Below are 144,179 nucleotides of genomic sequence, written 5' to 3' on the forward strand. Positions count from 1 at the left end.
GCAAACTATAATTGACTGTAACAAAGGCCTTCAATGTTCTTTCTGGTTTTTTCCCCCCTCCCATTTGATATCATCATAATCACTCCTCAATTTCTGTTTATGCATGCAGCACACAAGTATTCTCTTCCCTTTCAAAATGCATTGTTATATTGTTACATCGTCTGTCTCTCAAATAAATTAAGTTTATTTTGGAAATCACAGCAAAAACAGAGAAAGTAACATATTACCAGAATAGCATATTCCTTGAGATACTATATAGTAAAAAAAGTGGAGAACCAACCAATCACAAGCTTTACTCACAGATTCGAACTTTACCCCCCCCCCACCCCTCGCTCACAACCACCACAATATATTGCGATACCGCTAGTACAATTTATTTATTTATTTGTTGGTTAATTTAACAGGGACAGTGTACATTAATATCCATATAGAAAACGTACCAGATTTAGCCAGAAAGCTATTTTTCATCTGTAATCCCTGGACAGAATGTTCAAATGTCTCCCTAAAAGAATACTAATTAATGGAAATATACAATAACATATAGAGTGAAAAATGTAGCTCCATAGTAACATATCACACTTCCATATAAACAGTTCATAAAAAGACAAGTTCAAAAACATTAAAAAGATGATATATCGTGATGTTTTAATATTGCAATATCTTGTAGCCTGATACGTCGTCCCACCCTTAGTTAATAACTTGAATAGGTGAATAATAGAGAATGTATTCAATTACACAAGTATTCTTATGTAATATTCATAAAATAGAAGATCTGTTTAATTCACTGATGGCCCGAGGGCCAAATCCGGCCCTTTGGAGCATCCAATTCGGGCTGCAGGAGAAAGAAAAAATTACATAAAATACTCGAATCACTGTGTAAATGAAATTCAACACTCCTGGTGCTTACATCGCACGATTGCAGTCATTTGTTTTATGTTTACTGTTGAAAAAACTTAAAACTCTTACAAAAATCTTAAATTTTCCTCAAACGATTACATAATATTTCCATTAATTAAATAGAAATTGGTCACAAAATCTAGAAAATTTAAAGTAAAGGTCCTGTTGGGACTGATATCTGTCACTTATCGCTTGGAAATTGGCGGTTTCTTATGTATTTTGTGTATACATAGACGTGCAAATGGGACACATTAATGTGGAAATTACTTGTTTTCCAGCATAAAATCTGTGGCCTACTTGAGATCAAACTGCTCCGTATTTGGCCCATGAACTAAAATGAGTTTGATACCCCTGTTTTAATGAAGTTTGACTTCATTAGAATAAAAATAACCCTGTGTGCGTTTAGCTTACTGTGTTTTTAGCAAGTCCCACATTGCATACAAAATATAATTTATTGCCAATGTCATCTGGAATACATATAGTAGTAATCACAAATGAAAAAGTAAGCGTCACAAGAATCAAGCATAGATTATCTGTATTCAAATGTATATATACAGTATATACTGGTTTGCAGATGGCTGTAATGGCCTGTTTTGTAGACTACATTAATTCTAGTGTCCTTGCTGATGGTACATGTTCTCCCTCTTAAGACAGGCCCCGCAGCAGTAGCACAAGCCTGCTAGTGACAATAATAAAGAGCTCCATCTGTGTCTGGCAGCCAGAAGCAAATGAACCAATTAAAGCTCCAGAGAAGTCTCCTCTTTCTCCTATTGGCAATGGCAGCCTTCATCGATGACGGAGATCTCCATCTTTGCTGAAAAGAAAAGTGAGGCAAAGGGTAATTAAATACTAGCAGGAGCTGTGGGGCAAACCTAATGACTCATTATAACAAGCCAGTAAGACTCTTTGGTGCTCGAAGGCTCTCACAACCCATACAGTGAAGAGGATTATATGCACACAAATATCAAAATGTTTGCAGGAACCATCCCTCACTTGTTTCTGAGTTTGGACTCTCTCTAACTCTGAAGAATTATAGAGGATTAATAACCACTATAATGTAAATAAGCATTAAACACATTCCTGAATGCTGTAAATGTGCTAGTTTGAGGAAAATAGACTGATTTGTGTATGGAGTATGTATTGTGTACCTGTGTAATTTCAATTGAAGCATGTTGCCATCTGCTGGATATAGTTGCATACAGCAAGCTGGTGCCTTTTGAATTGTTAGTACCCCAAAAATCACAAGGTGAACTATTATTCTCAGACTATATCAAAAGTGTGATTTGTGTCAATAAGATGAGTCCTTGGCTTGACCAGAGACTGGCATAATTAAAGTGCTGCAATCACAAAGCAATGTCCTTTCTATAAAAAAAATATTATTGGTTGATTTATTTTGAGCAATTTCATACATTTTTTTTTTTCCATTTGTAGCCTACATGACTAATACATCGTTGTTGGAGCGGTGCTGCATATTGCAGACAATCCCTGCCTTATGATCTCGTCGCAGGCTGCTCAGAAATCAAACTTGTTCCTGCTGATCCAAATACAACTGCTTTTGATTTAAAATAAATAAATAAAATAAATAAAATAAATAAAATAAATAAAATAAATAAAATAAATAAAATAAATAAAATAAAATAAATAAAATAAATAAAATAAATAAAATAAATAAAATAAATAAAATAAATAAAATAATATCTTGTAGCATGTTGTCCACCTCACTCTAATGATAAAGAGGCGCAACGTGTGTATCGATGACGTTTAGTTAAAGAGTTATTGCAGCCGGAAGTCCGAATCTGTGAATAACTTTCCAACTTTACTCATTATTTTCCTACTGCGGTTGCGCCAGGGCGCCGTTTCCACAGTAACGGGTTGGAGCTTCCCTGCAGGGGATTATGGGTAACGTTTCCAGCTACTGAGACGGAGGGAGTTTCAAAATATATCCAATTATTACGATATGATACCTCATAGTCGACCTTTATAAGCATTTCTAAAAGCCTTAATGCATAGATAATAACACTATGTTAAAACTACTACTTTCTAGTGGTTTGTTATGGTTTTACGGCTGTCAATGTTACCGAGTAAGCTAGGCTACAGCTTTATGTCTATGCAGTGTGAAGTGCTGCTTATTAGATAGCTGATAATACAAAATGAGGTCAAGCTGAATGAAACAAACACGTTTCCGCTAAACCTCGTGTTTATTTAACTCTTTGTACGTGTGGGCTTTATATTTTAATTTTATTTTTTTAGAATTGATGCTTTCTGTCCAACATGGAGCTGAATCTGGAAGTTCTTCTGTCATCCAGCATCAAAAGAAAGAAACCGTGGCCGCAGTTCTGCTGGCTTGGAGAGGTGAGGGGAATGGGTATAATGGTAAATCCTGGAATTCCGAGGTATTTTCAAGGGTATAAATATGCATATAAATACACATTACTGCTATATTAACCCATATAAACCAAAAAATATGGAAATTGAACATTTTACTGCTGCAAATGTATAACATATTACTGGTATTCTGTGAACAAGTCACATGTGGTTGGATATTAGAAAAAGGAAAAAAATGCTAATGTATAATAACGTGTATATATATAGGTATATGGTGTTTCAGTGTTCTGGGACACATACAAACAAACTCTGTAGGAATAAAAACAAGCAAAAGTGTCTTGGAGAGCAAAGTGCAGTGTATTGATTTATTTATTCAAATGTAACCAAAAACAAAACATCACAAATTCAAACCCAAATAAATGAACAAATGCCTGAAAGAAAGGGTGAGACTTTGCCAAACATGCCAAAAAATCAATCAATCAATCAATAAGCCAGAAAAAAAGTCTAACCCTTTGCATTATTTAACATGAACCTGAAAAACAAAACAATATTTAAACATTGGGAGTACAAGGATGGGAATATTGTGACAGCAGAACCTGGAACAAGACTGTAAAATATTGCAGCTATTTTTTTAAAATCTTATTTTAGTTCTCTTCTTAGGTCGTGTCGTGTTAGTGCATGTGTGGCAATACCAATTTTCAGAAGTATGTGGAGTTGCTGGGAGTCCTGCACAACTATAATGAATCGCTCGGAAATCTCTGAGAATTCTACATGTGCCCTGTTCACAAAATACCAGTAATTTGTTATATATTAGCAGCAGTAAAATGTCCCATTTCCATATCATTGGTTTATATGGGTTATTATACCAGAAATATGTGTTTATATGCATATTTATACCCTCGGAAATACCTCGGACCAGATAGAAATATGGGTTTAACTGAGATGAAAGCATAATAATGTTTTCTCACGTTAAACTGGAAATTAAAATGGTTCTCATCTCTCTTTAGGAAATGGAGTCTGTGTTTCTGTTAGATGACAAACGGATCAGTGAGATTAACATGGTATCTGGCCGCACCAAGAAGAGGATTCCTAAACTTCACTCTTTACTCAGTAGTGTTGTGACACTGTCCAATTCACACACTGGTGAGTTTTAATTTGTCCTCGTTTTTTAAAAGTTCAGCAGGTTTTTCAGTTCTGACTTGTGTCTTGTTCCTTGTTTGCTTCCAGGCATGTGGCTGTGTGGTCTTTTGGTCACTGGAGAGCTCTTTCTGTGGAACAGAGATAAAGAGTTGCTAAAGATGGCTGCAGCTGCCTCACATGTAGTTCAGATGATAACTGATGTTCAAGGTATGTGCTTCATAAACACACAGTGTCGCTTTTGAATGAATATGAAATGTCCATGCAGATGTGACCCTTGGTCTAATTTTGTGCGACCCCCCCCCCAAAAAATCCACAAAAATAGTGTTTTAAAAAGGAATATAAAGCCCAAGATAATACACAAAATAACTCCCAAAACACACAAATAGACAGCAAATTACACAAAGTACCCAATTATAATTGTAAGCGATAATTAATTACAATTATGGTGTAATTATAATGATAATTGTAATTTAAAAAATCTGATGCTGTCGTAATCGTAATTAAATTGTAATTGAGTTCAGACAATTGACTTTGTAATTGTAGTTGCCATGAAAATTCCGTAAAAAAAATTTCAATTACAATTTAGCACAAAACTGGGTGACCATGTTACAATTCTATGTACAGTTCTGCACGTATGTAGTTAACTATTATTAAAACATGTTTCATATCAAGCTTTCCCACATTTTACCATTTAAAAAATTGAAATCGAGGGGTATGGTGACACAAAAAAGACTCAGACACCAACACCAAAAATATTAAAACCTATATTTTCATTGATTAGGAAGCTTAACAAGGTAACCAATAGATAGGAAGGAAATTAGATGATAGATATTTGTTTGTAGTGTATTTTACAGCTGATTTAGGACCTGATATCGTAAGAGATGCTAACAGAAAGCTAACACAAGAATAAGGTTGGCTTTTATTAGATTATTTATTTCAGGCTGAGTAATTGTGGTTGATTGTAAATGAACTTCAGTAACCAAGAACGTAATTGTAATTGAATTTCTGAAAAAAACAAAAAACAATTGTAATTTAATTGTAATTGGAAAAAATACTTGTCACTGTAATCAGAATTTAATTGCACTTGAACATGGATAATTGAAAACACAATTGTAACTGAAAAATGTAATTGACCCCAACCCTGACAAAAACACACAAAAAATTCCTAAAATACACAAAATGAGTATGACGGTAAATACGGTGGCATTGAAGTGCAAAGCATGAATGCAAAAGAGAGAACACACACAAACAAACAAATAAAAAAATACGCACACAAAAGATAAGCACCCTTGCAATAATAAATGTTAAATGCTAAATAAATAGTTTTATTTGCGTTTTATTTTTTTGTGTGTTCTCTCTTTTCCATTTGTGCTTTGCAATCCAGGGCCACCGTACATAAATCATAAAATGACAACAAAGGCAGACACAACAACCACTTAAACAAAATGACTGCGAAAACACATGAAACAACACATTACAGAATAGCTCCAAAAACACACAAACTGCCAACAAAATTACTGTACAAAAAATGACAGGAAAATACAGAAACAGAAAAAATACAGAAAGTGACCCCAAATACACACAAATCAACAACACAAATGCAGAAAATGACAGAAAATTACACAAAATTACAACAAGAACAGAAAAAATAGCAAAAGCACACACAATGACTCCAGAAACACACAAAATGACTAAAAACTGACAAAACCACAGACAAAGACAAAAAAAGCCAAAATCCCTTTCCCTCCTGTACTATTACTCCAATCAATCATTATTCTAATGCTGACATAAATGTTGATAATGTGGCCCTGGGATCAGATACAGTCACATGTTTGTGGCCCCCGCTGTGATAGAGTTGCCCATCCCTGCGCTACAGTAAATGGTAGACATAATGCAAATATTTGTGTAGAAATTAAAAACTGAACATGGGTAATTGAAAACACTGTTGTAACTGAAACATGTATCTGACCCCAACCCTGACAAAAAACACACAAAAAATTCCTGAAATACACAAAATGACAGTAAACACAAAGCACGAATGCAAAACCCAATACACACACAAAAGAGAAAACACAAATGCGAAAAATTAAACACAAAAGACAAAACACGAACGCGAAAAAAACACGCACACACACAAAAGATAAGCACCCCTGCACTAAGAAATGTAAAACGCTAAATAAATAATTTTATTTGCATTTTATTTTTTTTGTGTTCTTTCTTTTCCATTTGTGCTTTGCAATTCAGGGCCACCGTACCTAAATCATAAAATGACAACAAAGACAGACACAACAATCACTTAAACAAACAAAATGACTACGAAAACACAAAAAACAACACATTACAGAATAGCTCCAAAAACACACAAACTGTCAACAAAATTACTGTACAAAAAATACAGAAAGTGACCCTATTAACACACAAATCGACCACATGAATGCAGAACACAAAAAATTGCAAAAACACACACAATGACTCCAAAAACACACAAAATGACTAAAAACTGAAAAAACAACAAAACCACAGACAAAGACAAAACTCTTTTCCCCCCTGTATTAATGCTCAGATCAATCATTATTCTAATGCTGACATAAATGTTGATAATGTGGCGCTGGGATCAGATACAGTCACATTTGTGTGGCCCCCTGCTGTGATAGAGTTGCATCCCATTATGCATAATGCATATATTTGTGTAGAAATTAAAAAGATATAGAGTCCTACTCATGCACTTATGTCCACTTGGTAAGCAGTAAAAATAAATTCTCCTTTAATTTTCTCAGTTGTTTGTTAACATTAAATTAAAACCATTTTAAGAAGCCATCATTAAGTGCAAATTATGTTTCAAAAACAAATGTCTGCAAAATCTCAATGTAAATATTTTTCTTCAATTTAGATTTTTTTGAATATTAATAATAATAATAATAATAATAATAATAATAATAATAATAATAAAAAAAGATCAAATTCATACTTGCAGCTACTTTACCTACAGTACTTGGTTTACTAATGTCTGATCTTAATGTGCTTTTACAGGGAATTCCTCAAAGTTGTCGCTAACCGTCTCATGGGATGGAAGGTGTGTGCTTCTTGTTGCCATAACTGGGCAGGTCCTCCTGTGGGAATGTACAGATGTGAAGGATTCAGCAGTGCAGCGAGATGGCCCCGTGCACGGCCACTGGGCTCAAATTAGTCCTCTTGAAAATATTATTCTGCCTTCCACCCGGGACAAAGAAGCAATGCTACACACCATTTTTGTCAGAACTGAGGTGTGACTCCTTCATTTAATGCTGTTTCATGTTTAACACAATAACTAATTTTGTTCTTCTTTAACTTCCTCAGAGAATGGGTGACATTTGCTTATCAGCATTTGTTTTCACATCTGGTAAAGAGCTTATTGTTACCTGCCTTAAAATTCAGTGGGAAGAGAGCCATCTAAGAAGTGTGAGGTGAGTGGACAGACATTATGACAGGGTACTTACTGGTCATTATCAGGGTTTAAAATGCACTTTTTCTCTACAGTTCTGTTGGTTATAACGTACAGTGGACCACCAAGACCTACCCCATGTCTCGCTTCACACCACCGTGCCAACCTGTGAAGTCCAGAGGAGCGTTGGTGTCAGCCTTCTCACCTGATGGTCAACTGTTAGCCATTGTTTTGAATCAAAGAAATCCCAAGGTGACTCTATGCCCCCCCCTTACGTGAAATATTTTTGTGTGTGTGTCTATTAATCTGCAGATATTTGAACTCTTTGATGATTATTGTTTTGAAATACAGGCAACACAGGTCCTGTTTGTGAGCACGCAAAATTTCATCACAATGTCAAGCAGCCTCGGAGGCTGTGGAAGCAAGACATTGGAGATTCCATCTAAATATATAAGGTCAGTATGCATTGTAATTAAATAAAAAACTGATATATGTCAGGGTTTATGCTGCACAGCACTCATATGTCTAAAAATGGCACAATCCTTAAACCTCAACCATATTTAACTGTTCTGTATAGACCAAAGTCAGTTTTTCCTACTCCTTATTTGAACGTGTAAATGTTTTTTATTGATTTGTTTTGACATTACCTTTATTTTATGTCTTGTTTTTGTTTTGATGTTCAAAATTAATAAATTAAATTGAAAAAATATAATTAAATAAAGAAATTAATAAATTAGACCAGACTTTGTGTTGCATGCGTCGAGTTTGATTCCATGATAAAAATAACACTGGAAAAAATCCCAAACTCTGAGTAGAAAGGTGGATAAAATCCCAATTTTTATTGTTTTTCCTATTCATCAAATACTTAAGCATTATCCTAAATGAGAACCTTAACCATAATTGTAATAAAATATTAAGTTCTGTTGTTGTTGTCCTTGATTTTTTTTGCCTTTATGAGCCAAATTGTAGTTTTCTTTAACACTGTTGGTTTTTAAAAAGCACCTACTGTATGTGAATGTTTTAGGTCGTACTGGGTAGCCAGTGTAAACTGGTCCCCTGGAGGGCTTTTCTTAGCCTGCGTTTTGAAGAGAGGTTCTCTACTTATGCTGGCTCGCCTTGGAGGTCTCCTCACTTTGAAAAGCACCGGTTGTAACGTTGAATTTGGACCTGCACACTTCCTTCCGTTACATCCTTTGGTTACATACAGGTAAAATGTTGTATGTCCTAAATGTGTGGCTAACTTTAGCAGCTCAGATGAGGCAACTAGACTTGAAATTTAGCTTGAAGTTGTTTCACCTGTCATCCAAGAGACTTCTTCAGTTCTGATGCTGAGTAGCTGGGATAATATGGTTTCATTTATTCAGACAACTTTGAAATTGGCTTTGAAATTGACTTTGAAATTGACTTTGATCTCCTGACACGCTTTGACTGCTGGCATGGCAGCCTGAGAGAACTCTCAAGTTGGCCACACCCAGAAAGAACTCATAAGGACACATCAACGTAATCAGTAGATGCCTCTGAGGAAGACTGACAGTTGGCAGTCGAAACATGTCAAGAGGTCAATGTACATTTCCTGAAAAAAGTTGTCAAATTACTCAACAGTGTTTTTCAAGCTTGAGGTTGTGACCCAGTATGGGGTCGCCCGGAATTCAAATGGGGTCACCTGAAATGTGTAGTAAATGATAAAAAAAAAATACTCAATATTGCAAAATAAAAACTGTTTTTATCTACAAATTTAGTAAATTGATTAAATAAATTTTTTGCCCAGCCCTACTCCCTGGTATTGGTTTACTGAGGTAGATTGGTGCTGCGTTATTGGGGGAATAAAAAGATGATTGGATTATACGTGCTGGATAGTTTCAAGTCAACAAAGCAACTAAAATCCTCATGAGCTGATGACGTGACCATAGAAAATGATTATGGAGCATGTGACTTATTTATACCCTTGACACCATCTGTTTGTGTTCACACCTACTCAGGCCATCAGTGGTTGTAGGCCAAGGGGACGCCTCCCTGTCCAGCTCCAGCATGTCCAGACGTGACGTCCTCAGGCAGAGATATTCCGTCACCTGGCATCCAAAACTGCTGTATCTCATTGTGTCTGATGGCTACATGGCTACTCTCATGAAAGTGCTTGACAGAACCTCTCCAACTCATATGATGAAAGCCCTTCTACACGATGCCAGTAGGGAGCTGGAGAAAGCCAGCAGGATGCTGCATAAATCACAGGTGATTGAAAATGATGGTTCATCTTGGGCTGGGCGATATGGAACAAAACTCATATCTCTATATTTTTTTCTCAAAATGACGATAATACGATATAAATTAGGGCTGCTTGATTCTAGAAAAAAATAATAATCACAATTATTTATTTTAGTGCTAATTGAAAGCACGATTATTAAACAATTGTCAACCAATTTTTTTTTGTACAAAGTAATGTAAAATATATTCTTTAAACATAAATAAAATCCAACTATGTTCACTTTTGCACAATACAAAACACTTCTTGCATGTGATGTGTCTTGGCTCTAGGTCTTCATCATTAAATCCAAAGTGCATTAAGCAACTTAAAGTTAATATTAATAATTGATTTTTCTATTCTTTGTAGATATCCTAAATTGTGTATGTTTGTTTTATTTAGCAAATAAAACAAATGTATAGTATAAATTTATTATTTCTCGATTGTTATTTTTGTAATCGTTGAGTGTAATAATCAAAATTATAATCAAATTTTGATTAATTGCATAACCTTAATATAAATCGCGATAATTTTTTTTCAAATAAAATTGTACCAGAAAGACTGATACAAAATGCCACACAGGCACATTTATTAACAAACTGCACAATATGTGTCACGTTTGACTTTTTCTCCTATAAAGGACAGAACGTGTGAGTGAGTGAGTTCTGTAGTATAGCTTAGTGGTAGATTTAGGTTAGTACACAATCAGTAATGCATCTAACTGTGCTTTTATTGGTGTTTTAAGAAGTCGAGAAAGCAGCGATTCCCAAAACAAGTATTTTAATACAAAATAAGCTATGAACATATATATATCGATATAGGCAATACTGTAATTTTCTCAAACCCCAAATAGAAAACTCGATATATCTTGAATCTTGATTTATCGACCAGCTCTAGGTTCATCGCTAACAAATCTCGAATTATTCTGACATTTTAGAATGAAGTCAAGGAATGGCTGGAGTGGGCATCTTGCTTAAATCTGGACAACACAATTGAAGACTTGAACTCTACGTTACCAAGCAGACCCAACACAACAGACCCTGTTATCACAACTACTACAGAAGGATCCGATTTACCTGTTTTCCTGCAGGAACAGCAGTCATTTGGTGGTACCAAAGAACTATTTGAAAGTGTTCAGGTCAGTCAAACAGGAAAAGAGCTTTAATAGTATTTGAGACAGAATTCAAATACTAATTTTATGCTGTTTTTTTATTCACTTCTTTATTGATTTTGTTTCAAAGGCTTTCTTTGAGGATGACTCAGATGTAGATGGAGTTCCTGTTGGCTCTCACGTTGAAGACAGTGGCTGTTTGGAGTTTGCCTCAATGTACGATACAATCCACGCCCTGGAGCCACAAGCTGATGTTGCTAGCCCAGAGTTTGACAAAGACCTTAGCGAAACAGTCAAGAAGCCAGCTTTCCACAGTAAACTTGAGAAGATCCAGAGTAAGCTACTGACAGCCTGGGCTTTCGGCATGTCTCAGGGAAACGCTGTGAAGCAAAGGGGTCGTTTTCTGAAGCAGTTATTGAGCAACCTGGTGCGATTTGTCGCGTTGCTGCATTTAGCGCACAGGTCAGCTGCTCACGGCAGAAAGAAAAGCTCACCAAAGATCCAACATCTGATTGAATCTCTGCTCGCTTTCCTTCCCTGGGATATCTCCTCTTCAGATGGACCAGGCGGATTGGGTCTGCTGGTAGATTTGACTAAATTAATAACTCGATTGTTACTGACCCCCCTGCCGGAGCCGTACTGTACCAATCAGAATTTCTTATCATCTGAAAACTTTACACAAGTCATGGCCATTTTGCAGCTAGTCTCCGGTTCTCTTGACGATGCTTACACGTGGCAGCAGACAGCCATCGTAGAGGAAGACTCTCCATCTCATTCAGCACGACTCCGGCATTTGGATGTTTACTCTGTTCCTGACATGAAGGAAGAAGAAGAAGAGAAGTTGAGTTTTAAATTTCAGACTCAACTTGTTCCCCAGCGACCTTCCAGCAGGTGGGCACCATCTTTACTTATTTACATCAGTCCATTGCCGCCAACTGTCAGTCTTCCTCAGAGGTTTCCTGTCAGTCTTCCTTCTACTGATCTCATTCATGTGTCCTTATGAGTTTTTTCTGGGCGTGGCCAACTTGAGAGTTCTCTCAGGCTGGCCATGCCCCCAGAGTGATCCGTAGATGCCTCTGAGAAAGACTGACAGTTGGCAGTAAACCTTTTTCTAGAAATTTACATTGATCTCTTGACATGTTTCGACTGGCAACTGTCAGTCTTCCTCAGAGGTATCTACTGATCTCTTCCATGCATCCTTATGAGTTTTTTTTCTGGGCGGGGCCAACTTCAAAATTGCTGGCCACGCCCCCTGTCGCCCGATGGTCTCTGGAGAAGAGATTCCCAGTACACGTGAAAGCGATAAGTAGAAGTCTCTGAGGAAGACTGACAGTTGACAGTCAAAACATGTCAGGAGATCAAAGTAAATTTCCTGTAAAAAGTTGTTGGAATAAATTAAACCTTAACACAGTGTTTTTAAAGCTTGGGGTTGTTACCCTATATGGGGTTGCCTGAAATGTGTAGTAAATGATAAAAAAGAAAATTCTCAATAAAATCATATTATTGTAATTTTTTTAGATTATTATTATTATTAATAATAAATTAAAACACCACATGCAATCTCAAACAACTGCATTCTTTACTTTCACTAACTTAAATATAAATCTAGTTAAAAAAATACAGTTGGAAAATGGAATAATTAAATAGTTAATTAAATAATTAATGGCGTGGCCAGCCTGAGCGAACTCTTAAGCTGACCACGCCCAGAAAGAACTCATAAGGACACATCAAAATGATCGGTAGATGCCTCTGAGGAAGACTGACAGTTGGCAGTCGAAACATGTCAGGAGTACATTTCAAAGTACATTTTCTAAAAAAGTTATCTGAATAAATGAATCCATAACATATTATTTTTTAAAAAAGAAGACAAAATGAACTTGCTGGAATCATCTACATTTTACCTTTGAAGTGTGATGCTAAGAAGCTAATAGGGTGCGTTCTGCCTCATTTTATGATATTATTCTATCTTTCACAGATTACTGGGAGTGTATCAGATGGTGTACCATGTCACAAAGCAGTATGTGGAAGAACTAAAAAGCTTCAAAGAGTGGGAAGGTTGGGAGGAAGAGGTGCAGCAAATGTCTGTGATCACGTCCCAGATCCAGTCAGCTGTGCAGGCTACAGGAGAGAGACTGGAGGGGGGCCCTGTCCTGCTAAGTCACCAAGGTCAAAAAAAAAAATTCAATAGTTTTTGTTTGTGTAAAAGAGCATTAATAAAATGTCTTTGCCTAAGATTTTCAACACAATACCAATATGCAGCAAAATAATAAATAAGTATGTGTGACTCTTCTCTTTAGGTGAACATCTTTTTCTCTGCGGCTCGTACACAGAAAGTGCCGACACATGGCGGTTACAACTACACAAAGAGACTAACAAAAGTAAGATGATTTGCATCATCAGATTTGTACCCTGTAGTAAACACTGCTCACATCAAGACTATTTTTTTTTTTTGTGATCATTTTTTTTCCATAATTTATACAATAGGTACAGGAAACAGTTGTCACTTCTTTACATACTGCATGTGATCGGTCAAATTGAGTAGCCATTGTTCCTGTACATATCATCCCATTCACATCTATCTCCTCCATCATGACGATATCCACAGAGATAGTATGGAAAATGTATATATATCATCAAAATCTACAGGTGAAGTAACCATATGAATATAATATTGATTACTGGTTACAGGGATGTTGCCCAGTTGGAGCTTTCCACAGCTTGTTTGCACTGCCAAAACATCAAACATTACTTGCTGGTCAAAGTTACTAGTAAAAATTACTAACATGTTGTAAAAGTCATCTTCTCTATGTTCTGCACTTATTTTATCACAAGACTATTAAATATATATTGTGTGCTTCTGTACCAGGTTGTGGTCGAAGTGTATTCCAGGAGACACGACTTTGTCTGGCTCTCCTTTACAACTTGTTGTCACAGTATCGTCTCAGAGAAGCCCAGGAGTTTGGAGACCACATGGCTCGGATAATATTGGTGAGAGGTGGAGTTGAGAAGGTTGATACGACAGCAGGTGAGTCATGACGAAGCTGTATGTTAATGGCTTGATGACAAGACACCTACATTTTCTGTCCAACTGCATTTCTTTTAGTTAAAAAAGGTTTACATGCATAAAAAAAATATGAATTATGTAGTAACTTAGTATACATGCGGTCACTTTTTTTTAAATGTTACTTATTTAATTACTTCTGTAATTTATTCTGTCATTTAAAGTGTCAAAATATCATGTGCTGCGACTGTCTGCTGTTTTGAAAGAATCTTTAAAATTACTCTAATTAATCTATTCAAATTGAAAGAAAACACAATATAAACTTAAGTATTTAAATAGTTAGATAAAAATAAAAAATATAATTTTTGTAAATGTTTTAAATTATTATTCTTTTTCAAATTTAAAAATTGCTCAATCTCAAACAACTGTATTGTATACTTTTACTTCTTTAAATATAAATCTAGCTAAATAAAATGCAGTATAAAAAATTAAATAGTCAAATAAATAATGTTAAAAAAAGAAACAATATTTTCGTAATTTAAAAAAAAATATATATTGTTTTTCAAATTAAAATACCACACACAATCTCAAATAACTGTATTCTGAACTTTCACTTCCTCCAATATGAATCTAGTTAAAGAAAATACAGTGTAACAATTAGATAATTACATAATTTAATAAATAATATTAAAAATACATATAGATATTTTTCTAATAAAAAAAATATATAATTTTTTTTCAAATTAAAATACCACACACAATCTCAAACAACTGTATTCTATGCTTTCACTTCCTCAAATATAAAAAAAATATTTGAGGTGGCACATCTAGTCGAGTGCTACTCGTTACACTATGTCACAAACATGATCAAAAAGTCATGCTTCAAAATAAAAGCCTCTGGGGTTGCCAGAAATGTACAATATCAAAATGGAGTCACGACCCAAAATATGTTGTGAACCACTGCTTTCTGCTCGTATCGATTGCAGTAACATGCCACACTTTAATGGTTTCCCACTCCTATGTGAGATGAATTGCTCCATAGTAGTTTTTCATTGAGGAATGTGTTGCTCATTCAGTCCTCTGCCTTTTTGCCCTGCAGGAGTCTTTTTCTGCTCCCAGCTGCCGATGAGTGTTCACAGCGATGCAGCCTTTGCAGCCGTTCAGACTCTGGGCAGATTTATGGCCTCTTACTTCACCAACCAGCCGCTCCACATCCTGCCTCCTCACAATGTGGCCATCCTGCCTGCAATACATCTCCCTCATTGTATGTATTTTTTTTCTAAAACAAAATGTTCTGTTAACGATTTGATTTGAAGAAACATTCAGTTTAATACGACGTCTCCTTTAAGCCCCTTGTGCGAGCCGTTTAGTGTCTCTGTGTCAGGAGGAGGTGGCAAAGGCAGTTCGTGAGCAGCATCTGTCTGAGTTGTGGACGGTGGAGTACGCCCAGGACCTGCTCCTGCTCGGGGGTCTGCTTCCTGAAGCCGTTTGGCTTGCCTATCATCTGGGCGATTGGAAGACGGCAATTTCTTTGAGCCTGGCTTATTCCAGTTACTGCTCAGACCACTTTGACTTTGCTTGGTCAGTTTTAATTGTTTAGTCAACACCAGGGTTGGGGTCAACTACATTTTTAAATTACAGTTACGTTCTTAACTTATCCATGTTCAATTGCATCTCAATTATGATTACGGTAACTGGCATTTTTTACAATTACAATTAAAATGACAATTTTTTTCTCCCCCTGAAAGCTAATTACATTTACATTCTCACTTACTTTAATAAATAATCTCATGTAACGTATCCTCTTGTGCTAGCTTTCTGTTGGCGTCTCTTATGACAACAGGTTAGTTTTGACCCATGTCTTAAATCAGCTGTAAATTACACTACAAAAAAAATATCTAACATCTAATTTGTTTCTCATCTATTGGTTACCTTGTTAGCCTTCCTTATACATGAAAAATATTGGTATTAATATTTTTGGTGTGGGCATCTGAGCCTTTTTTCTATAAGTATAACCTTAGATTTATATGTTTTTTTAAAAAAGGTGAAATGATCCTCAGGAGAAGTGACATGTATTGGGAAAAGTTGATATAAAACATATTTTAATAATTGTTAACTACGTATGTGTAAGCCATTGAACTGTAACTTAGTTCCACAGGTTTGCGTTTAATGAAATTGTAAATGAAGGTTTTTATTGAATTTTAATGCAAATTGCAATTACAAAGTCAATTATCTGAACTTAATTACAACAGCAACAGATTTTTCTAAACCCACAATTACAATCACAATTGCGTCATAATTGTAACTAATTACTTGATTACAATTATAATTGACCCCAACCGTGGTTTAGTCAACACATGGACAACAATATCTTACATGGTTGTTGTTTTCTGAACTATAATGATTAATATTAGGTTTAATTTTCTAATATTCCAGTCTCAGGAAGCGAGAACACCACCTTCCCACAGCTTTGAAACCAGAATGCATCTTTCAGGCAGAGTTAAACGGTCTTTTAGGCACAAAGGCTGACATTCAAGCGTGCACACAAAAAGATAATGACAAAAGCTTCAGAGGTAAGTACTCTAATGTCAAAAATATAGGAGCCTGCAGTTTTAATCCTTTAGTTATCTCGAATCTGTTTATAGATCCTTTGGAAGAGGATGAGAGGGAGCTGTTACAAATTTCCATCCATGAAATTCTGAAGGCTGCAGTCATTGCAGGAGTGGAGGTGATGTCTTCACCTGTGTCTTCATTGCTGGACGCGGCCAAAGACTTGTGTTCTGTCCTGTCAACGTTTGTGCCCAACGAACTGTATCTGCCCTCCCCACCTCTATACTGCCCACAACCATCGCCCAACACACAGGTAAAGCTACAGTAAACCTCCTTCTTTGTCTGATTATGTATATTTATTCAAACTCAATGGGTTTCTAATATCTATCTACATTTCTCTAATGTCCAGGACCAAATAGGAGCAACAGAGCACTTTGCAGAAGTAACAAGTCGTCACAAAGTGTCAGAAATTCTTCAAAAGTTGCTGTTACTCTTCAGGTCTGGGCGATGTTGTCATCCAGCTGCCCAGTGGTACATAAGCCGTTTACAGCGTGCGAGACACATTCTACACAAGGTACATGACTTAAATGATGAGTCAAGTGTATATTTGGTTAAATGAGAGGTTTTATGGTTTGTAGACGAGTTATTAGCCGTGGAGGTCAGTGTGTACATTTTCGGTACAGTAGCCACAACCTTTAATCCAGTGGTTCCCAACCTTTTTCTTGTCGTGACCCCATTTTTATATCACAAATTTCTGGTGATCCCAGAGACTTTATTTTTCTCTAAAATTTGTTTTTTGATCATGTTTGTTACACTGTGTTACAAATACATAGTATTCAGTATCAGTGCACAAAGTAACAATAACCACCAGTTCATATATATATGTAAATATATATGTGCGTGTGTGTGTGTATATATATATATATTTTTTTAAAATAGATTTATATTATAGAAAAATAAAGTATAGAATACAATTGTTTGAGATTATGTGTGATGGATTCCTATGAAAAAAAAGTAAGCTTTCTGCCTCTTCCTGCTCTGTATATCTATTTTTATTTTGTGATATTACGTTTTGTTTTTTAACTGTGCAAAATAGATCAATAAAAATAAAAAAAAACTTTTTAACTTTTTTAAATGTAGAAATTTAAAAATATAATTTCATTCATTGACATTTTTTTGAAAAATTATTATTACTAGACATTTCAGGTTACCCTATTTTTTTTCAGACGACCCCAACATGGGGTCATGGCCCCCAGGTTGAAAAGCCCTGCTTTCATCTGTGATAAGTTAAAGAATATAATAGATAAAAATGGCCCAAATAAAAGCTTTAAAATATTGTGGACCTGTTTTCTTATCAATGCATGTACCTGTACATAGTCTGAGCTCAAAATTTGTACCATGTCTTTAATTATAGTTTACATTGAGTTCATATGAACCTTATTCTAAAATCTGGTGTGTTAGCTTTGGCCTGTGTCATGGCAATTTTATGGTTGTCCTCTTTTGGCAACATGATTTGTGCTCTGGTTGAATGATGAAGTCCAGTTAAAGCATTATGATTTTATAAAAAAGGATTTATTTTAAACTAAATGAAAAAGAGTACAAAAAAAAGGTCTTCCATCCTGTAGGAAGGGCAAGTGGCCAGTAACTAAGTGGAAAGTTCCACAGCTTAAACTCAATACAGACAGAGAAAAGTCCCACCCTGATGAGAGGAAAAGGAGGGGGTCAGATGCCCCCAGCAGTGGAGACGCAATGATATCTGTCTTGATAATGTGTGTGCGTCAGTTGGTGTGTGTGTGATGTGAATGTGAGTGAGTGTGTGTGTGTGTGTGTGTGTGTGTGTGTGTGTGTGTGTGTGTGTGTGTGTGTGTGTGTGTGTGTGTGTGTGTGTGTGTGTGTGTGTGTGTGTGTGTGTGTGTGTATCTGCATATGAGTCCACATGTGAGTTTGAGTTTGGCCTTGGTCAGATGCGAGTGTGATGCGAATGTGAGTCGGCCATCTAAACCCTGTGAAAGGCATAAAACAAGAATCACATCTTATTATACATAGGCACTGTTACAGAGCTGTGTTTATCAGAGCTTTGCTATGAGAACTTCAGCAGAGACTGTTTGTTGCTGGCACTGTGAATGCAGCACAATCTGTCTGTACTGCGGGTAATCTAATCTAACATGACTTGGCAAAGGAGCAACGTCTCTGTTCAAAAGTACAACGATATAATGCAGTCATTGTGTATAAACACATGACAAATTGTACACATGAACAAACATTTGATGATGTGATGATTAATATAACAATTGCCATAACACCTGCAAGCCAGACTTTGTTTAACTTTACCCTGCAAGGCTTCACCAAACCATAGCCTAGACATCAGAGAGCTGTGGTTATGTGGTGTTAGTCTTTACAAACGAATTAGCTTCAAGTTTGCCTTATGAATACAGAACCAAGTCTTCTTCCATTATGTACCGGTAATGTTTTAGATCAAGAAGAAGTACTCCTACCCGTCCGCTGCAGAGAAAGAAAAAGAGTTTCCAGAGGGACTGAGGAAGTTTATTTCTCGGAGTTCATACTTTAGACGTGGCCCCAATAAAGATGGCCGCTTGGACCCTGACACCTCTCAAATCATTGGTAAGAGATAATTTATAATAAAATGTGGAAAGTAGTGAGGATTATGATATTGTTGTTAATAATATTACATTTTTGTATTGTTTTAGTTGATAAAGCATTAGATGACTGTTCCTGCGCTCAGTTTGAGTGACTGTTGTTTCTCGTGTTTCTACTACAAGTCTGTTTCAGGGAGCTTTGTGCTCTGTGCTGGATGCTTCATGTCAGGGACCAACTGTCTATTTACTGCAGGCGATATCAGGTCATTAGACAGCAGTGGAGCAACGAACCGGTATTGCTTTAGTCTTTTATGTGTAACTACTGTATTTACCACTTCCAATATTCTGTACATTTTACTGTAACTGCGTTTTTCTTTAGAATTCTGGAAATGCAGAGGTGACATCTGCCGCTGTGGAAGCTCTCCACTGGGTTTGCCGTTTGCTGCCTTTCTCTCATTTCCTCAATGCTGAAGAAGATCTTCAAGATATTCTTCTCAGTCTTGCGGCTGAATTGCCTCCTGTGTCATTGGTACCATTTCCCCCCCTTAATAGAAATGTTCTTTCATAGAAATGTATTTGCAAAACAAAACAAAGCATTGCTCTTTGTTGGTTTTTCTGTGTGTCAGGTGGCAGATGCCCTGGTTAAAGCCTTCCCAGAGGAGGAAGAGTCTGTGAGAGTCTCTCTGAGAGAAAAATACAACTTACTGCTGCAGAGATTGAGGCAATGCAGCGTGTTAGGTACAAACAACCTTTATTCTTTTGAAATATTGGTTTAATGGTGGTATTAATTTATAATAGCAACATTTGCTGTCATCACATACATGATATGTAAAGAAAACTGGTAATACATTAAGTTTTACACAAGTTTTAAGGAAATAATATTTTAAAGAATTACTATTGCAACAACACATAACAGTAGGGTTTCATGATATTCCATTTTTTTCTAATTAATTTGTGTTTTCCGAGATATAACAATATAACAAAATTTTAAACAGTTTTCCTTTGTATTCAAAATTTTAAAACAAAGACACGCGTCAGTCCTTACAACAGGTGGTATTTAATGGCAGAAGGTAGCCTAAATGTGGCAAACAATAGTTAAAAATGTCAAAAATATGAAACAAAAAGAGGCAAAATTTAGGGAAATAAGGTGTATTTATTGGGCAAAAAGGTCGTATTTTTCGATGAAAAAATGCAAAAAAAAAATAAATAATGAAAGGACAAAACTTGGATAAAAATGTCAAAAAGACAATGAAAATGGGGAAAAAATAGTAAAAGGGATATTTATTGGCAAAAGGTAGTTAAAATCTTAAAAGAAGTGTCAAAACTATTTGAAAAGGTGCAAAAATGGGACAAAGGAAATTGGAAAAATGGTCAAAGAAAATAGGTAATAAGGGGTTAAAAAGTTTCCCATTTTAAGGTTTTCTGGGATAATAATAATTAGAATGAAGACATTAAGTATTACTAACTTAATAACATGGTGTCTGCTAATAATGTAGTGGGCTGGTCAGAACAGAAAATGCCAGGGCTTAATTTTTGTCCCAGTCCACCCATGTTTTTTTTTTTTTTTTTTTTAACGTTGATGCTAAAAAGTAGTTTTTTTAGATTATAATTTTAGTTCTTGTAAAACAACATGATTTTGTAAAAACTGGTTGTTATCAACGTGTAATTTTCTCTCTCCTGGCTTATATAGAAGAGGAAAAAGGGGAAGAAAGTGAGTTGATGATGGTTGTGATTCAAGACAAATTCCGGCTGAGAGGAAAACACTTGGCCCGTGTACAAAGGCACTTGGCTCCACCTGTGCTCCAGCTGTGGGATAAAGAAGAGGAAGAAGACGACGACAGGGGAAGCAAACACAGGATGGCTCTGTTACAGCAGCTGTCACTGGGCACAAGTGTGAGCACCAGCACTTTAAATGACTGTGCCCTCGCCCCGATGTGCAGCGATGGAGACACAACAGACAACACAGGGAAGGCTGTCACTCCTGATCCACAGAGTGGCACAGTGAGCTGGTAAGCTTGTACTGAGCAGTTTGTTGTGATTACAAAGTGTTTTGAATATGTGTGGCAGCTTATTGTGTTGCATTTGTTTGTCCAGTGGTAAGAAAGTGAAAAAAAAGAAAAAAGGGAAACTCAAAACTAAAAAGACAGCTGCAAAGAAGTTTAAAAGTTCCATTCCAGAAGAGGAATGCGAACGTGCCGCCAAGGAGACCTCAACTCCTGTGGTAGGTACGTGGGAGTTTGAGCTGGAAGATGATGAATATCTCAACTTTCTGGAGCTTTTTCTTAGTTACGTGCTGGAGAAGGACAGCACGGACAGGGTTGAGTCAAGCTGTGAAGTTCCTCTGTTAAAGGGATTTTGCTCTGAGGTGAGGGAGAAAGAGTTGCACTCGCTCACCTTTGATGTTGTCTCAACTATACATCGTCATCAAAGGGATGGTCATCATCCAGCAAGAAAACGCCAAAGCTCTGATCTGCCGATCTTCAGAGCTGGATTTTGCTACAAGACGGTAAAACAAGGAGCAACATCAGATATCCTGACTTCCACTGTTTGCAGTGAAGCCCACGTTTCCAGGACCAGCCCCTGTTTCAGCTCTGAGATTAATGAAAAGCCGTTAGGTTTGTTTGGACTCAGACAGAAAAACAATGTGACTTTAAACCAAAATGTGAAAAGACATTTTTTAGATTCGAAAACCTCTCAAAGTGACGTTAGCACACAACAGCAGAGCTTCCTTTGTGGTACCTCACTGACTGTGGAAGCTGTGGGAGAACTGCAGCAGGGCCTGGATTCTAAACTCGAGGCTCAGTTTCCAGAGCTGGGGAGGCTGCTGGAGTGGACTGTGCGCTGGGCAGATAGAAGAATGCTCATTGGACATCATGGTAAGAGGAAGAAAGATGAAGAAAGCAGAGCTGCAAGAACAGCTGATCATGGTGTCATGATTCGTGTTAAAACATCAGCGCCGGCCATACTCACTTCCCTCAGTCTGCTACGAGACAGGTATTCTGCTCTTCTTAAGTCTGACCACTACAGGGCTCACACCCAAGTTCCCCAAACGCGATGGATTACATCCCCTGTCCTTCAGCCGGAGGTGGAGAGGAAGTTGGAAACAGAGAGCAGTGTTGATGCAGGTTACCCTGGATCAGCCAGCATGCCTATTACTGCTCTGGAGCCCATTTTACAAGAAGAAGAACCATCTGAGTGAGTGCACCACTAGTTGTTTCTTACAAGAGAAGGGTGTTATGTAATTAGATCAATAATGTTTTAAAAAATGATGGTGTCGTGGCACTTGGTATCTACTTTATCCCAAAGGCTATTTCATGCAAATACAAAAAAACAAAAACACTCTTCAATGTTTAATGGACGGCTGAATCAGAATCATTAAACACGGGACGTGATGTTAAATTGTCTTTTGTGCTAAAATATGGTAGTCACTTGAGATTTGCCATTTCAGAGTGGTGTGGGAGCTGTGTCTCAGATATGGGAAGGATGTACATTTTGGGACGCATCATCAGTAGTTTTCCTTTAAATCAGGGGGTGTTTTGGTCTTTTTAACACTAGAAACCCTCATCAAAAGTGGCCAGCTACAGGGTGATCAAACTGAGCTTGCGTCCCATAACTATTTCCCACTCTCTTCTATCTGCAGCTTTGGGCCACCTCAAACTCAGTATGTGCCCTTTGATCTTTTTTCTCTGAGAAGTGCCTACTCTATGATCTTTTCCTTGATGTTCTCTGTGGTTGTCTGGAGTACTTCACCGGGATTTCTGCGGTTGTATTAACCTCTTCAGTGAGGGCTGCTTCTTTCGGCCACATCAGAGGCTAATTTAATTGTCTCTCGCAGAACCTGACCATGTATCCCAAGGGCTTTTAGCAGCCTACTAGTGGACTTTAGCGTTCCTTCCATACATGTTGTTCAGCACCTGCTGCCAGTAAACTCACTTTATAATTTTTTCTGCTGCGACCCCCTTGAAGAATTAAAAACTCTTAGCACCCCCCAATCACGACAAAATTGTGTAAAAAAAAAAGTGTGACCTTTTTGGGAAAAAAAATACATTTAGACTATTCTTCTTCATATCTCGTAAAAATAACGTCAAATTGGCAATCACATATTTTAGAACAGTAATAAATGTCTTTATTGATAAAGTGCAAAGAAAAAAACATTTCCTATTTTTCATGCTCAACGATCAGCAAGGTCATTCTAGCACAAAAAAGCACAACTTGTTATTTTAGAAAGTATTAATTATATTTTGCGTTGTTGAGGTAAAATTACATTGAGTTGTGTTGTACTGTTGTTTAACAGAACGTGTCAACCTGCTGCTGTCCAGGATCAGCTGACATCTGAAGATCAGCAGACAGTTTTCAACTTCCAATCTGAAAAAGAAGGTATGGCCCTGAGATACAGAAGTCCATCAAGTGAAGAAGAAACAGCTTCTTTTTCTTTTTTTTTTAGGAAAAGCTACAGACAACTCAGAGGTGTCGTCTACTGGTCTGAGTCAGAATCTTTACGAACGTAACGACTCATCTGAGGAGGTTTATTACGTCTTATATTTCCAAAACTTGACAGTAATGAGCAAAGTGGTCTAAAGATTAAGACACAGTTAACCTTTGTTTGGATTTTCCTTACAGAGCTTAAGACTTGCTGATTTAGAGTGTTCGGAAAAATATGACACATCCACCACCACTTCTCTGTAAGTCTTTTTAGAGGAACAATGTTTCATAAAAGAGATTGTTTTAGAATGTTGAGATTTCCACAATATTTCCTGGTCTTGTTGTGGACAGTACAATGAACATACTCTACACATTAATGCAAACTTTTATATATTGTTTAAGACCTGCAGGAAGTCTTCACACATCATTCCCACAAAGATCCATCACTCCTGCCACCCAGGTCCAGCCTTTGGTTTCCACAATGCACTCTGAGTCAGCTGGCAGCCCACAACCCCAAACAACTGTGCATCCTCCAGGCTTCCAGTCACACACCTCAGCACCTGAGCCCCCTATCATGGGTTCTATACCTCAGAATCAGCCATCAACCCATCAGATTCCACCAGTGAGTGCTAATCTGGGAGAAGATTTATTTAGACTTGTTCAGGTAACGGCAGACTAAAGAAAAATACATGAATTTGGAGATATTCTGCAATCGTGAACTGACTGAGGCTGTCTTTCTTTTCAGCACATTAACTACATGAGTCTGAGAGAGGTTTTGGGAGCTTCGTTTTCCAACTTCCAGCTTGCCCAGCAGAGCTCCATTTTGGCCCAGTCTAACATGGCCATCTCACACCCTAATGTGGCATCATCCTGCTCTACCAACATGATACCACAGCCTACAGTCTTACCCAGTCAACCCAGTCTTTCTGCAACACCTCAGACAAATACAGGAAATAACCATCCCCATTTCAGCCACCAACAGGCCTCCCAGTGTATGTTTACAGACCAGCAACCCACACAGAGTCCAGTGAAAGTCTCTTCAGTGGGAATCGATCCCACCAGTAGAATATGGCCTCTTCATCCTGGTGGAGCAAATGTTACATTTCAAGTAAGGTTTTTTTTTTTAAGGGTTTTTAGCAGAGGTGTAAAGAGTACTGATATATCTTACTCAAGTAGAAGTACTGCTACTTGTGTTATTTGATTGAAATTGTACAAGTAGTACAAGTACAAGTAAGTCATACATAAAATACTCAAGTACAACTAAAAAGTAGCTCAATTAAATAGTTCTCAAAATAAAAGTTATTTGTTACTTTCACCTCCCCACGTTTATTTTTGGTAATAAATGTTGCCACGGTTCCCTTGCATACAGTAAACATCTTGTGTATAAACTTAAAAAGGAAGAGACCAAATCTTGCACGATTAGAACTTCATTTATTTTTCACAAAGGCATCTGTTTAAAATTATTATTATTATTATTATTAATAAAAAAATTAAAAATAACACCAATTAATTCAATTCAAAATAAAAAAAGTTCTCAGGCTCTAATTATAGCTACATTTATGAACTCTAAAACTGACAAAATAACCAGAATTCAATGCTGTTTTGGGGCTGGTCATTACGTTTAATCTGGTTGGTCAGCTATGATTTGATGCATTTGATTTTTGTCTGGCTTAGTGGTTTGCCCGTCTGCCTCACAGCAAGAAGGTCCTGGGTTCAAGGCCTGGGGTGGACACTTGGGTCCTTTCTGTGTGGAGTTTGCATGTTCTCCCCGTGCTGCGTGGGTTTCCTCCGGGTACTACGGCTTCCTCCCACATTCTAAAAACACGACTGTTAGGTTAAATGGAGTCTCCAAATTGCTCGTAGGAGTGAATGATGTGTGTGTGTGAGTGGTTGTCTGTCTGTGTGTTGCCCTGTGATGGACTGGCGCCATGTCCATGGTGTACCCCCGCCTTGCGCCCAGTGTGAGCCGGAGGTAGGCTCCGGCAGACCCCCGCGACCTTGAAATAGGACAAAGCGGGCCTGAAAATGGATGGATGGATGGTTGGGTGTAGGAATGTAACAAATTACTTTACTTCTTTTAAAACATACTTTAGTTCAAGTAAAATGACTGAATTACCAATATACTCAAAAAAGTATCCATAAAAGCAACTCATTTACAGTAACGTGAGTACTTGTAATCCATTACTTTCACCTCTGGTTTTCATGTAATCTTTGCAGTGCTTTTTCACAGTTAACCCCTTAATTTACACCGTATATTCTTTCATTTTAGGAAATGCAGCCACTATCTGTTCAAGCAGGGTCACCAGTAACTCTACAGAGACATACCAGTAGATTAATCCCCTCCTCGCAGGGACTTCTGGTTACCAGTGACAACAACCCCCCTGCTCCCAGTACTCCTGGTGCTGCATTAAGTCTATCATCTCACAAGGTCATGGGTGTGAAGTTACTCCAGCATCAACATCCTATCCTCCCTCAGCAGAGTGACACCCAGCTCCCACCCACACAGTGCACCTCTAAAGCTACAAGTGTAGCAGATCACCAGCACTGGTTTCGTCACCGAGACCAAATTATGTCCATGAGAACAGGAAGAGAAGAGAATATAGGCTCATCTGTGCCTAAAACATCTCATAGTTATGATGCTCCACCACAACATCACAATGTCTCACTACCTTACATATTAGCAGCTCAGATAGCTGCACCCATGCAGGGTCACCGCCTGCTGCACTTTCAGCCAGATCTTAGTACCAATGTTTCATTTCCCAAAGTGAACGCAGCATTTTTCCCCAAAGCCTCAACTTTCATCAGAACTTGTGAATCACCTGTGCTCAAGCTGCTGCGCATTGAATCCGGACCAAAAATGGTAAACAAATAACAAATACTGTGGGATGTTGACTTTTGAGCTGCTGGTTTTTAAAGTGCTATTTCTGTCCCAGATTTCTCCCCTGGCGACTCCTTCAGCTCGAGTGACTCGCCTCACATCCTTGGAGGATGTGACCACTTCAGCGACAGAGAGGCAGAGCACTGAAATAATCAATGGAATCGATAGAAGGGCTATTTCTTCCACTCGCTTGAACCCCAGAAAAAGGCATTTGCTTGTGCTTTCTTTGTGTGATTTTGTTTAGTGAGCCTGTTTTTTTTTGTGCTCATTCTACTGAACTTTGGATTTTTACAGAGACAAAAGGAGAGAGGAGAAGGCAGGAAAACCTGCTGTCTCTTTCAGGCCAAATGAGTCGATTATCCCTGCACAAGAGGTGGGACTCTGTATTTTATTTCTACTGTATTATGTGTTTAATCATATGTTTCCTCTATGTGTATATAGCCTTCAGATATACTTTTAGATGAACAGCCTACGGGTCCTGAAGACACCACACCGACTCCAAGCTTTTCTACCAAATGTGGTCAGTCTATCTTGACATTACTTAATCATACGCTGAACAAAAATATAAACTCATGAAAAATGAGAGCAAAAATAAAAGTTTTGCATTTATATTTTTGTTCAGTATACATCTGCTTTTTTTTTTTAAAAAAAAGTCAGTTTCATAATGAATATGATTTTTACAGTGGCGTTAAACAGGTTGTCCTTTTCTGGAGGGCTGCACTCTTGCTTGTTATAAATGTCTTTGTGGTTTAGCACACGTTAATCCCATGAAGGTGTTTTTTCATTTAGCTCAAAGAAGGTCTGGAAGCTGCATGCTAGATGATGATGATCAAAGAACGTTAAGGATTAAAATAAAAAAAAATTTAAAAAAACTTCAAAAGAACCAGACTACATAATAGTCTCATACAATATTTAGGCATTTTATTTGAAATATCAAAAGATGGGTTTTATGCTTCTGCCCTCATCAAGAAAAAGGGCAAAAGAAAATTGAATATGGAATAAATTAAAATGTAAGACTTATTTTAGTTTCTTCTTTGCATTTCCTCAGTATCTTCTGACTCCTCACTGACTGGTCAGAGACTGCTGGATAAAGTCATGTCGACGTCAGCTGAGCTTCATGTCTTTGCTGCGACTTGTAAAAAACCTCCAGAGTGCCATGATGCTTTTACCAACACAGAAGCAGGTCAGAGCTGATTTAACACTTCAATTCATGCTAATATTGGATTCATTCTTTTTAAATACCAACAAATGAATGTCTATTCACCCATTAAACCTTTATTTACATTTGATTTCTGTTTGTTGACTGTTTTTTTTTAGTGTGCCCTCCCGTGCTTATGGATAAAGCTGTGTCAGCCCAGGCTTCCACGATGACCAGCGGTAAGTTCATCTGAAGCTATGCGAGCAACGTGCTTTAACTCATTCTGGATAAAAATGCAATAGTAAGAATAATACTGCATTTATTTCCTCTTCTCAGCACAAAGTATAGAGCATTTCCAGGTGGGAAATGAAAACCTTGTTCAGGATAAAGGAATAGCCCCACAGGAAACAAAGACTATTTTGGTAAATGATCAAATATAATTGAATGATTGTTTTCTGTTTCAAGAAGCTCTTAATATAGATATTATAGATCTATACAACCTTAGTGCTTTAAAAATCAGAATCAGGAGGAAGTTGCTTTAAAAAATAAATAAATAAAAAATAAACAAAACTATTAAAAAGTGTAGGTAAGGAAGTAACTGAAGAAAAACGACTTAAAACAAGTTAAAGGTTGAAAAAGTAAAAGTATGAAAAAACATGTATAGGATGTGTGTATAGATATCATCCATGACAGTCAGATGTTAGCATGAAAATAATGATTTTTTTTTTACTTTGACAATGTCACTCACACATTTTTGATCTTTAGACCGTTGTTTTGTTTGTGCCATTGCTTGCAGGAGCCTGGTGGCCGTCAGTTCATAAGTGTCTTTGATCTTGATGACATGACGCCACTTCAAGATCTCAGCCCAATCGTGAACCGTGAAGCACAAGAGGCTTCCTTAAATCCCCCTCCTTCACCCACTGTTGCCGAGCTCCATGTTCTCGCAACTTCTGTGATCAGGAGTCATTCTGCAGCTTCAGATTCAGGCCCCCCTGCCATGTTCTCAGAGAAGCTCCAGATATCCACCAATCACACAGGTTTGTTTTTGAATACACTTTCACAGTTCTGCTAGTATGATCTTTTCTATTTTCAAATCTTTTTCTTGCTATAGGTGACCACCAACATGGCGAGGACTCTGTGTCTGTAACACAAGCTCCATGTCACTCTGAGGTGTGCAAAGCTATAATGGAGAGTGCTGCACCTCACCGGTCCTCCTTCTCCTCCAATCCCACCGTTTGGTTCTCATCCCGCCTGTCAGAAATGGACGCTCAGCTCGTTGCAATCCAGAACATTGCAGATCATCTAGAAAATGATTTCTCAAATACCAGTATGGTAAGTTTCTTTTGTTTTTTTTGTTTTCTTTTACTGCAATCTATGTTTCCATTTGATTTAAATCATCCTTCACATTTTCCAGCAAGTTCATCTTGTCTTCTATTTATAAATAATATTTTAAGGTTTCATTTATTTATACAACTTTTTTTGTAGGAAATTTGATCTCCTGACATCAGGAGGTGATTGCATGTATCCCTACGAGTTTTTCCATAAGAAAGGCATCAAAGCGTCTACTGATCACTTTAATGTGACCTTAGCTCTCCTTCCTGATCTTGATGGCTTCTTTGATCGAGCGTTTTGTTAGTTTTCTGCTGTTGCAATTATTGTTGCGTCGTCCCAATCTATGATGTGATTTTCTGTTCTGCAGTGGTCTGATATTGCACCAGAAGAGGTGATTCCTCTTCCTCAGAGCAATCACCTCTGAGGAAGACTGACAGTTGTCTGAATAAATGAAACCTTAACATATCTTAACATTTTCCGTGTACTTTGTGTAGCTGGTGAATGCTCCTGAGAAGCTCTCCCCAAACAAAGCTCCTACTGTAAAACCAAGCAGAACCCTGAAGAAAAGAGTCAGGTTGTTTGTCCCACATAGAGGTAAGGGGTGAAACTACCTAAATATTACAAAAAAAATGCTAAAAATCATGTAATATTGATGTAATGTAATGTTGTTGCTATTGATTAACATCAGCAGTATATTTTCAGAAACAGCTGCAAATCTGGACCTACTTCCTGAACCTGGTGCCTTTGAAGAAAAGCAGGAAGATCATGAAGAATATGTTCTTCATCAGGACTTCAGTTCCCCTGGAAGAAAGACGGCGTGGCAACAATCGACTCCTCTCAGTCACAGAAAGGCTCCTTCTCCGCTTTGCTCCCCACCAAGTAAAAATTGTGCTTCTCCTAAACTTTTTTTCACTTTTACAAAGGATTGTCAAAGTATGGAAGCCCGTTTTCACCACTACATAAAAAAAATCACCACGGCAAGTCATAATTATGAGATACAAACTGAGCATTTGCTGCATTCTACGACACTGACTCTTACCATTCTTAATGACACTTTGAATAATAATTCATTCGAAACACATATTTTGGCTGTTTATTCAGTTCTTAGAATTCAACAAATGCTACATAGTGTAGAAAATAGTAAAAGTACATACAGTAAATAAGTCTTTATGGAAAACTTATTTCATCACATTATTGTATGTTTTTTTGAAAATTGACGTTAAAAATAATTTTCTCATTTTCTTTCTCATAATTATGACTTTACTAACTCATAATTAAGACTTTCTTTCTCATTATGACTTTTCTTGCCCATGCCTTGATTATGGGCGTTGATCCTAGAGTACGTAAGACACGCCCAGTCACGGCAGCTCAACCCCCACTGTGCTGCATAGTTCCACATGGAGCTGTCAGTCAATGTTCACTGAGGGCTGTGAGAGGAGGAAACTAGTCCCTCCTCCCATCTTTCATAGGAGGGGTGGGGCCAACAGGGATGGCTAGCGATATCACTGATCTAAACTCATCCAATAGCAAAATGTAATTGCAATAGCTGGCGTTCAACCCATAGAGGGCATTCACTCTGACATTTTACAAGTAAAACACCAAATTTAAATACTGAAATGGGAAGAATGGGACTTGGGTCAATAAACTACATTACTTCATACCTAATCAAATATGTATTCAGCAGAAAAAAAGTGGTTTCAGGGTGCACTTACACTTTAAAGAACAAATGTGTAAACTTGATTTCATTCATCATCATTTGTTTATGTTTCTTGCTTGACTTGATCACTCGATCTTGTGTAAGACACATGTTTATTTTACTGCTTCCACCTGCAGGTATGACTGATCAGTTTTGTGAGGAAGAAAGTGCATCAAACCTGTAAGTGTATTTAGATTTGAATGCTCTACTTAATTTTTTTCTCCTTTTGTCATTTTCTAATGCATTCTACCTTTTCTTGTCAATGCCCAGTTGTACAGATGAGCCCCTGGGTCAGGACGAGTTATCCGACACCATAGAACTCTTAAACGAGTTGGTAAAGGAGGGATATTTATCGCCTACGGATTTGGATTTTTTGACCCTCCATTCAGCAAATCAGACAAGGTAACAAAAAAATATTAAAATAAAATGGAATATTATTCATTGTCAGGAATGTTGACCCTGAGCTGAGTTGTAATTTGACTCGTAGCAGGACGGAGCAGCCTCAAAGTAGCCATACCTCTCAGGAACTCTTCCATCCAGAGGACGATAGGAGAGAGTTGAGGATTTGGATGAGAAAGAAGCAGAGAGAAAAACTGGCTGTATATCAGAAACATAGAGAAACCCTGAGAGAAAGAGAGCGTAAACCTTTCTCTTCCTCTCGAGCAGCAGTAAAACCCACTTGTGGAATCAGAGAGGAAAAAGAAAAGTAAGTACATATTTACTCTTTCAGTATTTGGTCATGTTATGAACCGTGGCTCCTGATAGGTCCAACAGGTGGTTGCTTCTGGAACATTACAAGCAGAGGATGGAGGAGGCTTGTTCTTTGGCAGGAGACATCCTCACCTCTCCTGTATCCCAACACGGTGCTTCACATGCTGGTGGATTCACCACAACATTCACAGCCCGCCCTGTGTCTGCTCCACAATCAGGCAGCACCAACAGGTATTAGCACAACCAATGATTTCAACCCAGGTTTTAACTCATTCACTATTTTTATCTCATTTTAATAGATGACAGAAGTTATGTATCATCATGGTTTTCCACCTTTCATATGCTGTGTCACTACTTAATGTTTTTGTATCACATTGCAGTTCCTATTGTGCCTGCAGCCAGAGGTGAAAATAACTGATTACAAGTACTCACTTTACTGTAATTTAGTTGCTTTTATGGGTAGATAAGTAATTTTAATTGTACTTAAGTAGTTTTTAAAAGAAGTAAAGTAATTTGTTACATTCCTACACCCAACCGTTACTGAGTAAATTATTATCTTTTGTTTTAAAATGATCACAGATATTGTGACACTACAAAAAGTTAAATGACCAGACAACAATCAAATAATATATACGTTTTTAGCTGTACACTTTGACAAACCTTTTATTTTGTACAGATGCCTTTGTGGAAACTAAATTAATTTTATATTGTGCCAGATTTTCTGAGTTTTAAGTTTCATAAATGTTGCTATAATTTTTTTTTAACTTTTGAATTGATTGGTGTTATTTTATCTAAAAAATAATTATTATTATTTTATACAGATGCCTTTGTGGAAAATAAATTAAGTTCCAATTGTGTAAGATTTGGTCTCTTTCTTTTTAAGTTTATATATGAGATGTTTACTGTATGCAAGGGAACCGTGGCAAGATTTATTACCAAAAATAAATGTGGGGGGTGAAAGTAACTAGTAACTTTTACTTTGAGTACTATTTAATTGAGCTACTTTTTACTTGTACCTAACTATTTTATGAATGACTTACTTGTACTTGAGTACAATTTCAATCAAGTAACAGTACTTCTACTTGAGTAGCATATATCAGTACTCTTTACACCTCTGCTAGAAGCTAACATAAAGGAATATTTTTTACTGCAATGTGGGCTGACTCTATTCCAAGTGAATGGCTGTAGAAATTGCAACTACTTTTGAGACTACGGAAACAAAAATAGAACATAATTTTCCAAAAAAAAAAAACCTCTCAGCATTACGATCAAAACAAAAATAACTTTTCATCTTTTTTCAGGGCTGATGGTTTATCTGCTGCTTATAAAAGAAACCCAGGGCCACACAAAGGACAAACATCTAAACACATTCGCTCACAGTCGACCGAGCCACAGGAACACGGTTCAGTGGATTATTGCAGGAGGTTTGGCCTCCATCGACCAGGTATAACAAACATCTCAAAGTAAACTGTTGTCTGACATTCAGTGGTATATAGAAGACTCCAAATAAATTAGTATTTTAAAGTCACTCTTTTTCTCTCCGGTGTATGACTGAAAGGGAGATTATTAATCATATTGATGTTGATTTAAAGGGCCTATATCATGCGAAATAAACTTTTTTTTTTTTAGCTTTTAAGCTTGTTACAATGGTAATTCCTTATCAACAAGTTCTGATGAATTACGGCTGGGCCCGCGGAACGTCTCTGCGCTGAATAGCATGTACCACGTTCCTGAGAATTCAGTCAAATGACTCGGTTCCACAGAGTAAAAAAAGGTCTCAGAGAGGCTCTTGACATCCGTGCATAGAATATCCATGTCAAATTACAGCCCGATTCAGCGAGCATTAATGGAGGAGTAGTCATTCTCCGGGGCCCCCTGGCGCCCTGTGGCACATACGGAGTAATGGGCCCCATGAATATATTGGTATGTGTCAATGATTCGGTACCACCAACTGTCGCAATATTTGACTCACAAATAATTGAAAAAACGACTTTAATGGAAATTGCAGAATGGGGTTGGGCTCCTGGGCCCCTTTTGGAATTGTGCAAGGCATAATCGTAATATACGTTGAATTACATTTGAAACGATATTTTACACGACTACTATATGTTCCCATAAATTCCCATTTAAAAAAAAAAAAAAAAAAGGGCTCAGAGCGTCTCATGATATTCATTCATAGAGTATTCATACCAAACTGCATTCCGATCTAACAAGAACTAACGGAGGAGTAGTCTTTAGAAAAATGAGGCCTCTGGGAGCCCCTGTGACATGTACGGGGTAATGGGCCCTATTTATATACAGTATTGGTATGTAGTACCAATGAATCTGTATCACCAACCGTCGTAATAATTGACTCGCAAATGAATGAGAAATCGACTTTCGTTTTTCTTTTCTTTTGGGCCCCAAATCAAAAATCGGGCTCCGAGCGTCGATGCGTACACATCCATAGATTATACCTACCAAATTTCAGCCTAATCCATTCACTAATAACAAGAAGAACAAGAAGAAGAACAAAGTGAGTGGCGTTTTGAATCCGATAGCCCGGCCTAAAAAAACACCCCCAAAGTATAATTGGGCTTCCTTCCTACATCTCTGAGAAATCCTCACTAATCCTGCTCTGAGTTGCTGCTCTGCCCTCTTCTGAAAAACGAGCGGTCAGACTTTTGTGACACCACATAAGTCTGAACCGCCCCCTCCAGGAAGTGCCTGCTGCCGGCCGCGCTTCCACAGTGAACATACACGCCCACTCTCTCGGCGCTAAAGGCATGCGAGCTACATACACAAAATGTGTTCTCTGCATTTAACCTCTCCCTGAGGAGCAGTGGGCAGCAACGGTGTAGAACCAAGGGAGTCGTTCCATTTTTAGTATCCGTTATATTGCCTCGTATCGCCTTTGACTTCATCTGCGTTTGTGACACAATGTGATGCAGCGGTTGGACAAAACAAATGATTATCACCTTAAGTGCACTATTCCTGTAGTTAATGGAGATGAGGAGGAGAAGAAAGTGCCTTAGCAGCTTAACTTTCCGGTGTTTGAAGCAGCTGAATTAGTCCGCTGCTGCTGCTGTGACGCACAGCCTGAAGCGCTGAGACGGACTCATAGTCACAAGAGCCGCTTAAATAGCCATGTGTTTTTTTGACTGAAAGCAATAACTTTTGCTATAGATCGAGTCATCCTTGCGTATAATAACAATGGTTTATTGTCAATGAAATGATCACTCTTCTAATGTTTTTTTTTTAATTGTTTTTCATTTCTTCAGTGACTGCTCTGCCAAAGGACCGTCTATCTCAGATTACCAAACAGGGAATGATCACTGTCTCAAAGAGTCACGCCAAACCACTCACAGCCAAAGGAAGCAGTGGGCGCCCCCAAAGACTCCAGACGCAGACATCACTGAACAGGACCTACACAAGTGGAGCTGCTGATGGAGTAGAGACTGTTAGCGAGCAGCGGAGGGTGAAGGGAAGCCAAGAGATTGACACCTATGAATCCAAAAAGCTTCAGAGTCAACCGTTGGAGGAGCACGGCGATATCAGCAGCATGTGCGTGTCCGGGATGGAGTGGCTCGACCATCTGTCTGACAGCGAAGGCAGCAATCTCAGCAAAATAGACTGGGCAGCCATTGAGAGGATGGCGGCAGCAGAGGAAGGCCAAGAAAAATGAAGTAACACTATAAATAAAAACGACATGAATCTGCCTTAATTACAATTAGCTCAAGTTATTATTGTGTTTTGTAGATTTGTGGCCTTTTTATTCCATTACAGACATGATAAATTAATAATACATCCTCGCAGCAGCACGCCGAAAAAATCCTAAAACTACTAAATGAATTAACATTATACCAAAATACCTTAACGTAAATATTTTCATTCCTTTTGACTGCCTATGAGTATGTCCAATACTGATATGTCCTGCATTAAATTGGGCCTGAATAAGGGACTTGTGTTGGCCGCTTGTGAATGTATGTAGTTTGCGTCATAAATACACGGATATTGAGCGAATTGTCAGAGATAACTGTATTAACATCATTGCTATTTCAGAGACCCATCTTGATGATTCGTTTACTGATTCATATATTGCTATTGATGGTTTTTCTGTTTTTAGGAAAGATAGAAATAGGTTTGGAGGTGGAGTGGCAATTTATGTACAAAATGATTTACCTGCTAAAATGCGTCTTGATCTGATGAGGGAAGACATTGAAGCCAACTGCGTACAAGTACACCTGCCTTATATAAAGCCAATTCTTATCTGCTGCTTTTACAGGCCCCCTAGTGCAGATGCTATGTATATGAATGGGTTGTGTGAAATGTTTGACAAGATATCAGATGAAAATAGAGAGATTTACCTGCTGGGTGATGCAAATGTCGACTGGTTGGTGCACTCATGTCCCAATACAAAGAAGCTACTCTCTGTATTAAATGGATGTAATCTGTCTCAGATTGTTGGAGTTCCCACAAGAATACACAAAAGAAGTGACGGGATTGTCTCTGAGACATGCATTGACCATATCTATACAAATGCTTCTCTGCAATGTTCTAAGGCCATCTCTGTGCCTGTAGGTTTTAGTGACCATAACATCATAGCCATCTCCAGACTGTCAAAGATGTCTAAACCTAAAGCTAAAGTCATTTTAACATGGTCCTATAAGAGATTTAATGAGCTTTCATTCATTGATGAAATAACAAATGTAAATTGGGACATTGTGTGTCGTGAGTATGACCCTGAAGCTGCCCTGGATTTATTTATGTCAATGTATATGAATGTTGTTAACAAACATGCCCCCTTAAAAAAACATGTTGTTAAAAATAGGTCTGCCCCATGGCTTGACCTCAGTCTTAGGACCCTAATGACAGACAGAGATATGGCCAAAAAAGCATCTGTTATTTCTGGATCAATTGATGACAGGCTGAATTACTGTTCTCTACGTAATCAAGTTGTAAAACTGGGTTGCCCACTAAGATCTAATGTGATCCATATGCATGCCTGCCTCTCATGGCTTACTGTTGCCAATAGGTTGTCTTTTAATACACTTATGCTGTTCAAATCAGTCATGAGCAGTAAATCTCCAGTTTCTATACATACACAAATAGTTTTTAGTAATACTGTTCATGAACACAACACTAAAGGTTCCAGTAATGGGCAGCTTGCTTTACCTTGCCCAAAAACCAATGCTTTAAGAGATCTTTTATTTACAGGTCATTGTCACTTTGGAATAACCTGCCTCCAAGCCTCTGCTGCATTGACAGTAAATTTACTTTTAAAAAGAATCTAAAACTCCATTTGATACTGTGAGATGCTTTGTATTATTAGCTATGTTTAGCTATGTTTTATCCTTGCAAATGTAATGTATTGTAATATGTATGATTTTGTGAGTGAGTAATGCCATTTAAATCAAATTTTTTTGCCATTTTAATCAAATTTTGTATTTGTAAATGGTTTCTGTTGCATGTTTGCTATTTGGACCCCAGGAAGACTAGCTGGTTGCCATGGCACTAGCTAATGGGGATCCCCTAATAAACAAATAAATGAGTTTTCTAATTAATATTTAACAGCTCGATGTTTTGATCAAACAAATAATTCAAAGCTTTTCTATTCTCGCTCTTTTACGATTTGTACTGTGAATAAAATAGTTTTATTACAAAACTTTTATGTCTGATGCTGTTTTTTTGTATTTATTTATTTTTTTATCTTGCCAGCTGCTGTTTTGTGCAATAACGCAATTGCATTTGATTTCTACAAACACCATTAAGACTACTAATTATGTGACAGCTATAAGTTTCAAACCTGCAGAGAAGTTAAGCTGAATGTATTCTGTCAAGCTAACTAAATAAACTCATTATGAGTTTATTTAGTTTTACAAATTTTTTTTTATTTTTTATTTTTTGTTTAAGTCAAATACTTAAAAGGTTTATTTTTTCAGCAAATATAACCTTATTCAGGTCATTAAATGGATACTTTGATTCTTGTGTCTCTATTGAAGATCTTTTAAGTGCATATATTTATTTTTAATGTTAACCAGACTTGCTGTTCTGTATGTGGGACAATGACATGACACCTAAAAAAGATTTCCAACTGAATTTCTTTCATATATATGCTCACTATGATTTTTTTTTAATGTTACTTACTAAAGAACTTCTGCAATTTATTTTGTTTTTTAAAGTTTCAAAATATCAGGTGGTGCAACTGTTTGGCCATGAGAATTATTATTATTATTTTTTTAAATCTACTCTAAATCTATTTAAATTTATTTTATGCCCTATTTTAGTTATATTATAGTCCTGTATACTGTATATACTGTTTAAATTTTTATTTCTATCATATTAATGCAAACCTTTCCTGATGATGCCGATTTAATCAAATATCATGCAGTGAAAATTTTTATACGTCATTGACCCATGTACTGTTTTCATTAACTACATGATACAAAAAAAAGTGCCTATTCGTCCCGCTAGGAGCGCTGTGAGCAAAACAGGAATTAATAAAAACGTACTTCCGGTGTGAAAGAGCACGTCTCTGTTTGAAAACATGGATGCTAAAGGAGCTGATGAAGGTAGAAACGTTTTTGTACACTTTTGTGAGAGTTTTTTTTAATGCTTTCATGATACTGTTTTTGTATCAACAACTAAATTAATGTCTGTATTTAAAAAAAAAAAAAGAAAAAGAATCTTGGCAGCTTTATTGAAAGTTTAGCCTGTATTTCACCCTGGTGGTGTACTAGTTAAACTGGGGTCTTTGCTAACCGGTGACTCTAATTTAGAGTATTTTTCGACTTGTTGGTAGTAAAGATGGATGAGAGGGGTTAATGATTTTACTATAGCAGCATGTCTCTTGTAGTATACATATATTTATGGCGTCACTGATACGTGCTAGTCAAAGATGGACTCCTGAGCTGTGAATGGTGCGTTTTAAACCTAACGTAGTTTAAGAATGGCTCCAATTTGTTCAACGTCTCCATTTATTTCTTTGCTAACAATTACATGCAGATATATTTTCACACCTACAGCCAATTTAGAAACGCTTTTAATTCTCCGTGTGAAAGAACAATCCACACTTCCACGGACATTTAGAAAATAAAGTGTCTATTCGTACGGTAGCCGTACGGACAGCCTGTAATACTATTCGTACGTTTATCGAAGTACAAAGGTTGGAGTTAGGTTACGTATGAATATCACAACAATTCAAAAATACGTAGCATGTCCGTAACATACAGAAGTGCAAGTACGTAGTAGAGATGGACCGATATCATCCTTAGCTGATGACCGTTAAGGACTGCTGATTTTCTTGAGCCGATACTACTTTTGCTCCCTCAATTTACATCAAAAAAATTACACAATGATTATGACAAATGGTGCAAGTCTCAATTAAAAAAAGAAAAGAACATTTATTAAAATTAACAAAGGCGAGGTAGAACGACAAGTGAAGAATATTTAACAAATATTAAAAACAGGTGATGTAGGACAAGAACAAGTAAAAAAATATTTAACAAATATTAAAAACAGGTGATGTAGAACAAGAACAAGTAAAAAATATTTAACAAATATTAAAAACAGGTGATGTAGGACAAGAACAAGTAAAAAAAATAATTCGGCTCTCTGTAAATAATGCGGCTTGACGAACGCAGCATCCCGCATCGGCTGATGCAGACACATGTAAAAAACGCAAAAATTGGCCGATAATATCGGCCGGCCGATGTATCAGTCTATTACTAGTATGTAGCGTCTTAGGGGTTGGGTTAGGTTACCTATGAATGGCACAACAATTCATAAATATGTAGCATGTCTGTAACATGCAAAAGTACAAGTACGTAGCGTCTTAGTCACATGACCTACTACATTGGCCAATGAGTGACCTATCACGTGACCTAAACTGGCCAATGAGGGGCGCTACGTACAGATAGAATGTCGGTATATTGATACGGTAACTGTACAGATAGCAACTGCCTTCAGAAAAAGATCTGGGACAAAAATACTTTAATCAGGCAGTGCTGGTATAAGACACTTGGATCATTGAAAACTTCACATAAATGATGTATGTTTTTAGATCAGAGGAGGAAGAGTTCCTTGAGAACACCTGCAATGGTAGAACCACCATTTTCTAAATGGGAGGATATATATAATCTAAATATGCAGATCGGTCAATGATGGGAATATTCTGTCCAACTGCATTTGTTTTACTTTGGAAAAAAAAAAAAAAAAAAAGCTTTAAATACACTAGTACAGTGCCCGTAGGAAGTAGGTATTGCTATAGAAAAGTGGGAGGTTAAGTAGCTTTTTCATGGATGGTTTACATGGGAGCTATTCAGAATGAAAGTTAAATCCTCTTTAAACTGACCTTGTAAACACTCAATTTGTAATGGAAATTTAATTCTGAGTGACAAACAAGTTTTGACCAAAGTGCTGTACAATGAAACAAAATATATACAAGAAATACAACATTGAACATTAAAAGACAATATCTAATAATAATGACAATGCCATCAACTCACACGGTGTAAAAAGCCACGGCAAACAAATGGGTTTTAAAAGGGATTTAAAAATGGGAACAGAAGAGGCTTTAGTAGCTCGTTCCATAGCTTTGGAGCTGCCACAGGAAAGGCCCGATCCCCTCTGAACTTCCTTTTTGGAATCTTTAAAATTACTCTCAATATATTCTAATTTATTTGGTTAAAATATAGCCCTGTGTAAGATTTCAAAGTACGTCTATGTTGATTTTCATCATAATATTCATACAAACCTTGCCTGATGATGCCCATTTTATGAAATATCATGACGTAAAATGCTTATGACATTTACCCAGATATAATGGGTAGAATGATGTCATCTTGCAGTTTCTGAATGTGTCACTTTCTCCATGGCGTGTTACCGGCCAATAAACGACTATTTGTGAATTAAAACCTGTTGTTTTTCAAACTTGTTAAACCATTAATATATATAATTATAACTAAAACAGTCTTTTTTTCTATCTTTTTTTACCTTGTACATATACATCTTTATGACTTTATAAATTATTATACTTTTCTCTTTATTTTTTTGGTTTTTTGTTCTTTGTTTTTTTTTTTTTTGTAGCGTCCAGTGTGGTGAGCAAAGTAGGATTGTTATTGTGCAGGGAAACATGTTTTTTTACTGTGCAGATGACAATAAAAACTTTGAATCTCTTTGAATCTTGAATTGAATGTGAATTCTGAAAAAAAATACTATTAGACAAATATCTTTGCTTTGGTTAACGCTGAGTTCATCTTTTTTTTTGCCTTTAGGAAACGTCAGCAATGATGCTGACATTAGCTCTGTCATGGGATTCTCTGGATTTGGTAAATAAAGTTCTGCGTTTATCATCTGAAGTTCATGTTCCTGTGATTTATTTCATAATAAGGAAATAGCACTTATCTTAGATGTAATAATACATTTTTTTTTGTCTTTCAGGTAAGAAGGCTCGTACATTTGACCTTGATGCTATATTTGAGCAGACCCGGCGTACAGCTATTGAGAGAAGTCAGCAGGTTTTGGGTAAGTTGAGTAATCGGAGACTTTACAGTGAGCTGTTTTTAGTATTTGGGAACTATCTACAATGAATATTTGAATTCTCAGAGGAGCGACAGAAAGTCTTACAGATGGATGAAGGAGCTGGGAGCTCCAAGCCGCAGAAAGCATCAGTGAAAGCTACAGCCACAGCATCTCCAAGGTAAGCCTAGGGCAGGGGTCTGCAACCTGCGGCTCTGGAGCCTCATGTGGCTCTTTGACACTTTTGCGATGGCTCCCTATAGCTTTTTTTGTTGATGATGAATGACATTACCATCAAATAACATTATGACAAAACAGTTGGTTAACCTAAAACTAAATCACATTGTGCAATAACTCTGGAACATCCCTACATCACCTCCTGCAACATCCACAGACCATCAACTTTTCTTGCACCTGTGGCTAAGCTAAAGTTTTAAATCCCTGGTGAAGATAGCTAAACCAACAAAAACACAATCCTGGAAGAAAATAGAGATTTTATTTGTGTGAGGAAACATATATTTAACTGTTAACATGCCAGCTTAATATGCATGCTTGATATGTTGCAAGAAATTAGCAATTAGTATATGTTGATCGACATGATCATGTGTTATCAAATTCAAGCTTATTTTTGTAGCTCATCAAATTCAATAACTAGTAAAATTATTTGATATTATTTTAACTGTATAGAATTTTATAAACTGTATTGTCTTCATTGAGAAAGGTATTTTTCGGCTCCGGAAGGTCTTTAATCCAGGTCAGATTAAGCAAAATGGCTCCTTTAAGAGTAAAGGTTGCAGACCCCTGGCCTAGGGGTTACTTTCTTTAATCATAATTTTTTATTTTATTGTGTTTGGGTCACACACTGATCTGTCTGTGTTTTTAGGGTGCAGGGGAGGGTGCAGGGCAGCAGCAGCAGTGACAGTGAGTCAGACTCGGAGCTCATTGGGCCCCCGGTGCCTCCTGAGGATGAGGATGAACTTGTTGGACCCCCCCTCCCGCCTGGTTACACAGCTGACAGTGATGATGAGGATGACGACGATGAAGATGATGATGATGATGATGTATGATTTAAATACTCCACTTTCTATTCAGCATTAGACAGAAATATGAGCAATGTAAGGGTGAAGACTTTGATTTTTTTTTAAAATTTAAATGTATGGATATCTTAACATTGTTTTTTATTTGATAAATGTGTCACAAGGCTATAATGAATAAATGAAGACAATAACAGCATTAATTTTTAGCAATCAATGATAAAAGACCCTTTAAAAAGGCTGTAAAAATAAAAAGTAATAATCTGTAATATCAATATACCACCACTAAATGGTAGCAGAGGAAAGATTATGCGTGGCTTGTCATATTTCATACAAATTTAAAATCCCCTAAACATGTTGAAGTCTAAAAGTATTGATGAACCATCACAAGGCTTTACAGTAATGCTGATTTAAACAAGATAAATAGATTTTCTTTTTGAACCAGTTTGTAAGAAAATTATTTCATTGAAAAATAATCAATGAAATATAGACAAATATATTGCACCTAATTCTGCTTTTTATTTGTGAATGTTTTTTTTTTTTTTCTTTTAATATTAGAATCCGGTGAAAAAGATTCCAGACTCTCATGAGATCAGTCTGCAGCACGGCAACAAGACGGTAAGAATTTCCTTTTTCATCCATTGTTTACTGCAACTCCTACAGATGTTTAAGCGCAAAATAAAACACAAATCAGAGCTATTTTTTCCTAAATGTTTGTCATTTTTGGTGGATCTAGTGGTTTGAAAAAAATTGACTTATTTTCTAAATGTATATATATACAGGTATGTGTGTTTATAAAACAATCTATTTCTAAAGGCTTGATTTAACTGTAATATTGTGGGTTTTTTTTTAATAAATGCATGTTATAGTAGAGCAATAGTTCTACGTTTAGTCATCTTTTTTATTTGTTAAAGCAGGGTGATGATAGCTGTTTAAAGACAGAAACCCTCTCCTCAGGTATCAGCTCTAGCCTTAGACCCCTCTGGTGCTCGTCTGGTGACTGGTGGATACGATTACGACGTGCGCTTCTGGGACTTTGCTGGGATGGACCAGGCCCTGAATGCCTTCAGATCTCTGCAGCCCTGCGATTGGTACGTGACTCATCAACACAGTTGCTGACCATGTGTTTCACTCCCATTCATGCAAACATCCTGCAGTGGCTGCATCTATTCGTGCACAACATGTTAACGCTGGTGCATTGTCCCTTTTTCATGCAAAATTAGGCTTTTTAAAAGCAGATGGCCGATATGTTGGTGTTTGTGTGTGTGTGCATATGTGTTTATGCTGAGTTTCTCTGAAGCTATCATCAAAGATCAAATTCCTCTTTGGCTTTGAGAACCAGCGGCACTAAACTGTAGCAGGTTTTCCCTTTTTATTTGAAAACATGCATGCTACGTTTAGCTTGATTACAGTGTATTCAGTAGCATGCATGGTGCCCCAACAAGATAAGGTTCATATCATACAGAGGGATTTGTTTGAGTGTGATGTTTATATAATTTCTAAATTAGACCATTAGTATTCAACATTTTCAGCCTGCGACCCCCAAAATAAAGGGGCCAGAGACCGGAGACCCCCACTATACCCATATATGAACAGTCATGTAGAGACAGGGCCATCTATAAAGGGGGGAGCTTTTTGGGGCCCATCCACAAAGTCAGTAAAATGATGGTTCATTGTTTTCTGAATCTGTGATAACCACATTTATTTATTTATCTGAATAATATCCACTGTTAACCAGAACGTTTATTATTATTTGCACCACATTATAGTCATCTTAAAGATGTCAATCCTTGTTTTAATCATAAATAGAATGGGTTAAAAGTGACAAAAATGGTGGAAAAGGTGGTGAAATGGGATTTTAAAAAAAAAACAGAAATTGATTAAAGGGGACATATTATGAAAAATCCACTGTCTTTTTTAACACAAATGTGGTAACTTGAGTGTCCACCGTCACACAAAATGGGAAATAAAACCATCCAGAGAAAAGTGCGTCGTTTCAAATTTTCTAAGTTTGTGACCTCACAAGTTGAATTTGGAAAAAAAAAAATACCCTCCCCTCCGCTGGTAATTCTACCCATGAACTCCACTCCCAACCTGACGAAAACTTTTGTGAAAGTCCGTCATTGTTTTTTTTCTGGTGTAGTTGCATAAAAATGCAGCAAAAATGGGCTAAATTGTTCAAATAATTATCCTAGTTTCTTGAAGGCATCTGGAGACCCCCTCACAGTGTCTCACGACCCCAAGGTTGAGAACCTCTCAGTTAGACAACTTGTCTACTCAGATAACCAAACAAACATCTACTCTACTCAAATTCCCCCTGCTGGGTTAACAGTATGCATTAGTGTCTTGGAGAGTGTATTCATGTTTGTGTGTGTGTGTATCCTCAGCCATCAGATCAAGTCTCTTCAGTACAGCATCACCGGCGACGCCATCCTCGTCATTTCTGGCAACGCTCAGGCTAAAGTGTTGGACCGTGATGGTTTTAACGTCATGGAGTGCATAAAGGGAGACCAGTACATTGTGGATATGGCAAACACAAAGGTATGAGAAAACATGAGTTTCATTTACATGCTTCACATCTTAAAGGGCCCATCACCTGTTAAAGCTGCAGTATGTAGAATCGTGAGACTGGACTGGAATCAAAGATGTTTCCCCCTCCTTTCCCTTTTTCAAACTCACCAAAATTCTCATGAACGCGCACAACTGTGGAGCTCTTAGCAATTTTTTTTTGTCAATAGAGACTAGTGACAAATGTAGGGACTTTATTTTGTGTTATTGAAGAGTTTCTGATGTTTTAGAGACTTTGACATGAAAGCGCGTATCACTCTGTAGTTACTGTACTGTCCTCAAAAGCAGCGACTGAAGGCTGCTGCAAGCCCCTCCTCCGTCTGCAGAGATCCCAGGTGGAGGAGACCCACTCCACTTCGCCTCCAGACTGAAAATTAATTGTGCATGTTGTCTCCACCTTGAATATGCTTCTCTTGAATATGCTTCTCTTATTTATTCCATTCCTTTGACACCAGTACGTGGGGCGGACCTTGAGTCCCCGCAAACCTTCGTAGAGTCTATTCCGCATGAACATTTTTGGGATTTTAGACTGCTGCTTCTCCATGCCGGTCTTCCTTTTTCCGCTTGCTTTGCCTCGTAACCGTTTTGCCTAATGCCGCGATGGGGACTTCTCATGCCATTGCACTTTACCACAGAGGACAAGAACGCCAATGGTAACACTCCCAAACACCTCATGGACCACTCTGTAAAAAGATCTTTGATTGGCTGAAAAGTAACGTCACGCAACTTGCTTTCTAAAGCTTAAATACAGAGCCCAGAGAAGGTGCAGAGGTCCAGCCCAGAGAAGGTGCAGAGGTCCAGTGTCCACTCGGAACACTTTAAATGACTATAAGTTCAAAGGTTATTATGGATTTTTGACACCAAAATAAACTTACATACTGCAGCTTTAGGCAATGTCACACACCAGTCTTTGGCCTGTGAATATGTATAATTCTATGACATGACCCTTTTTGCACTGCAAAACAAATCATTTCTATTCTTCCATGTGTGCACTGGTAGGCCAACAATGAGTGGCCTCGAGGTGATTAATAAAGTCAATTCAAACCAAAACTCTTGAAGAGTTGCCACATGCCAAACGGGCTGAACTAAAAGATTTACATCAGTAACTTCTAACTCTGGCCAATTATTAAAAATGATTACTGTGTCACTGATTTGGTTGGACAATTGCTTTAGACCAAAAGGGGAGAACTGTGGTCCTTGAGAAACAACTGGAAGGGGTGTAAGGTGTGTTTTCATTGCCTTAGCAACTACAGGGATGATAGTTGGTACTAAACACTGACAGGATAACAGGTTTTTCCTGCTTAATAGTAGAAAGGTGTAGCAGTTGTGTTTATGTGAGGATTATTTGTGCCATGTGATCAGAGGCAGTCACTGCAGGGATAAACAACAAGCTTTTCAGGACAGTTGCAGTTCATCTGTTGGATGTACCCGAGTCTACAAAGAGCCATCCTTAATTAAGTGTCCATGTTTTTTAAGTTTTACTGGGAAACTGGTAGTCTTAAAACCATTTGTGCCAGCTGTAGCAGATTTGGACCTGGTTTATTCCACCCATGTGAATGACTTGAAGTGAAGGCACCATTGATTACAACTGCACTTTGGCTGGATTGTCCCACATTCTTGTCCTGCTCGGTCCCATCTGGTGCCAGAGGGGGAGCCGGGTTCAGTGAAAATACATTTTGGCTGGCTAACAGTGTCCGAGTCGATTAGTTTTCTCTCATCTAACAATTAAGTCCTCGCCTCGCTTTCGTCGGTGCGGCTGCTGACGGTGTACAAAAATTTTTTTTACACAAGGTCATCTGTGCACAGGCAATATGGGTGTCCTTTTTGACTCATAATCTCTCAAATAACGCAGTCAAACATTAAATGATGTAGAAATGAAATAAAACAAGGAAGGTTTAGGTTTAGAAATGTACTGCATCTATTCATTGCAAATTAATATCAGTTGCTTACAAAGACATCTTTCTCTCCATATATTTTATTGTTTGTTGATTTTCTTTTTCTCTGTGGGCATGTGTTTCAATCTCAGATCAAAACATGCCTTTTTCAAACTGTGTTTTATTATTCATGGTTTTTAACATAACTTGTAAGCCATCCAGTTTTGCAGCTGTGAAAAACACATAAAACCCTGCCACATCTTTGGATTTCTAACTGTGACTAGCTCTGTTCCTAATAGGGGGTGCATTACCATGACAATACGATATATCCCAAAACTAAACAATGTGGTATATATTGCGATATTAATAATTACAAATTTCACCTTTGCAAGCACAAATGGTATGAAATACAATTTATTTCATTTTTTTAAACTTGCAAGAACAAGTAAATGGTAAATCAGAATCAGAAAAAACTTTATTTATCCCAGACGAATAACTGGAAAGGCAAAGATCGGCATAGAAAAGAAAATTAAAAGAAGCAATAATAATAATAATCAATGAAAACAACACTAATAATAATAATTATACACACACGCAGAAAACAAGGAGGTTGAACTGAATAACAAGGTGCAAATGAATGATAAGGTGCCAAATGCTTAGGTATAAGAAAAAAATAATAATAATTAATAAAATAAAGTATATATATTTATGTAAAGAGATTTTTATTTCTAAGTGTTTATTCTAACTAAGTGTAATTCAAGTACAAATGTAAAAAACAAGTGGTATGTTTATCAAACTGTCAAATAGGGCTGAGCGATATGGACCAAAACTCATATATCTTGGTGATATCCAAATGAATTCTGACCAGAAAGACAATTCTGGGTTAAATGTGATGTTGCAAAATGCCACACAGGCACATTTATTAACAAACAGTAGCACAATATGCGACTCTTCAGTATTTTTCTCCTATAAGAGACAGCATGTGTGAGTGAGTTCTGTAGTCTGGCTTGTTTAGGGGAAGGCTCTGGGTTAGGACGCAGTGATCATCTAACTTCCATGCTGTTCTCAGGAAGCAGTGAAAACAATTTCTCCTAAAACAAGTGTCTTAAAACAAAATAAAATGATATGATATATATATATATATATATATATATATATATATATATATATATAGCGGCTGGCTAGCTCAAGTGGTAAGTCACCCGACTTGCACACAGAGGACCTGCCTTAGGCAAGACCCTTCACGCTACTGCCTACCTCATACAATGAAATGAATGACATGCCGGCTCAGACGTCGCCCAGCCAAACAAGGTCTGCGTCAGGTGTTGGGGAACCAGAGCACCTCGATGTAAAATGGGTTACTGGAACAAGGAGGAAATGGGCGAGATGCGAGAAGACATCTCGGTCCAGAAAAGTGCAGTTCTAGGAACAGCAAAGATACTGCGCAGAACCCTCAGGCTCCCAGGCCTCTGGTAGAGGACCCGAGCTTGGAGGAAAAAAAAAAAAGAGAGACCGCCCGCGGAGGGTGAGGAAGAGATTTTTTTTTTTATTTTATATATAGAGGCGATATTGTCATTTTCTATATCGCCAAAATAAGAAAACTCGATATATCTTGAATCACCCAGCCCTACTGTAAAATTACATATTTCAAAAAAGTTTCAACAGATTCTGATTCTGTTAAGTTCTTAAATTCTTAAAATAAAGTAACCACATACATTTATAAATGTGCCCAGTATGTTTTATGAAAATAAAGCACTCTCAACTACCAAGCTGAAATTGGGAAGTGGGGTAGTTTACCAAGGTCTTTTTTGGTTCACTGACACCTAGTTTATATAATATGCATATTTTAGTACAATTAAATTTTTTTTTTTTAGAATAAGCATGATTTTAAAAAATGGATTTGGACATTTTTTTAAATCGATACTATAATCATGCAATGAAATATCACAATATTTCGCAGAATCAAATTTTTTCTTACACCCTTAGTTCCCAAATCTGCAACTGCATACAGAAACCTGTTGAGCCTCTGTAATGATGACCAACTGGGGCGTCGGTATCATTCTCAGTTATTTGGCTTTGTTGTCAGGACATGCTCCTTTCTTGGTTCTGTTTGTCATTATCATCCTCCATGTTTATGAATGGCAGCCTGTTTCCTTTTAAGTCATTGGCAATTGGTTGTCCTAAACTGAGGAGGAGGAATCACTTTGTTTGGCAGGCTATAGCGTCTTTCTTCTTCCTGGCCCTTAATGCTCTTGTGATGGATAATTGTTTGTTTTGATGCCGTTGCACAGAGCAGGGAAGTAATTGGGCCATTCACAGCCCATTTAAGCTTTGACTCCCATCGTGTATTTTACCGTTAAATTTAACTACCGGTACTCGCAATCTGTATTTCCTTCTGGTCATAAAAACACACAGGGTGGAGAGTTTAGTTTAATTGACTGTTGAAGTGGTGTGTTGGAGTTTGACAGTGAGCAGGCAGTGTGTCTTCCTGATGCACACAGTCACATACCAGTGCCGTTGGGTCAGTCTCTGCCAATGCATGGCTTTGCTTTTTCCTGTCAAAGAGCAGATATTTCATTTCTGAAGCCCTCTTCACTGAATGCTGAAGGCTTCCTCTGTGACCTCGCAGCAGGGGAAGGCCTCTCTCTGGGTTCCCCTGCTTTGAAGTCATTTGTTATGAGTAATACTCCAGCATAGGTATTTCTATAACTGCTCCACCTTAAAGGAGCGTGGCCGTTTGAAGCAGATCCGTGGCCTGAGCTCAGAGTTCACCGGCTCAGCCTTGAGGAAAGGCCGATGTCAACCAAGGCCAGAAGTCAGCGTTACGTTATGATCAAATTAAGCGTGGTTTTCTCAAGGCAGAAACATGTGCAGTGAAGAAACAAAGAGGGCAAATAGACCGTGTACATCTCTGTGAATGAAAACCACACTTTCCTTCCTTACACAGTTTATAAATCTCAGCACACAAACAGAAGAAAGGAAAAGCACCCTCGGAACAATTAACTGCTGACCTTTAGCATCCTGAATTGAAAAGTAGAACAACCACTTAGAAAGAAAAATAACAGCTGTCTAAGATTGAAAAACATGCCTTCACAAATTCACTTTCATCGGCTCCTTCTGGCAACATTTACCTTATGAGGATTTTTTTTTTTTTACCAGGCTTCCCCTGCTGTATAGTTTGAAAACATTTTGGGGCAAATGGAAAATTTGAATATTCACGTAACGAGCTAAATCCACAGTAAAGAAGCATATAAATGTTGAGTGTAAATGCTGTACTGTAACTGTATATCAAAGTGGCTGGAAAGGCTTTCTGGCATTTCAGCTCTTTCTGAGTGGATGCTTTGTTCACTGTCACTTTATGCTGCTTTCAGGGTCACACGGCAATGCTAAACTCCGGCTGCTGGCATCCGAAGATTAAAGAAGAGTTCATGACCTGCTCCAATGACGGGTATGTTTCAAATGGTTCACATAACCTGAGAGTTTCAAATTACATTTGTGGGTTGTTTTTTTATTTTTATTTTTTATGTAGAAAGACACTAATCCTCGCAGATGATGCAGTTATTTTAGTGCATTAGGATTCAGGTTGTCATTATTGGACATTCCCCACAATTTGCAGCCTGGCCTCAATCTTTGCATTAACACCAGGGGCCGCTCCTAATCAAATAGGGGCCCTAAAAGAGTTTCCACTCACCCCATCTTTAATGTATCATCGGTACAAAATGATTATATAACAACATGTATTTAACTTGAAAATCCTTGGTAGTGTTAAATAATGTACTGTATGTAAGTATAGATACAGTAATTTGGCTCTCTGAAAAAAAATTATCAATTGTTAGAAATAACTTCAAACTGAAATAACAAAACAAAATATGAGTCACAAAGAGAACTAAATATGCATGTGAGTCTTTTATAGCAAACTATAAAGCAAATGAAGCAGGTAAGGTAAGAACAAAATCCTGAATTTTCATTGGTTGTCATGTTTTATTTTGGACTGACCAGCCAATAGGAAGCCTCAGTCAGTGCACTCTTTTCCTCACTTATCATGATTTTTCACTAGTTCACTAGTGCTTATTTTCCCTACACTAGTAAGTCAGTACACTTTACCATCACTTGTTCACTAGTCCTGCTGCATATGGCTTTACTAGTAGATATCTTACTTATACAAGTTCACTAGTGAACATGTTGGGTCCACCTAGTTTACTAATAATGACCAAAAAAACATGACTTAATCTAGTGAGCATGCTTACTAGTTCACTAAGCCTTTTTTGCTCAAGAGCCTTTCAGCCTTCAAATAACATACAACTACATACACATTACAGCTCTCTTTTAGCTCCTTCCGTGCCTTACGGAGCACCTTTGCGCAAAATAAATGCGTCCCCTCATGCAAAAAATGGCCCCCCCCATGGAAGATGATGTCCTAAGCACAGCCCGTGTAGGGAGGGATGGTGGACTGGCCATACCGTGCATCGTCCCGGCGGGTCGTCGCCCCAAAGTGGCCTGATCCTGATTGCTACGTTTTTTTTGACGAGTGAGTGGAGGCAAACATGGAAACAGGTGGCCAAAAATGGTTCAAACGTGGCAAGAAAAGAGTGAAAATTTACTAAAATGGGCCAAAAGCAGGTAAGAGTAACCAAAAAATGGGCAAATAAGGGGGAACCAGGTGGCATGTAATGGCTAAAGGTAGCTTAAATAGACAAAATGTGGCAAACAATAGTAAAAAAAAAAGAGCAAAAATGTGGAATTAAAAGAGGCAAAATGTGTGGTATTTATTGGACAAAAGTTAGATTATTTGGATGAAAAGTACAAAAAAAATGGGACAAAAGTGTCAAAAAGAACTTGCAAAAATGGACATAAATATATACATTTATTTATTACCAAAAGGTAGCTGAAGTCTGACAAAAGTGTCAGGAAGTTGCAAAATGGTCAAAGGAAATGGGTAAAAGGGGTTTCAAAGTTTCCCCATTTTAAGGTTTTCTCTGGAGGAATAATAATTCAAATGAAGACATAAAGAGCCACATGTTGAGCATCACTGACTTAATAACGGCTTCTACGTGGTGTCGCTGATAATGTAGTGGACTGGTTAGAACACTAAATGCCGGGGCTGAATTTTGGTCCTAGTCCACTCCGGTAACGCATGCATACTGTATGTAGTGTATACTGTAAGTTTTCCAAAAATGTTCTTTTAAACTGTATCTTGGTTGCTTAGTCCAGATCAGTTGCTGTAAATTAATATATTTCTTATGTTGCTGCTATACTTAAACACTAATATAAGAATGTTAGACCCGTGGGAGAAATAAGTGTAACTGTTCTGTATTGCTATAGGTTTTGTGGCAATATTGTTGAGTGAACTCGCGAGCAAGCCCAGTGATGAGTCTAAGTGTGTGTGACAGGCCGCAGTGCAGAAACCCAAGGCTATCATCATTAAGTGGAAACAAGGGCCTAGCTTTGCGGGCAAGCCACGACCCACTGTTTACCAGTGCTCCTGCTTTCCCACATGTGGCGGTCGGTTTATGTGGGCTCTTAGTGCGGCTCTGGAAATCCTCCCCTGGCACGTTAGCGCTGGGTGTTGCCCCTGGCCGGCTCACAGGAGAGCAGCAGAGAGGGAGCGCACAGGGAGTCATTCACAGGCTGTAGCAGCTGGATGTGAGCTCAGGCTCACATCAGCAGCAGCAGGTCAGCAACGCAACAACGTCTCAGAGAGCGAGGAAGAAGGTGACAGAGAGGAGGGAATAAATAAGGACTGCAAATGTTGATTTACAAGGAGAGGACGTAGTTTATTTGCCATTACACTCTTACCTCATAGGTTTATAAAGCATTGTGGGTTTTTAAAGTGCTTTATTTCACTTTCTCAGAGAACTCATGGCCCTTTACTCACACTTTTTACTGCTTTAGTTCAGCTGAATAGTACTGCCTAGACTCCAGTCAGTGCTAAACCTTCAGATCTAACTCCAGCCTTACAAAATAACTTATTATTGTAACAAACATAAGAAACAAATACTGACCAATGTAGCCAAGGAAAACGATCATAAACCTCTTCAATTTAAACTGAAAACAGGAAAAGATACTGACAGTCTTATTATTGGTATTGTTATTTAAACATTTTTCATTGTTATTTTTATATTATTGTAGAGGTTTACCAGGATTTTTTTGAGTATATTTTAATAATTCCAGTCTCCAAACTAAGGACAGTATTTGAGCTACGTATATATTCCCCCTTTAGAGTTTTTGTTTAATTGTTTGCAATGGTTGGAAATTAGACAAAAGAAACTGGTAATAAAATATATATTTTTATGTTTATTAGCAAATCTCTCTGGAAATGGTTAAGTCACTCTCATAACACCTGGGTTTAAGTAAAAAAACTGTTTTAAATGCTCAGATGATTTAAAAAAAAAAAAACAAACAAAAAAAAGCTTTATTGAGGTCTAATAAAAGTTAACAACAAAATTAGGTGAAAAACCTTTTTATAAGTACTTGTACTTTATTATAAATATAGTTATTTTCTTCAATTGCATAAAACTTTGAAAAAAATGTTTAAGTTTTTGTATTGATACTCTGATAATAAAATATTGGAATTTGCGTTAAGGTTTACAGTATATTCTAAGCCGCTCAGTGGAGGTTTGCAGTGTCTCTGCCTCACATCTGAAAGGTCACTGGGTTCGAATCCTGATGGTTCTGTTTGCATTTCCTCTGTGAGTGGAGACAGATATTCTGGGTTTCCACCCACAGTCAAAGTGTGGATGTTAGTGATGTGTAATATGAATTGAAGGATTGATTACGGGTATCTTTGAAATTCTACTCAATTTGGAACAATACTGGAACAGTATTCTTCTTTTAGCTCACTGGAATAGTGTTTTGATGTTACTGGGATTTAAAAAAAAAAAAGGAAAAAAGGTTCTTTCTTAGTTTCACCACAGCATGATGTTTGTGTTCTGTCCTGTTCACTGCGATCCTTTCTATTTGTATAGATTTTACTAAGTAGACCTCAAAACAATAGTCCACCCGTTGTCCTATTGTGTTACATGTGTTACAGCTTCAACATGAGACCAACATTCAGGTCTTTTAATGATGTAGGAAGGTCTTTATTGTGTTTTTGTGACTAGGTTATTAAACGTAATCACTGGACCGCCCAACGACTTCATTAAGGATCCTGTAAGTTGCGAGAAATTCCATTCATTAAGGCCGTGTTTCCTTTCTCTGAATGATTTCATTCACCAAACCTTTTTCCGACTGAGTGGAAGAGGAATACCAGAGGACCGTCAATGAAGCAGGTTCATAATGCAGCAGCAGGGTAGCAGGGATTCCTCAGTTCTCCTGTGTGATTCACTGCTGAGAATGGGTCAACATTTCCCATTCTTCTGTCATTGTGTAGTTTTTGGAGCAGCGAACTGTTTTCCAACTATTCCAACATTGGATCAAAGGGGGTTCAATGTCTTTATGATTTAAAGCTTTAATGAAGTCCAGCTCAGAGAACCATAAATTATTTTCCTAAAAAAAGAAAAAGTCAGATGAGTTCATTGAGTGTTTGAAGTAGACACAACGTTGGCTTTCACTGTTGTATAATAAGACCTGCTGCATATACTGTACCTATAGGAGCTAGTGTAATATCTCTTTAATTATTAGTATTTTACAGTTTTATGCTATTATTTTCCATATATTTATTGCGCAGTTTTAATGTCACCATGTGATTGAAATGTTTGCCAGTGGAATAATGAGGACTTTTCTAATTGAGACCACGTGTTGGTTGTGAGTCGTTTTGACGCGCACACTCTTGTGCACAAACACACAGATTGTTGAATGTTTCCAGGCAGTTTGAATGCCAGGGATTCCCTCCTTGTTGGCCCACTGTCAGAACTGCAGCTGGATCTGTGTGCGCGCGTGTGTGTATGTGTATGTGCATGGAGACCTAGAGAACGTTGACTGTCAACAAACAAATTATTGGTTTTGGTCTTAATTTGAGGAAGTATCATTTGAGAGTAGCCAGCGCGTGTCCTCGCTGATTATATTTGCCTCCCCAATCTCCAAGTAAGTAGGCCATTAGTTTGTCCGCTCGCAGCCAAATGCTCACCAATGACTTACTTTGGATTTTGAGAGGGAAATGGCTTTACTTAAAGGTTATTGCCTGACGGAACAGGGAGGGAAGAGCGATGACAGGCACCACAAAGTGTATGCGAGCATGCTGGGACCATTTACACAGTGGGACATTTCGGGTTCATTGACAGTCCATAGCACCCTCAACCTTTTCCCACCTTCAATGCAAGTGTTCCATATCTCGCCCAAGAATGTGCATACCATAGATTTAGACCGCCCATTTGTTCTTCATTGTCATAACTGAGTTTCCAACTGACAGGGCCTTTATTTTCTCAACTGTAAATAAATTTTTTTGCATTTTGTATTTAAACTGCATACAAACTGGATAAGTTCTTATCACACAAGTGCTTGGTTGAATGCGGATAGTTGTCTAAGGCTGATTTTAAGTTAAGATTAACACCTGAAGTGTGTGGCTCACCTGTTCTGTTGTTGAAATTTGTTAGCGTTTAGGATTCAGGACACATTTTGTAAAAAGTTGTGAATCTGACTCTCTTTGTGCTCCATCTGTCTGTTGGCCTCATTGCTTGACTAAAATTGTGTATGCGTTTGTGTGTGTGTGTTTGTATGTGTTTGTACGCCTTCTTCCAAATCCTTCTTCTATTCCCCCACTTTATCTTCTGCAGCTGCAATAAAAGATGGAGCATCTCCCCTCTTTATAATCCTCCTTTGCGTAGCAGAGTTCCAGTTATTCAGTGAACCAGTCGCTGGACAATACAGCTATCAGGGGAATTTAACCAGCAAACAGCCCTGCACAAGACGAACACCGTTCTTCTTACACCCCTTTTCTGTCTTATCTCATCGTCTGGGAAAGTGATCCCAGTAACCACCATGTCCAACAGGCCAGTAAAGGCGAGCAGATAAAATCTGAGGCCTTGGGAGATGTCACTCCTCGGTTGATGTGTGAACGACGGTGCGACTTCGTAAAGTGCACATGCATGACTGAGATTGTATAGGCCTCATTTTATTACATTCACCTCTCTGTCTCTGAAGCGTTTCTCCGGGGGAGGGAACAAGATCTTTGTAAAAGTAAAAATAACAAATGCTGTTATGTTAACTGTTATGTTTTCATTGCTACATTAATTTTTGCTGTCATCGCGAGAATGACCAGCTCTAAAGCTTTAAAGTGTGAAACTGAAGCCGAAGTACACCTTTTATTATGATCTTTTCCTTCAGATTTTTACACTTAAAATGAATAAACATTAGAGCTGTGTCTTTCAACCTTGGGGTCATGACCCCATGTGGGGTCGCCTGGAATTAAAATAGGGTTACCTTAATATCTACCGTAGTAATTGATAAAACAAATACTGATTAAAATTTTATATATAAATATTTTTTTTAAATGATTATTACTCTTTTCAAATTAAAACCACAAATAACTGTATTCTAAACTTTCACTTTCTCAAATCAATAATGTATTGTGAAAAAATACAAAATTAATTATACAAATATGAGCTGATGCACAAATTTGTCTGTTCAAAACACAATATAATGTCAAATACTAATTCTAGAAAGACATCACCAGAAATGTTGGATATCAAAATGGGGTCTTGGCCCAAAAAGAAGTTGAGAACCACTACATTAGAGAAAGTAAAGTGCCTTACTCCTGGTGGGTTAGTGTGCAGCTTTTGTATGCTATACTAAAGTATATGTTGTCTTTATTGGCTTGACAGATACTCTGTAAGCAAATTAAAGGCCAAGGCAGCAGGTGGATCTATTTATCATGCAGTGAGTGGTAATTATTTGTACATGGATACACGTTAGCAGCATCATCTCATGTATCAATGCTGGTGCCTCCATCCATCTATTTTTCACCATCTTTGGCCGGTGTTTACAACCATGCATCAAACCCAGTTTTTATTTGACCCCTTACCATCTCTAACTCAAACCATACGTCTTCAGCTGGCATTTGTATCACATTGTTCGACTTATCTAAACAGAGTTGAGTGTGTGTGTCTGTAATTTTGCAGCCACTCACGGAGGAATCCCTTAGCCTGGATGTTAGTAGCAGCCCTGCCTGTGTGTGTTTATATTCCTGTGCTGACCCCATGACCCAAAGGTCAAGATCCTCACTGAAGCACGCAGTGGCTCTACAGACAGATTTGGATTCACTCAGTGTGCTTCGAACCTGCTTTGTCAGTAAATGCATGTTGGTGGTGGGCTAAAACCAGTTTTATCCAATGCAAATTGGCTTTTTTCTCATGCCAGTAGCTTAGGAGTATTGTGATACTCAACTGGTATTCCCAATAAGAGAATGTTTAAAATTAGAATTAAAGGTTAATTACAACCACCAAATGATGAGGTAATAGTTATAATGCCCAGCAGTTCTGGTTTTTATTAGAATTGAAGTGAAATCTTCTATATGTACTGGACATCATGTAATCTTCCCTTCCTGCTACTTCAGGTTGTGTAATGTGTTCAACAGATGTAGGAGGAAGAAGAATGAGAGTTTCACGGAGGCTTTAGACTGACCTGTCAAACTGATCTACTGTTCTTCAGTTTGTTGAACTCCTCTCCCAGTAACACTGAGCCATTTAACCTGAACACAATGACAATAATGCAGGGCACACTCTTTAGTTCTTTGATTATCGTGCCGTCTGTGGGTGTGCACGTTCCAATCTACTGTGTTTAGACAGATGGGCCGTTTACAGCATTCGGGAAATGTTAAATCAAAGTCTCTGTCTTTCCACAGCACTGTCCGTACGTGGGATGTGAAATCCGAAAAGCAGCACAAGTCGGTGTTCAAACCACGCTCCTTTCAGGGGAAGAAGGTCATCCCCACATGCTGCACGTACAGCCGTGATGGGAAGCTCATTGCAGCTGGCTGCCAAGATGGCACCATCCAGATCTGGGACAGAAACCTCAGCGTGAGTCTGCATTGTACTTTTGTGGGTTGTAAATGGAGGATATCTGTTTTCCTGTAGCTGATTTATGAGACCTCCTAACTGAGGTCATTCAGTCAAAGGTCAGGGGGCAATAACACAAGGAGGGCTCAAAATGGCCAGGCTTAAAATCAGTCGATCAAGACACATTGTTTGGAACAAATATGATTGTATTTGTTTTTACTTACTGCCCTCTATTAACATGGAAGGCTTTGTACTTCGTCTAAATCCACAATAATGAAAGCGTTGATGGAAATAACAGTGCAATTACTGCAGAAATTGCAATGAGTCATTCCTGGGCAAACTGTGAAATTGGACAGATGTGCATGGCACACCTGATGGTCTCTCATAGACAAAGCATTTGTTGTTGTACGCTTGCCAAATGGGTGTTTGAAGTGTAATAGTAAGCAGTTAAAAGTGAATATCATTGTTGCCCAGTGGATCATCATTCCATCATTCTACCTGCATCTTCCCTTGTGCTAATATTTATATTAGTTAGTCATCAGCATATTTTGTTCTTCACCTTAGCAGAGCCTCGACTAATGCACTAGCGTTGACATTACTTCAGTGGATCTGAAAATAGCTTCTTATGTAACTGAATTACCTGACGTGTGATGAATGAGTTGGGTTACGTGAATGTTGCTGTGAGGCCTGATCACATTTAGCACCGGGACATTTTCTACTGTTGGTTAATTAGATGCATCATGTGATTGTACTCTGCATTTACCTTTAAGATTCCCACTGTTTAGGTAATGGTTGATCTTGGCTGCTGGAGAGAGAGAGCATTGCATTCACTGTTTACACTCGAGCTATTTGAGGAATCGTCTCTGGATACAAATGACTTCTGTTTGGTGCTGGAAAAGGCATTTCCTTCTGTTCTCGTCGTGTACGTACACCTTCTGCTGGGTCAACCCACGCTTTACCGTCTCCTCCTAAATCTTGGTTCTTGGTGGCTATCAAAGTGTTATGTGTGCGGCTTGGGTTCTGGACAACAGAAGGGTTTCACCAGCTGCTGCTTTTCCGTTGATCAGTGGAAAAGCGGATTGGGCTGTTTTGTACACGTTCCGAGCAGCGCACAAGATTCACATCTATGAAGCAGCTGGAGACGGTTAATGAAAAGGAAGACCTGCACTCTGTTAAAGTGGGAGCTTAGTGGAGCACCAGCGTTCAGAATTTAGTATTTTAAACATGGTGGTTTGATGAATTTGGTATTTTTTGGTTTGGTTTTTTTGGTTTGTGAGTTGTTGGCTTTTTTCCAACTAACCTCCATGTCACCTAAGTCCTGGAAATTTCCTCATGTTTTCTTGAATCATAAGAATGATGAAGAATGAGTTGCTACTGCAAGACAATCTTTTTAATAAACAACATAAAATATAATGAGTTCCAAGTGGCCTCTGTCTAACTTGATGTGGAGTACGAGGTTGCTTGCGTTTTGTATTTTTGAGTGTGAGTAGAGACACCATCTACCAAGCTTTAGCCAGTGAGTTGGAACAGCTTGACAGGACTGAAGGGCTTATCCAGATTAGTCAAATGGGAAGTAGGCTACATCATAATTACTTCTACACTGAAATTTATGCTGAAAATACACACAAATGACATCTTTTGTTAGATCTGCTCTTCTTCCTCTCCTATTGTAGCCGACCCACCATAGTTCACCCACGTTGATTGGACTCCCCACATCTTCACTGGTCTCCCACGAGCCCACCCATCATGGGCTTCTTCTTAGCAGCAGGTTTTGTTGCGATTGGGTTCGAGCTTTCAAAATTTATGACCCCTCCTTCTCCAAACTAAATATTTACCCTGCGTCCCATAGCAGCTTACAATAGTCATGTCTGTTTCCTGACCACTGGAGCCTGTCCTGTCTGAATGGCTCAAGAATTTAGTCGGTGCCCTCTGCCCTAATCAGCAACCTGTGCGGCTGACAGGAGTTCAGCCACGAGCCTAAAAAGGACTCGACCTCCCCAAGTTTTTTTATTGCTGCTCCCCCCCTTCACTCAAATGAGGCCTTTTCTCCTGTTGCCTTGCCACTATTACTCATGACCAGAATATGCCGTGCGGATCAATCATGATCAATCACGTACATGACCTTGATCTACAGCTCAACCCTAAGAGAAGCTATTGAAGATGACACATCGTGTTCTTGAACCCTGACATGAGTTGATTGATCCTGTGATGGGAGTCAAGTAGGTCTCTTTCAGTCACCTCCACGGAGGAGGGGCTAGCGTGTTTATCCTCTGACCAGAGAGGGCTGGTGCCAGAATTTTAAGAGTGTATGTACATGGTTGCCAGGTAATGTGCACCCTGTGATATGAGGTGCATTTAGGGTACAGGGCCTCGCTTCCAAAACATTACCACAGAGATTCAAGGAATGTTATGATGTCAGTGTTAACCTTAGAAGTCTTCAGACTTCAAAGTGGGACCCCCCAAAGAAGCAAATTTGATAAATTGTGCGTCGTGGGGTCCAAAAATGACAGTTTCCAGCTGTCACTTTTGCTACGTCCACAAGAAGCTTTTCTTTATTGTTTTTCGTACATGCTGAATCCACACAGAGATGCCAAAAATGATAAAGCTGTGGCGCTGAAGCGTTGCTAGTACCAATCGGCACAAAAATAGAGAATGCATGTTTTAAATGTTTCTGCTAACACTGGATAAGGAGAAGGTGTGTGTGCATTTTTTGCTGATGCAGCAAAAAATTCTCTCACGTTGTAAGATTTTAACCAGAAATATTAAGAAAAATTGATAGTTTTTAATCAAATGAAATACAACTTTATTTATAGAGTGCTTTACATATTTGAAATATAATTCAAAGTGCTTTACATCATTAAAACTTCACACGGATTAAAAAATACGCCATGCAAACAATCCACAAGAAACCCCAATAACCCCCCCCACACACACACACACACACACACACACACATAGAAATGGAATAAGGACAATGGCACATGACACCCATTATTTGTACATATATCATTAATATATTAATATTGCATTTATTATATTAGAAATAGTTTTTACTGCTGCTGCATGAAGCATTAAGTTATGTTTCAGTTCATTTATTTATTTTTTTTCTTTTAAGGTTTTGTAGAACTGAACAGTTTCACATTACTTTGCCCTGTGGTCATTAACACAGCATCCCAGTTCTTCCATTGTATAGCTGACATTATGGAGTTTGATTCCCACTCAGAGTAAAAGACTTGTGACATGTTTTGGGTTGTGAGGTGTCGTTTTAATCAGTGTGTAAGACAGTTTACCCTAAGATGAAGCAGACACACACTCCAGTTTGCTTCTCTTGACACACAGCACCTCACCAGCCCCACTTGTTGATTTCCATGAAAGATCAGAGCAGCTGTTCAGGACTATAGTTTGGCCACTTGATCCTTAAACCGCATTATGGGTCAGAGTGAGCTGTCCAACTTACTGCTCGCTAGGGCTGTGTTTTGTTTTTCAGGTGCGCACTGCGCAGCTTGTACAAGACGCTGTGATGTAGAGGCTTATACTATGTTTATATGATCGCACTCGGATAGCATGATTTGCAACAGTTGGCACTGCGGTATATTGTTATCACACTCACCCAGGTTGAAACCCAACGCTATGTGCTTTATGCTATTTATCAACTTCTCCTGTCAAATGTGTGGACATGGATTGTGTGTATAAGCATGTGGACCTAAGACTTCTTGTACATATGAGACGATCCTTGGATAATAGGTGTGTATACTGTCTAAAAATACCATCATTCTAGATACATTCGTCTTAATCATGTTGGGCAGGCGGGAGACCACAGTTTACAGAGGATGTCATAAGTCATGAGAGAAGGTTCAGTCAGTGTTTAAGAATCTGGTTTCAGCAGCCGCCTGTGTAGATTATCACAGGAAGCAAACACCATGGCATCTCCCAATGCCAGCCAACACCAGGACAGTAAATACTCCAGCTTTCACAACAACACTATAGGTTCTAGAAATAGTGAAAGTGAGTGTGTGTATGTGTGTGTGTGTGTGTGTGCGTATTATATAATGAAATTTGCAATCTATCTTTATTGGCCTATACTTCCAGGGGAAAAAACCAACATGGAAAAGGCTTTGTATTTTAACATAGATATTGAACTGTCATGCATTATTCCGATACTGGTTTTGTCCCTGTTAAATATCTAGATTTATTTATTCATAATGTTCCCTGAGTCTATTTAGATATTTCTAAAGTTTATCTGAGTGTTAGAAATTTAATTAGAGACAAAAAAAACCCTGCTCTCTGATCATAAGTAAAATGGAATTTGTCAAACAGGGAATGCACAACATCAATCAATCAATAGTTATTTATAAAAATGCTTTTCATTCAAAAAAGCAGCTCATAGTGCTTTACAAGGTTTACAAACCCTGTCCACCACACAACATTTATTCCAACATTCCATTTCTCAAACGTATCATAAAAAATGCATCAAGTAGGATGTCAGTAAGAGACATCACATTGAATGGATAGTGCCATTTTTTTTTTTTTTATTAATAAAGATAATTACAAACTCCATACTATAATTATTCATTCCATAATTAACAGTTTGTCGGTATCCACATACTTTTTCTCTCTATTTATTCATTCATTTTTAAATTGCTACCATTATGCTTGCAGTCATACAGTAGGTCTTGGAGTGAGATTGTGATCATCAATTAAATCATCCATTAAACTTGACTTCAATATTTCCTAATTTCTTGTATAGCTAGCAAATGGTAGTAGCCTATATAAAAAAAGGGCCTTCCTTTCCCTCGTTTGATAAACTGAAGTAGGCAGCACGCTATGGTGATTAAACTTAAAACATAACACAACACAAAAGGTCTAATGACACATGCAGGGTGCACAAAAGAGTGGCTGAGAACAAAACTTGCAGTATGAGATCATAGACTTTGTTGACTTAAAGAGAAAGATGCTTCAATGTTATCTTTGATGTTATGTAACTCCAGGTTATCGATGTTGTCTCTGTTTTGACGGTGTAACGTGTTACTCAAACTTTTCCAATCCTCTGGTATTATTAAAACCACCATGTCTTCTCCACCTTCCATGGATTGTAACGTGCGACTCACCTTCTTGCATCATTACAAGTTAAATACAACACAGTGCTCAGTTTGTTGACCTTGCCTAATGTATTTCTGCCTGTCATAGATGGATACAACCGTGTACAGTGTAAAGTGCTGTGGTTACAGATGAAATGTGATTGACTGAAACACAGCCTCTTGGGCTCTACCCACTACAGGTCCAAAGATTACTTGCCGCAGGGACTGAAATTGTAGTCTTTGTCTAAAATCGACCTCTTGACTTTTATTTTTCCAAGTCAATTACAGTGGTGCAAAAAAAAAAAAAAACTAATAGGCAGATAATAAAAGATACTCCATGAGTACAATGAAAGTCAGTCAAAAGTAATCCGAGGCAGGTAATGCTTTGGGGAGGAAATTTATTCCCAAAGTGGCGACGAGGATTAAATGGCCAAGGCCTGAAAAAGTGTAATCCCAGTTATCTGTAGTCCAAGGTAACATCGTTATCTGTCTCTTGCAAGTTAATAACTTCCCTCGTTTTACTTTGGAGGTAAAGAGTGACCTTGTTTCCCTTTTCTTATCATGAGGGCACATCAGTCATTCACCTCACGCTCCACTCTCCTGCAAGTTCTGCCAGCCTTTTTCTACATTTCCCTATCTTATCAGTCCTCTACACTCTGTGCTCACTTCATATTCCTTATCCACCTTTTTTTTTTAGTTACTGCAACACTCTTTTCACTGATTCATTTGTATTCCGTTGAAAAGTAATGAAAATTTAGCAATATAAAGAAGGCTGTGTTTGGCCACCCTGCTTCAGCGACTGTTGCTTCACCAGCATCAAGCACTGATCAGTCCGTGTGAGAACTAAGGCTCTGCACTGGGAGTGTGACAGAAAAGTGTGTCCATCAGGGATGAAATAACAGATAAAAGAGATTATTGAATACAAGTAAGTTTGAAATGAGAAGTTAAAAAAAATTATAAAGAATGCCTTAAGTTCTAGGTATGCGGTCAGCTTTAGGTTTGACTCAGGGAAGAGGACGCCCCCTGCCTTGCATAGTCCCATGGGCCAATGAAACCACCAGGCTTCTCATGATTGGGCATGGGACAGGTGTGCACCAGTGGCTGGTAAAAATAACCACTTACAGGGCTGATTAAAGCACAGCGATGGGAAAAAAAAAAACACAGTTCAGAGCATCAGCACCCATGTCACTGAAGAGGTTGGTACAACCACAGAAATGCTGGTGGAGGACTCAAAGGATCAAAGAGCAGAACGTCAAAGGAAGAGATCGAAGAACAGACACTTTCTAGGGAGAAAAAAGAACAAAGGTCACAGACCAAGTGTGAGATCTGCAGAAAGGAGAGAGTGGGAAACGGGTATGGGACGCAAGCTCGGGCTACAAGATCACCTTGTAGCTGGCCACCTTTGATGAGGGTGTGTAGTGTTTGAAAGGCCGAAACACCCCCTGATCCAAAGGAACACTACTGATGATGCGTCCCCAACATCTTTTTCATTCTTCCCATATCAGAGACACAGCTCCCATGCCACTCTCAAATATGTCATATGACTACCATCTTTTGGCCTAAAGGACGGTTTAAACATCACATCCATTGTTTAATGATTCTACATCAGTGTTTCTTTTTGAAGAACTCACGCGTCATTAAACGCTAAATATCATCCTTATAAATGTATGCATAAAACGACAACAAAAGGAAAAATCACAGTAATTAGACACCCTCCCCTCATGGACATGTATTGGTTCACGGACCATAGTTTGAGAACAGCTGGAACTCACAATAAAAGAAATCCAGCAGGGGCTTTTAAAAGTTGAGAGTGATATTTCCCAGTGTGTAGCAAAAACACACGATGACTGTTTTAAGATTTCAAACTCGTGGGTGTTGATTTGGTTAAATGTGAGGGAACAAACACAGTCTGATAGTTGGATTTTAGGTCAGCACCAGTCACATTCTGTTCAGCTGTTGCACTATGCAGGCTTGGCACACACTCTGTGGTGCACTTTAGCAGTGCACAGCAGAGAGGGACGTGAAAGACAGACCATCTTGGAAACAGCTGCTTAGTTTAGATGTCAGACCACATTACTGAAATGTGTGCAAAAAAAAAAAAAAAAATTATTTGTGTGTTGTATAGGCTTTTATCCTGAACTAATCTATGTATCCTAAATGGTACAGTGCTATCAGATGCGATCTGGTTGGCTTTTGTCATCACATTTCTCACCAATGTACAATGACCTGATATTAAATGTCACTCAGCCTTCTTGGTTTTCAGTGATGCATGCTGATCATCACAGCCAGGCTGGGTGAGACCATGCTAAACTCTATATAGTAACATTTAGGGGTGATGGCCACAAGGGTAGGATTAAATAAATGTTTGTTTGAAAGTGCTACCTCAAGAAATAACTTTGGTAAAGTCTAATAGAAAGTATGTACAGAAGTGGATTAGGGCCAATTTTGATGGAGTAAATAACTTTTGGAAAATCAAGAATAAAGTTTAAGAGAATAAAGTTGAAGTTTAATGTCGAGAATAAAGTCGAAAAAAACTAGATTAAAGTTGAAATTACGGAAAAAAAGTCATAACACAATATTGTGATAAAAGTCGAATTTTGCTAATAAAGTCAAATCTACAGAAGCAGACGAGGGCCAATTCACCATATACACTGGTCTCCATCAAAACTGGCCCTAATCTGTCCTTAATAGCCACAGATTGGACTGACACTAGTAGCAGCTGTTGGTACTGTAGCCAAATCAACAGTCTTCAAAGTCCTTAAAGAGATTATAACAAAATTTGAACTTTAATCTCAACATTTTGACTTTATCTCGATTTGCCCAAAATTATTTTCTCCATCAGAATTGGCCCCAATCCACTTCCGTAAGTATGTAATAATTACTGTGAACTATATATTTTACCCGATGCTGTGTTAGTATTACAATGTTTGTCTGAAAGTCTAAGCAGGAAGTTGCAGCCACGGAAACAATGCAGATACTAGCCATAGTCGACTAATAAATGAGAATGCCTTGCCCTTTTAAAAAGTTTCCATTCTCCTTTCCAATCCAGGTACACACAAAGTATCACTCTCGACAAGCCCACGCTCCAGGATCAGACACCTCCTGTCTGTGTTTTTCCTATGACGGCACGACTCTCGCTTCTCGCGGAGGTAAGCCAAACTCTCTTGTTGTCTGCAATCATTCTTCTGCTTAGGAATTTGCTTAATTCTTTCTGTGCATATAAACAAACACCACCTCCAATAATACACAGATGACTTACTGAAATCCAAGAGTTTACTGGTGTGTGTAACTTGGCCAATCCCGTACCTAATCATGACGTACACAAGAAATGGAATCAACTATGTAATTCATTATTAGCACGTAGGGAAAGATTTTCTCAGCACATTATTAAACAAGGATTTGTTATGGTATTTTCAAGATAATAAGTCACACTGTTTTTCATAGTTTGGCTGGTCCTGCGACTTAGAGTCAGGTGTGACTTATATATCAAAATACATATAATTTAGCATTTTTAAAGTGTTAATTCCTTCTGACTGACATGAACCTACGAATAAAAATTAGCATCTACAGCCACGAGAGAGTACGCTAGGCTTGTGACAACTTTATGCTGCCCCCCACCACAGAAAAATAGTACAGAAACATTAGCTGAAAGACAGCTGAGAAAGACTGAACACAAACAAAATGGGCCCATAAAGAAAATCCTATTCTGCAGATTACAAACTGCAAGTATTAAAATACCTGAGAAACAGGAGACTGGCTGAAAGCAGAACTTTTTCTTACAATAGAAAACAATAAATATCTATTCCTGGTCTTGGATTTTGTGAAATAAATTTCGAAATAAATGCGACTTATTGTCCAGTGTGACTTTTAAATGTATTTTTCTTCTTTGCAACACATTTTTTTTTGACCAATGTTATTTATATTCCGGTGTGTCCTTTCTTTGGTCTGTAAAATAAGGTACACTTCTAAATTTTGATAAATTTTTGGAGAAATTTAGGTAAAAATGTAACTCTTACTCTACACACCTGATTAACTCTCAAAGTCATAAGGGCGTCACAGCACCCTGGACCAGTGTTTGAAAATGAAGCCTTTCATTTAAACGTATCACAGCATAATTTGTGGACAACTGCTCTTCATCGAAAAAAAAAAATATATATATACTTTAAAATTGAAAAATATAAATGTCACAAAAGTTTGAAAAATGATTAAACTATTCGTACATGTTATTGCATGTACAGTATATAATGTAAAGATGTTTTGTGTTGAAAATTACACGTCCATCTCCTGTAACCATTATTTCGTAGGTGACGACACACTAAAGACGTGGGATATACGCAACTTCAAAAAGCCTGTAAATGTTGCTACTGGACTGACCAACTACTTCTCAATGTAAGAAATAATATACTGTACTATGTTTTTCACAACACATCTGACTAAAAATGTGATTTTTCTTTTATTTAATCCTTGTTGTGTAAAATTCTGTGTTAGGACCGACTGCTGTTTCAGTCCAGATGACAAGCTTGTTGTCACGGGAACCTCCGTGAAGAAAGACGAGGGGAACGGAAAGCTGGTTTTCTTTGACCGACTTTCCTTTCAAAGAGTTCATGAAATAGAAGTCACCAATGCAGTAAGTTCCGTGAAAAACTGCACGTTTTTTCTCCGGTTAATATAATTTGTGGATTGTAAACACACACAAAAAGGCCTTTAATGTTAAAAAAAATCACAATGACTTCATAGTAGTACATAATTAGACCAGTGTGTATGTCATTTGTTCTGTGCGCAAGTGGTTTGGAAATGAGCTGAAGGCTAAGCTTGAGAAGTTTTTATTTGGGTATAACTCCTTTAAACACACCAGTAGTTGCCAAAGTCATGTTTAAAGATCTACAAAACAGGATTTAAGAATCTGTTTTTTTCTAGTTTTAACCAAAATGAATGTAACAAAAATCTTGGAAAGAAAAAAAAAAAGATTTTAGTTTATTTATTCATTTTAGGCATGAAGACTAAGTCCAATGATATTAATGATAGTTTGATTTATAGCCAACTGTAAGGGATGTAATAAGAAGCTTATGGTATACTTGAGCTACTAAATTTTCTTTTCAAGTAAAATGATCCATGTTTATCTGTAAAATCCCTGATACTGGACATTTGCATACAATACAGTATATGAGGGTGGATCAGTCTTTGGCAGCATTAGTTGGGTGAGGAGTCATTTCAATGGGTGTAGAGAAAAGAGCAGAGAGTGAAGTTCAAGGTGGAAAGTTGGATGTAAGCAAGAGAATCATTTTGGGAAAAGTGAATAGTTCCACATCTCTTCTACTTCTTATTCCCACAGCATGTTGGCAGGATGGCCATTGATGCTTTTATATGGGCTACTTTTTTATATGTGTGAAATCAAATTATCTATGCAAAAAAAAAAAAAATCAAATCTGCATTCCAGTCAAATCCCCACACATTAGAACTCTATGTTCCAGCCACATATGCTGAGGAGCAGAGGTGCTGTCCAGTGCAGAAACCTGAAGCCCCGCCCCCATTGGCCCTTGCTGAAATCCAGTGTTCTTACTGGAGCAGTATCTGACAGGCCACTAATTTAGCTGATGTAAACACTGCTCTGTTTAAGCACTTGACTTTTTATTGGTTGGTAATAATGATGTCACTCACAGACGGTGGGTAGCTGCCATAATTAACAAATAAATCAACAACAAAAAGGGCTCACGGCGACTGTGCTCACCCAGTTGGTCTTGATCTGTGGTATTTAGTATTTTTAACCAACCACACAAATGCTTTTTTTATAAAAAAAAATCTTTATCGTTTTACTAAACTCCCTTTTCGACAGTATAGACCTCAGATGCTTTGGTTGAACTTTTCTGCTCCCTTTGAATTGCTTTGTTGGGTGTTTGTCGTCTCATTCACTTTACTGAAGAGGGTAAACACGTGGACGTGCTTTTTTTTCCACTGGCCTTTCACTCGCTGAACCATCTGCCATTGTGGGAAACTGAAAGCTTCAGCAGCATTAGGCTGAAGTTTCTCTTTTGCGCCCTTTGAGATGTTCACAAATGCTGTAGGTTTGCTTTCTGCAGCTGGTCATTTCTTCCATTTATTAGGATTTTATTTAATGATAATTTAAGCTATTTTTAAACACTGTCATATAACAGCAGACACTTATGGGTAGATATCTTAAAGTATTGACTTACTTTTATATTTCAAAAGTAAATCAGGGCAAAATGAACAATGTTGAGTTAAATTTCTTCCCCATCAAAAAGTAAATTATGTACTATACATGAATAAGTTTTGTTTGATTAATTTCACTTTATTTAGACAGTGTTCTTTAGGTATGATAAATAGCACCAGTGTAAACACACAGTAATCGTAGCTATATCATAAAATGTTGTAATCTGTTATGCGTAAAGAATGAAAAAGTCTGTATGCACCGTTACCTCAGGTATACAGTAAGTCCGACTATAAATATTAGACGTTTTGAGAAGAAGGTTTTTTATTACTTTCACTGCCAGTCTTCTTTAGAGGCGTCTGTAGAAACATGTTGGGAGAGCAAAGTAAATTTCCTGTCTGATTAAATGAAATCCTTACATATTATTCAAAAAGAAGACAAAATTAACTCACTGGAATTATTACGTGGAAGTAAATTTTGTGAAAAAAAGTTGTACAAATGAAACCTTAAACATCATTTGGATGGACAAGCTGTTATTTTTTTCCCCTTTTTTTTTTAAATGTATTTATTTATTTTTACATTGTAATAAATGTAATATTTATTTATTCATTAGTCATTAATACATTTTATCAGTATGTAAACATCGTTTATAAAAGTTATTTTAAATGTGTAAATTTTTGCTTTTCTGCAGCAGATGTGTTCTTTCTAGGTGATGTGCACTTGGTGAACCTGATGAATGAGCTATTTACAATGTTTACATCAGTCAGGCCTTTCAGATGGCTCAAGAATTTAAGTGCAGTCTTTATAAAGTGGCGTACCAGGCGGCAGAGAGAGAAAGGAAGGGCCACCAATCATTTCTAACTAAACAGTCTACATAACCCCAGACCTGGATTCTGGTGGACGATTGGGAGCCGAGGCTGCTGTGGGCCTGTTTGGTAAATACTTCAGACATGCTTAGGCTTATCCTGACCCATTAGACGGGGCAGGAACCAGGTGAGACCTGGCCTGGGAAGAATGTATCTTAGTGGATTTCAGATGTAGACCTATGTAACATCCCAATTGGGTTTGTGTAGCTGTGTCTGTTGCTTCAATAAGTTGCAGGGAAGAATTGCAATTTGATTATTCTTCCTTCATCCAATTTCTGTAAGGGATTGTACATCTCTTTCTGTGGTAAATGCTACCTGTAGTTCAGTGTTTTTCAACCTTGGGGTCGTGGCCCCTTCTGGGGTTGCCTGGAATATGTTAAGATAATTAATATTATATTTTTAACATTTTGTAAATTATTATTTTTCTAATTAAAACACAACACACAGAACTGTATTTGATTTTTTCAATTTCTAAGATATAAGTCTAGCTCAAATAAAATGCAGTGAAAAGAAAAGAAGAAAGAGAAAACAGAAAATAAAAGGAAAAAAAAATACAGTATAAAAATATCTAAGCTGGCGTATCTGGTCACTGTGTGCACTATTCCTGTCTACTCTCTATTTGTAACACAGTATAACAAACTTGATATAGAAAAAATTACTTGGGTTACCAGAAATTTGTGATATAAAGATGGGGTCACGATCCAAAAAAGGATGGGAACCATTGCCTTAGATGCAAGGAAGGGCTGTTCAGGCATGAAAGAGGGCTACTCTATTCTTTTAATTTCCCTACAAATAAATCTAAGTTCTTCCAGCCAAAGACACAGCCCGTACTAATTACATGGTTTCTGAAGTCTCGTCCAACGTGTGTATTGCCGAGGTGGCAAGTGATGTGTTTTCTTTTCAGACTTGACTTTGTTGGCCTGTGTGGCTGAACCTGAAGCACACACCCACTAATGTACTGCTTCGCATGATCTCACAATCAGCATTTAGATAGAGATAGAAATTAGATATAGAATAGTGTTAGTAAGTCTAGCAGTAAGACTTATAGTTTTATCAAATAAGAAAATTAAATATTACTTTGGAAGTTTTGAAGAGTCCTTCTCTACTATGTGATGTTTTTTTCGTAGACAGTGTAAACAAGGAATCCAGGAGCATAAACACTCTTGACTATGTGGAGGGCAGTTTATGGTTGAACAGGATTGAGCTCTGGTCATTTGGGTGAATACAGTTGTGGTGGGTTTCTCTTTGTGTTTTTAGGCAGCTCCTGTCTCACTGTCAGACTCAGTCCTCAGTTGACGGGATAAATTATTTGGGCCTAAAGAGGCAGTTTGTAAAATTACTGCAGTCAAGTTAAACTCAATGTTGTCACTCATACTTGGTTGATTTTATGAGCAATGGCATCGTGTAGGGTTTGATGTCATTTAAGTCTGAAAGGTAATCCAAGAGCTCCTACGTAGCAACTGATTCACTTTCATATTTGGTCAAACGGTTTTATTAAAGCAATAAAAACAGGGCGGTAACTGCCCAGGCTGCAGTGAGAGAACTTATACTACATTCACACTGCAGGGCTTAATGAAACAATTCACTTTTTTTTTGTGTGTCATTGTTCATATTACATATTAAATGCGTCTTCAGTCAGTTTGGAGTATGAACGGAATGCGAGCCTGAAGAGGTCCTAAGGTGACACATGACCCTGGCCTGCAGGCACGTACGGTGTTTACGATAGTAAATATGGAGATGTCCAGTGTGCGACTGTGTGTCACACAGAAATTTTCTTTCCAAGTCAACACTTTATAACTTGCCCACTCTGCTGCATCCTCCACCATGGCTGTTGTTTTTCCACCTAGCTTCTCTTGGGACTATTAAGTTTTTGAATGATTTATGATGTCAAATAGAAACTGCCTCGGTCATCCAGACTGCAGTCGTATTGCGAAAAATTGGATACGTATTGGATTTAGGATCACTTATGAAAGTGACCTGAGTCGGATTTGACAAAATCTGAAGTGTGCTGTTCAGACTGTCTTTAACAGATGTGATACAAGTTGCATATGGGCAAATAGATGGGATTTGGGTCGCATTTGCCTGCAGTGTGAACATAGCCATAGAGAGTTGCTGGCCTCCAAGGAAAGCAGGTCATGCTTTGATGAAGTAAACATCAGCCTGCTGTTCTTTCATCATCAAACTAGTGCAATGATGCTTTCACTTGTATATACTGTAATTTCTACCACATTCATTCATCTTCTGACCCAGTCATGGGGCCAACATGTAAACTCAACACAGAAAGGCTCGATTTGGACAAGTGTTCAACGTGGGGCATGGACCTAGCCCCAAATTTCCACCACACCCAAAACTGCAACGCAGCTGATAGGTTTACATTAAATTCAATGTGTCAATTTCCACCGCATCCGAAACTGCTCCAGCACAGCACCGTAACTGCTGCCGCATACATGCTGGAGCCCTTTGCAGCAAAAATGCAGCACTTCTATTTTTGCAAGACGCCAGAGCTGTGCTGCAGCAGTTTAACAAAAGTAAGCCTGTGCGGGACAGGAAGTAGTGCACTTTTGTTAAGCACTGTTTCCCCACCATCTCCCATCTCATCTAAAAAATCATCAACTCCTCCCTCACCTTTCCCTCCGTCCCTTCATCACTGAAACTGGCTCCCGTAACCCCCGTCATCAAAAAACCTGGTCTCAACCCCAACATCTTGAGCAACTTCTGACCCATCTCCAACCTCCCCTTCCTGTCAAAAGTTCTGGAACGCGTTGTTGCCTCACATTCCATCTCAACAATAATCACCTTTTCAAACAATTTCCGCAACAAACATGGCACTGAAACAGCCCTCTTCAAAGTCACCAACGACCTCCTCCTCTCATCTGACTCCGGCCTACTCTCAATTCTCGTTCATTTTGATATCACTGCTGCTTTTGACACCATCAACCTCTCCATCCTACTTTCCCCTTAAAATCCCTCCTCAATATCACTGTCGATGCCCTCACCTGGTTACAGTCTTACCTCACTAACAGAAAACATTTTATTTTCATTAACAACCACTCCTCCTCCACTGCCCCCTGTCCCAAGGAGTCCCCCAGGGCTCTGTGCTTGGCCCTCTCCTCTTCACAATCTACCTCCTTTCCTTCGGTCAAATAATGCATCGTCATGGTCTCCGTTTTCACTGTTAGGCTGATGACGTCCAATTATACATCTCTACCAAGTCTATCAACCATGAAACCCACTTCACACTTTCAAACTCTATTTCTGATATCAAAACATGGCTCCAAGAAAACTTCCTGATCTTAAACAGTAACAAATCAGACATACTCCTCATTGGTTCAAACTCCCTCACCCAAACAGCCTCTGACTTTCACCTCACCATTGATAACTCTACCCTGTGTCCCGCCTCTCAGTGCCGTAACCTTGGTATCATTTTTGATAATAACCTTTCCTTCGACCACCACATCAAACAAATCATGAAAACTGCTTTTTTCACCTCAAAAACATCTCTCTTCGCCGTCCTTCACTTTCCTTCCCCGCCGCTGAAACCCTAACTCACGCCTTTATCACATCCTGCCTTGACTACTGCAATAGCACCCTCTTTGGTACAACCTCCACACTCCTAAATAAACTCGAATACATCCAAAACGCAGCTGCCCACCTCCTCACCCGCTCCCGTGACCACATCACCCCTGTCCTTCAAAACCTCCACTGGCTCCCCGTTCCTCAGCGCATCGAATGCAAACTCCTCCTTCTCACCTATAAAGCCCTTAATAATCAGCCCCCCTCCTACCTCACAGGTCTGCTCCACCCCTACACTCCCTCCCGCAGCCTCCGCTCCTCAGATGCAAACCTCCTCACTCCTCACAGGACCAAGCACAGAACCTGGGGGACAGAGCTTTCTCTGTAGCTGCCCCCACCCTATGGAATTCCCTACCAAGCCACATCCGCAACTGCACCGACCTCCCATCTTTCAAATAACAACTCAAAACTCACCTGTTTCACTCAGCTTTTAATGTTTAAATTACCCACCCACTCACTTCTTTTCTCTACGTCATATTTTCTTCTATCAATGCTCTTGTTGTTTTTATGCTGTAAAGTGTCTTTGAGTGTCTCGAAAAAGCGCTTTTAAATAAAATGTATTATTATTATTATTATTATTATTAGTGGATTGACACAATGTTGTGTCAATGCACTATTTCCTGATTATTTTCCAAAATAAAATACTCCGTCTTCAAGGTGGATCGTAATCCCCTTCATTGACTCAGGTTACCCCTGACAGAGAAAAACACCAACCTTTTGGGGCCTCCAGACTCAGGAGAATAAAAACTGTCCACTGATACCACATTTTTGACCAAATAAACACTCTTTTGTCTGCCCAAAAATTGTGCTTTTCGGCTCTAGAGGGTGCAATTCGGACTCTACCCGAAAACCAAGCACATATTAGGACTCTGGGGGAACCAGACCTTTAAGTTGATACCACGTTTGGCCCGATCTGAGAACTTTTGAATTTGTATTTAACATATATTGCTTGATTACACGTGAATTAGCGGGATCTTCTGAGTCCTCGCTGCAACAGATACGCAGCTAAACCGGAGGCGGTGGGTATGACAGTGCTGCAGTTACGCTGTGCCGTAATTTCAGTGCAGTCATGGATCCAGTAGAAATCCAGGGTAAGACCTTTCTTGCTGTGAAGCAGATGTGCTAACCACAACTTTACAATGATGCCCCATTTCTAGCATATGTGAAACTTAATTGCACGTTCAGGGTTCAGTCTTCAAGGAAAACTACAAGCAAGTGCAGCTGCCTTTACTAAGCTACCATCAAACACTTTCTAGGTCTTTTTACCAATTCCAGCAGGCTCAGCCATTTGAGAAGATTAACCCTCATCTGTCCCACAAGCAACATTTTACTGAGCTGTGGGCTTAGTAGTGTTGAAATGTAGAAGTCAGTTGTGAGATTCTAAGCAGATTGTAAATGGTGGTATTTTATTAGTATTTATAAGTATCAAGCTGTAAAACATAGTCTATATTAAATGTGTTGAGGTTAATTTACTTAAGTGTAAGATTTTGTCATTTGAAGCAGTTTTTTTTTTTTGGTAGATTTTACGTTTTTTTTTTTTTAATCCTCATTAATAAATTTGTATGTACTCGTCATCGTACGTGTCTGTCTCCTATAGTGTGCGTGTGTGATTGAGACTCCTTGCTCTAGTATCCTGGTGGGAAGCTGAACAGCTGGGCGCTAAGCAGCTTTCACTGTCACTGAATCTGGACGTCCCAGTCTTCGTCCTACTACCAACCCCCATCCTACACTGCAGCGCGATACCCCTTCCCTCTTCTGCCCTTCATAAACGTATTATTAAACAAATTTGGCAAAATCGGAATGATACACAGAGATGGACATTAATAATAACCAAAAATAACATCTTTTCCTTATTATTTGTGTTCGTTATTTGACAAAAGCTCTCTGCTCTAGCTCCCATAGTCACACACTGAGAAACAATGTCCACCTTCTTTCTGCGGTGTGTGTAATTCTCTCTACCCTTCTTTCATTTTTTCTCTCTTACACACACCCACACTTCTGGAGGTGGTCACATTTGCGTATTGGCACTGAGCCATCTGTCACACAGACTGAGAGATCCAGCCCTCTTCCCAACAACCAAATATAGTCAACTAGAGCAGCAAAGCCCACTGGGACAGATTTTTTTTTTTTACCATCATCTACCATTGTCCTACACATCTATAATACTCAATAAAAACCTTTCAGATACAGTATATACGAGGCTAAGTTGTTTTAAGTTGAGATACCTGGTGGTCGATACGGTTTAAAAGAAATAGGCATGTCCGGGTCTTCAACGATAGCTTACATCTTTATAGATTTGGATGTTTGTGTGGATATGTGTGAAATTTGGAGATCCCAAAAAGAGGGGATAACTTTGGACTTGGTCCTCTGTGTACTATTAAGTAAGTGTATACATTTTGAGTTAATATTTATAGTAGTATAATTGTGGCAATTAAGTGATGATGATGGGACTCATGATAATAATGATCTAATACTACAACTTGTTATTTATATTAGTTAAAACAATTTTGTTGTTACGGACAACGATTGTGACGATAATATTAATGATGATATATTTCAATATACAGGAACACTGGTGCATACATTTTAGTTAATTATGTATAAGGGGCAGGAATTAAATGATTGTAAACTTCATCCTGCTCTTTTTAAGGCACAGTCACAGACAGACAAATGTCATTGGCCACGTTTACATGTGAGCGTTAATTCCTCTTTAACCTGACCTTGGAAACACTTAATTCCTAATGCTAATTTAAATCCGAATTAAAGTTAATTCCAAATTAGTTGGCTGGTTTATTCCGTTTTTAATTCCGAATTAAATAATTCCTCTTTCTTGTAAACAGTTAACAACTCTTAAAGGCGCTTTACGTGCGACTTGCAGCGATGATGTGTTTGGTGACAACATAATCTAACATGGTCACCTGGACTAGAGCCCACATAATAAATAATAATAAAGTCCGTGGCTACGGGTACGTTAAACGTATCCGTAGACTGCCACTCTATGGATATGCACCGCCCCTCATTGGCAAGTTTAGGTCATGTGATAGGTGCACCACGTGACCTTAAGTTCCGTCATTTGTATTTTAGCTCATATTTATTTTTAGCAAACCCTTTTAATTTAACCCTAACCCTAATCTTAACTGTAACTCTATCCCTAACTGTAATTCTATCCCTAACCCCTAACTCTAACCGTAACCCTAAACTGTTTATTTTTTGTCGGTTAAGTATTTTTAAAGGTGAAATTTGCTGTGTTAAATATGTTAAAATGAAAAAAAATTATTTGTCAAATGTGGAATTCAAACCCACGTAAGCGAAACCCACGTTAAAGTGAGTGCAGCGCTTAGACCACTCGACTATCCTGGCAGGGTGGTGACACAGGCACATTGCACTTAAGTAGAAAAGCTCCGGAAATGTAGCTATAGTCCCAGGAGCTATGGCTATGTTTAACGTACCTCCAGGCACTTTCTAATAATAACAGCCTTAAAAGATATGCATCTATTGAAAAGAGTGGATGGACGGAGGCCTAAACGTGCGGAAATTAGCACAGACACATGGACTTATTAAACACACACGAAGCTCAGCAAACGGAGCTGGCTTCACTGGACGGGTGATACTAAAACCGGAGACGGAGGAAATGCGTCCTCGTACTGCTGCACAGGCTGTAATGTCACCAAGTTTATCGTTGTAATGGTTGTTAGAGCTACTATCTTTACCAGGGAGCAACTATTTATTCCTAGTTATTGTTTTCGGGAGTTTTACTGGGCTTTATTTACCGGTGATTAGTTCCTATCTATTCCGCTGTGTGGACCAAAGTGTGTTATTGTTGAGCTCCTGCTTCAAAACTACAATCAAAATAAAGGTAAAAACAGTTTACGTGTGGTGTTCTGTGCTACAGCCAACAATAAAAGGTTTGTTGTGTTTTTCCCGATAGATGTTGTACGTCACGTTCGCTCCCTGTCCAATCCGAGCATTCCCAACCCCTAGACCTAAAGCAGAATAAACTAAAGCCAAATAAACCAGTTTTCCATGTAAACCTCAGTTTGGGAATTACTATTACCATGTAAACATGAAGCAGAACATTTTAATTCCGAATTAAAAACATCATGTAACTGTGGCCAATGTGGCTTCTTTTATTTGTTTCCTTTTTTGTCATTTTAAATTATGTTTGAAATAATGTATCACAAGCACATGCAGATCAAAATTTTGTTTAAAAACATGCAAAAAACAACACAGAACACCATTACATGCTCTTTCTTGATGTGTAATGTACAATGAAAACATTATAACTGTACATGTAGAATTCAGGAAACATCTTAATGACATCACAAATAGAACATGGCTGCCTATAGTCACATGTCATCAAGGTTGATGGAGGCTGCAGCATGGAAGGCAGCCGAACTCTGATTCCAACTCAAGTAGCATGATGAGTGCTACTTGAGTGCTTTTGGAATGTCTAGTCAAGTAATTTTATTTGTTGAGCACATTTAAAAACAACAAAAGTTGATCAAAGTGCTGCACAGTAGTTATAAAAGTTTATGCAACTAAAACAAAAAGAGATAAAATACAAATACAAAACCAATAATGCCAATTATCAGTTTGGTTTAAAAGCCACAGCATATATATTGGTTTTTAAAAGAGTTTTAGAAGTATCAACAGATAGTGAAATACTCCTATTTATTGAAACACTCCTATTTTGAGTATCTCATTGTATATTATCTAATGGAAGGGGAGGTTCTGCAAGGCAGCACCAATGCCTATACCATTCTGAAGCATATTGGTGAAGGTGGCTTTGGAAAAGTGTTTAAGTGCCAGGTCAATGATAGTGAGGAAGTAGTGGCTGTGAAGATCTTGAAGAATATGAATATTCAGGACATAAAAGATGAGCTGGACATGTTGGACGTCATCGGCCAACTGAATGCAGACCAAGTACATGTGGTTAAACTCTATGAAAAATTTCAGCACTGTGGCTTCACCTGTTTGGTTTTTGAGATGCTGGACATTGATTTATTTCAATACTGTCAGAACAAAGGTTCACTGGATGTAAATGCTATCCGCCCCATTGCAATGCAGCTGTTGGAGACATTGCAGGCTTTAAAATCTCTTGGAATCACTCATGGTGATTTCAAATATGATAATATCATGCTTGTTAATAGGGAGGACCTTCCCTACCGAGTTAAACTGATTGACTTTGGACTGGCTTTTTACACCAATAAGGCCAAGTTTGGGCGTGTGCGTCAGATCATTGGGTTTCGGTCCCCAGAGGTTTCACTTGGCCTTCCTTACACTGAAGCCATTGATATGTGGGCCTTAGGCTGTTTGCTGGCATTTCTCTACCTGGGATATAGCCTTTTTCCTGAAAGTTGTGAACATCTCCTGTTCAGAAGCATGGTGGAGATCCTGGGCATACCATCAGAGCGCATGCTCCAGAAAGGCAGGTACACCAACAATTATTTCCATCAGGATACATATACATCTGGCTCAACATGGAGGCTGCTGTCAAAATTTGAATACTCAGTCATTAATAGAAAAAAAGCTAGGACATGGCCCAGAGATAGAATTCATTTCCAATCACTGGATGACCTGTTCTATTACCATGATCCAGCGGACACTGCAGAAAATGTTGATCGGAAGGTTTTCATTGACTTATTGAAGAAAATGTTGCATCTGAATGGGGCGGAGCGAATTTCTCCCACTGAGGCTCTTCAGCACCCCTTCATCACCATGTCTCACTTGAGCCATGATCAAGGAAGCAGAGAGTATCTAAACTTGGCACAGACCTATATGAATTTTTATTCATTTAAGTTCTCAGAAACAGAAACATTGCCCCCTTTGGGGGATGTCGTTGCTGTGTCTGCTGCTGATGATAATAAAGAGGCAAATGCTACTGAAGGTTACGATTATGACCAACTGGTGGAAGATGCCTTCATCAAGCCCTCCAAATCCACTCTGTGGGTCAGAATAAAAAAAAGTGTTCGAAAGTTATTTTCTCTACTTCGAACTAAATGTCCATGTTGCTCACCTTCCTCTGGAAATTCCTGATCTCTTCCTATATTTATTAGTACAAATGTACCAACTCAAGGGTCTGCAGGGGAGTGGCCCGGGAGTCATTGACAGACCCGCCCACATCATGGCCCGACCCAGCGCCCACCAGCCCACTGGGGAAATCTCTGGTGTCCCCGTACGCCTGCAACATCTACAGACCATTAACTTTCCTTGCACCTGTGGTTAACCATGATTTTTAAGTGGTAAGGTAGCTAAATCAACTAATAGACTATTCTGGAAAACACAAAGATTTTAATTGTGTCGGAGAATAAATTAATTTCACTACCAAAGCTAAATATGCATGCTCTTTACGTGGCAAAAAATGAGCAATTAGCATGTGTTGACTAACATGACCATGTGTTATCAACTTAAAGTTATTTTTTGCAGCCCTTCTAATATATTAACAGCAAGCCCTTGGGTGGACAATAATCAGCAATAATAAAAAAATCTAATTGATAATCGTCGATATTCGAAAATCGGACTTCAATAATTGGAATCAAAGTGCATGTTTTCCCCGTGCTTGCTTGGGTTTTCTCTGGGTACTCGGGTTTACTCCCACCATTCATGATAGCAACATTTTGCATAGGAGTGTTACTTTAATATGGAGCCCCAGACATGACATGGTTAAAAAAAATACTAAGAAAAAAGGTCCGCACAACTCCGTGGTTAGCTCCCAATTTCAGTTTCATTTTACACCAAAAACGTGACGTTTCGGGCTGACCGCCCTTCATCAGACATGAGTTGCAGTCTTTAGGCACACCTGTTTTTATTGTGTGCATGATTGAACAGGGTAGTCACATGATACATGTTAGTGTTAGTGAATGGACATTTATCTTACATATATTTAGTCGCAATGTGTATTAACTTAATACTACATATATACAAAAATATTATACTTTATATGGGTGTGTCCTAGACTAATCTTAATATTAATTACAAAATAAACATGAACATTGCAGTGATGGTCCACCAGAAAAGAGACAACATAACACTGGAGTATGAATGCTTATAATGAACATAGATTATAAGAAGGGTAAATCAAATTCTTCATTGAGACCCTTAGGACTAAGAGTATCTAAGTTGAAGATCCAGAATGCTTCTCTCCTTAGCAGGAGAGTGTTGATGTTACCACCTCTTTTGGGTAGATGGACTTGTTCGATACCAGTGTATTTGAGAGTACTGACATTATGTTGTGCTTGAGTGAAATGGATTGCCACAGGACTTCCTTGATCATGATTGCGAAAGTTTGAGCGATGTTCAAAGATTCTGTTATTTAAAGGTCTTGTTGTTTTACCAATATATGCGAGGCTGCAAGGGCACTTACGCATATATATCACGTTACTGGTTCTGCATGTGATAATCAAGCATTTTTCTCATCCTCGGATGGTTGAATGTCTTTGTTTTTTGGGTGAAGTTTCATTGAGTGCAATGGCCACAGTGATAATTCCCTTCCGGTACTTGTGAAAGAAAATGAGGTTGGGTGAGTGAAGGTAAGTCCGCTCTTACCAGCATGTTCTTTAAACTGGGTGGTCTTTTTAAGACAATGCGAGGGGGTTCAGTGAGATTTTTCAAGTTTGGGTCGGACTGAATGGTGAAAAAAATACTAATTTGTGACCACGAAATACTAATTTGTGCGCACAAAATACTAATTTGTGGCCATGAAATACTACATTCCTGGTGGTTAGTGACTTGTTGCTGTAGAAACAGCACATGCATCAAAGAGGAGCAGGTGCTGTGCTGCCCTCGTGGATACCCATGTTGCTTCCATCTATATGTTGTACAACCGTTAAAAGTGTTAATAAGTGAGTATATGTAGCTCTGTGTGTACATACGTATCACATGCACAACACCGGACTTTTCAATGCAAAGTAAACTCACCGCGGATGTCGTAAACAGGAAATGACGTGTTTTTGCACGTTTGTGTTGCTTGTTCATATTTAGAATTTACAATCTGTACTATAATTTGATGAAACAAGGAACACGTGTGTACAATATGTCTCGTAAAAAAACACTTTAAATTGCTTCATTGGGGCGACAGGGTGCCACCCTCCACCAGGTAGCTGGCAGTGTCTCAGTCCCTTTAGGTAGTTTAGTGCTAACAAAGCTAAGGAGGATCTTGTTCTTGTTGATAAGCCAACAGGTGCAAGTCCTCCCTGGAATACCCTGGGAGCTAAGCCTACAAATAATTAATATCCACTTCAAAGGCTAACGGGCCGAGCAAAGCGCCCTGATACCAATAATGAGACGGACTGGCCTGCACTACCTTCGCAGACTGCAGCCTCAACATCAACTCCCTTGTCTGCCCAGGCACAAAAATGGACATCTGTTAAAGGCAGGATTATCACCAAATCACAAACCCAGTTTCATGTTCACCCTATTGCTGAATGACTAAGGATCTTGCTCTAATGAGGTCAACACACAACCTTCTGGAACTGCGAAGACTGAAAGTGCTTCAGGAAAACAAAAGCGACATGGTAGGCCAAAGCAACAACGTCACACACTGATAGTGGGAGACGTTTCTGTTAAAGATGCTCAGAAGATGTTTAGCAGCAATGTGAAAGTGATCTGGTTACATAATGACACAGTATCAGACCTGGCTGACAAAATCTTGCATATTGTTGCAGATTACCCACATTTGAAAAATGTTGTGATTCATTTTGGATTAAATGATTTAGCCAAGGAGGAGTCTGAGGTGTTAAAGCAGGATTTCACCCATCTGCTAAAAACTGTGAGCTGTTTGCAGCCTAAAGTGTTCATCAGTGGCGCGATACCTGCAGTCCGCAAGGGAGATCTGAAATTCTCAAGGATTTACTCTCTGAATAATTTTTTGTCTTTGGCTTGTGCTGCCCTTTCACTAAATTTTATAGGAAATTTTCTTATTTTTTGGGAACGTTGTCATCTTTTTAGAGCAGATGGACTGTCTACCAGTCACACTGCTATCAGTCCTGATAAAGACAGAAGACATGTACCATCGGAGAACAAAACAACAAGGAAAGAACATGGAGTCGATGAGCTTCCAGCAAGAAATAAAAATCTCCAAAATGAAGTGATCAACCCACCCCCCATATCTCAGGACCCACCTGCTTCACCCCTAAATTCACCTACTTCCACCTCATCCAGCTTCCCTCCTACCACTGCCTTCTTGGATTTAACTGCCCAGATGAACGAGCTGGTTCTGGCTGGCACAAGACTGACACCCCACCCTTTACCCCACCACGGTCCCATCTTATCTCCTCTAAAGAATCAATCAGCACCACCCATCCCTCCTCGACGATACCAGGCCCAGGATCACTCTTCTCCTCAGGCCAGCTGTGTTCAAATTAGAGCGACACAGGCCTGATGTGTGCTGGGTCCAGACTGCAATACCTCTATCTTTAGGAACAACCAGAAAAAGTCAGGGCCTTATGGAATTAATGCAGCTTCTTTAATTCCTGTGGTGACCGGTAACACAGGTAAAATTGTGAAATTAAAGAAAAGCAAAAAACTTAATAAAGATAAAAATTTGACTACTGTAACATGTCATCAAAGAATCCACCCGTGTCTCCAGTAAAGGGTTTATAAAATAGCTCTTTTTAATGTTAGATCTCTTGTTAACAAGTCACTACTAATTAATGATATTATTTTGACACATCACTTGGACTTTTTAATTCTTAATGAAACGTGGTTGAATGATGGTATCAGTAATACTATTCTCAATGAAAGTGCACCACAAGACTATTTATTTCAATAAGTGTTGTACTTAAATATGAATGTAGACAATAACATGGACAATACTGCCAAAGAACTGTATGCTTTAATGGACACTTTTGGTCTTATACAACATGTGACTGGTCTGACACACACTCAAGGTCACACTTTGGATCTGATTATCTCTAAAGGCATGGGTGTCAAAGGCAAACTCTGGCCCGCGGGCCAACTTTGGCCCGCAGTGTAATTATATTTGGACAGTCTGTGGGAGATAAAAGCATGGACCAGTTTCTCCTGATCTTTCTGAGCCTTTAAACCTTTCACTCTGGAGATGTTCTTTAGGTGGTAGAAGCTGTTTTTGTGATAGATTTGATCTGACTGCTGAATGTAAGATCTGAGTCAATCAGAACACAAAGGTTCTTGACTTGGTCTTTAGCTTTTAAAGATCGAGACTCAAGATACTTGCTGACATCATTCCTCTTTTCCTTGTTACCAAAGACAATCACCTCCATCTTGTCATGGTTTAGTTGAAGGAAATTTTTACTTATCCAGCAGTTCACTTTATCTAAGCAGTCACACAACACCTCAATGGGACCATAGTCATCTGGGTTCAGTGATAGATATAGTTGTGTCATCTGTGTAGCTCTGATAATCAACCTTACAGTTCTGTAAAATTTCTTCTAAAGGAAGCATATAAAGGCTAAACAGAAGGGGTCCAAGAACAGAGCCCTGAGGAACCCCACAGGACATTGGTAATCTGTCGGATTCAAAGTTTCTAATGCTTACAAAATAACTTTGCTCCTCCAAGTATGACTTAAACCATTATATTACTTTTCCATTTAGTACAACCCATGTTTGCAATCTGTGCAACAAAATTGTATGATCTACAGAATGGGTGTCAAACTCTGGCCCGCGTGCCAACTTTGGCCCACAGTGTAATTATATACGGCCCGCGAGGCAATCCCAAATGACTACTAGAGCTGGCCCGCCAGTATTATAGGCAAATCCGGCGAAACCCGGAAGTATAGCAGTGCCGCCATTACTGTGTGCCTTGCTGCTAAGAAAGTAGCAGAAGTAGCATGTTGGTCCCGTTATCGGCAGCCCTGCAGGATGCTTTCATTGCTGGTGCCCTCTAATGGTTTTTCAGACTGTCACACTCTGCGTGCACGCTGTAATGGCAGCAGGAAAGATGGCGGCGCTCATAGAGTTCTCGTCGGATTTGTGTATGCAGCGCATTCACCGCTAATACTACAAATCCCATAATGCTCTGCTTTTGTTTTGGTGCGTCAATCAGGACAAGACCCAGAAAAGAAGTAGGATGTCCAAACGTTCAACTACAAACGGACAGTAGTCATAGCGACTTCACACTACAACTTTCACCGTGCTACCCCTTCCCAAAAATGGCAAAAAAAGGCAGAAAACTGGAGCTTTCTGGACAGGTGGGAGGAAGAATATCTGTTTACATATGTAAAAGACAGACCTGTTTATCTTATTTGCGGAGTCAACGTGGCTGTAACTAAGGAGTACAACATTAGACGACACTATGAAACGAAACACAGTGACAAGTTCAAGGACCTGGACATGACTCAAAAGAGACAGAAAGTAGAGGAGATGAAAAGAAGTTTGGTTTCACAACCGAATATGTTAAAAAAAGCCACATCACAAAGTGAGGCTGCTGTAGAGGCTAGTTATATTGTGGCAGCAGAGATCGCAAAATCGGCCCGGCCTTTAATGGGGGAGAATTTGTGAAAAAGTGTATGACGAAAGTTTGTGACCTTGTGTGCTCAGAGAAAAAGCAAGCATTTTCAAACGTGAGCCTGAGCAAAAACACAGTAGCTGATCGCACATGTGATCTTGCCACCAATCCATATGACCAGCTGATGGAAAAGGGAAAAGATTTCATTACATTCTCCCTTGCTGTGGATGAGAGCAGCGACGCATCTGATACTGCTCAGCTGTCAGTCTTTATCCGTGGAGTGGACTCAAATCTGTGTGTTACGGAGGAGCTATTGGGATTAAAATCAATGAATGGCGCAACCACAGAAAAGGAAATCTTTGAGGAGGTTTCCAAATGTGTAACTGAAATAAAGCTGCCGTGGGATCGACTTGTGGCATTAACGACAGATGGTGCGCCAGTGATTTGCGGTAAAAGAGTGAACTGGTGGGCAGGGTTCGGGAGAAGATGCGGGACGAGAACGCTAAAAATAACGCTAAAAAGTGTGATGATAAGACGTCCCTGTCATTGTTTCGTGAGCATTAGCAGTTGCACCATCTTCATATGTTAGCGCTGTGTGCTCGTTTTAGATCTTTGATGATATGGCCAACGTGATTTAATTTAAGTCTAAAGTTTTCATTAGTCATTTTATTTTGCCGTTTTTGTCTCTGAAAAGACTGTATTAAAATGCATTTCGTGACGTTACCTTGGTGCTAGCGTTAGCTCGGCGCTTGTGTTAGCTCACTTGTTAGGTTTCTGCAGGTTCATCATCTTCATTTTCATCTCGCTCCACTGGGTCCGACTCTGGCTCGAACATGTAAGGCTGGATGGACAAGTCTTTCGTTGTTGACATTTTGTAAATAACGTGTGAATAAAAATTTTCTGCGCCGCTAGATAATCGTATCTCTTCTATCAAACTACAAAAATGGCCGAACAGGGTGGAGCTGAACCGAGTGTCACCTCTGCAACCTGGAGAGGGGGCGCGGTATGAAGTCTCTCATTTGCATTTAGAGAGACTGCACCAAAACGAGTTGCTCTCAGAAGCACATCGGAAAATGAGTAGAAAAGGGGCCTGTGGAGCTATAATAATGAGGAATTCAGACCCAAGCATTGCAGTTCCGCTTTATATAGACCACAACTGTATGATTTATATGTAAAAAGGAAGGATTTAAATGCATGCTATGTCTCCTTTAAAGGCCGGGCTCATTTTGCGATATCTGCTGCCACAATATAACTAGCCTTTACAGCAGCCTCACTTTGTGATGTGGCTTTTTTGAACATATTCTGTTGTGAAACTAAACTTCTTTTCATCTCCTCAACTTTCTGTCTCTTTTGAGTCATGTCCAGGTCCTTGTACTTGTCATGGTGTTTCGTTTCATAGTGTCATCTAATGTTGTACTCCTTAGTTATAGCCACGTCGACTCCCCAAATAAGATAAACAGGTCTGTCTTCTACATATGTAAACAGATATTCTTCCTCCCACCTGTCCAGAAAGCTCCAGTTTTCTGCCTTTCTTTTTGTCATTTTTGGGAAGGGGTAGCACGGTGAAAGTTGTACTGTGAAGTCGCTATGACTACTGTCCGTTTGTAGTTGAACGTTTGGACGTCCTACTTCTTTTCTGGATCTTGTCCTGATTGACGCGCCAAGACAAAAGCAGAGCATTATGGGATGCTATGGGCGCCGCCATCTTGCCTGCCACCATTACAGTGTGCCCGTGGAGTGTGACAGTCTGAAAAACCAATAGGGGGCACCGACAAGTGTCAATGAAAGCATCCTGCAGGACTCCCGATAACGGGACCAACACGCTACTTCCGCTACTTTCTTATCAGCAAGGCATGCGGTGCTGCTATACTTCTGGGTTTCGCCGGATTTGCCTATAATACTGGCGGGCCAGCTCTAGTAGTCATTTGGGATTGCCTCGCGGGCCAAATATAATTACACTGCGCGCCAAAGTTGGCACGCGGGCCAGAGTTTGACACCCATTCTGTAGATCATACAATTTTGTTGCACAGATTGTAAACATGGGTTGGACTAAATGGAAAAGTAATATAATGGTTTAAGTCTTACTTGGAGGAGCAAAGTTATTTTGTAAGCATTAGAAACTTTGAATCTGACAGATTACCAATGTCCTGTGGGGTTCCTCAGGGATCTGTTCTTGGACCCCTTCTGTTTAGCCTTTATATGCTTCCTTTAGGACAAATTTTACAGAACTGTAAGGTTGATTATCAGAGCTACACAGATGACACAACTATATCTATCACTGAACCCAGATGACTATGGTCCCATTGAGGTGTTGTGTGACTGCCTAGAAAAAGTGAACTGCTGGATAAGTGAAAACTTCCTTCAACTAAACCATGACAAGATGGAGGTGATTGTCTTTGGTAACAACGAAAAGAGGAATGATGTCAGCAAGTATCTTGAGTCTCGATCTTTAAAAGCTAAAGACTAAGTCAAGAACCTTTGTGTTCTGATTGACTCAGATCTTACATTCAGCAGTCAGATCAAATCTATCACAAAAACAGCTTCTACCACCTAAAGAACATCTCCAGAGTGAAAGGTTTAAAGGCTCAGAAAGATCAGGAGAAACTGGTCCATGCTTTTATCTCCCACAGACTGGACTATTATAATGGTCTTCTGACAGGAATCCCCCAAAAGAGCATCAAACAGCTACAGCTGGTTCAGAACGGTGAAGCTCGGGTTAACCAGAACAAAGAGGTCAGAGCACATTACTTTAAAGTCTTCACTCTGGTCAGCCTCAGAATAGACTTTAAAGTTCTGCTGCTGGTGTATAAATCTGTGAATGGGTTTGGTCCAGAATACATCAGTGAGATGTTAGTCAGGTATGAACCCAGCAGGTCTCTCAGATCTATGGACACAGGTCAGATAGTGGAGCCCAGAGCTCACAGTAAATATGGTGATGCTGCGTTTAGTTGTTATGCTGCAAAGAAGTGGAACAAACTGCCAGCAGAGCTGAAGTCAGCATCCAATGTGAACATTTTTAAATCAAAGTTAAAGGCACTTTTTTCCTCTACTGCATATGATTGAGAGGGAGATTTTTGGTCATGTTGTTGAAGTAATGCGTTTGTTGATGATTTTAATTGATTTCACTGATTATTTTAAATGTTCTTATTGATTTTAAACTGTTGATTGCTTTATCATGTAAAGCACATTGAGTTGCCTTGTGTATGAAATGCGCTATACAAATAAATTTGCCTTGCCTTGCCTAGTGTTGGTGATTGTGTGACAGTTGGTGGTGTGAGTGTGTACTCGGGTGTATAGTCTACGTGTATGTGTCATTCGTCTGTCTCTGTGCGCGTCACTGTCAGTGCCTGTGTGTGCTGGTCTGTGTGCATCTTGTGTTCTTTTTGGGTCGTATGGGTGTGAGTGATTGATAGGTCAGAGAGTGGTTGTGTGTTGTATGAATGTTTGAGTCCATCAGCAGTAGAAAAGGGAGGACTTGTTGGTGTGGCTGGAGTAGCGCTTGTTTTCCTTGGGGGAGCAGGACAATAGGCGGTGTCTGCTGTGGTTTCTTGTTTGATTGAATTTGGGGGTCAAATATTAAGTATGGGGGAACAACGCTGGTTGGGTTCGGTTCACGTTTTCACTACAGTAATAATGATAATACATTTTATTTGTATTGCACTTTACATATGAAAAACACATCTCAAAGTGCTACAGGGAAGTAAAAACACCAAACATATAAAAACAGTAAAAACAGCATGTAGAAACAGTAAAAACAGCAAGAAACATATTAAGAAAATGCAATAGAGAACAGGTGGGCTTTTAGTTTGTTTTTAAAAGCCTCAATAGACTGTGGTACCCTCAAGTGGTTGGGGAGGGCATTCCACAGTCGAGGCCCTATCTCCCATAGTTTAAGATTTGTCTTTGGGGACAGTTGGTGACTGTCAGAGGAGCGGAGATGTCGAGTAGGTTTGTGACCATGGATGAGTTCTTTGAGGTACACTGGTGCATTGCCGTAGACTCACTGATAGGTCAGGAGGCAGATTTTATACTGAAGGGGAGCCAATGAAGGTTATAGAGCATAGGTGGGAAAACTACGGCCTTCGGGCCACATCCGGCCCGTTGGTCTTTTTAATCCGACCCGCCGAAGTCAAACTAAACAATTAAAACACAAACTGAACCGTCTTGTTCAATCATTTATCTCAACACCCATGGGAACCAAATGTTCTCCCATTCTCCGCTTATGCCTGCTCTTTTCCAGCCACCCAGCCAATCAACACGCAGAACACATGTAAACAAAGATGAACATTGGCAGAGAAAGCTGCACGTAATAATGATGCCTTCATGGCAATGGGAAACCACAGTATTCGTTGAATAAACTACATTGGACTCAGTCCGTTACAATATAAAAATTATGACTGCATTCATTTGACTTAGTCCTGTGATGCCTGGAAGAAAGCAGAGTTAGATTGGTCACCGCCATAACACACCCACAAAGAAGAAGAAGAAAAAGAAGCGGCAGAAGAACTTACTCATGTTAGAAGCGGAAACTTGGATATCTGGCCAGACAAACAGTTCTTCCATGTCGGATAATCAAAGTAAGCTGTTTGTTGATGTTTTATTGCGGGATCACGTGGTGTCGAGTGAATACACCTGGCTTACAAGGCAGCGTAGTGCGCCTTGGAGCCAGGTGGAGGTTGACGGAGCAAAACCGCGGTGCTGACACTGCGATACACATCTACAACAATGAGTGGCCCAAAGAAAAGAAGTCAACAGTGAGTGCTGAGTGTTTAATAATGAATGGACAAGTAAATACTTTTCACTGAAGTCCTGTCAAAGGCTGCATGCCTTATTATTTACAAAGAAACTGTTGCGGTTTTAAAGGAATAAAACATCCACCGTCACTTTTCCTCCAAACATGCTGCTAATTATGCTAATAACCATTATTAACAAATTATGTTGGAGGATTTTTTTCATGCAAATACTTTTTTATTTAACTGAGCTACTTTTACACACGCACACACACACACACACACACACACACACACTCATATATATATATATATATATATATATATATATATATATATATATATATATATATATATATATATACTGTACATAGTGTGTGTTTGTGTTATGTGAAGTTTCAAATCCCATCCCACATGTGCCCATTGCCCCCCAAATAATCCTGACAAATAACATGTTCAAATGTGTTGAACCAACAGGGAACAAGTAATATAATATTTCATAATAAATCAAAACTAAATAAACTCATTATCTGAATAAAAAAAAAAAATTAATTACATTTTTTAAAAAAATGTAAAAAGTGCAGTAGAAAACCAAAAAAAAAAGAGAAATAAATTCAGTACAAGTATGAAATGAACTAACAGGGAACAAGTATCATGTTTCATAATGCAAGTATATTTCATAAATAAATCAAAACTGAAAAACTAAATGAAATCATTTACGTTCATAAATAAACAAGTGTAAAAATACAGCAGTCCAAATATTCAGGAAACAACAACACTTTGAAATGAGAGAATGTTGGTGCTGAGGTTGTGGGAATGGATGGCGTGACATTGCCAGGTATCAGGTTAGAGCGGATAGTAGTGATTTTTGTGGGGAATGAATCAAGGAATTTATTGCACTGGTCATCTGTACAGTTATTTTGACTCAGGGCTGGAGGACTGAGAAGATGATTTATTGTTTTAAAGAGCTGTTTTGAATTCCATGGATTATTGTTGATGATGTTGGAGTAGTATTGTGACCGTGCCTGACTGAGTGATTTTGCATATGATCTTTGGTGCTCTCTGTAAGCAGTTTTATAAATGGTCAGACCAGAAGCAACGTAGCGCCTCTCAAGAGCTCTCCCAGCCGCCTTCAGTCTACGCAGCGCACCACGGAGCAGAGCATGTAAATGCTACAGTTCGTGTCTTGAGGGACGCATAGGCATCAAGAATCTCTTTCAATCCAGTATTATAAAGGTCTACAAGTGCGTCAGGGGCAGAGGGATGGGCAGATTTGGTCAGGTTTTGTAGGTCAGGTTTATGTCTTTTATTTTCCAAAAGCAGATTTTATGTTTAGGCTTATTGAGTGAGGTCAGGAGTGAGAAATCTAATGATATGGCATTGTGGTCGGATATGCCTAGATCATGTACATGGACATTGTTTACAGGGAAGTTTGTTATGATGAAGTCCAATGTGTGCCCTTTTGTATGGGTAGGGACTGTCACGAGTTGTCTGAGAGTTGTGCCAAGCTTCTAGACAGTAAATCAAATATAGTAAAACAAGTGTACAATAAGTTATGTGTGTGCAATGCTTTTTGATTAGGAATGAGCCTTGTTTTGTCCAGGAATAGAAAAGAATATTAGTTCTTAATAATAGTTTCATTTATCCATAAACAAATATACATTCAAGTAAATGGTGTATAATAATATTTCAGGATGGACCAACAGATAATATTGTATATGTTGAGGTTTGCATAGAAAGAATTAATCTTGCTGGATTTGTTCTGAGATGAAGACGAGCTGAGCTACAGATGAACCTCCAAATCCAACTCTGAAATGAGCAAGAAACATTGTTACCACATAGTTCAATAACATTACTACATGGCCATTGTGTAACAATAATGGAAGTTGTGAATACAGATCAATGAAATATTGCATCTGCTTTCAGGAATATTAAAGCATTGTTATGGTTTCCTAGCTAACCAGCAGCTAACTGGCTAGCCTGCACTAAGTTAGACGTAACGTTCATAATATGGATGAGGGAATATTGTAGCAAGCAAATATTGGTAGTAGTTTAACAACAGAGTGAAATAAAACTTACCAGGATTAGTAACAGTTCTACAGGACAAGCTTCTTCATGGCTGTAGTTCTGTTTGGTCACCCACAGTACCAGGAAACAATGTTCAATGTTTTTTGTCGGATTTGCGCTAACACGACCAGCCGCTCGCCAGCTTAAAAAATGGCTGCTTTTTTTTTTCCCGTCGATAACCCCGCCTTGCACCCACCCACTTCAGAGCTGAGCTGTAGCCCAGAAGCTATGTGGGGCCAGAGTAGCTCTGGTTTTTGGCTCCGAGAGCTGGAGCTATGTTGGTGGAAACAGAATGGCTTGGAGCCAAAACATGCACTACTTCCAAGTTAGCTCCAGCCCGGTGGAAAAGCGGTATGGTTAACCTGGTCGGGACACGGTACCGATCCATCCTCTGCGATTGCGAAAGAAAATGAAGCAACAACCACTACATCACCCACTCAGCCAATGGGGCGGTTGTAGAAATGTTTAATATACAATAAAAACAGGGTTGACAACAGGCAAAAACACATACATTCCTGGTTACAACAGCTGCGGTACTATTTCATGGCAACAAATTACTACTTTGTGGCCACAAATTAGTATTTTGTGCGCACATTATACTTAGTTGTTGGCCACAATTTAGTATTTTGTGGGCACGTTATACTTATTTTGTGGCCACGAAAATATCATGTCTGGAGCTCCGTACTTTAACGCATTAATTGCGATTAATGAATTACAGAAAAAAATAACGCACTAAGAAAATTTATCGCGTTAATTGCTTCTCTTTTTTTGCACGCGTTCCCGGTATACCCATAATACTGATGCACCGGCTACAACGGTAAAAGCTGAGGAGTCTTTGGGCGCATTAATTTTAGTTAAAAAAAACACACCGGATGGAAAACTAAAGCCGAGTTGTGTGCAAGTTGTGAAAGAAAGAGTTTGTGGATCACCGGAGGTCTTCTGTCCTCTAGCGGAGTTTTTCCACCTCAATGCTAACTATGTAGCAGCTAACACGGACAAAGGTCCTTCAGACGCTATACTAGACCGGGCAGACGGAGTGGCCCATATAATCCACACTGAACAAGATGACAGGGTTCAGAGCCAAAAAGAATAAATCCATGACTGACAAAATTAGTCTGTATAAATGATTGTTGTGGACAGTCGACCACTCTCAGTGGTAGAGGATGTTGGGCTACTACTATTAGAAGTGATTGCTTGATGTTATTTTAGCACTTTATTTTGTGATGAGCAATGTTATTTTTGATGTGCTAATTTACAGCACTGTGATTGATGGGTCCGTTTTATTTATTTTATATTATCTCAAGTTTGGTGTTCATTAATTGTATTGCTCAGAAAATTGTTCTTACTATTTATGATGACTACATATGGACCTGATGTTTTATGTCATTTTTATTTTCTAGTATTTGGAGATTGACAAAAGTACACATCAATATTCCCCTGATGGTCTAAAGTAAATGTGTCAGCAGCCCTTGAGACCAGTCTCACATACAGAGGAATGGAAATGGTTTAAATCTGTTAAAAAGAATAAATTACTTCATAAAGCCAATTTGTTATACATCAGTCTTTTGATCTGCCACAATAATGTAATTTAAATGAAAATACCTCAAGTTGAGGGCGTTTTTCAGCAATTTTTAGGTGAGATTGAAAAGAGATTCATTAATCACAGCATAATTAATTAATCACACAATATTTTTAAACTATTGACAGCACTAATTTTGCATGTGTGTCATTTCAGAGCGTTGTGCGTTGCCTATGGCACCCAAAACTAAACCAGATAATGGTTGGGACTGGGAACGGACTGGCCAAGGTGTACTATGACCCTATTAAAAGTCAAAGGTTTGTATTATTAGTTTATGGTTGTTTTTTACGTATTGTGCTTTTATGGGCACAAGAGTGATGTTATGGACCCCACTCGAAAGTTAATATTTAGGAAAATATAATATTTACATTGAACAGAGTTTCATTGATAGATGCATAGTAACTTGTCCTGTGCAGAGGAGAGATTTCATGGTATCCAAAATGAATGACAAATAAGAAATACATAACTATCACGAGAGAATGTTGGTAGTAAGATGAGGGAAGATCCTTGTGATATGAAAAAATAAAATATTATGGGAATGACTGATCTAAAAGGACCAAGTCCAGGAGAAGGTCGATCACCGACAGGTCCTCAATTGCTGCCCATTGTTGCCCAGATATCCTCATGAAGTTTACTATCCTTTTTCCAGGGGGGCAATGCTGTGTGTGGTGAAGACCAAACTTAAGGAAAAACATGCTGAGGCGCTTACACAAGAGTACATCATCACACGTAAGTTCCTACACATTCTCATTGATTGGACAAAGGACACTTCTACTCTGCTCAATCGATAACTTATTATACTAGTGTTTTTACTATGTTGAAAAATAATGTTTTAAAAAAAATTATTTCTTTTTTTTGTATTTACTCATTTTTGATCCCACTCTGTACTTAGTTGCTAGGTATGCAAAAAAATATCTACAGTATACTTGTATTAATGTACTGACTTGATGAAAAGTCAATTATTTCACTATCTTTACCACCAGCTCATCAGGATCAGGGCCATGTAGCACTAGAGTCTATTGGTGCTTACTCAGAAGACAGTGTCCGTCCGACAGGATAATTTGGGCAGGCTGCAGGGCTGACACACGCACACACAAACTCACAATCACAAACCCATATTCTCCTCCAGACACCAAGTAAGAAACGCAACACAGTGGTCATGTCTAAGAAAGATCTTAACCTCTGAAAATCAAAATTCACTCATGTATGTAATGCACCTAAACTGTGCTTGAGAAACATAGTTAGGTAACTGCTACACATGTTTTTTTTTGGCTCCAAAACATACAACTGTCTCAATCTGCTGCCTGTGACTTGTGTTACCACGTGGTTTCTTGTCACACTGAGATCACGCCAAAGGCAGCCTCCTCTCCAACCTCTGCCGGCGTGATCTCCCTGCTCGTCATACCACATGCACCGCCTCGTAACCCACCTCCTACCTGTCATCCCACCGTGTCGCTGACACACGCGGCTGTCATCTCCTCCGTGCGTGCTTCACACATCCCTTAGCCCCCGCGCTGGAATCATGACCCAACCCCAAATGAATCATCTGCCAACACAAGAAACCTGATTGGCTGCCAAACCCCAATCCAGACACTATTTATTGTTTGGGTTAGTTCTGCCTTTTCAGATGCATCATGTGATCTCATTGCCATGTCAACAAGGTGTGAAGTAGATGACATTTGACTGCCACAAGTGGTGAGTGACGCACTTGATGCCCTGGCACTGGAAAATTAAACGGGACAGGAAGCCTGTTATGGACCATTGAGAAAATCGAGGGAATCTGTTAACGCTAACCTTTTTGCTTAATGTAGCATAGAGGAGAAGAATTAACACTGAGCAGGGACAGGGCTCCTCAATGGAAAATCACTTTATCTAGCGCCTTACTAAAGGGTGTCTTTGTGCAACACATAGACAAAGACACATGCACACATGCACGAACGCAGTCTTTTTGTACACATTTAATGGCACTCAGATTGAATCGTGTACCTGTTTACTCACATTCTGGTGGCTCTAAAGGGCAGGCAGCCTTTTATTGTGGTAGTGCTCACAAAACTGTGAAACATGGCGAGTTAAACGGCTGAATCTAAACAGGCTTTAAATATTCTGTTTACGTTACGGAAGAAGAGGTGTTGCAAGAGGTCAAATGGGGCCATGTTTAGAAAAATTAATACAAAGAAATCTTAAGAGTATTAACAGACAGTCAGGCACCATAGAAAGATGTTACTTTCTACTACTTACACTGCTGATTTTGTAAGTTGGACTGATTACAAAAAGTTGAGCAGTCTATATTTTTATGGTACCTTTATTTGAAAAGAGACAGAATATCAAATAAAAGTCCAGAAAAAAACATTGTATTAAGTTGTAGATTAATTGGCCTTTTTTAATGAAAATAAGCATTTGATTCCCTATAAAAAAAAAAAAAAAAAAACATGAATTCTGGCTCCCACAGGCCGTTTCTGTGCCCGGGAGGCAATCAGACTAGTCCTCTCACTTTAAAAAGTAGTCTCACTCACTGCTCGTTACGGGTATAATAGACACCTTTCAACAGAATCAATTTCTTCCTTTCCAACCACTCCACCAGCATGGACAAGACCAAAGAACTTTCAAACAACATCAGGGACAAAATTGGAGACCTGCACATGGCTGGAATGGGGTACAAAACGATCTGCAAGAAGCTTGGTGAGAAGGTGACAACTGTTGGTGCAATTATAAGAAAAGTGCTCAATACCAACCCAAGAACACCATCCCGGCCGTCAAGCTTGGAGGAGGAAGCATTATGTTTTGAGGCTGTTTCTCTGCTAAGGGTACAGGAAAACTTCACTGCATTGAGGGGTCAATGGATGGGGCCAAGTACCGTAAGATCTTGTGCAAAAACCAATTTTCCACAGCCGGAGCACTTAGGTTGGGATATAAATGGGTCTTCCTGCGTGACACTGACCCGAAACTAACAGCCAAAACAACAAAGGAGTGGCTGAAGAAAAATTATATTAAGGTCATAGAGTGGTCTCACCAGTCTCCGGAGCTTAATCTCATTGAAAACTTGTGGAGGCAACAGCCTCGAAACCTTCAGGATATATATTGGTAGACAGCAAAATTCATGCTTTCATTTATCACAGCAAGTCTTCCAGGTCCTGAAGCATCAAAACAGGCCCAGACCATCACACTGCCACCACCATATTTTACTGTTGGTGTGATGTTCTTTTTCTGAAATGTGGTGTTACTTTTTTGCCAGGTGTAATAGGACACAGACCTTCCAAAAAGTTCAACTTTTGTCTTGTCAGTCCACAGATTATTTTCCCAAAAGTCTTGGGGTTCATCAAGATATTTTCTTGTGAAAATAAGACAAGCCTTAATGTTCTTTTTGCTTAGCAGTGGTTTTTGTCCTGGAACTCTGCATATTGGTTTTGATATGTTACTACCAGTGTTGGGCAGTAATGCATTACCGCCCCAACGTCACTTTTGACAGTAACTAGTACTGTAACGCAATATATTTCTAAAGAAATAACGCCGTTATCATTACAATATGGTGCGTTTGTCCATTACTTTGCTAGCTGCAGTGTACTTCCTGTTTACAGTGGCGCTACATATTTTTGCCGTGCCAAATGCGGTAAAACAGTAGAAGAAGAAGCATTGTCAGCGTGTTTCTGTTTACATCACGTGCGCCAATCATGGCGAGTCAATGCAAGAACAGGACGAGCTTCTCAGAGTGGAAATACGCGCATTATTTTTGTCTCCAAAAGATGCATCAGTGAAGCTAAGCTAACGCTGCGACTGGATTTTAACGGACTGTGACTGTTATCCAGGGACAGATCAGCCAAACAGTTGCACGGTATGTTGTTGTAAATAAGAAGCCTGTCGCTGCTGCTGAGTCACTGCTAACAGCAGCTCATTAGCCTGATATGTTTAGCATTGTGTAGCTGAGAAAAATGCTGTGAATTTGTTTTTCCACATTTATTTTCATAAGCTTTTTCAACAGCAGAATGTGCACCTGGAATATGCACAGCTTACTTTACATTGCTGTGCTATGGCTGAAAAATTACCGTTTTAATTTTGGAGCAGGTGTTTTGTGCTTTATATGCACATCATTTATGGTTGTTTTATAGCAGTTGATCAACAGTAGATTATTATATTATTACATCACTGATAGGAAGCTGTATGGACACAAATGACCCAAAATAAATAACACATTCTTGAATTCTAAATATCTCAAAAGTTACTTTTTCCAGTAACGCGTTACTTTTTGGTGTAAGTAATCAAAATAGTAACTGAGTTACTTTGTGAATGAAGTAACTAGCAATGGTAACTAGTTACTTTTTTTCAGTAACTAGCACAACCCTGGTTACTACAATGAAGGACAAATGTTTGAAACCTGTTAAAATTTTCTTCTTTGCGCTGCTGTTTTACTCAGGGATATGAACAAAGTTTTGACTCTTGCAAATTCACCCAATGCTAAACATTATCCAGCCATGGCTGAATTCGATCAACAAATACCTAAGGCTGGAATATATATCGAGATTCAAGATATATCAAGGTTTCTATTATAGAAAATTACAATATTGCCCATATATATATATATATATATATATATATATATATATATATATATATATATATATATATATATATATATATATATATATATATATATATATATCATAGCTTGCTTAGTTTTTAAAGGGACGTATTATAACAATTTTTCACCTTTTAAAGCTATTCTAATTTTTTGGAAAGGGTCTGTACCTGCAAATAAATATTAGATAGAATAAAAGGGTGTATATTAATGAAAGCAAATTTTGATTATGCTGTTGATTTATCCAGAAATGCATCAAACTCATAGAGACCTTTAGCCTGTAATGAGAAATAGTTTGATTGGCCAGCAAAACTTGTTTTTGGGTCAATAATAACGAGGCATAACATGCTTTTAATATACCAGGCAAACGAGGAGACAATGAAAATGCTTTTTCAGATTTTTATGAAATTGGTGTATGATGGCTGTGATGTGTTGTTATTGTTTGTGTCTACAGCTCATGCCTTACCCATGTTCAGAGAAGCGCGCCAGCGGAGTACACGCAAACAGCTGGAGAAAGACAGACTTGACCCAAAGAAATCCCACAAGCCTGAGCCTCCAGTGTCCGGACCAGGTAAAGTGCACGCAGCAAAATAACTTTGCCTTGATAGCTGATTTCAAAGTGCATTATAAGTTTGTTTGAAACAGATGTGCAGCTCCACTCCACTGATGTGTTCTGTGTTATGCAACTGGGCTGATGTGGAGCTACAACAGCATCCAACTGACCTCCTGGCAATCATTGTAGTCTGCTGCAGCTTTGCTGTTGTTTTAATTACTGGGGGATGCATTTTGAACTCAAAGTAATCTAAATGCATTGATCTTATTCTAGTGGAAAACACATCACAATTTTATTGCGACATCTTAGTGAAAAATATTTCTGAGCATGTTGTTAAACCAAACACCAAAAGAATGTATTGAAAATGTCTATAAGAGAGGATTTTGAAATAAATCAAAATAACGTACATATTTTTTATCAATAAATATGTATCAAGAAAAAGGGGCGATAGACAGTGCCTCTAAATTTAAAGTGTGATACTGTATGACAATTAAATGAATGGAATTTATCTTTAGTGTCATTTTTACTGCAAATTAAGCCTGATCTCAGAAGATCAGAAGTCGGATAAAGGTGATATAATTCAGATTTGATTTAAGATATTAGCTCAAAAATAATTCTTGAATTATTAGTATTATATTATAAATACATGATCTCGAATTGACTCTCAAATTTTGTGAAGTTATAGATTTGAGAATAGCCTCACATAGCATACGATCAGATGTTGTCAGACTGTATCCAGAGGTTGTTTCAGATCAGAGTATGGAATGATGGGGAGCTTTATGTTCACAAAAACAAAGAGCAGAACTAATGCAAACTATGAGATGTTTCAATGTATGAAGTTATTATTATCCCCCGCTACACAGTGTGAAATGGTAAATGGACTTGATTTATATAGTGCTTTATCACCACACTGAAGCAGTCTCAAAGCGCTTTACATATCAGCTCATTCACCCAATCACTCTCACATTCACACACCAGTCGGCCAGGACTGCCATGCAAGATGCTAGTCGACCACTGGGAGCAACTTAGGGTTCAGTGTCTTGCCCAAGGACACTTCGACACATAGTCAGGTACTGGGATCGAACCCCCAACCTCTCGATCAGAAGACGATCCACTACCACCTGAGCCACGGTTGCCCGAGGATATAGGTTTGAGCTCTCTCCGTCTGAGTTAAACGGGACAACTTTTCTTAGAAACCGTTTAAGATGCGACAACCAAATTTGGTGTGTGGACGCAGGGTATCAATACCTTGATGGAGTTCGAAATGGAGAAGTGCGCAAATATTTTTTCCAGAGTTATTGCCCTTTTTTTTTTCGTTTTTTTTTTCCTCTGTTTGGGTTGCAGTATCTTCAAAGGGGACAGCTTTTCTTAGAAACCCCTTAAGATAGTTAGTTGTTTTGTATTGTGATGTGATAATATTTTCTTATGTATACATCGTTTAGGAAGAGGTTGTGAGTTAGAATGACAACCAATCTGGCGTGGGATGTTGATGACTACGTCTTTTTGTTCTGTGGAATGGATTCGAAACAGAAAATAATGAATGTCAAACATATGTAAAAAACAAAAAAGATAATTATAAAGCACAAAACTGTGGTATGAACACATGATGTGTCTGAGATCTTGAATAGACAAAGGCTCTCTTTATGAATTTGTGTTTAATTATGTTTTTTATCTTAGCGTTTGTATGAAGCTAAAGGAAGCTGAGTAAAAGATGGTCTGTGGAATTAGCAAATATTTCAGCCTTTATGGTCCTGTTATTGTTCTTTTTCTTGATTGTTTTGGTGTTAATGCAGAAAGAAGACGTCTATGTGGTTATTGGTTAGTTATGATGAGGCAACAAGTGAATATATGTGAATATTTCTGGAATTCTATTTGATGGATTTCTTCCTCTATGACACACATGCTGTCGCTCATTAAAACACAGAAATGGTTTTGCTTTGTAGCTCCAAACTGCAAACTGCAAAAAGCCCTTAGTAATTAAAAAAAACCTAATAATATGACAGTTCAGAAAAGCTGTTGTAAAAGGCAAATCCCGTCACGTCTCCAAGCAATGAAACCTTTTAAAGCACATAATACATATTAACAATTTAAAAAAAAAAAATGAACTATTATTGTTTAATAGTAGGACAGTGTCTATCCAGTGCACATTGAATAATATGACTAATACAGATGTGAGGAAATAATCCTTTAATATGTTTTTGTTGCCCTGGCGATAGGCTGCACATACAAGGATGAAACCTCTACTTAACCTTACATCTGTTATCTGTCCTTTGATGCACGCTTGTGTCGCTATGTTGTGTGTGTTGTAGTAGATTATAGTAAATCTGGGAAAATGACATCATCTGACTTCATCAAATATGTGCCAGTAAACGTTTGCCCCTGCCTATTAATAATAATCACATGTAGAGAAGGGTTGCTATGGATGAATTCCTTCCTCAATAATATGTTTTTTGTTTAAATTTCTAGGTCGAGGAGGAAGAGTTGCTGCACATGGTGGCACTCTGTCTTCTTTCATTGTGAAGAACATCGCTTTGGATAAAACCGACGACAGCAACCCACGTGAGGCCATCCTACGTCACGCCAAGGAGGCGGCAGAGAACCCGTTCTGGATCGCCCCGGCCTATACCAAGTAAGAGTGAAAGAGTGCTGAGGCTCTCTCCTAAATTGTTTGTGTCTGAGCTCTTGTTCTCAGACGGTGGGAGATGATTTTCTCTGCGTGTGACATTGTTAAAAAACGTGGGTTTCCATCGACTGACGTGACCTGAGCGACTCTAATATAGCACAGTATTTCAGAACGTTTCTTCCTTTTCACAGAGAACAGGTAACTTACAATTGTAATTGATAATTAATTACAGTTATAGCATAATTATAAATTGTAATTTTAAAAATCTGTTTTGTCATAATCGGAATTAAATTGTAATTGAGTTTAGATGATTGACTTCGTAATAGTAATTTCCATGAAAACCATCAATTATATGTTGTCAATAAAAGTAAAACAAAAAAAAACACCGTCGATTATAATTTAATGCAAAACTGTGGAACCATGTTATAGTTACAGTTCTACACTTGTAACTGTTTGTTTTTATAATATTAATTGCTTTTAACTTTTTTTTAAAATCATTTAATTGCTGTCTGTATGTTGTGAGTATAACTTCTGCAGGACTGCCTTGAAAAAGAGGTTTATAACCTCAGTGGGACTTTTTCTGGATAAATATAGGTTAAATAAATAAAATAAAAACATATATAGTTAACATTTATTAAAATATGTTGCTTATCAGGCTTTCCCACATTTTACTATTTAAAAAAAAAAAATATATATATATATCATTAAAGCCTTTTGGCGAATGTTGACATCTTTGATAACTTTTTTTCTTTCCTTCATACATATATATATATATATATATATATAAAGTTTTTTTATACAAAAAGGCAAAACGTTCTTACATTTTGGGCTCAGCATCTTGTTACATCATTTACCTGTTATTAAATTTTGGGTTTTATTATACAAGTACAGTGCCCGTCGGAAGTATGTATTCATATAGTGGGAGGAGCTTAAGCAGAGTTGTCAATTATGGCCTAATGAGTATGTGTTTGAAGGTTGGATGTACAAAGAGGTGTACATACTCTGTACTCTGTAGTGGTAGAAAGGGGTAAGTTTGCGGGCGCAAAGTAAAATAGCGTGTGTGATTTCTCTGGTTTAATTCTATGGGACATGAACATGATAAATTGGTAAATAAAGTTTGTACCAATGCTGCAGTTTAGGTAGAATCTGATAAAAGCGTTTATTTATTAGTGCAGGGGTGATTATTTTGTATTATTTCGTAAAAGAGCAAGGCATGAAATTAGCGTCTATAGACACGCCCACTCATGAATATGCATAAGTAGGCCCCTAAACAGCCTGATTTTTAGAACTGCTCAGGAAGTGACTTTTCAGAGGTTAAAACTCTGGAAAACAGGCGAGTTTGGGAAAATAAACCTCAAATACTATATTTTTGGGGTTCTTAGAACAAATGGAGATGGGTTAAAATAGCATGACATGTGACCTTTTAAAGTAGTATTAAAGAAACTATTTGGTCGGGCTAACCTGGTGATAGCGTACATAATTCATGTCTTCACATCTGTCATTGTTTTTTTTTTTTTTATTTGCTATAAAGATTTAGGCTTTACGCTGAAGTTGTCTGAAAAAACAACCAGTTAAATCATTACTGGTTTTCTGTAATCCCCACAGGACTCAGCCTAAGCCCATGTTTGCAGAGGAATCAGAGGAGGATGAAGAAGCCGAAAAAGAGCCTGAGTGGAAGAAACGCAAAATCTGAATCTTCATAGCGTAGCTGAGACGAGGAGTCGGAGTAAATTACAGTAACTGTCAGATAAAATACAAAGGGAGCAGGTAAAACACATCCTGGTCTCTTCTTTGAGGCCTAGTTGAAATATATATTTGTGTAAAGGATAAACATTTGCCTGTGACTGGGATTCGATCTCTATCAAACACTGGGAGAACTTAGATTTCTATGTGGGTTTTATTTGTAACGATGTGATTTTCATCATTCCCATTGTCCGCTCACTATAGTTTGTTAATGCCCCATAAATCAGCTGCAGACTCTGTGGTCTGGAGTTGTTTATCAGGACGGAAAGTGTTGCCAGAATTACTACAAAGTCAAAACATTTCCTCTAGTTTTTACTTTCATTTGTTTGTTTTGGGCTTTTTTTAGTTTTTTTTTTACATCTGATTTGTTTTAAGGTTGTGATATGCATTCAGTCATCTGCGATTTCAGCTTCTGTAAGACGAAATAAAGAAACACATCTTCTTGTAAAAAAAAAATGAAATGATGTATTTTATCCAAAGTATGTTTTAGTAGTTGATCAAAGGATCACCACAGCCAAAATATCTTTTTTTTTCCCGTCTTCTTCTTCTTCATGAGGCAGTAGCTGAAACACAGACAGTACACACAGTCCCAGTCCCAGCTGCATTAGTGACTCAGTGCTTTAAAAGACATGTATACAGGCTACTTTTACCACAAGTATCAAATAAATCAAGTAATGAGTCACGACTCTGTTTGAAATGCAACTCAAATTCTGAGAATATTTGTGGTTTTTGGCTGCTTTTTATGATCTGCTAAGTGCGGTTTCCTCAAAAGAAAAAAAAAAAGAAAAGAAAAAGCATCGGAGATGTTTTCAAAGAGACAAAGTCAGGACTAATCTCCTTCCCTAGACTTGACCTTTTACACTCATTTCTAAACCTTTCCAACAATGTACACAAAAGTCCTATCATGGCAATCCTGTAATGACCTGTGCATCGTCTGAAACACTTAAAGTGACAGCGGAAACCACAGTATAAAGATTTAACGAAAGCCATGGTTATTCTTCTGTACGCAGTGCATCACTGTGGAATGCAACTTCTGCTTCCAACAACAAACCAGTACGTGCAACCATTGTTATTCTGCACGTAACCAGTTTGTAAGAGTCACATATCAGTCACATAAAAAAAAAAAAAGTAAAATTAGAAAAAGTGCCAAATTTAGTCCGCTAAATTCACAACTGCACACCTCCTGTTGAATATAGGTTGTAGGTCCAAATTACCGTTTTGCTAGTCAGTCCAATGCATTTACCTACTGAATGCCATCCAGCGAGTTCAAACCAGTGGAAAGTTACAAATGCTGGGTGCCGCTAACAAGTAGTAAAGTGGCGGTAAAATATAAATCATAGTAATAAAAAAAGAAGAAAAATTTGTACAGAAACAATAGGGCAAAACTAGCAATTTCATCATTATTCTGGCCTTTAAATATGTGTAAAATAATGAAAGTTACAGACAATATCTAATGTTTACATTTACATTTTCAATTTGGGAAAATGTTGTGGAATAATTTTAATAAAATTGCAGGATTTTGGAAAAAATAAAGTTTTTTTTTTTTTTTTTCAACAATTTGCAATTTAAAATGACTGCCGTCATGCGATAAAAGCATGGGAATATTGTGGATATTCTTTGGAATTATGTATTAAAAGGGGCTGAGATATCTAAATTACTTGGCATTTTTTCCACAATGAATCACGTTTTCTGTAATTTCGACTTTATCCTGTGGGCCAAATTTAATGCTCTAAAGGGCCGGATTTGGCCCCCAGGCCTTGAGTTTGACACAAGTCAAAATATCATCATTAAACATGAGGACGAGCAGGATTTAAAGATGCATTTTTTTTCCCCTCGTCCTTTGCTGCAGAATGTGCACTAATTATTTCCTGTGTGGTAACTACTGTACATAGGAAGGCTCTGTTTAGAAATCAGAAATGTTTTTAATGGCCATGTACAGTTTTAAGGACAGTACAAGGAATTTGTCTTGGTCGTTGGTGCACAAAACAAATTAAAAAATAAAGAAATAAATAAAGAAAAAAAACAAAGAACAACCCAGCAACAATAATAATAATAATAATATGCCACATCTGTCATATATCTTGTGTTCCTGCAGGGCTGAGGATGCTGCTGCATAGCGAAAATCAAAAGAGACGAGCCATAAATGTCTGTGTCCCGCGGCGATAAAATGAGAGACAAAGACGTAAATAGAAGATCCAAAAAACCATGAAGAATGTATATCTGAGAGAAGGCTTTACTTCATGGTGTAAAGCTGACATCCAGCTCTGGTGAGGAGGGATTCCAGTTTGATATTCTCTCTCTCTCTACTGCTCTAAAAAAACCTTTAACTGCAGTTTAAAGGATGTAAATGCTAATCTACTAAAAGCTCAGGTCACTTAAAATGACAGCATGTCATTTTCCAAATAGAATGTTTTGGCAACATTTCCCACATTTTGTTACTTGTGACAGATGTTTACCGAAAGCAAGATTAAATCAGATTGCTAGATTTATACATTTTACCATTTGTCAAAGTGTAGCAGGATTATACACTTGCAGCAACAAATTAAGACCTCCTGTTTCATCTTTGTAGTAAAAACATTCTTCACCGCCATGATTTAGAACTGGGTTACCTTCTGTTTACTGTACGACTTCGGGCTCACATTCAAGAATGCAGAACAGAAGAAGATGCCAACCTCTCTAACCTCCCAATTCTTCTTAGAGAACCCACATTTTCACCTGCTGATCTACAAACAATAGTTCTACAATTTGCACCTTTTTAAGCCCAGGTGAGTTAACATGCACTTAGGAAAACCAGGAGACATGTAAGTTTAATAAAAACAAGTTTAATTCTGTAAAAAGTTATAAAATGAATATTGTACAAAAATAAAGTTTGCCAAGAGCTTTGGTTCTGTAACACAAAACGAATGAGACATGACATTTCTTTTTTTCTCCCCACAAATAATTTTTACCTGTAGTCCTTTTTTTTTTTTTTTTTTTTTTACCTCAAAATCAATGATCATTTTTCATTCTTTTTTTTTTGTAACACATTCAGGGAACCAATGAACTTCTGAGCAAAGAAGAGAGAGCCACAGTTCCCACACTTTAATGCAAGGTATTGACAAACAGCAAGGCGCTATGAGACCTCTGGGAAGCCTCTGAAATGTGCGTTCTTCATCTGGAAAGGCTTATGCGTGAATCACTTGTTAAAAGGGAAAGATGATCCAATTGATGAAGTATGCTGTGATAATGGCTGGAGTTATTTTTCTCCTCTCTGTGTTAGTGTTTGCCCTTAATTCAAGCTTGATGCGGTGGATTTGTTCTGTGCTAGGGGGGGGGATTACACCATAAAGCTGGCTCGCTTGCTGCTGGGTGGGCACAGATACCTTGGTCCCTAATCCTTGCTAACATCAAGACCTACACCAGGGCTCTCTTTGTTCTACTTAAAACAGCATAACAACAACATACTTGTAAGGACCCCTCCTGCTCTTTTCTGGACCAGAATTCCCACTGGTTTGGAATCAATTTGTCTGAATGGGGGTTTTTTCCTGTTAAAAGCATTTTGAGCCAAGCTGTCATTTATGTTCTGTAACTTCGCAACACGTCTTTTGTTGGAACACCTTCTGTTGAGATCCTCCCATCAGTTGCGCGATGACAGGCACTACCGTAGTCAGAGCTTCCTTAAACTGCCTTTTGACGAAGGGGGGGGGGGGACATTTGGTTAAGACTCAAGCTGGAGGATCACTTTCCAATCTTCTTTGAGGGAATAAGTCTGTCAGGCCTCAGACAGAGAGACAGAACTTTAAAGCCTATTGGGACAGTAACCACTGCAAAGCCTTTACTCAGACTTGGTGCAATTCCAGAGTGAGGTTTCAAATAACTTCTGCTGATGGGCAGGCATTTGAGCAGCACCTTAGGACGGGTGCTCAAAGAGACCAGCTGATCTTTGAGAGACCACTAATGCCAACATTGCATTAAACGGTGACTTGCAGAGAAACACTCATAACGCAAGTCTTCTTTTGGTCCTCTCCCTTTAGTTTGTGGAAGCACTACTGGTGACCGATGCTAATGAGCACAACTTCCTTTTAGAAAAAGTACCATTTGACAAATAGCAAATCTATAACAGTGGCAATCTTCTCTAAATTGCTGCTACGTTGATGACAGCTTCATATCCTTTACAGAGGTAAGATCAAATATGTGTTTCTAAAGGCCAGACGCAAAACCCTATTATGTGGAAATGCAATACAGAGGGTATTTCTATCAGTTTGTCACACAAACTGATAGAAACTGAATTTGCGTGGAACCCACGGGATATATCAGGCGTTAGATTGGTCACGGGATATCAATGAAAGCCTGGTGCAGTGTATCTTTAACTTTGCCAATAAAGCATCAGATGTTAAACTGCCAGAAAGCAAAGTAAGACGCGCTAGAAATGTAAGCAGCTGCTTCGTGTTTTTGGTCCAGACCTGGAGATCCTCACGCCAAGTTTGAATATTTGCTTTCGTCACATGATTGTTGCATTGGTGTAGGTGGAACTGTGGCGTGAGTTTGGATTATTTTGCGTGAAAAAAAACAAAAAGTTTAGGAACAACAAAAGCTTTAAAATAAATAAAGAGAAAAAAAACAAACATTTTCTTTCATGAAACGGATCAAAATAAATAACAATAAGTTAATTTCCTCTCAATAAATATACCCCTTACACACACATGTGTATATATATATATAAATTTGTCTATATATGTATGTATAATATATGAAATCAGTTTTTTATATATATATATATAGATGCTTTGCCCTAGCAGAACTCTGGGAGAAGATTTCTTTGGCTCTGACTGAAGGTGTAAACCTGATTATGCAATGGAAGTGACACAAACTGCTTCTCCTTGCATTAATCAGGAGTCGTCAGAACCAGCAAAGGAAAAAACTGATGTTTCTATGAAAACATTCCCTCTTTCAGAGCCAACTTAGTCTTTTCTTCACTTGCACCTTTTTAGACCACTCACTTAGTACATCTGGAAGTGTAACAGTATATTCAATTCTCTGAAGACTGGTGGACATCGATTGCTTCCTGATCAAGTCCAAACAGTTGAGCACTGAACCCATAATCGAAGGATAAACTGTCAAAGTTGAATGCACAGTCTTTTCCAGTGTCTCTCAGGTGGTCTTAGTACTCATTTGTGTCCCTTTGACAAATATGTCCATCTTGTACACAAGTCTGACATTAGTACAGATCCATAGTCCATTGATGGGGTCCATACACGTGTGACCTCCCTTTAGACGCATCCACACTTCCTAGCGGAGTGCTTCTTCAGTGTGTGATACACCACATTGTCGTCTAAAAAAGACAAATCATCATCAAATGCTATTGGTCGGCAGCAGGTGCGAGATGGCGTGTCCTTGTCCAGCTTTTTATTGTGTGTGAGGTTGTTGAGGATCTTGTCATAGTTAGTTTCTGCCTCCACACACGGGCCGGAGCAGTACCGGAAGATAAGCTCCTCTTTAGTCTGGTACCCCAGCCCCAAATCTGTCACATTAAGATGGACCTCCTTTAGCAAACAGCCTCGACTCTGCACCGATATCCTCTCACCTCGCCCTCCTTTTCCACTTCGACTTCCTCCTCGGCTTCGACCTCGCCTCCTGTCAGAGTGCCCTCTCCCCTCGCCCCTCATGCCTCCACTGTTGGCCCCTCCCCTCTGTCTCTGCTGCTTCTTTCCTTTAGAGCTCCTGATTGGTTCTGAAGATCTCCGGAGTCTGCCGATGGTATCCTCGATAAAATCCATTACATTGTCAAACTGCTCTGGATACGGACCTGGAACATCATCTACAAAGGAAGAGAAGAATAGATTTTATACCTCTTATAGAGCAGTCGTAGAGAGCAAACCTCCACCAAGCACCAAATATCCTCTTTGCCAGATGTTCAGTTATCTGGATCAGTAATTCTGTTCATGGTACATGATCATTCACACTTTAATGCTTTGTAAAATAGTTCTATTCCCATAAATAACGGTACAGAAGATCCAAATGTATTGGCACAACCATCTTTGCAATCCGGATTGGCTCTAAGTGAGACTCTGTGGGGTGTTGAGGAACCAACGGGTCTCAACGTGATTGGTCATTACGAACCAAGATGTGAATTCTTGAAATTTCACCAATGATGAGAGATAGGGATTTATCTTTTTTCAAACTGATCCAGAATCAGTATATTGATCTGGATCCCCTCCAAAATGTAATGGAATCTTCCATGAAGTAAAGTTTATATTTGATTAAATTGTTGTGTATTTAGAGAAAATCCATTTATTAATAAATGTTACCTTCTTGGCAGGTAATGTTGACTTTAAATATATTTCTACATTAAATTCTTGCAGGCTAGCTTGTTCCTTTGACACATAATGATTCGTGCACATCAGACCAATGAGCATTAGGTCATTCAGCGTTAGCCTCAATAGCAGGTGTCTACGCCACCTTACGCGGGCACAGATTAGGGCACACCTTAGCCAAGTCTTAGTTCAGTACAGAATGTAACGTAAGTTACTTTTGCAAAATGTCGCCCCATTTCTTGGAAAGGCCCTCAAACAATTGTTTGGTTGACAAGCAAAGCAGATCTTAAATGACTGACTTGTATAAAATCTTGACTTAGATTGTTTACGAATATTCTTTGTGAAGGGTTGAAAAACACGTGCATGGTGTCTATAGATTCCAGGTGAGGGGCAGAAAAGGAACGGTATGGATTAGTGTTCAGCAGAGGAATGTATGTGGGTTTGAAGGTTTTCTGCTTTAACTCTTTCTGAGATGGGTGTGAGGAAGATGAGTTGGAGGCTGAAGGTCAGAGTGTGTTGTTTCCATTTTTGAGATTTGTTTTAGTCCAAGAAAAGGAGAAAAGGTGAAGATATGAGGCCAGACTTGATCTCTGCGAGATAACAAGGCTTGAGCGCTGCAATCCAATTGTTATCTCACTCAGGATTTTCTGCTTATCTGCATTTTCTGTGGCATACAGAGCGTTGACTTTTATATGCCATAACTTTTCTCAGCAGTAAGTTCAAGTTTCAGTCTAGATTTAATACACAAGAGTAATGTGTCGTCTACACAAACAAATAACGGATTTAATATCATGTTTAAAAAAAGAATGATGCTGGTGATGAAATACAAACACTTCAAGCTGTAGCTCAGCAGGTACAAAAGCTCTGAAATAGAAGTTTCCTGAAAGCGTATCTATTAGTGTGCAGCCAAAGACAAAGGTTCATTTCAGATAAAAACTGAACTGAAATATAATGGAGCCAACTTTTTTAAACTAGCAATCCTGAACTACTGGATCCCAGTAGAGATACAAACAACTGAGGGAAAAAAGCCCAGTAATCCCACTCCAAGGAGAATTTAGCGTTCTCATGGCCTGTATTGACCAATTACAGCACCTAGAGACCTGCATTGCAATCCAGTGAACATAATATCAGAGCTCAAGGACTTCACAGGCCAAATAAAAAGAAATCATATGCTTGGAGTGGTTTTGATGAAACAGATTGTAGTCGGCTCGAAACTCAAAACATGCTCCAGCACAGCTCTCCGCCATCTGCTGCACAAAGGGATGAAACCCCAGTGAAAGTCTTGGACCCTCCTGTGTTACATGTTGATTCTATTAGAGAGCAGCGTCTCCAGCTCCAGCGCCTGCGGGTCCAGCAGCAGTGAACTAACGTATCGCTCGATGGATCAATTTGTCATGTTCTGATTACATGAGTGCGTGCTAGTCTGTGTGCCGCTGCAATGGGATGCCATGTTTGGCAGGTGCTGTTGCGGTTAACGCGGCGTCTGTGTTACAGTGTCACCTATCGCGCTTCTTTTTTTTTTTTTCACGCTGTGCTCTACAGCTGATTGGGCCAATCGCTCATGTATCAGGTGAACTTGGCCCAATCGTTTTAGACACGCCTGCCTTTTGATGCAGACACCTTCTATTGTGTGAGAGCTGACAGGCAGGGTGGCTGCTGTGTGCACCTGCTGACAGAGCAAACCACTAGTACCAGTACTAGTTCCAGTAATGTCTCCCTGGGAATAACATCTCGGTGTACATTACTGAATTAAAAAATGATGTGTTTGGTTAAAGCTGCTGCACGTCAAAATATATTATCAGATCAATCCATAGTTATGCCTCATAGATCAATAAGTCAAAGAACATTTGCTCAAAAAAAAATTCAAAGGTAAAAATTGCCGCTCAAAGTTTGTTTTGAGCTCCACTGTTTATCGACATCGTTGGAAAGGCTTTGCACAATGCATTGTGGGATGTGGAGTCTCAGAAAACGCGCAGATAGAAAATCCGAGGGCAAACTACAACAAAAATGGTAAATCACCACAATAAATCCCAATGATTTCAGCAAGTTGTTTTTGTCTTCATTTTTTAAATCATATGTTAGGGTTTCATTTCTCCTGACATGTTTCAAATCAAACCTAACATATTATTACAAGAAATCACGTTAAGAATGAAGGAAAAACACTTCCATTTAGCCGTCTACGGGACTCCACGTCCCACAATGCAATGAGCGAAAATACCATCAAACTAAACGTCTATGGTGGAGATGAAAACAAACTTTAGAGTGGCAATTTGAACCTTTTACGTCTTTTTCTTGAGCGAATGATCTTCGATTTATTGATCAATGATGCCTACACTATTGATTTATCTGATAAAACACTTTAAGAATATTCATTATTGGGTTTTGACGGCAATTATGGGATTTTAAACGTATTGTCAAAATCTACTCTTTATTTATATATTTGGTCAACTAAGATTTAAACCTGACTAAAGCACAAACGAGTAAATGCAAATGAATAAATCATCATAAAAGGGACAAAATATATTTGGATACTTTTGAATTTAACTAAATAAAAATGCTGTCAGAACTGATTACATTTTTCAGAGGTAGTGCCAAGTAAAGTTAACATGGGTTTTTATGAGCCACAGGTGTGTTTCTGTTATTAACTAGAAACGCTACCACTTTCTACGCTATACATGAATTGCTGACAAAGTTTGTCAAATTTATATCTTTGAATACTCCTAAATAATCGTGTAATTTAAGACGACAAAAACTACAAAAAAGAGTCTGAACTAAATGTAAACGCTCGACATTTAGTCAATTATGTATTTTGAAAAGCCGAACTACAACTTTAATCTAAATAAAATGTCAAAATGAACACTAAAGTGACATTCTTTCTTGGAGCTAAACTGTGTGCATGTAGTTAACATTTTTGTGCTACACTTAAGACCAATGATGTCACTACGAGGTCCAAACAGAATACGAGGTGGTGAGCAAACACTTGTCCAAATGTTCCATTCCTTATCTAGTTGTTGGCCGTGGTAAAGTCTGTGTGATGATGATACAGTGTCACAGACATCCAAACAGAATAAATTCCTGCCCTCCGCCGGTGTTAAATTGAATATAAACACAAGAACTGTTGCTCGGGGTTTGTCTTTGAAAATGTTCCCCCTGAGTCACAGGGTGTTCTCCACGGCATGCCGTGATCTCTGAGTTCTGGCAGATGGTTGGAGGTCACGGGTCTCGGTGTTGTCGAGGTGAATATAAACAAAAAAAGTAACGGTTTGGGAATTGTAAAGTAGAGTGACCCCAGAAACTGTTGGTATTCATGCTGCTGGTTTGTTTTGACATTGCTGTGTGATGCAACCCACGGCAGCAATAAAACACACATTAAGCTCAGCTAACAGATAACCTGATGGCCTGTCTGTGAGCCTTATCAATATGGGACTCTTCAATGAGTGGTTCAACCTATTAGGAATGGAATGAATTTCACTTGCATTTCTACCTAATCTTAAACACTATGTTTTGTTAAAGGAAAATTTGTCACATTTCTATATAACCACTCTTTACGCAAACACGAGGACTATAATTTATGACAACTAGAGGGGATGAATATAGGCAGTAAAAGATAATTACTGTGCCTGCACGTCATGTAGACAATCATGTAAAGGCATGTTGTGTTCCTTACACTGATCCTCTAAGGAGATTTCCTGCAGGTCGTGGTCCTCACGATGGATATGGATGGAAGATGATGATGATGATGGCTCTTCGTCCTCTGCAAACAGGAAGGCAGGATCGCTGAAGCTGCTCGGAAGGTACCGGTAAGTCCTTTTGGCTGGATGGGTGTTGTGGTAGAGAGGCCGAGTAGCAACAGAGCTCAGGAGCAACAAACACGTGGCCAAAACATCCCCTAACTTCATCTTAGATTCAGTTCCTATGAAGAAAACTGCAAACATAAGATAAGAATCTCTTTAAGATCAAAACACACACACACACACACACACACACACACAGAGATGGTTCATCTAAACAGGAAAACAGAAATGTTGGAGCACTCTGGCTTGAAATGGAGGGTTTGAACCAGTGTTTGTGGGTTAACCTACCCTGACTCATTCTGTATTAATATCTGTGTCATCATGTCAAGAGGCTTTGATCCTCTCCCCGCTGTCTGTCTCTTCTCTGCAGTAAACATGCATGAGCGTAAACCTAAAACGAGAGCATTTTTTTAGAAAAAGTAACTAAATATTTCTCAGCAATGGCAAAAAAAATATCCACATACAATTGATTGCGCAACGACGTGTTGCGTAAATGTGTGTGTGTGTTTTTTTTTTTTTTGACCAGGTCTTTTCATCTCGGACTGATCCTTTGGACAGGGATAGTGCAACTCCTACAACATTAGTAAAGCGTGCTGGGTGCGCCTTTTCAGCTGAAAGCGTTGGTTACAGCACGCACCATAGCGGGTTTTTTTTTTTTTTCTTCTTCTTCTTTTTTGCAATGTTGTAACAGCCTAAATAATCATGCGAGTTGTTGGCCAGATGGCGATTCCCAAAGCTTACGTGACTCCGTATAATAGCATGTTGAATCTGTAGTAAACCTAAACAGCCGAGTATGGCTAAATACCAGGCTTACACCACCCCGTGCCAACGTCTAAACCACAAAGATGGTCTGCTTTTTTTCCTCCAACTCTGATGTGCTACAAATCACTATCTTTACGCACAGAAAATGTCAACACAGAAAGGTGGTTGTTTTCATTTACAGCTACCTTGGATTTATCAAAAATCACATGTGTCACTTACCCTAAATATGGCCCATGGAGACATATGCTTTTCTTGACTGATGTTGGTAAAATCCAAAGTGAAAATTCAGCTCATCCAGCGCTCCAAACAGACACAAGGTAAACAAAAATAAAAATAAAATGCAATAAAAAAAAATTCCAAAATCAAGTTTCACTTTATGTTTAGGCCAACAAAATAAAATCTTCTTAATTCAGGCGCTGGTCTGTTCCACTAATTCCAAACCGGTGCACTGTCCAAACCGGTGCGTATTCCCGGAGTCCAAAGGTGCAGCAGAGCGCGGACAGCGCGTTACGCCTCGGTCTCACAGCCGCTGATTTACTGAATGCTACGTTCCCACCTTTGAAATCCGAGTGAGATCCACCATCTCCGACTGAAAGTAGTCCTGATGAAGTCGTCAGCGTCTCCAAGTGTGGAGAGAGGAGCACAAATGTGTCCAATATCGGCTTTCCGGTGCGTAAAAATCGTGTCCAATATCTTGCTTTCCAGTGCGTAAAAATGTGTAGTAGGCGCTTTAATCCTCCTCTTTGATCCAGGACTGTGGCCGAAAGTCACACAAACTAACCGTTTACATGAGTGCTTGGATAGATATCCTCCATTTTCTCTTGGTAAGATATTGCAGAGTGAAGCTCAGGGGTCTTCCACACGCGTCGCAGGACAGATAACACCGCGCCGGGCGCAGCGGGCAGTTTGGGAAGATTTATAGTTCAGTGCGCTCTGACGTTTTGGGGACGTTGGTGTCCGCCCCTCTTTTATAGATCCTCACAGGAATGATTGAGCAGCAGAGGTCCAAGTGTCTCTCACAAAGCTTCTCCGTTTGGAGAGATGCAGTTTTTGGATGTTTTAGAGAGATTACGTCACACATCCTGATGCCCAGGATAACTTTTCAGCATGTGGAATATAATTTAGAGGTTCTGTCACTGTGCAGGACAGGTCGGTGTCAGGTTCTGACTCACGGTTCAGAGTCGATTTACCGCCACTGGCCTTTCAGTCACATGTCATTTTGTCAACAATATACATTTTTTGCCATAGTTTCCATCAACAGCATGGCTTTTTCACTGTGTAGAAACTAGGGGTGTGCATTGCCATGAATCTGGCAATACGATATAATTCACGATTTGCATGTCACGACATGATATATCCCGATACTAAACAATACGATATACATTGTAATATTAGCAATGACACATTTTTAGGAAGGATTATAACCAAATCCAGCACCCAGATTGGTTGTAATATTTTTGAAAGCCAGTGGCAAGCCTGGATTAGCTTTTTCCTGCCCGCCCCCTTATTAGCATATACTGACGATACGATATATCCCGATACTAAACTATACGATAGAATCACAATATCAATATTTACACATTTTACCTTTACAACTCTGAATAGGTATGAAATACAATTTATTTAATTTTTTAAAAAACTTGCCAGAACAAGTAAATGGTAGTTCAAGTAAGAATATTAATAACAAATGATGTGCTTATTTTTTTTTTTTTTGTTGTTGTTTTTTTTTACATTTATTATGTTTACTAAGTGTGGAGTGGAAGAATAATGCCATGTAAAGTGCTTATAAATAAATAAAAATCCAAGGCATTATTCATTATTATGTTTATCAAATTTTCAAATTACAGTTTTCACAAAAAGTTCAACTTTTGCGACGACAACAGATTCTGTTAAGTTCTTAACTTTTTATATAAAAGTAAGCACATACACTACCGGTCAAAAGTTTTAGAACACCACACATTCTCCAGTTTTCTACTGAAAAATCAAATGATTCAGTTTATTGTGTCATTGCACTCTGAAATGAAAGCATAGAACAAATAAGCAATTTGAGTTGAAAAAGAAATGATGGAGATATGAACAATACTGTTGACCTGATGAGGGTCTGGTACCACAGTGTGTTCCAACACTGCTTTTATGCAGAAAGAGGAGGTTGGAAGTAACCAAGAAAAGTTGGAACACCTGTAGGAATGAGTAGCCCCAGCTTTCAAGGCTGATTCAACCTTCATTACTGCAGAACAGCTTTTAATTGTTAACTTACTTTGTTTCCTTTTTTTTTTTTTTTTTTTACTTCAGGCTGTTCAGTACTTACCTTTGTACCATTTCAAGCTATTCATTGGCCTTGTACGACTTGAATTGCAATATTAGAGTGTTCTAAAACTTTTGACCAGTAGTGTACATCTATAAAAAATGCCAGTATGCAATCAACTTCTAAGCTAAAACGCATTGAGGAGTGAGGTAGTTTAATAAGGTCTGATGTGGTTCACTGACACCTATTGACTGGGTGTTTACCTGCTATGCATATATTAGCACAATTTAATGTTTTTTTGTTTTTTGTTTTTGTTAAAAAAATTATTTAAAAAATTAATTTGGATGGACACGATAATCTCGTGGTGAAATACCTCGATGTATCGCAGAATCAATTTTTTCTTAAACCCTTAGAAACTACACCAAATATAAACAGAGGCAGGATGGCTTAAGCTATTCTTAGTTAATATATTTGTCAAGTAGTTTGTCACACCAGTTGCTAATTTTGATCTGAAGTGACATGATGCTAAATGAGTTAATCAGAAGTAATCAGAGAGGGTATTAAAGTACTGTAATGGTCCTTTGAGAGCTGGAGTGGAGACAACGTCACCCTAAACAGGAACAAAACGGTTAAATGAGAGAAACATGTAATACTGATAATAAAAAATCATTATAGACAATAAAATTATCAAGACATTATCAATCGATTAAAATCTTATTCAGTCAATGGAAATTCGACCAAAACTACAAATCATTCACCAGCTCCTTTCCATTGCAGGGACTCTTCTGCCTGTGTCCAATAAGCTCACATTAAACAAAGATACATCTGTCAGAAGATAAGTTAATTCTACTTTTCCACGCCTTCATGCAAATTCCAAAACACTCCAAGTTATCCAGTCGTGTTGTGTTCAGGAGCTGCTGCGGCTACACGATCAAACTCTTTCTAAGAAGCACCTCTTCCTGCTTTCACACAGGAAATCCCATATCTGACACTTTAAATCCACGCAGACTCTGTTCCACTGAAGCTCACATTTGTTTGCTCACGATCAGAAACATCTTGTTGATACACGTTTTCTTCTCAGCATGCGCGCCCTGCCCATTCCTTTTAGTAGATGCATGGTTCCTGGCCAAGTCCTCATTGTATGGATTCCTCTCATGTTCTCACATGGTCTCTTTGTTCTGACAGCCACTAATGGCACTGATGTATTAATACATAACACCCCCACCCCCTTTCTTTTTTACATACCGTGCTGCATACATATAATTAAATGTAATATTTTGGCACCTCTTTAGAGTGAGAGGTTTTTTTTTTTCTTCAAGGAGGTTTTATTGGGCCGTTTCCTTGTAACATGGTCACCAATCAAACCCATTGAATAAGCTCTAAAAGTTAGCTTATTGCTAAAAAGAAAAATATTCCTAGGATACTTTTCCTCACATTTACAGTAACTGTTGAATTGGACGCTGTGTGGTCTTTTCCTTCCTCTGCAAGCTGAAACAACGGCTTCCCTCCTTTAAAATATGAACACACAGCAGGTGAAGACACTGAATGAAAAGAAATTAAGGGTGAATGTAAACAAGCTGAAATTCATGAATGTAGCGTGAACAGGCTTTCAGAAAGACAGACTGAGTCATTTCAGAGCAAAGTTGCCATGACTTTTGTTTGGTTTTTCAAGGTTATTTAAAGTTCACCAGCAGCAGTTTCATGCTGGAGGAGAGGAAAACACATGATGGCTGCTTGTTTAATGAAACTGATCTACACCAAGAATTATGCAACAAACTATGCATTTGTTATTATATATTTAGAAACATTCATTCAAACATTTTATCATTAACATTAAGCATCAACCCAATGAACATATTGGTCACTGCGTATTGACTATAGATCAGAGATTAATCACTTTTATCACAGTGGGGGTCACAAAATATATTTGTCTGATCCAAGGGCCACAATGTCAACATTCATATGAACATTTACAATAGTGACAAATATGAGCATTAATATAGGAAAGAACAAAGGATTTTAGCTTTTGTGATGATATTTTATGTGTTTTTTTTGGAGTCATTTTTGTGTATTTCTGTTGTTCTTTTGTGTATTTTTCTGACATTTTGAGTTTTTGGAGCCATTTTTGTGTTTTGTTTTTTTGTCATTTGGTGTGTTTTTAAAGTTATTTTGTGCATTTATATTGTGGGACCCCTGTCCAAGCCACCAGTTGCCTATGCCTGATGTGAACATAACATTGCAAAAATGTACTTATAGTATCATATTATATATTTTTATTCAGTACATGACATTAGATTGAAGGCTATTTGTTTGTTTATTAAAGGAAGGCACGTTGCACTATATTGAATAGTAATGAATAATATAATGTACAGTTTTTTTTTTTTTTTTTTTAAATCATGGAGCCTACACATTTTATTGCAGGTTGTCATAATGATGCGTCTAATGTAACATACTTGCTATCATTTCCACATAACAAAGATGATGGATTTGGAAACACGTTTTAACCTGTAAAATAAAGCTTTAATCATTCTGTTCTGTGTGATCAGGACATTTCGTTTGGCGTCATCACATATATTTAAGTGACAGGCCACCACAGACACTTTAGGCTTGTAATGGACACAGAAAGCTCAGATATACGACACAAAGGAAGTGTATTGTTCATTGATATGTGCGACTAAGTCACCAAAAAGTCCTCTGTGACTCACACAGACAGTGCTGTGAAGATTACGCTCACCGAAAATAGATGCGTCTTGGAGAGCCCCCTTTATCTGAGAACACAGCACTGTCATGATTCCCTTGTGTTCGGCGCTTGAGTGGCTTTAATAAATATGAATTTGGAAGGAGGAGCAACATGAGTAATCCAAACGAATCACTGCCACATGTGAAGAGAGGACGAGTCTCGTCACTCACACAGACATAAAAGCCTTCTTTCATTATTTGTTCCATCAATAAAAAAAAAGCACCTTTTTTTTTTTTTTTTTTTCAAGCTTAAACAGGTCGCTTTCCGCAATCCACACATTCCTCATAACTGAGTAAAGGATAGTAAAAACTAATCCAAAACAAATGTCATCTGTGGCCAATTTTGTTGGATATCCTGTCAACTGTTTCTATGCTGTTTACTAATTCATGACTTCTATGATTGACATTTCCAAAAACAGCTTCATAGGACAGACTCCATGACCAATACTTGAATAATGCAGAGATTAAAAATGACACGGACCAATGTGTTGTGATGCGTGAAGGAGAACCTAAACGCTGCCATTGTCCTTCATATTTTCTCTAACTTCTCTAACATCAATCTAAAGTTGACAAATGAAGTTGATAATTGAACGATTTAAGATTTTTAACTTTAATTTCCTGAAAAAAATGTCTGAATAAATGAAACATATTATACAAAAAGAAAGCAAAAATGATGCTGGAATTTTTACGCGGAAGTCAAGGACACATCAAAGCGATCAGCAGACGCCTCTGAAAAAGACGCAGTTGACAGTCAAAACATGTCAGGAGATCAAAGTCAATTTCCTGAAAAAAATGTCTGAATAAATGAAATCATGACATATTATTAAAAAATAAGACAAAATTAACTTGCTGGAATTATTTTACGTGGAAGTCAAACACACATTAAAGCGATCAGCAGACGCCTATGAAGAAGCCTGGCTGTTGACAGTCGAAACATGTCAGGAGATCAAAGTACATTTTCTGAATCAATGAAACCTTAACATGTTGGGCAGTAGAAGTATTTTATAGTTTCATGTTTGACACTCTTATCACTAGTATAGTGTATATTCATGTTGTGCAGACCTATTTACTGTACATATAATCACATCTGTGGGTTTATCTCTCTTTATTGTGTGCAACAGAACCAGCTGTCTGCAAGAGTAAGCTCAGCAGTCACCGGATCCCTGTTGGCACTACAATGGAGAGACAGCGAGCAGGTAGTCAGAGCAGATACTAGGATTCACATAGCTTTCAGCTGATCCATTAGGACATGCTGCAATTCAGACATGGCAACCAGCCAAATGCCCATCCATTGTGGCACTAGCTCCGTGTAGTATTTCCACCTGTTTCACTCATTGCTCAAACATTTTACGAGTATTTTCTGGCATCATCTGTGCATTCACTGTGTGCCCACAAACATATTTGCAAGCATGGGTATGTGTGTGTGTGTGTATGTGAGTGCATGAGGCTGTGTGTGAGTGAGCAGATGCAAGAGTGTGCAAATGAGATCACTTGGTAGTATCAAAGTGCAAGCAGGACTATGACACTGTTATAAATAGAAGGGAGGAAGTGAAGGAGGTTACATCTCTCAGGCACAGATACTTAAATAAGTAGAGGCAAGCCATTTAAAAACCCACATGTCCTTTCAGGTCGGTTTCACAGTTCAGGTTTGTGCAATTTGTTTTTGTGGCATGTCCCAGCTGGACAGGAATAATCACACCGTCCAATTTTTCTCCCAGCGCTTTGCGTTTTCAAAGACGTGGTTTGGTCCACAAGGCTCATCTGTGCATTGCTGTGCATGTGTCCTAATATTTGTCACAAGTATATATTTTGAATGTCAAAAAAAAAAGGATAAATGAGGCTTTTGGTATTAACCGAAATGAATTTGCATCTAAAATTATTGACCTGCTTTAATCTTTAATCAATAATCAACTGTCACTGAGCTATCAATTAGTGCAGGAGTTTTCAAAATATTTAAGATCAGGGGAGAAAAGACGAGTAGCAAAAATAAAAAAAAACAAGTATGGCATTTGTCATGATTCAAAATTTCACAAAAGATTAGTAGCATCTGTCTTTTTCCCTCTACTGTCAAATATTGATAATATAAATGAGGCAATCTTAATTATCCTATACATTCCTTAAATGCAAACAATTGGTGGTCTAATTTTGTGCGTTCCCCAAACTAAACTCACAAAATCGCTTAAAAAAACATCCAAAAATACACTAGAGAATGGAAATACACATGACAAAAAAAAAAAAAAAAAAACCTCAAAATGAAAACAAATATGCACCCAACTGATGCCAAAAACACAAATGACAACCGAAAATACACAACCTGATTCATAACGCACAAAACAGCAACAAAAATCAAGGAAAGGAAAATATACAAAATGACTTAAAAAACATGCAAAATGTCAACAAAAATTCACAAGACAACAAAATGAGAGAAAAATACACCAAACAACCCCAAAACGGCATGCTTCAGTAACAATTGTGAGTTGGGGTTCCATTGGAATTGTTAAAACAAAGATGTTAAGAGTAAGTACTTAAAACTGTTTATTCATTGTTAATTTTTGAATAATGCTGAATATCATTATCATTATCTTAGTCAGTGTAAACTTGACAAACCAACTGTTCAATATTTGTGATTAAGGGGAAGGCAATATAAGATTTTTTCTTCTTTCTTTCTGGACATGGAATGTAACAAATTTAAATATTCCTTGTGAAAAATTGTGACCTTTACCATGACAGAATAAAATATAAATTAAATTAAATGATAATAATACGAAATCACACAAAAACCACAACAATAACCCAATAAACAACAACAAAAAGACACAATAATCACGAAAACAGTAAAAAACCCTTTGTTCTTTTCTGTATCAATGCTTAGATTGGCCTTTATTCTGAATGCTGACATAAATGTTGATAGTGTCGCCCATTCCTGCTATAACACATTGTGCTTAAATGATGATCAAGTGGATGGATTTAGATCTTTAAGTTAGATCATCCACATGGTCCACATGAAGAGACTTTTGGCTCAAGATGTTCAGGATCCCAGGAGCCCCAGGATCCCAGTTTGAGAAACCCAAATCTTGTGTATAGCACAACAGAAATAATTTTGGAAGAGCAATGACATCCTCTGAAGGCGTACTGTCACTGCTCTTCCACCCTCCGCTGATATTTACCTGCCATGTCATTGACTCTCTGCAGCTGTCAAAGGCAGCCTCTGCTAGTTCTGCTCCCTAAGACGGCACATAGTGTCGGTTACGGTTTTTAGTAATCAAAGAGTGTCCGCTTGGGCTTCCTCCTACTGTGTTACAAGATAAACACACCCGGCTAAGTGCTGATCACAACCACCGAGCACAGATGAAAAGGAAGGGACACCATGACGCTGCGTGTTGTCCATTTGTTTAACGTATCCGTATCGGTTTACACATTCGGTCCCTGTTATCTTGTTTGTCACCTCCAGCCTTTAGGCGGCATGGTTGAAGGTACAGAGTCGCCAAGCTGGGTCTTGACTTTCTCAAGACTTTCTCACAGAAGCTACCGCAAAGTAACAAGGTCACTTTAATTGGAGAAGGAAGTGCGAAGGATGTCTTAGTTAAGGAGTGGATGAGTTAAAGAGAATGGAAGCAGAGGAGGTCAGATTCTGTTTCTGTTCTGGTTCTCAGTTTCTAATCCAGCCTGGTATGTGTTGAGATCAGAGCTGGTCCAGGTCCCCACACCACACCACAGCAATCTGAACCACACCAGACTCATTGTAGCAAGTAGCAGACTGTGGTTCTGGCTCTGGTTCCCAAAGTGAACTTGATATAAAGAAACCTACAAAAACAGGCCCTCGACTTATTCCAGGTACGGTACTATTACTAACCCTCCTGAGAAACATGGCACTGGACAGCTGTGTGTAACCCTTGATGTATTTATGTCAGCCGCTCACATAAATACACTGTCTCACATACACGTTCACACTCATACACACAAGCTTGTGTGCATGTGTGCACACCCACAGTGACACACACATACAGTGTAATGCAGACGCAGACACTGAGGCATGGGCGGCGCCCACACACACACACACAAATACACACACTCGAATCAGGCTCTCTGTCAGTAATACCCAAAGGATATTATGTCTCTCTCAGAAGACTGGACAGTTGATCGCCGCAGCCTCAACACATGCTCACTTTGATGTAAATCTTACGAAGCAGTCACCTTGAAAAGGGCTTGATAGTAGGTAGGACTTATAATCAGCTGATTTAATTTGAAAACCCAATCATACACAGAACACAACATCTTTCTACAGATGAGACGGCTGCCAAAAAATAGCCTGTCAATATTAAAAAGATTTCATTTAAATTCAATTAATTTGGCAGATAAACATTTAAAGCTGCTGGAGTAAATTTTTGAAACAAAAACATAGTGTAGGCCTCATAGATCAATAAATCAAAAATCAATTAAAATCTAAAAAATAAATATAAAAGGTTGAAATTGTTACTCAAACGTTTGCTTCATCTGCACTGTAAACACTCTCTTACTGATGTTGTTGTAAAAGTGTTGCATCGTATTGTGGGATGTAGCTGCAGATAGAAAAGAGTGGGAAACAGTTATGGGACACAAGCTCAGGCTTGATCACCCTGTACTTGGCCACCTTTGATGAGATTGTCTCGTGTTTAAAAGGCTAAAACACCTAACCTTGCCCGCAAGATGGATTCTCCTGGTGTTCACAAACACCAGAATCCATCTTGTACTCTTCCCGCCTTTGCCTATTCGAATCCAGACTGAAACGGTTTAAACCAATCATGTGGCAGTGTTGTGGTTTAGGGCGGGATATCCGGGTGTGACGAAGGCAGAAGCGGCAAAGTAAAACTGGCGCATGCGCAGTTGCGGGGAGAGGAACTAGCTGGGCTACCGCTATTAGCATAACTCAGAATCAAAATAGAAAGATGTCGACGCAGGAGGATGGTTAACGTGTTCTTAACTCACATACTCGTGTTGCAAAAATGGCAAAAGTCACTCAATGACATAATGACCACAGCATTACTATCCCAAAAGAAAGTCTTCACCAGTGGAGCCTTGTTGTTGTTGTAGCAGCGTCTCTGCGGCGCATGCCGATGACGACGTCATCATTCGTTACCGTGTGATTGGCTAAAACAAATCAAAGTGGGCAGGCGCTTCGCCCAATCAGCTTCAAGCATTTTGTTCATGTCCCTCCCTGGTTCCGAAAGGATTTGCCAGACACAGACCCAGATCAATGTGGTGAACTCGAGTTAGAGGGAGGGCTACACATCAATCTGAATCTTGCCAGGTTATGAAACACCCCCTAATTTAAAGGAACACTTCTGATGATGCGTCTCAAATTTACATCCTTCTCATATCTGAGACACAGCTCCCACGCCACTCTCAAATCGTAAACCTCACGAGACTACCATCTCTTAGCACAAAAGATGGTTTAACATCCTGTCCCATGTTTAATGATTCCATAAACGAATGCTTGGAAGTGTTTTTACTTCATTCTTACTGTGATTTCTTGTGTTTTTTGTCAGACAAGGAGCACGGTGATTTGCTGGACACCGTTATTGTTCTAGTTTGTTCCCAGTTTTCCCCGTGATATCACATCACTCAGTAAGACGTTCAGTTTCTCATCCACCAATATTTTTCCATAAATTTCAGTCCATTATAACACCACAAATGTGTTGGGAAGTCACTGTGGCAGAGTTTTTTGGGGGTAAAATTATGTTATAATGAACTTAGAACACTTTCATCTATGGGACACCACATCCCACAATGCAACGCACAAAACTTTTCCAACAATCTCAATAAACCAAGTGTTTACACTGGAGACCAAAACAAACTTTTGAACAACACATTTTTTCTCGCTAATAATTTTCATTTTATTGATGTATGAGACCTACACTGTTTTTATCTGATAGAAAATGATTAACTACAGTAGGGTGACCATACGTTCGCTTTTACCCTGACATGTCCTTTTTTCATATCTCGTACTGACCGTCCGGTCAGATTTAAAAACACATGAAAATCTCCGGGTTTCCCAGGAACCCTGAACGCATCTTGGTAACATGTTATTTTAAAAGATCCCGTAACTCTGCTATAATTTACTCTATCTGAGAAATTCCAACCGTTTCTCAAGTATGAGTTTGCCGAGGTCGGCCGAAGGTGTCCTCTTCTTTGTAAATCAAAATATGGTCGCCCTAATCTACAGTAGCTTTAATTCTACAACTTAGAAATTAAATAAATACAGAAAAAAATAAAATCCAGAGATGCAGAAGACAATCTTGTAGGATGGAAAACAAGGCCAGCTCAGACAAACACAAGCAAAGGGAAACAACATTCATGTGGAATAGAATAGAGGAAAAACACGTCATCTATCAATCATCTGCAGACACCCTTAGTGCTTTGTATCTCAAACTCCAGTCCATTAGGACCGCAGTACTGCATACCTGTAGATGTCTCCTTGATCTAACACACCTGACTGTAAGGAAAGACTATCAGGAATTCAGCTAAGCTAAATAATAACTCGTCTTTGTCATAGCAAGAGAGTTTCAGACTCGTGCTATAACCTATATCAGTGTTTCTCAAATCAGGGTATGTCTACTCCTAGGGGTACACAGTGGCATCACAGGGGGTTCTGGTACTTGAGAGAGAGAAAGTGGAAAATTAACAAATGAAAGCAATAACAAATACGGGTTTTATAATGCTTATTTTTACTTAAAAGTGATAATCATATAAAAAGTGTAGCCTGTGTTTGGTTATTTTACACACTTTACATTTGTTTCAGACTAGAACAATCGATATAATCTAACTTTACATCATGATGCTGTACAGTCCCCAACTTCTATGCAGACACACACCTTATTGGAACAAGCTTCTCACACTATGAGGGTTATAAGTTCACATTTTAACTAGAGCCACTTGTGTAAAATGTGTAAACCTCCTGTAGCTGCCAGGTGGTCCGAATCCACTGAGGACACGTGTGGGTGAAAGAGAGTTGAAGTTCCCTAGCTGTGATAAACACAACTCATGGTTGTGATGTGTACGTATGTATACCCTTGTTTCCCATATTTCCACTGCTGTGAAATTACCAGGTTAACACTATACCGACTCCACTATTAGCACTATTGTTCTTTGACTGTAGCACTTAATAAACACAACTTAGTTCCGTGTGTAATAAAGAGCAACCTTGAACTCTGTCTTATGAATAGCTCATAACAAGTAGCTACAATAACAGACGGCAAGAAAATTACAAAGAGACAATTGGATGTAATGCCATGATAATCTAATCAGTTCACGTGGGAGTAGAGGTTAGCGAAAAGTGGGCTCACAATGCTAATTAGCTCCCAAGGTCAAGTGAATTAGCATTAGCTGCTGGTTGTGTGAACACATCCTTGGATGGATCAGAGATTATATCAGTAAGAATGGTAAATATGTATTGCTATAAGGAGAGTTAAGCCTATAGGTGTGTTGATTCTTACAGGGATTAGCAATGCTGTGCATGTTATCAGTGTTATCACAGAATGAGGCTCAGGATTGTTTGCTAATCAGTGGCTCCAAGGCCAAAAATGATCAGTGCCAAACAGGGCAGGAAGAGATGTGTGAGTCTACCTGATAGCTAAAGTAGCTGTAGACATACACTTGGGTTCACAGGTCAAGGTTTTGGTGTCAGATGTAGAGTTGCTCAGGGCATACTGTGGTCTACCGGCTCCAAAATAAATCTACTCATTAATTACCATTTACAAAATGTTTTAAAATCTGTCTTCTGACCGGTTTGACTACATCATGTGAACTTTATCACAATGTGTAACAAGATAATCTGGGCTTGCCTCGCACATCACTCTCATTCCGGGACACTTTATCAGCTTGGAGCTAAAGTCTGAGAGTACTACAGCTGTCTTTTTGACCTGTGACAGGTGATCTCACTGCAGGTTAGGGATGCTGAGTCGGTTCATGTTACTAACAATTGGCATGTGTTGCGTCTGCTGCGTGCAAGAATTGCCAGCGACGCCGCTGACACGCTAAAGCAGCTGAGAACACTATGGTCTGAAAATATGGCGAAAAGAAAAACATATAAAGAGCAAGAATAGACATCAAAGAAGGCGATTGCAGAGCGCTGTGCTGTGAGAGATCATCAGGTGCAATGTGTGAATTGATAACATTTTACTTGGTTGAACAAAATATGTATTAGTGACTTTATTCCTGCAGGTGTTTTGCATAAGTGAGTGTGTGTAACTGTGGGTGTTTTTAAAGAAATGGTCGTCTCTCATGGGTAGCAGTAGGTGGAAGGATGAGGCTGTTATGTGTGGTGTGGGTCACAAAAGCTTGATTAAAAGTTCTCGAAATGACCAACAAGGTATTGGCAACTGGCGACTCGAGGGCCACATGTGGCCCTTGGTCCAGTTTTGTGCAGCCCCCAATACAAAATGACTCCAAAAACATACAAAATGACAAAAAATACTCAAAAGAACAACAAAAATACACAAAAGGACACAAAAAATACTCAAAATGACAGAATAATACACAAAGGAATAACAAAATACACAATAACTCCAAAAATGCACCAAATGAAAAAAATACACAAAAGATCAACAAAATACACAAAAGATCAACAAAATAGACAAAATGACTCAAAAAAAAGACAAATACCAACAAAAATGCACAAAATGATTAAAAAAAAAAACAATAACAAAAAAAAAAGCTAATTCAGGTATGTCAATATTCGGAAAATATTACAACCATTCAGGGTGATGGATTTGGTTATATCCCTCCTACTTCATTTACATAAATTTACCAGTACTACTAGTGTATCTTTTGGCTTTACTAGTACTACTAGTGAGATTTTGACTGTACTACTAGTAGTGGTAGAATTTGTATACAAAAAATGTGTTTTACTAGGTTTTTGGTGCATTTTTTTTTACTAGTAATACTAGTAAAGCTAAAAGATACACTAGTAAAATTGTACTAGTAGACAGTTTTTCTTTACTATTCAGGTGCACTTGTGCACTACTAAACCAGAATTGAGTACATGTACTATACATTTGAGTACTAGTAAAGCTAAACTAACATTGATGTCTCTGATATGAAATTCATGCTCAAACCGATTTCCACGAAAGTGTCAAAACTGAAACGTGATCGCCGCATCTGACAAAGAAGGCGACTTCAGTGGGAGTGAACCAGTGGAGTCCCCCACAGCAGATGGGAGCTTTATCGTTGTGGCCGCGGGGGGCAGAGAGCCAGAGACCACAAAAAAGGTTGGGACGAGGCTTGGCTGTGTCACATGTCCTGCTGAGGTGGGGGATTTTCACTCACCTTGCCTTTGGTGTCTCATCAAGTTACCAACCCAGCAGAAGAGCCTCCACCCTGTCCGCCTGCGCTGCATTGTTCTGCCCTGCATGTGGACAAGGGAATGAAAGAGAATAGATAATGAAAAAGAGAGTGGGCCAGGCAGTAAGAGAGAGATACATTTTAAGCCTTTGTTGAGGCTGTATTTTTGTATCTGGGCTGAAGTGAGGGATGGCGCTGATCAAAGGGCTCTGTGGGGTCGCGCTGGTGTCTTTAAAGGAGAAAATGAACACAGATAGAAGATGAAGATGCCACAAAGGAGAAAGAAAAATGATTTTTCCTCATACTCGTGAACTGCAATTTAATACTTGATCTTGTAGCACTTGAAAAGGCACACCTGAGCACCGCACGCTGAAAGCCACACCTGCAGTTTTCTTTGAACAACATTGAAAATCCTTCACCATCTGCTTCATTCAGTGTTGCTGCACACATGCTTTCTGGGATCTCTGCAAAACATCAGAACAAGGCAACAAGTCAACTTTCGAACAAATAAGCGGAAAGAAAATACAAGCAGCGCGTGAGATGAGAGCGCTTCAGTCACAACACACCTCAGACTTTTCCACTTTTACTGTTCAATCTCATGTTCTACTAATGTAAGGACAAGCCCTTGCTTGTAGTGATGAGAAATATAATTCTGAATTAAAAAGATTAAATAACAAAAGTAAAGCACACACCAGCTGACCTGACACAAAACCAAAAATAACAGGAAATCATTGATTCTACATAGACAGCGTTTCCATTAGCCTTGTAAATGCACAAAATCTAAATACTGCAATAAAAACTGGTAATGGAAACACCTGAATGAAAAAAAAAAAAAAACAAAAACACTGAAATATTACTAAAAAGTTTTTACTCTTTCATGAGGAGGAATTTCAGACATTTCGCTATTGCTAATGTGTCGCAAAAGCGCCATGGAAACACCTTTTCCACAAATACAGAATGTGACGTACATGGTCACATGACATGAGGTACCTGGTCACATCACCACTTCTTTCCGAGAAAACCTGACGCGGTACGTTTAAACAGAAGAAGAGACCGAGACATTTCTTAGCATTATACCTTTAAATATTACTGCCATATTTGACGTGAAACCACAAAGGAATACGAAGTGTTATAAGGAGGTTTGGAGAGTTTATCTTTCTGCAGCGAGATGAGATTTCACAGGAGTTACGAGGCGCCTGCCCAAAACAACCTTCAATGGAAACAAGTTCAAAGCGCAATTATACTTGGTCAACATTTAGAAATATCGCTTTTATTTTGCAAAAATCTGTAATGGAAACCCAGTTATATAGAGACGTAAGGCAGTGGTTCCCAACCTTTTTGGGGTTGTGACCCTATTTTGATATCACATATCTGGCAACTCCAGAGACATTTATTTTTTTTCTAGGATTAATGTTTTGGTCCTGATTATTAAAGTATGTTTAATAAAGTGTGTTATAAATACAAGTGCACCACCTCAGACATTTTTACACTGCATTTTATTTGAACTAGATTTATATTTGAGAAAGTTTAAGTATAGGATAGAGTTATTTGTTGTTTATTATGTGATGTGTATTTGAAAAGGAATAATAATAATAATAATAAAAAAATGAAATATAATTTTAATCAGTTTTTTTAACTTCAATTTTCAGGCGACCCCACATGGGGTCCCGACCTCAAGGTTGAAAAACGCTGACGTAAGGGCTTGAACTTTAGGCTTGACAGTGAAGTGTAATTTTGACAGCAAATTTAGTTTTAGTCACAGTTTTGACTAAAATGCAACTGTTTTAGCCTAAACAGGACCATTTCAGTTTAAGTCTAGTTTTAGTTAACTAAATGACATCAACATTTCTAAATATACAGCAGAAGTGAAAATATGCAAGTACATATTTTTTAAAGATTCAATTATCATTTACCAACTTGATCTGACAGATTCTATATGATCACTCCTTAAGACCACGTGATCACATGAGTTCTGATTGATTTCGTCAAATGTGATGAAATTATAATTTTATTTTCTATAGTTTAGGAAAATATCAATATATATATTTTGATGTACTTTTCCTTCACACATATTTTTTCTTTTTTTTTAAATTAGTCATAAAATAGTCATTATTGTCACTTAAACAATTGAGTCAAAAAAAGGCAGGTTGGGGTCAATTGCGTTTTTCAATTACAATTCTGTCTTCAGTTATCTATGTTCAATTACAACTCAATCAAGATTATGGTGACCAGCATTTTTTCCAATTACAATAATAATACTATAATTATTATCATAATTATCATTTAATACCTGGAAGTCAATTACAATTACATTCTCATTTACTCAAGTTCAAATTCAAGTGCTCACAATTAATGAGCCTTTAATGAATAACCAATAAAATGTAACCTTCCTCTTGTGTTAGCTTTCTGTTAGCATTTCTTAAGATAACAAGTCGATTTTGACCCCATGTCTTAAATCAGCTGTTTGTGTTTGATTCAATAGTAATTGACAGTGCCAATTACAAAGTCAATTATCTGAACGCAATTGCAATCGCAAGATACTTTTTCACTTACAATTACAAATACGCGGTTACTACCCTGACAAACGGTATGACAAAATGATTTAGTCAACAAAATTAACAATAGTATTATCACTGCCGTGTTCAGAGCTTAAACAAGCTCTTCGGCAACAATAGTTGTTAACGTGTCACTGTAATGCTACTCAGCGCTAACGACACATGCACGTGTCTGCCTTTTTATAAAAAAAACCACTGAATTTCTTTACTGGGAGGGAGCTGTGCACCAGTAACAGTCCTGCTGAGGTGCTGGGAGATTAAGAACAGTCTTGACATCAGGTGGTAAAACTAACTTTCAGGGGTGAGAGGTCGCAGACATTGAAGTGTCCGTGCACGTGTCGGATCACTATTTACAACTAGTGAGGCCCACCCAGACCACCGAGGACTGTGCACTGTACATGTGCAGAGTGTTCCGTGCCACGTCATCCACCGGGTGGTAGTAAAAGTCCAGGAAAAAAATCACTCCATGAGCAAAGATTGGAGCTTTTTTGACAGTATTACAAAGGTTCTTAACTCGTGGATCGTAGACCTGTTTGCACAGGGTCACAAGTGTTTGTCTTTGGGGAAAGAATAACAGTACGTAGCTTATCTGATGCTATTCAATCACATTAGTTGTCAGGTTTTTAAATGAATGATAAGGTTGTCAAAAAAAGTATGTTTTTTTTTTTTCAAATATATTTTGAATTGCACTTTTGTTTAGTTTTTTAAGGCTTGTAGATAAAAGCTGCATGCGGTGTGTTGCATGTTAGCTACATGATTAAAAATAATAGAAAAGTAGTGTTTTTTTTATTTTATAGGCAGCTCATTAAAATGACTACCTGATTAACCCTTTTTTTATTGTTTTATTGTCGTGTTATTATCTTGGTTTATCACCATCTTTTTATCAAGTAAATCTAAGAAGTCAAATCATTTTCTTCATTTTTTTTTTTTGTGACTTGAGTTCCAAAGCCACACCATTTTAAATAACTTGTGGTTTTGGCCTGATTTTTAAGAAATTGCTTCCCAAAATGATTAAGAACAAATAAATAAAAAGAAAAAAAAATTACAAAAACGAAGCAAAAAAAACAAACCAAAAAAAAATCCATATTTATCTATAACTAAGCTCCTGATTTAAAACCCATGTCTATAACCTTCAAAGTCAGACAGCAGCTCAGGTTGGAGCCACTTATGCACTAATAACAGTATTGGTATGCATGCTTGAGTCTCGTGCACACTTACTAAAATTATTATTCAAATATTCGAACCCAAAATAAACTTGACTGAGGCCGATAGCGTCATCTCCCATTACAGTGCCATAAATACCATTTGATCCTCCGTCTGTATCAAGTGATCAAACACAATTACGCTCCTCTAAGTCATGCGATTCCTCCTGAGGCGAAAAGGCATTCTGTGAATTAGACACAAGCACATGAGGAGATGATGATGCAGAACTTATTTATACCCCAACAATGTTGTAGTAGCTTTCTCCTCCATGTGTCTCTTAAACCAGTATTTCTTAAATGTTGATACGTGTACCCCGAGGGGTACGCAGTGGCTACAGTGGGTACTTAAGAGAAAGAGAGAGAGTGGAAAATTACCACAGTGTCAGTCTTGGTCCCACACCAGGCGTGAGGTGACCGGAAATGATAAAAACTATAGAAACAAATATATTCAGGAACCAATAAAGTCAGTGTTTTTCAATCCTGGGGTCGGGACCCCAGGATTTTAATTAGGGTCCCCTGCATGCACAATGCATTGCTTTCTTTAAAAGGTTGCACTTCTTGTAGTGTTAACCTTCGACAGTGTGTGCAGACAAAGTAAAAAAAAAAGAAAAAGAAAAAAAATGGGGTCACCTGAAATTTTTGAAAAATGTTAATAGATTTTTTAAATGTTTTGATCATTCTCTTTTTTTTTTTTTTTTAAATTAAAACAACACACAATCGTAAACAACTGCATTTCTATATTTTCACTTTGTGAAATATAAATTTAGTTCAACTAAAAATGCTGTAACAAAAATAAATGGGACCCACTGCACTAAATACTGTTTCTTTCCACTTATTTACAAAATGAGATTTTTTAAAATGTAAATTATTACTCATTCACTCCATTATGCTCTTTAGTTGTTTTTAAATACTTTTCTAAGCAAAATGTTGTAGTTGGACAAAGAGGGTCTTGTTCTCAGAAATAAGAGAAAGAGGGTACTTGAGCAAAAAAGGTTAAGAACCACTGGTTTAAGGCCAGTGAGTCAAATTTAGGTTTTGCATTAAAGGACCTAAAAATGTAATTAGTTTAGTTCTTATAATTCATGTTGCATCAAATGCCTTTATTCACATTTCGCATTGACTTTATTTAAGCTTTTTCAAATCAGTTTGACATTTTACCATAATTTCATCATTTTTAAGCCTTTCTTTAAAAAAACCCAAGACAATAACAGTTTGAATCAAATAAGTAAACCAATTAGCAGACAGCAGAGGGCCATGCTAACCCAGAATCAGTACCTCAAAGAGTTCTAGAGGAAATCTGGATCCGTTTTAAAGGATGAGTTGCAATCCCCTGCGCTGTGAATTGAAGCTCTCTTCATCGTTAGGCTGTTTTATGGAACCACAAACCACAATGACGATCAATAAGTCTTAGCAGTGGTTTTAAGGTTCAGTTGTGTTTATCTGCCTGACTGAGCCTGTGCCTGCTCTGATGTGAAGGCTGAAAGGCAGAGGCACGTAAACCACAGCTTCCTTTTTTATGTGTTTTATAATCCAACATTGTCATGTTATTGCTTGGAAATGTTTGCCTTTATCCCCTTTATCAGACAGTTTATATTGCTTTTTTTTTTGCTCTTACATTTATCTAATGGGATTAACCTGTTCCTCATTGTCCTAAACAAACATTTATTAGCTTCCCTCTTTGCTCACGTTTAGGTTTTATGTCATGCATTGATAAACATGCACTAAATAATGACTTCTGATTCCACTGCAAAACCAGTTTAATTTGCATCTACATGACAGTTTTAACCATGACTTCCACATAATAATCCCAGCAAATTGTGTCCAAGCCTTGGACACATCAAAGCAATCAGCAGACCCCTCTGAGGAAGACTGGCAGTTGATGGTCGAAACATGTCACAAGATCAAAGTAAACTTCCTAAAAAAAAAGTTCTCTGAATAAATTAAACCATAACATATTATTCAAATACGGACCAGTTTGATCTCAACTGGGCTGCAGATTTTAGGCGGGAAAATTAGTAATTACGAACTTATTGTGCCCTAGATTGTGTTTTGGTGTAAAATTAATCAGTATGTGAGGAACAGACATCTAAGCAATATGTGATACATGTCAGTTCCATAATAACTTTATATTTCCTTCATTTTGTGACCAACTTCTATTTTATTTAGTCAAATATTGTTTAGTATTTTGAGAAAAAATGCAGCATTTTGGAAATATTTGGATTAATTTATTTTATTTTAGTTTGGTTCGCAATTAAAACTGACTGCCATTAATGTGATATAAGTGTGGGAAAACAGCGAGACCTGGCAATTATTTCTACAACTCAATTAGTTTAAATAATTTAAACAATAAATATTGTTTTTCTCTGTCATTTTGACTTACTCCTGCGGGTCCCCGAGCCTCGAGTTTGACACTAAAATAAATCAAAGTTTAAATGCACTTTCAACATCAATTTTAAAGCATTCAAAGTGAGCATTTCATTAAGTTTCAATAGGCAGCAAGTTGAAAAGCCCTCCTCCCCATAGGTCAGCTCTGACTCTTTGAGCAGGAATTAAAAGCAGATCGTGTCCTAGACGTTTTCTAAATGATGAAGAAGCTGATGAATGGCCTTTAGCTTTAGATGTGCCTTCAGGATAAGGAATTCCAACCTACAACAAGTTTATAGAGGCAGAGCAAACAGAAGAGTGGAAAATTGCCATTATCAGAATTCTGTATAACCAACATAAACTGGCTGCAAGCACAATGTATTTTTTTAATTCACATTTTGTGGATTATTTATTTGATTTCTTAAGGATTTTTTCGGGGGGAAAACAACAACTCAAACACATGAAAGGTTTGTAATTTATACACCTTCATGGAATCACTATCAGTTTGCGAATGCTAATATTACACACAGTGTGAAAGTGTAATGTGCTGCCCTCTAGTGGAAAGCCATCAACAGGAGACTGTGTGTTGGATTTAAAAGAAAGTTTTTCGTTTATACAATAAGCTTGGAAACATTGATTTGGCAGAGGAGTAAATGTAGCAGTGCAATAAGAAAGGCCACATTGTGTTGAATGAAATGTGAGTGGAAAGTGAGCTATGGTTTACCTTTGAATGTATTTGTCCTTGTTCATGTTGTCATTACACTGTGGGCTTTAAATTATGAATCTGCACACTTCACTGGAAAAAAATAAAATAAAAACATGATTTAATGTAAACCTTACTGCCCTTATATCATTTCCTGCATTTATCCAAACTTTCAGACTCATTTCTTAATGTTTTTTCTATTATATTCTGAACAATTTTACTGTTATTTATTGATTTGTCTATGAACAGTCTCACTCAAAAACTAATGAACAGATTTTGATGAAATTGGAGTGATTATGGTCGTTTTGGGGATGATCTGGATCAGTTTTAAAAATGGAAAATTCTCTATCTCTCATCACTGGCAACATTTCAAAAATTCTTTATGTCAGTTTATAATTGACCGATCTTCATGGAATTTGACTCAGACATGTAGAGTTGTGGAAGAAAACCACTGTTATGGATAAACTGATTATTGTAACATTAGGTGACAATAATGCAATATGGGGAACTGCTTTGGCGTGGTGGAGGTCTGCCCTCTGTTTGTTTCTTTTTCTAATCTAACCTATTTACATATTATACTTATTTTAATGTATGACACTGGGTTAGAGATTGAATCACACGATAAATAAAAGTTTCTGTGTACTATTCGAACATCACTTAGTTGAACTGTATAATAATGTCTCATTGTCACCTCTTCTAGTAAACACCCACTCTGACTGAAGCAGAGCATCTGTGGGTGTCTGTTTGTACATTTGCAACAAAGGTGATGACCATGACTGTTACAGCACATGCAATGATGACATCAAGGTGCACAATGTCTGCATCTGTAGCGGCTCAACAGATGAAAAAACAGAGATATACAGTACAATGTAGCAAACACTCTCAATCATACACGAGGACGCTGCAGCTCGATGAAAATCACGTCTGTATGAAACGATGCCATGAGAACAGGAAGAGGATGTGAACCCCATGTGTCATAGACAGGAAGGAACCACAACATTCAAAGTGAAAGGTAAGGGGTGGAGCCTGAAGGTCAGTGTGTTCATGGTTTCTTGATTAATATTTAAGGTAGCATCGATGTGCTGCCTAAGGTGTCCCAATCTGATATTGGTATCACATATTCGTCCGATATCCGCAAAAAAATGAGAATTAGTATATTGTATTGACCTGCGTCTAAAATCGTCAATACATGAATATACTGTACATTGTTTGCTTTGGATTCATTTAAGTTATTTATCAGGTTCTTCTAGTTTATCTTTTATTCAATTTTAGAATATCAAGTTTAAGGTTAGAATGAATGTAGCCATTGGTTAATAATAAAGATGTTAGTTTTTCTCATCCCTACTGTTGCTGTCTATTATTCTCTTTGTGATTAATATCTAACATTCCACACTCCGAATAGGTAATAAAAGTATTTATAACTCGTGCTGATATTGTATTAGATCCATATCGGTATCGCCAATAACTCAAGTCTGCGATATCAACATTTTTTTTCTTAAAAAGTAATGTCGTCACTTTGCAATTCTGTCTTTTTTTCCGTCTCTGATCATCAAACTTCAGCTCCTTGTGTTTGACAGAAAATGCAATCCTAACTGGATTAAGAGTTTATGAGAAACTGTATTCTGTAGATTTGCAAGTAAATATAATTATTTAATTTCTTCGGTCCACCCACAGAAGACGAGTCATGTTAAATTGAGGGAATCGATTAATGAACAGGTTGAGCAGCTTTCATTTTAGGAACAAATAATTGTAACTCAGCCATACATTTGGTTTAGTCATATTTTATGGTATAATATTGTTAGCTACAAACACTGAGCACCAGCACTGAAAAATAACAATTGAAGTTCTAGTTAATCCACACAGATTGTTTTCTCTAATCCTACAAAATCTCTTACAAATAAAATGAAACCTTTATCATTAATATCCGGAAATGTGCAGCAACCTTTAAAAACAATATATATTCTAAGGACAGACACACTGTCTTTATAGGAAATGTGACTGAGTGAATGATCCCGTCTAAATGTCTCCGCGTTGCTCACTGTGTCGTAAATTTCACTTCATTGATGAAAATCTTTCATTTTGGTGATTTGTTGCGCACCGGCTCCAACCAAATCTGCAGTAATCCATAAAGACAGACCTGTACTGGCCCTTAATATGAATGAGATGTTGATCCAAGGCCCTAATAGATAATACAGAGGCCTTTAATAATGTGAAAAGATAATCAATGTGCAGACACTGTAATCAACGGTATGTGAAGGTGACTGGTCATCTGTCAGTCACATGTTGAGACACTGCACAGGAGGTAATCCATCTCTGAGATGTAACATCTGGGAGGAATAAACGTTTACGTGCACTCAGGATTGCTGTGCAACTGAAGCACTGAAGGCTGTGAATCAGGAAAACGACAAAAGGCGCCACAATGCATTACCCTCAGTTGGTTGGAGTGAAATAACTGTGGTTTTGATGAACCTTTTCTTGCTTATGAACTCTGCTGCCCTTTAGAATCAATCACCTAGTTTTAGTTTAGTTCTATTTCAAGCACACAATTAAAGAGTGTACAGTATGTACAACATAAGACAATAATTCACCGCTTCTCGAAAAGGAGTGGGATGAAGTTTAACACTTATTAATTCCCACCCCCTCCTCCAAAGTCTTAATACAATCGCTATAGCTTACTTCCTTTGGTTTGATCTACTTTCTTACATAACGCAAGCACATACAGTATATCTTCATACATTCAAACAATATGTTAACAACAAAAATTCCAGTTAAACCAACTCATTTTCCTTCATTTTGATAACGTTCAAAAATAATTTCTTTAAATCTTTTTTCCTAAATTGTTTTATATTTGGACATTCCTTGAGCTGCTCATTGAAGCTGTTCAACAATTTCACCCCTTGTACAGAAACACAAAAACCTTTCTGTGCCCTTTGTTTTTATGAATGATGGAAATCTTAAACAAACTGCCCTTCCACTGTGTATAAAACCCAGGTAAACAAGAAGAACATTGTTTAAAAAAAAAAAAAAAAATCAGGGATTGGCCTCGACTAGAAACCATTAAATCTATAAGAGTTTTCAAGGCAAGCAGAAACATGTGACCGCATAGAGCTGCATTTATACGTAATCATGGGTTTGAATTAGATACTTCACCTTCCTCCTACTGTCCATGTTGCAATCTCAAAGCAAACAGCACAAAGCATACACATATTAAATGTGACTAGACGGCATACCATCATATTAAAAAACCACATAGCAAATCATTTAATCACCTAATCACTATGGAGACTAATTATTTTCGCAGGCTGTTTGACATTGCTCTGGGTGAAAGCAAATAAGTCAAGACCAAACCTGCCAGGATTACATGGTTTTTGAAATGTTTTAACTTCTTACTTTATTATTCACTTCTTACAGATCAGAGAGGTTACTCTAGGTCAGGGGTGTCAAACTCATTTTAGTTCAGGGGCCGAAGTTTGATCTCAAGTGGGCCACAGATTATAGGTGGGGAAACCAATTCTTATTTAGTTGGGAGACATTTTGTGGAATAAATTAAGGAAATGAGGATTTGAGAAAAATGTAGTTATTTCAACAATTTCAGACTAAATATTGTACATTTTTATTGAATATGTGTGTTTGGAGAAACTGAGATTTCAACAATTACTTAGTGAATTAGTTGATAATCTACCCAATGATTTATGTTTTCTCTGTTATTTTACTTTCTCCTGCAGGCCAGATTAAATGCTCTCAAAAGGGCCAGATTTTATCCCCCAGGCCTTTAGTTTAGCATGTGCACTAGGCATTGTGCTGTGTGGTTTACAATGGTCAATGGTCTTTTATAACTTTCTTTTTTTAATTAAAATGTCGAAAAACCAGTGGGAAAAATAAACCTCTAATCTTGTCTTTTGGTTTGATCACATCACTATTAAAGCTGATATCCGGAGTTTCTGAGAAACGTCTTGATGTCCCACCCTAAACAGCCTCACTTCCTCCCACTGCCTCTGCCAATCTACCAGAAGCCACGCCTCTACTTTTCTGCACGTGTATTGTGGAACGTAACAAGGTCGCATCGGGTCGTATTGATATAGATCTATGGGTCAGGTAAGAGTCTAAATCAGTTCCGCATTGACTTTGATTGACAGTCTCAAAAACAGGAAGTCGAAGCCCATTGGCTGGGCGCACTCGGCGATTGTTTCTATTTATATAGGGGTCTATAGGACGAAGGAGGGTCTTATATACATGAATGTATATGAATGCCCACCGGCAGTAGACCACAGCAAAAAACTAGTTAGGTATTTTTTTGCATTTCAAAAGAATCATACATAAACAGGTTTGATCATATCACTATTAATATAGGTTTAATTCTGACATTTTTAGGTAGAAAAATGACTAATGTGGTATGCAGCATTTAAAGTTGGGGTCCATAATTCTGTTCAGAAACACTTTTTGTGTCTTCTTAGAGTAGTCAGAACATTATGTATTCAGAAAAAGGAACAAGACCACGAGCAGTTGAATACTTTAAAAACTGACCAATCCCTGTCATTTGGTCCGAATGCAAAGAACCAATTGGATGCCATCATATGTTGCCCCCCTGCGTGCACTCTCATTACGTGACAACGTTCCTTAAATGTCGAACACAAATGAGCGATGCAGAGGTAGCTGACAGGTCAGTCTTTGTTTTGCTTCGGGGGGGATTTGTTTTTAATTCTAATTCAAATCATTTAATCATCATTCAGTCTTTACTTTGTTAGACTCATTATGACAACACAATGTCACATCAATGAGGAAGTCAAAGCTTCCTCAGGGGCAACTTGGCCTCACCGCTAACCTAAAACAAAGACTTAAATGTCATCTGGTCCCTGAGGAAAGCATCACATAGTGCTTTCACTTTTTATACCAAAGTGGACTGAGCAGGCTTAACAACACCTCCGACAAACAGAGCTGGTACATTTGTTGAGAAATCACAGCAGTTCAACCATGTAATAGTTGTTTTTTTCTGAACCAAAATCAGTGTCTGTCAAAAACAGTTTACAGTAGTAGCAACACTAACATCCTAAAATTGTACATTTTATACTTATAATAAAGTGTCTTCTTTTTCCTGTTTTTTTATTTTATTACATGACGCACTTAATGTTTCTGGGATAATTCTTCAATAGAAGTTGAACTATAGCCGGCTGTACAGTACCTTGCGTATGCAGATTGAGTTCTTTTCTCACTCCACAGGGAGCGGCGGTCGTCGTAATGCATTCTGACAGTAATTGGAAGATTGATTGTTGTGTTGGTGTCACCTCAGGCAAAGGAGTCAAACAGCACTAATCTCTTCTTCAAACAGGACTGAAACAACTGAGGACACTATCTGTGAGTGCACAGCCGTCTCAGCTCGTAACCACAGATCTGCATTGTTAACAGAACTACACGTGAAGCATCATTTAGCACAAAAATCATTTGAAAGCAATGTGATACATAAAATAAGATACTGCTTTTTAATACAACATTTCTTCTTTACCAAAGCGAGTAATGGCTTTAAAAGCCTTGTAAAAAGCTATCCAATAGTCCTCAATGAAGTGCCTTCACCGTCTGATATTATGAGCATAGTTAGCGACTGTAGTAGTTAGTGTACATGCTCTATGTTGCAATGTTCCCAACCTTTTGTTGTTGTTGTTGTTGTTCTTCTTCTTCTTGTGTAAACTAGTTAAAATCGCTACTCCTCTGTTATTCGTGAACAGATCGGGCTGAAATTTGGTAGGTATAATCTATGGATGTGTACACATCGACGCACAGAGCCCAATTTTTGATTTGGGGCTCAGGGGGCCCTAAGGGGCCCCAAACAAGTATAAAACAAAAGTCAATTTCACATTTATTTGCGAGCCAAATATTACGACGGTTGGTGATACCGAATCATTGGCACATACCAATATATAAATCGGGCCCGTTACCCAGTACTTGTCACGAGGGCGCCAAGGGGCCCCATTTTTCTAATGACTACTCCTCCGTTAGTTCTCATTAGATCGGAATGCAGTTTGGTATGAATACTGGTATGAATATATGAGACGCTCAGAGTCCTTTTTTTGAAATGGGGTCCGGGGTCCCACCCCCCATTTCCGGTATTTTCCAAATTCATGAGAACAAAGTCGTGTGATATATTGTTTCAAAGGTAATTCAACGTAGATTACGATTTTGCCTCACACAATTCGATCAGGGGCCACCCCCCTTTTTTCGACAATTTCCATTAAAGTTTAATTTATTTGGGAGTCAAATATTGCGACAGTTGGTGGTACCGAATCATTGACACAAACCAATATATGAATGGGGCCCATTACTCCGGATGTGCCACAAGGCGCCATAGAACTGAGTCATTTGACTGAATTCTCAGGAACATGGTACCTACCGTTTGACATGGAAACGTTCCGCGGGCCCGGCCGTAGTTCATCAGAACTTGTTTGAGTCGTGACCCCATTTTGATATCATACATTTGTGGAGACCCCAGAGACATTTTTATTTCTCCAATAATTAGTTTTTGATCATGATTGGCACTCACCCCTCAAATTGCCCTTCCAATCCCTCCAATTTTAAACACACCTCAATACCACCCTACTGCCCTCTACCCTCCGGAGCTAATGCACCACATACACTTATCTACAAGGGCTGGGTGGGAAGCACCCAACTGTAGCTGCACATTACACTCTCAGCTCAAAATAGTTGATCCTTACCCACCCCTTCCATTGTCCTACCCCGATTCTCTCTTCCCTGTTCCATTCCCTCTCACCAAGGTGTGACACTGCCCTCTCTTTTTATAATCTCCCTTTAATAAAGTCATCCTACCCTTACTTAGTTGAGGATAAGAAAAACATGCATAGCTGTTATGAAAAGATTGCACTACATATGTGGCATTGACTTTCGACAGCGTGTGCAGACAAGGTAATAAATAAAAAATAAATATATATATATATATATATATATATATATATATACAGAGCCACACATCCATTCATTCATGTAGACAGAGAATGAACTCCAATACACCTTGTTCCAGTGTACAGATTAAACATTGTAGTTTTTATTCAATTCCTACAGACTGAAGTTTGTATGTACAGCCTTTTTAAATGATTATCATTATTGTTATTATTATTACTGACATACTGGTACTTGTTGTGCCAGAAACTATCAAGGATTATTTTCCAGCACATATTTTAAAATCAACTAAAAGCAAAACAACTCTTTCATGGCAATACTTTATATTATCTGGCAATACTGTTTTGGGCACGGCGCGTCATCGCGACTGGCCAAACATGCACAGAACGACTGGAATTAACTTGAAGCGGAATTAAACGTTTACAAGATAGAGGAATTATTTAATTTGGAATAAACCAGCCACCTAATTTGGATTTAAGTTTAATTTAGAAATACATTTGCATTCAGAATTAAGTGTTTATAAGGTCAGTTTAAAAAGAATTTAACTTTTATTCTGAATTAAAGGGGAGCTCCCATGTAAACATGGCCATTGTTTGATGGCAGTGGCTATCTGTACAGTTGCCGTATCAATATACCGACATTCTATCCGTACGCAGCGCCCCTATTTGGCCAGTTTAGGTCACGTGACAAAGATTAAACCTTACTCTAACCCTAACACTAACCCTAAAAATTGTTGTAATATTGGGTTATAACCTAACCCTAACCCAAATCCTAACCCTAAGACGCTACGTACGTGTACTTTGGTAACCGTACAAATAGCACCGGGGATTGTCCGTACGGCCACCGTACAAATAGAGAAATGAGTCGCCTTGAGCTCACATGAATAAGAAAAGGAGAATCACACAAGACAATACCTTACAGAAGTGGAATCAAAACATAATGGAAAGAAATGAAACAAAAACAAGAAAACAAAACTCAGAAAGCTCAAACAAGTGCATAGGCAAAGACAATGCACGTGGTGTAGAGTAGCAGGTGAAAATTGAAAGCTCAGCAGAAGCAGGAAAATTATTGACTAACAGAAAAATCAGGAAAACGACAAAAAACTTTCTCTCAGAAAGATTACAGCATTCGTTTTCTAAAAACTCCTCCGTGATTACAAGCTCTCTTTGTCTGCATTGCGTAATGAAAACAGTTCAGCCTTGTTTGTGTTGGTAAATGCCCTTTATAGCTTGTCAGATGAACGACTTAAGTATGCAAAGTTCTTGAATCACCTACCGTCAACAACAACAACAAAAAGCTGCATCCACCGTGAGGTCAGTATTTGTTAAAGTGAAACTAACTGGTCGTAAACATGGGTCTGTGTCTCTTGGAAGTGTTGTGGCCATTAAGTGCAGAGGTTTATCCTCCTCGGAAAAATGTTGAGGGCAAGAGGAGGTGCTGCAGCTGCCTGCTCAGTTGTGCACTAGATAATAAACATTGGGAGGCTTTTATCTGAGTGCCTTCCTCTGGTTTCATCTCACACAACAGTGAACAAGTATGATACTTTGTAAAAAGGTTTGGGGATTCTCAAAAGCACAGAGGTGCCATCTGTAATTCAAAAAGCTCCTGGTAGTGAAATACATTTGTAAATCTTAATTAAATGTGGTTTATTATAATTTGAGCCCAAGAAAACAGATGTATGCACAATTTTTAATGTATGATAATAACCTGAAATATCTTAGAATTGATCGGACTGGCCTCCCAAACCAACATACCTCACACTGGCTGGATCGATGCACTGTGCCAAAAGAAGCTGTGTGTGATGGGTAGCAGGCAGGGGGATGGGTCACTGCTGCCGCTGCCGCTTACTCTCTGTCCTTCTGTGTATTTTGCTTTTCTCACAAGGACTGACAGCAGCAGCAGTGGTGGCGGCTTCCATCTCCATCTAACTTAACGATTAGTGTGTAAAGCTTAAAGAATTCTCACTATATTTATTTATATATAAAATCAAGTCCACTGCTACATGCTGCACAGCCTCTCCAATCCTCCTCCGTCTGTCAGCAGTGAAGAGTCGCCCTGTCGAGGAAAAAAAAGGCTTTTTTTCTACATTTAAGGTAAAAATGATAATTTAATAATATTCTTTAACTGTTTAACAAGCTAAAGAGAAGGGGGTTCATACTTCTTAAGAGAAATCAGTGTCCAAGTTGATCTTATATTTCTTCATAGAGAGATAAATTGAATGCATTAACTAAAAAAAAGATTGTGTTCAGCACACAACAATGCTTTGAATTCTAATACAGGGAATTACAAGGGGACTGAGTTTCTCTGACGCACGAGGCTTGAGTGAGCACAGCAAGAGCTCGCCGTGTCCACTGCTTCTTCATGAGTGAATCTCCTACTGTGTGCGCCACGTTTCTGCAGGTGTTTTTATTTGGTACAAAAAGCAAATTGGACAAAAAAAACATTTTCCTGTGAGGAAGCTGTTACACACAAGCTTCCCTCTACGCAGCCTTTTCCAGTCATTTGACTATGCAGATATTCCCATGTTTACTGCCCACCCAGGTGATTAAGTAGAGTACAGTCACTCAATTTAATATTGGATCAGGAAGGCACGCAGCAGGAGGCAAAGAATATTCTAGCATCGTAAAGACATTTAGTACATTACCTGATTGGTAACAATATCTAAAAAAAATCTGACTGAAAATGTCAAAAAATATCATTTTTAATATGCTAGACTGTGACTCAGGTGGTGTAGGAGTCATTCTCTCAAGTTATATCTGTCTGTGTGTTGAAGTGTCCTGTAGCAAGAAACTGAGTGCTAAGTTGCTCTAAATTGAGTCTTAACACCTTTAATGGTGTGAGTGAGTGAATGGGTGACTTAAATAGGCAGATAAAAACAATTTACTTGTTTTAAGATTAATATTTCAAATTTCTTTTTTCTAAAAGTAAGAAGTCTAACCGCAAGCCAAGTTATTTCCTACAGACC

General features: G+C 38.3%; 3 protein-coding genes across 6 annotated transcripts; 2 read left to right on the forward strand and 1 right to left on the reverse strand.

Moving 5' to 3' along the window:
* Nucleotides 1-2,774: 2,774 nt before the first annotated feature.
* Nucleotides 2,775-37,102, forward strand: cplane1 (ciliogenesis and planar polarity effector 1). 3 transcript variants are annotated; one of them, XM_028462120.1, is made up of 48 exons: nt 2,775-2,796; nt 3,148-3,249; nt 4,230-4,365; nt 4,450-4,569; nt 7,393-7,625; nt 7,699-7,805; nt 7,879-8,035; nt 8,135-8,238; nt 8,808-8,990; nt 9,763-10,012; nt 10,960-11,160; nt 11,264-12,024; nt 13,109-13,299; nt 13,431-13,511; nt 14,000-14,158; nt 15,234-15,398; nt 15,484-15,715; nt 16,571-16,707; nt 16,780-16,997; nt 17,094-17,258; nt 19,159-19,306; nt 19,465-19,574; nt 19,661-19,810; nt 19,908-20,019; nt 20,972-21,290; nt 21,376-22,476; nt 23,576-23,658; nt 23,726-23,805; nt 23,902-23,963; nt 24,106-24,367; nt 24,449-24,811; nt 25,973-26,563; nt 26,637-26,788; nt 26,876-26,954; nt 27,023-27,101; nt 27,630-27,764; nt 27,899-27,958; nt 28,056-28,141; nt 28,516-28,756; nt 28,831-29,051; nt 29,546-29,645; nt 29,754-29,930; nt 30,885-30,927; nt 31,018-31,149; nt 31,235-31,453; nt 31,513-31,689; nt 32,760-32,902; nt 34,719-37,102. In XM_028462120.1, the coding sequence occupies exons 2-48, from the start codon at nt 3,169-3,171 to the stop codon at nt 35,120-35,122; spliced, it is 9,510 nt and encodes a 3,169-aa protein (XP_028317921.1). In that variant the 5' UTR covers nt 2,775-2,796; nt 3,148-3,168; the 3' UTR covers nt 35,123-37,102. The 3 variants fall into 3 exon arrangements, with proteins under 3 accessions (XP_028317921.1, XP_028317920.1, XP_028317922.1); XM_028462119.1 differs by having other exon boundaries at nt 2,787-3,249; XM_028462121.1 differs by having other exon boundaries at nt 2,787-3,249; nt 31,238-31,453.
* An 836-nt stretch (nt 37,103-37,938) lies between these two features.
* wdr70 (WD repeat domain 70) lies at nt 37,939-103,785 on the forward strand. The gene is made up of 18 exons (XM_028462131.1): nt 37,939-38,009; nt 40,713-40,766; nt 40,879-40,962; nt 41,044-41,137; nt 41,840-42,017; nt 42,549-42,608; nt 42,948-43,081; nt 44,378-44,531; nt 49,804-49,880; nt 57,210-57,384; nt 65,491-65,590; nt 66,746-66,830; nt 66,930-67,068; nt 93,001-93,101; nt 93,494-93,573; nt 97,869-97,985; nt 100,434-100,596; nt 102,196-103,785. Exons 1-18 carry the CDS (start codon nt 37,985-37,987, stop codon nt 102,281-102,283), a joined length of 1,908 nt encoding a protein of 635 aa, XP_028317932.1. The 5' UTR covers nt 37,939-37,984; the 3' UTR covers nt 102,284-103,785.
* A 1,556-nt stretch (nt 103,786-105,341) lies between these two features.
* gdnfa (glial cell derived neurotrophic factor a) lies at nt 105,342-114,475 on the reverse strand. Of its 2 annotated transcripts, XM_028462143.1 has the most exons (4): nt 113,402-114,475; nt 112,709-112,811; nt 112,294-112,551; nt 105,342-108,130 (listed from the first exon to the last, which is right to left on the reverse strand). In XM_028462143.1, exons 2-4 carry the CDS (start codon nt 112,716-112,718, stop codon nt 107,583-107,585), a joined length of 816 nt encoding a protein of 271 aa, XP_028317944.1. In that variant the 5' UTR covers nt 112,719-112,811; nt 113,402-114,475; the 3' UTR covers nt 105,342-107,582. The 2 variants fall into 2 exon arrangements, with proteins under 2 accessions (XP_028317944.1, XP_028317945.1); XM_028462144.1 differs by lacking the exon at nt 112,709-112,811.
* Nucleotides 114,476-144,179: the final 29,704 nt, after the last annotated feature.

Source organism: Gouania willdenowi, chromosome 12 (assembly GCF_900634775.1).
Source record: "Gouania willdenowi chromosome 12, fGouWil2.1, whole genome shotgun sequence".
NCBI lineage: Eukaryota > Metazoa > Chordata > Actinopteri > Blenniiformes > Gobiesocidae > Gouania > Gouania willdenowi.

What these genes read in the sequence shown, in the direction of transcription:
- cplane1 (XM_028462120.1), top strand. Translation starts at nt 3,169, where the DNA reads ATGGAGCTGAATCTGGAAGTTCTTCTGTCATCCAGCATCAAAAGAAAG. An exon ending in AGCAGTGGAGCAACGAACCG is followed by an intron (nt 19,575 to 19,660) that starts GTATTGCTTTAG and finishes GTTTTTCTTTAG; the next exon opens with AATTCTGGAAATGCAGAGGT. An exon ending in CGATTATCCCTGCACAAGAG is followed by an intron (nt 26,955 to 27,022) that starts GTGGGACTCTGT and finishes ATGTGTATATAG; the next exon opens with CCTTCAGATATACTTTTAGA.
- wdr70 (XM_028462131.1), top strand. Translation starts at nt 37,985, where the DNA reads ATGGATGCTAAAGGAGCTGATGAAG. An exon ending in GAGAAGTCAGCAGGTTTTGG is followed by an intron (nt 40,963 to 41,043) that starts GTAAGTTGAGTA and finishes TTGAATTCTCAG; the next exon opens with AGGAGCGACAGAAAGTCTTA. An exon ending in TGCAGCACGGCAACAAGACG is followed by an intron (nt 42,609 to 42,947) that starts GTAAGAATTTCC and finishes CCCTCTCCTCAG; the next exon opens with GTATCAGCTCTAGCCTTAGA.
- gdnfa (XM_028462143.1), bottom strand. An exon ending in AATCTCCTTAGAGGATCAGT is followed by an intron (nt 108,131 to 112,293) that starts GTAAGGAACACA and finishes CTTCCTTTGTAG; the next exon opens with ATGATGTTCCAGGTCCGTAT.